At 40.6% G+C, this 144,179-nt stretch overlaps 1 protein-coding gene and 2 long non-coding RNA genes across 8 annotated transcripts; 1 reads left to right on the top strand and 2 right to left on the bottom strand.

The window, feature by feature from the left end:
• Positions 1–33,916: 33,916 nt before the first annotated feature.
• On the bottom strand, positions 33,917–37,722 carry LOC134352330 (uncharacterized). Its single transcript, XR_010019376.1, has 3 exons — positions 37,590–37,722; positions 37,003–37,367; positions 33,917–34,144 (listed from the first exon to the last, which is right to left on the bottom strand). It is a non-coding gene; the product is annotated as an uncharacterized LOC134352330 (long non-coding RNA).
• Positions 37,723–49,154: 11,432 nt separating this feature from the next.
• On the bottom strand, positions 49,155–141,244 carry LOC134351559 (transcription factor EC-like). Of its 6 annotated transcripts, none has more exons than XM_063057860.1 (9): positions 141,146–141,244; positions 76,929–77,062; positions 75,768–76,016; positions 73,043–73,141; positions 63,047–63,182; positions 60,622–60,678; positions 60,429–60,504; positions 58,352–58,499; positions 49,155–52,269 (listed from the first exon to the last, which is right to left on the bottom strand). In XM_063057860.1, the coding sequence occupies exons 2-9, from the start codon at positions 76,959–76,961 to the stop codon at positions 51,898–51,900; spliced, it is 1,170 nt and encodes a 389-aa protein (XP_062913930.1). In that variant the 5' UTR covers positions 76,962–77,062; positions 141,146–141,244; the 3' UTR covers positions 49,155–51,897. The 6 variants fall into 6 exon arrangements, with proteins under 6 accessions (XP_062913930.1, XP_062913931.1, XP_062913935.1 ...); XM_063057861.1 differs by lacking the exon at positions 141,146–141,244 and adding an exon at positions 109,323–109,573; XM_063057865.1 differs by lacking the exon at positions 76,929–77,062 and having other exon boundaries at positions 141,146–141,228.
• On the top strand, positions 103,676–128,928 carry LOC134351560 (uncharacterized). The gene is made up of 3 exons (XR_010019178.1): positions 103,676–103,738; positions 125,166–125,483; positions 127,813–128,928. It is a non-coding gene; the product is annotated as an uncharacterized LOC134351560 (long non-coding RNA).
• Positions 141,245–144,179: the final 2,935 nt, after the last annotated feature.

Genomic DNA, 144,179 nt, shown 5'->3' with positions numbered 1-144,179 from the left:
GAACTGATTATTGCCCTAACCAGAAAGTTAATCTGCACTGAACTATTACCATGCACACAACGTTTACAACTATTCTATTGAAAAGTCAGTAACTTGAAATGCCAACTTTGTTCGTCTGTCTCCACTTTTCTGTAATAAGTGACATGGTGCCCAGAATGCACAGAAATGTACAAAGGTCCTTATCACCTTTACCCTTACAAAGAGCAGAAGTTTTTTTCTGTATAATTTTATTCTTGTTCTTTATGGGATAATTTACAATTTACATTTACCACATAGGGAATATCTTTCCCCACAATCTGAGAATAGATGCCATAGTGAATCTCCACAACATAAGTAAACAACACATGGACAGGTGAGAATTTAAGTGTTTTGATCAGATCCTTCCTTTCTCTATCTCTTTTAAAAACTGTTCCCCTCTCAGCACTCATACTCTTCTCAACTAACAATGACAAAATAAACTCTACAGTAGGGTGAAAAACAGCCAATAAAAGATCGCATGGATGAACTGCAACAATTGTTCATCCCAGTTTGGCAAAAGAATAAATCAAGGAAGGTAGTGCACCCGTGGCTGACAAGGGAAATTAGGGATAGTATCAATTCCAAAGAAGAAGCATACAAATTAGCCAGAAAAAGTGGCTCACCTGAGGACTGGGAGAAATTCAGAGTTCAGCAGAGGAGGACAAAGGGCTTAATTGGGAAGGGGGAAAAAAGATTATGAGAGAAAACTGGCAGGAAGCATAAAAACTGACTGTAAAAGCTTTTATAGATATGTGAAAAGAAAAAGATTGGTTAAGACAAATGTAGGTCCCCTACAGACAGAAACAGGTGAATTGATTATGGGGAGCAAGGACATGGCAGACCAATCGAATAATTACTTTGGTTCTGTCTTCACTAAGGAGGACATAAATAATCTTCCAGAAATAGTAGGGGACAGAGGGTCCAGTGAGATGGAGGAACTGAGGGAAATACATGTTAGTAGGGAAGTGGTGTTAGGTAAATTGAAGGGATTAAAGGCGGATAAATCCCCAGGGCCAGATGGTCTGCATCCCAGAGTGCTTAAGGAAGTAGCCCAAGAAATAGTGGATGCATTAGTGATAATTTTTCAAAACTCTTTAGATTCTGGACTAGTTCCTGAGGATTGGAGGGTGGCTAATGTAACCCCACTTTTTAAAAAAGGAGGGAGAGAGAAACCAGGGAATTATAGACCGGTTAGCCTAACATCGGTGGTGGGGAAACTGCTGGAGTCAGTTATCAAACATGTGATAACAGCACATTTGGAAAGTGGTGAAATCATCGGACAAAGTCAGCATGGATTTGTGAAAGGAAAATCATGTCTGACGAATCTCATAGAATTTTTTGAGGATGTAACTAGTAGAGTGGATAGGGGAGAACCAGTGGATGTGGTATATTTGGATTTTTCAAAAGGCTTTTGACAAGGTCCCACACAGGAGATTAGTGTGCAAACTTAAAGAACACGGTATTGGGGGTAAGGTATTGATGTGGATAGAGAATTGGTTGGCAGACAGGAAGCAAAGAGTGGGAATAAACGGGACCTTTTCAGAATGGCTGGCAGTGACTAGTGGGGTACCGCAAGGCTCAGTGCTGGGACCCCAGTTGTTTACAGTATATATTAATGACTTGGATGAGGGAATTAAATGCAGCATCTCCAAGTTTGCGGATGACACGAAGCTGGGCGGCAGTGTTAGCTGTGAGGAGGATGCTGAGAGGATGCAGGGTGACTTGGATAGGTTAGGTGAGTGGGCAAATTCATAGCAGATGAAATTTAATGTGGGTAAATGTGAAGTTATCCACTTTGGTGGCAAAAACAGGAAAACAGATTATTATCTGAATGGTGGCCGATTAGGAAAAGGGGAGGTGCAACGAGACCTGGGTGTCATTATACACCAGACATTGAAAGTGGGCATGCAGGTACAGCAGGTGGTGAGAAAGGCGAATGGTATGCTGGCATTTATAGCAAGAGGATTCGAGTACAGGAGCAGAGAGGTACTACTGCAGTTGTACAAGGCCTTGGTGAGACCACACCTGGAGTGTTGTGTGCAGTTTTGGTCCCCTAATCTGAGGAAAGACATCCTTGTCATAGAGGGAGTACAAAGAAGGTTCACCAGATTGATTCCTGGGATGGCAGGACTTTCATATGATGAAAGACTGGATGAACTAGGCTTATACTCGTTGGAATTTAGAAGATTGAGGGGGTATCTGATTGAAACGTATAAAATCCTAAAGGGATTGGACAGGCTAGATGCAGGAAGATTGTTCCCAATGTTGGGGAAGTCTAGAACGAGGGATCACAGTTTGAGGATAAAGGGGAAGCCTTTTAGGACCGAGATTAGGAAAAACTTCTTCACACAGAGAGCGGTTAATCTGTGGAATTCTCTGCCACAGGAAACAATTGAGGCCAGTTCATTAGCTATATTTAAGAGGGAGTTAGATATGGTCCTTGTGGCTAAAGGGATCAGGGGGTATGGAGGGAAGGCTGGTACAGGGTTCTGAGTTGGATGATTAGCCATGATCATACTGAATGGCGGTGCAGGCTCAAAGGGCCGAATAGCCGACTCCTGCACCTATTTTCTATGTTTCTATGTAAGGATGATTCCTATTCAAAATGGCTGGAGTTTGCAAACACACACTTGATTTCCTGTTTGATGTTCCATATAGGTGATTAAAGTCTTATATGCATTAATTTCAATAAATGCAGCTGTTACTCAAGGTAGATTCCTCCAGTCCCTCTTCCAGTTGACGCAATTGTTTCAATGAAGGTATGGGTGATTTGAGGGAGATCATCACAGAAATAATAGTGATACATAAATAGTGAGATGAAAGGGAGATCAAGAACATAAATAGAGCTGTCAAGATGGAAATATTTAAGGTTACCATTATGCTCACTTTTCAATATGCTGGTGACTTCAAGTCCAGACAAGTGAATGCTATATATTATGTAGCTGGAGAAGATACATTCGGTCACCATGTAGCTGTAAATTCCAAATGTTTTACCCAAATTTAATGCTGCATAGCTTTGCTAAGACACTCTATGGCTTTATTGTTTAACTATCAGCTTGGATTCATGGAAAACTTAGCCATGTGAATTGAAGAGTCTTCTGGTAAGACACTAAATTTTACAGTCATATATGCCAGTATTTTGACTCATGCAAACAGATAGCTTTTCAAGGAAATTATGTCCTTTGTAAATTTTTCAGGAAATGTATTTGGTAACCTAGATTGACAAAAATATTATTGTGTAAAATAATGGTGGTGTTTATCAACTATTAATATATGCAAAATATATACAGTTAGTACTAAATTAAGAATGAAATAACAGGACTTATTTTATGAAATATAAAATAGAAGTCCTCTTAATTCTGATGATTTAGACTCTGACTGAAATCAGCAGTGCTGTTGCACACTGCATTCAGTATGTTGGTTCATGTACAACAATAGATTTCACGCTTACCACTTCTTAGTAATGTTTTCAAGTTTTCAAATGCCCCATGACACATAACAGTAATGTTCTCAAATTTTGATACTGTATAGCTTAAGAAGACCAAAGTCTTAGTGAAGTATTGTACCCAGAAATTCATTGCTTGTCAGAAACTCAAGATACATAATGGCCTATGAAGTTCATTGATCCATGATTGAAAGTCTTCAAAAATATGATGAAATACTGTGACATTAAATTTGTAGGATATTCATTTCTGTCTTTTGGTAGTTATTTTATTTGCAAAAGTGCACATTTCGTTCCCTAACACAAATATAAGTTTGTGTAAACATGAGGAATTCTGCAGATGCTGGAAATTCAAGCAACACACATCAAAGTTGCTGGTGAACGCAGCAGGCCAGGCAGCATCTCTAGGAAGAGGTACAGTCGACGTTGCGGGGTCTCGGCCCGAAACGTCGACTGTACCTCTTCCTAGAGATGCTGCCTGGCCTGCTGCATTCACCAGCAACTTTGATGTGTGTTGCTATAAGTTTGTGTGTATACTTGCATTGAAAGGAGGTCAATTTAATTCAGAAATAAAATCTAAATAGAATATAAAGATGTGGCTTCTGTGTTCTTTCTTTCTGAAACAGTAAATAAAGACAGCCAGAGAAAACATTTTTTTTCTCTATTAGCTGTGGTGTCTGAGTGTGACAAGGGAATAGGTAAAGTCAGTGGTATTTATCACTCAGTGCAGGGGTTCCCAGCCTAGGGTCCACAGACCCCTCGGTTAATGGTAATACTGCATGGCATAAAAATGGTTGGAAACCTTTGTTTGTCCGTCTTTAAAATTATTCTCCTTCAAAGAGAACATTTTAATACTGATTCATAAAGATGTTCTTGTATACATGAATTTGATTATTCAGTAGTAATAATAAAGCAACTACTACCAAAGGAAGATCTTCACCTATGGGGCAAAATTTAAATCTGCTGTCCAGAGCAAACCTATTAAAATGTCATATGATGTATGTGGTTCTCTAGTAGATGACATTTTCAACATTGACTGGAAGGAAGTTGGTGGGATCAAATCGGCCACCAATCATTAAAAGTCATATTAACCAATTGTTGGCTGTGGCAAGTCCATCTGAACATAAGCAACCAAATTATCAAAGTTCTAGCTACTCCAAGACCAAACATCATTCTGCTATCCACTTGTTTCATTCTGATTGTGATATTCCAAACAAAAAGCAAGTTTGAGGAATTCTGCCCTCGAACACCACAACCTGCTTTCTGGAGAATATGTAGGATTCCCATTTTCAACCACTGAACCTCTGAAAGAATTATAAGTTTCAGTCTGAAATATATTTCCTCCCTTGTCCCTCACAGACTCAGAAATATGCAGCATCACAGCTTTATCTCCCAAGTCAAATGGGAGGGGGGAATCGTGACAGTGGGGATGACACAGATTAATATATAGTGAAAATAAATCACAAAGATACTTTTTGAAAACCCCAGGGCTTCTGCTCACTCATAGTCCTACTGAAGTGCACTTTTAGAGACTGAAGCGCCTTACTTTGTTTAGTTTGTCAGATTTCAGTCCGAGGGTGGGGCTTTATTAAACCAGGGAAGCAATGGACCCCAGATAGGGAAGTCTTCCATATAGTCTGCATCTAGAAGTCAGACACTCTACTAATTGGTCTTGAAATAGACACATGAGTTCCAAACTCACAGCCACAAAGCAAAACCCCAGTAACAGCAGCAACAAATAACTGGCTCACTGCTATTTTCTATGTTGATTCTACTAGAACCAACAAGAATATTTGGGATCTTTGGACTTCTCACCTGGATTTACTGGTTTTGAACTCTAAGACCACATGCAAGGGAAGTTTAAAAAAAAATGTCATAACGGTGAACATGATTAACTAGAGTTAATTCATTCATTAAATGCTGTGTTGTATGACATGGGTGATCATGGTCTTGACTATGATTGTTCTTGGCAAATTTTGCTACAGGAGTGGTTTGTCATTGCCTGCTTCTCAGCAGTGTCTTTAGAGGACTGGTGACCCCAGCCATTATCAATATTCTTCAGAGATCGTCTGCCTGGCATCAATGGTCACATACCAGGACTAGTGATATGCACCAACTGTTTGTTTGACCAGCCACAACCTGCTCCCATGGCTTCACGTGGCCCTGAATGGGGGAGGGGGGCGCTAAGTAGCTGCTGCACCTTGTCCAAGGGTGACCTGCAGGCTAACAGATGGAAGGAGTGTCATTTGGTAAAGCTTCCAATTTCCTAACTTTCAGCCATAAGTGGTACTGTCCATGAACAGAACAGAACTCCTTCCAGATGTAGGAATTTTATTCAGGTATCACAAAAAAAAACTATTTGGGTTGCATACTGCCACATTGTTAAATGGGATTACTTAATGATAGCAACTTGTGTATGGGCCAGATTGAGGCCACTTGGCCTGGGCACGAGAATGCGAAATGAGCAAATGTTTGTCCATTGCTGGAGTGACTTGGAGGCAATCTGAAGCAACAGAACCGAGGCGAGGCAGAGTCAAGGTGGAACCCTGGCCCAAGAGCAAAGAAAGACGTGAGGTTTGATCAATTTAAGCCCCAGGCCAAATTGGAAAGGTCAGGTATGGGTTGAATCGAGGCAGTAAGGCCAGGGCCCGAGAGATATTGAAGCGTCAGGGCTCAGGTCTGAGAGCAAGGAACAAGCCAAGACTTGGCCGACTTAAGTGCAGGACCAGCTTGAAAGGCCAGCTTGTCAGAGCCAGAGGCGAGGGATGGGCTGGTTCAGCATGCTGCTAGGTGAGGTTTATTCTTCTGCACTGAACCAAGGCTCTGGCTTGCAATTAACGGGCTCCTGAATCAACTGCTGACTTCATGTCTGTGGACTCTTTTTTGTGAACTTCATTTCTGAATGTAATTTGCTTACTTTTATTGCTTGCATGGTTTGTTTTTTTTATCTCTGCACATTGGGTGTTTGACGGCCTTTCTTTTAAATGGGTTCTAATGGGTTTCTTTGTTTTGTGGCTGCCTATAAGAAGATGAATTACAAAGTTATATATAATATACACACTTTGATAATGAATGTATTTTGAACTTCAATCTTAGAACTTAAAATTGATGGGTAGAAGTTCTTCACCACCGTTTTAATTCCTTACAGGGGTGAAGTATGAATGAATGCAACAACATTGAATCGATACTGCTAGTGATTTTAAGAAAGATTTGTTGACACTAAAATCCTGCTTGTTGTCAAATTTGTGAGTCTATGATATCCTGCAGTTTATTATTAAAAGTAAGTTGCTTTCTGCATGAAGAGATTACTATTTATTATTTAGTATATTCACTGAACAAGATTAATTTTCCAAAATGCTCCATTGTGAATATGATATTTGGAAATATTAATATTCAAGGAACATTTCTAGGAAATTAGTAAATGTAAACATATCTACTTTCTAGATTATTAGCATTGTTGCTTCTATAACGTTAGTAGGTTATAATTTTAAATGCCCTTCGCATTCGGAAAATAGTAAAGTTTTAGCCATTACAATCAAATTGTAAACTTACCTTGTAATATTTCTATTTTTATAATTTTCTCTCTCTCAATCATATAATTTTAGCCACCTGAACTGACTCCATCATTGGAAATTAATGTTTAAAGGCCATGAAATATTTGGTAGTTATATTGCTGAAAATACATGAACCTACTTTCTCAAACTGGAAGTTATGAAGCTATCTAAAACAATTTTTGAACAATACCTTCATATCCTTCCAGAAGCAGTGTCTGTAAACGTGTTTGCCAGCTTAGCAGAAATACACAGGATGTCTCTACTTCTGATCTGTCCACAGTGTGGTGCTGTTTTGATTTTGAGTAGATTATGTACTGAGAAACCAAAGGAATTCAATACTACTCTGTGGAGGTATTCATTCTACTGAATTGAAACATCCTCTTCCCCTTTTCAGTATTGCTCATCTTCTTAAGATGCTGCCTTCAAATTTCAATAAAGATGATATTAGTTGTACACTGCATACATACTTTGATAATAAATGTACCTATGAAGCTTTGATCTTTAGACTCTCTTGTACCTCTGGTATACCTGTTGAGCACTGCAGAGGAGAAGCCTTAACAGATTCAAAATATTCTTGCTTGGGTTACTTTGAACAAAAGTAGCTTAAAACAGGTAATTTCTTGGAAATATTCATTTTGATTTCATACTTTCATAGAAGTATGCTCCATTCATATAAAACGTTTTCAATTATTTTTTTCTTTTTACAGTAATCGTTTGCACAAGAATACATGTTCAAAATACGCTATTGACCATTTACCTGTATTTAACCATGCTTCCTCACCCACCAGGTATTTCCACCATTGAAACTATGCTCTTAAGCAGAGGTATTTGGCCAGCCAGGACCAGAAATGAGGTGGAATTGGACAGATTTTGAATTTCCCAGGGAGGAAGTGCAGTGGTCATCTGGGTTTTATACTTGTGTTTCTTTTGACAGCAAGACTTAGAAGATCATAAGGTCATAGGACCATAAGATAGGTGAGCTGAATTAGGCCAAGAGGCCCATCATGTCTACTCCATCATTCAATTATGGCTGTTTTAATTTTCCCTCTCAACCCCATTCTACTGCCTTCTCCCTGTAACCTTTGAAGTTTTTATTAATCAAGAACCTATCAAACACCATGTTAAATATACCCAATAACTTGGCCTCCACAACCATCTGTGCAAATAAATTTCAGATTCACTTTTTCTATGTGTCTTTTATCCTGCATGCTTGAGAGTTACTCTATCAAGCCTTAAGAAGATCATAGAATCACTAGTTCATTAACCAGTTTAAACCTACCATCTATGAAGCTATCTAAAACTATTCTTGAACAATACCTTCATATCCCTTGAGTAGCAGTGTCTGTAAACCTGTTTGCTATCTTAGCAAAAATACACAGGATGTCTCTACTTTTGATCTGTCCACAGTGTGGTGCTGTTTTGATTTTGAGTAAATTATGTACTGAGAAACTAAAGGAATTCAATTCTAATCTGTAGAGGTATCCCCTTCCCCTTTTCAGTATTGCTGGTCTTAAGATGCTACCTTCAATTTCCAATAAAGATATTAGTTGTACACTGCATACATACTTTGATAATAAATGTACCTCTGTAGCTTTGATCTTTAGATTCTCTTGTACCTCTGATATACCTGTTGTGCACTACAGAGGCGAAGCCTTAATAGATTCAAGAGGAATCAAAATATTCTTGCTTGGGTTACTTTGAACAAATGTAGCTTAAAATAGGTAATTATTTGGAAGTATAATACCTATTTTATACTTAAAGGCTGATTTTGACGGTTATGTCAGAATGCTGCTTCTGGATTGCAGTTCAGTATTCAATACTATTGTTCCACAGACCTTGGTGAACAAACTCCAACTCCTCAGTCTAAATACATTACTCTGCCACTGGGTGTTGGACTTCCTAACAAACAGATCTCAGATAGTCAGGATGCACAACTGCTCCTCCCTTCCTATTACCCTCAACACGGATGCCCCGCCCCCCGGGGTCTGTGTGCTGAGCCCGTTGCTGTACACTCTACTCACACATGACTGTAAGCACGTTGTCGAGTTCGCTGATGACCGATAGGGCGAGGGCTCATCACCAGCAATAATAATGAGATGGGCTACCGAGAGGAGGTGGAAGAGCTCGAGGCCTGGTGCCAGGCAAGTAGCGTCTTCCTTGATGCCAACAAGACAAAGGAGATGGTTATCGATTTCTGGAGAACTCACACTACTCACACCCCCCCCCCTTTACATTGGTGGCACAGAAGGCATTTCCAAGCTCCTGGGAGTGTACATCTCACTCAACCTCCCATAGTTCCAGAACACATCCTATACAGTCAGAAAAGCTCCCCAACACCACTACCTCTGAGAAGGCTGGAGTGAGCTGGACTTTGCACATCAATACTCACATCATTCTACAGATGCACAGATGGCCTCCTAGCAAGCTGCATCCTTGCTTGGTACAGTAACTACACTTCAGCAGGCAGGAAGGCTCTACAACAGGTAGTCAAAACTGCCCAACACATTATCAGCATCAGCCTATTGGCCAAGAGACCTGAAAAGGGTTATTGACATCATGAAGAACTCCACCCACCCTGCTTATGGACTGTTGGTCCTACTCCCATCAGGGAAGAGGCTACGTAGCATCCATGCCAGGACCACCAGACTTATAAACAGTTACTTTCCCCAAGCTGAAGGCTGATCAACACCTCCACCCACTAAAACACCCTTCCATGCCCCCAACCACCACTACTTTATTATTTCCGGTCAGTCACTTTATATACGGACACTCCTGTTCCTGATGTCACTTTATGGACATGCAATCAATCTATGATTATAAGCCATTTTATGTATTTATATTTATTGTGTAGTATTATTATTGTGTTCTTCACCTTTTTATTTGCTGCATGGATCCAGAAAAACAAGTATGTTTTTCTCCAGCTGGTGGTGTAGTGGCATCAATACTGGATTTCAAAGTAGGTGGTCTTGAGTTCAAATCCAGCCAGGTCCCAACCTGGGCAGCAGCAGTATCTGCGTGGAAGAAAGGCCTGGCAATCTGCTTCCGTATCTTGTCATGAGAAGCCTATGGACCCTATGGTCCATGAAGTCACAAAGAGTCAGACTGAACAACAACAACAAACATTAAATAATATTAAATCTCTGGCTAAATCAATTCTTCCTCATATAAGTTCTAAAGAGACACCCTTTTACTCTGAGGGGCTTTGATACTAGACTCTCCTACTACTGGAAACATCCTCTCTATGTTCACTCTATTCAGGCCTTACAACATTCGGTAGGTTTCATGAGATCCCCCTCATCCTTCCAAACTGGAGTGAGGGGAAAAAAAGCCCAGAACCATAAGACGATCCTCATACACTAACACTTTCATTCTTAGGATTATTCTCATAAACCTCTTCAGGACCCTCTCCAGATCTTGTATTTACCAGTTAAGCCTCCCATATGAGCACGGAAGAGTTAATATACTGAGTGTACACGTGCTTTTCAGTGTACCCTGTATAATAGATTACTCAGTTACAACAACTAGGGTTGTCTGGTCTTTGAACATGAGGCCCATCAGAAAACATTAGACTTGGAATCAAGTGACGTTTGGACCACCAGAATCTTTATCATTTTCATCCTTTCCCCAGAGAGCAAGTTTTTATTACATTGTAAAGTATACATAATATCTAAATTCTCTCTGAACTATGATTAAGGGTTGGATTTCATTACTTCCTGACCAACTAGAGATCTGCAGGAGATACAGATGCCAATTATCAACATCAGTATCATGGATTTCATTTCCTAAGTTAAAATTGTCTCCAGAGGTGTCATCTTCATTCAGTATCAGGAGAGTGGGAACTAGGAGTAAAGTAATTGGGACCAGGATTGGGAGATTGATGGTGTGGGAGGGAGAGAAGGAGGGAACAGTCAAATTGTGCTTGAGAGATTAGAGGACTTGGATTAGTAGTTGGAGATCAAACAACATGGAGTTGAGTCCTTCAGCCCACTGTCCATGCTGACTATTTACGCAAATCTCATTGAATTCTCCTCACACTTGCATCACTTCACCTCAGATTCTATCACTTATCTACACATGGGTTTATTTACAGTGGTCTGAATACCTACCAGCTTTGAGAAGTGGGGTAAACCAGAGCACATGTGGTAACCCATATGTCACAGGGAAATCATGCCCACTCCACATAGACAGCAATAGAGGTCAGGATTGAACTTGGGTTCCTGAACCTGTGAGGTAACAACTGTATTAGAGGTAACACCGGGCTATTCCTCAGTGGTGAGAGTCTGTGCCCAAGGTCACAGTAGAAATCTGTGTGTGGGGTAGGCTGTGGGGCGTGTAAGTTTTTTTGTGTGTGTGAGAGAAAGAAAGAGGGAGAGACTGACAGAATCAAAGACAGAAAGGGTGAAGGGAAAAAAAGAGAGAAAACAGAGGGAGAGAAGGGAGAGAGAGATTAGAATGCTGAAGGAAAATGGCACACTGAACAACTCACGGTAAATTTCTGACTTTCCATCATGGTGAATAAAAACATTTAGTCACATTGTTCACTTTCTAGATCACTGTCTCCAATGTACAAGACCTTTTCCATTTCATAATACCACCCATACATTTACAAATGAAGATGCCTGTCTGGTTAATCTTAATTCATCATCCAGGCATGGGCACAACTCCCCTCTGTGGGGCTCCCTCTCAGTTGCACTTGCTTATTTCAAGAAAGATTTTATATGTAAGAAAGACCTTTCTACATGGGGATCAAACCCCTCACAAAAATTGTTCAGTTGACTCTCAGCAGTTCAATCATGAACCCCCACCTGTATGTTTAAAAGTTATATTGCTGATTATCTTATATCATTCAAAATCTTAGGATATCTTCTCTTCTAGGTTGAAAGCCCAGATTTGTACTGGGGTATCCCCTTCTATGCTGGCCAACATTAACCCTTCAGTCAACTCGTACTGCAAATGATCTGACCATTTCTTGGAACTTGTCAATTAGCTGCCATATTATGTATGTCCTAAGAAAGACTACACTTTGGAAATACTAATTTGGCTTGGAAGTTATTTAGAATTCCTTGGGTATGTGAAAGATGCTACTTATAGAGTCATAGTCATAGATCACTACAGAACAGAAACAGGCCCCATCAGTCCACCTAGCCCTTGCCAAACTATTAACCTACCTAGTCCCATCAACCTGCACCATAGCCCTCCATGCTACTCTCACTCATGCAACTATCCAAATTTCTCTTAAATGTTGAAATCAAACCTGGCATCATTACTTCTGCTGGCAGCTTATTCCACACTCTCATCACCTTCTGTGTGAAGTTCCCCCTCATGTTCCCCTCAAACATTTCACTTTTCACCCTTAACCAATGACCTCTACTTCTCATTTCACACAACCTCAGTGGAAAAAGCCTACTTTAATTTACCCTATATACACCCTTCATAATTTTGTATACTTCGATCAGATCTCCCCTCATTCTTCCACTCTCAAAGGAATAAAGTCCTAACCAATTCAATCTTTCCTCATAACTCAGGTCCTCAAGTCCTGGCAACACCTTGTAAATTTTCTCTGCACTCTTTTGATCTTTTTGACATCTTTCCTGTAGGTAGATGACCAAAACTGCACACAATACTTCAAATTAGGACTCACCAGCATCTTTTACAACAACATAACAGCTCAACTCCTGTACTCAATACTTTGATTTAAGCCTGCCAAAAGTGCCAAAAGTTTTCTTTGCGACCCTATCTATCAGTGACACCACCTTCAAGGAATTATAGATCATTATATCCAGATAATCTGTTCTACCGCACTCCTCTGTTCCCTACTGCTCACCCTGTAAGTCTTACCCTAGCTTGTCCTCCCAAAGTGCAACACTTCACACTTGTCCACATTAAATTCCCATCTGCCATTTTCAGACCATTTTTCTAGCTGGTCCAGATCCCACTGCAAGCTGTGGTAGACTTCCTCACCATCCATTACACCCCCAATCGTGGCGTCATCTGCAAATTTCCTGATCCAGTTTACTATATTATCATTCAGATCACTGATATAGATAAGAACCAACTACAGACCTAGCACCGATTCCTGTGGCACACTACTAGCCACAGGCCTCCTGCCAGAGAGGTAACCATCTATTATCACTCCCAGGCTTCTCCTTGTGAAGCCAATGTCTAATCCAATTTAGTACCTCATGTTGAATGCCAGGTGACTGAATCTTCTTGATTAATCTCAAATGCAAAACGTTGACAAAGGCCTTGCTGAAGGCCATGTAGACAACAACCATTGTCTTGCCTTCATCAACTTTCCTTGCAACTTCCTTAAAATATTCTATAAGTTTGGTTAAACACAACCTACCATACACAAAGTCAGTCCCCGTCTTACCAAATACTTACATATCTGGTCTCTCAGAATACTTTCCAATAACTTTCCTAATACTGATATCAGGCTCACTGATACTGGCCATAAATCTGTATACAGCCCATGACCTCTGCTGCATTTCCTCTCTTCTACAGACTCTGTGTATATCTTCTGAGTAAATACAGATGCAAAAGAACCATTTAAGACCTTCCCGATCTCTTTCAGCTCCATGCATATATGAACACTCTGATTTTCCAGAGGACCAATTTTGTCCCTTGCTATCCATACAATATGTTCTTTTAAGAGCCTCTTAGATAGGTATATGGAGCTTTGAAAAATAGAGGGCTATGTGCTAGGAAAATTCTAGGCAGTCTCCAGAGTAAGTTACATTGTTGGCACAACATTGTGGGCTGAAGAGCCTGTAATGCGCTGCAATTTTCCATGTTCTATGTTCTATCCTTTTGTTCTTAATGTATCTAGAGAAATCCTTGAGATTCTCCTTCACCTTGTCTATCAGATAAACAGCCTCCCGCCTTTTAGCCCTCCTGATTTCATTCTTAAGTGTTTTCTTGCATTTCTTATACTCCTCAAGTGCCTCACTTGCTCCTTCCTACCTATAGCTGCTATGCACCTCCTTCTTTTTCATAACCAGGGCCTCAATATCTCTTGAAAACCAAGGTTCTCTAAATCTGTTAAGCTTGGCTTTTATTCTGATATGAACATGTAAGCTCTGTACAATCACTTTTGTAGGCCTTCCACGTGTCAAGTACACCCCTGCCAGAACAGTCTTTCCCAATCCACACTTCCCAGATCCTTTCTGGTACCATCAAAATTGTCCTTTCTCCAATTTAGAATCATAACCCACAAAATATGCAATTTTATTTTTTAATCAACATTACCACTTGTCTCAGATGGCTGTTGCCACCTGATGACCCACATACTTTCGAGGATGCACTGTTGTGAGCTACGATATTTGTTCTAAATATCGTAATAACGGTATTGGGGGTAAGGTATTGATGTGGATAGAGAATTGGTTGGCAGACAGGAAGCAAAGAGTGGGAATAAACGGGACCTTTTCAGAATGGCAGGCAGTGACTAGTGGGGTACCGCAAGGCTCAGTGCTGGGACCACAGTTGTTTACAATATATATTAATGACTTGGATGAGGGAATTAAATGCAGCATCTCCAAGTTTGCGGATGACACGAAGCTGGGTGGCAGTGTTAGCTGTGAGGAGGATGCTAAGAGGATGCGGGGTGACTTGGATAGGTTAGGTGAGTGGGCAAATTTATGGCAGATGCAATTTAATGTGGATAAATGTGAAGTTATCCACATGGTGGCAAAAATAGGAAAACAGATTATTATCTGAATGGTGGCCGATTAGGAAAACATAGAAACATAGAAACATAGAAAATAGGTGCAGGAGTAGGCCATTAGGCCCTTCGAGCCTGCACCGCCATTTATTATGATCATGGCTGATCATCCAACTCAGAACTCCGCCCCAGCCTTCCCTCCATACCCCCCGACCCCTGTAGCCACAAGGGCCATATCTAACTCCCTCTTAAACATAGCCAATGAACTGGCCTCAACAGTTTCCTGTGGCAGAGAATTCCACAGATTCACCACTCTCTGTGTGAAGAAGTTTTTCCTAATCTCGGTCCTAAAAGGCTTCCCCTCTATCCTCAAACTGTGACCCCTCGTTCTGGACCTGCCCAACATCGGGAACAATCTTCCTGCATCTAACCTGTCCAATCCCTTTAGGATCTTATACGTTTCAATCAGATCCCCCCTCAATCTTCTAAATTCCAACGAGTACAAGCCCAGTTCATCCAGTCTTTCTTCATATGAAAGACCTGCCATCCCAGGAATCAATCTGGTGAACCTTCTTTGTACTCCCTCTATGGCAAAGATGTCTTTCCTCAGATTAGGGGACCAAAACTGCACACAATACTCCAGGTGTGGTCTCACCAAGGCCTTGTACAACTGCAGTAGTACCTCCCTGCTCCTGTACTCGAATCCTCTCGCTATAAATGCCAGCATACCGTTCGCCTTTTTCACCGCCTGCTGTACCTGCATGCCCACTTTCAATGACTGGTGTATAATGACACCCAGGTCTCGTTGCACCTCCCCTTTTCTTAATCGGCCACCATTCAGATAATAATCTGTTTTCCTATTTTTGCCACCAAAGTGGATAACTTCACATTTATCCACATTAAATTGCATCTGCCATGAGTTTGCCCACTCACCCAACCTATCCAAGTCACCCTGCATCCTCTTAGCATCCTCCTCACTGCTAACACTGCCACCCAGCTTTGTGTCATCCGCAAACTTGGAGATGCTGCATTTAATTCCCTCATCCAAGTCATTAATATATATTGTAAACAACTGGGGTCCCAGCACTGAGCCTTGTGGTACCCCACTAGTTACCGCCTGCCATTCTGAAAAGGTCCCGTTTATTCCCACTCTTTGCTTCCTGTCTGCTAACCAATTCTCCACCCACACCAATACCTTACCCCCAATACCATGTGCTTTAAGTTTGCACACTAATCTCCTGTGTGGGACCTTGTCAAAAGCCTTTTGAAAATCCAAATATACCACATCCACTGGTTCTCCCCTATCCACTCTACTAGTTACATTCGCAACAAATTCTATGAGATTCGTCAGACATGATTTTCCTTTCACAAATCCATGCTGACTTTGTCCGATCATTTCACCGCTTTCCAAATGTGCTGTTATCACATCCTTGATAACTGACTCCAGCAGTTTCCCCACCACCGACGTTAGGCTAACCGGCCTATAATTCCCCGGTTTCTCTCTCCCTCCTTTTTTAAAAAGTGGGGTTACATTAGCCACCCTCCAATCCTCAGGAACTAGTCCAGAATCTAACGAGTTTTGAAAAATTATCACTAATGCATCCACTATTTCTTGGGCTACTTCCTTAAGCACTCTAGGATGCAGACCATCTGGCCCTGGGGATTTATCTGCCTTCAATCCCTTCAATTTACCTAACACCACTTCCACAAGGGGAGGTGCAACGAGACTTGGGTGTCATTATACACCAGTCATTGAAAGTGGGCATGCAGGTACAGCAGGCGGTGAAAAAGGCGAATGGTATGCTGGCATTTATAGCGAGAGGATTCGAGTACAGGAGCAGGGAGGTACTACTGCAGTTGTACAAGGCCTTGGTGAGACCACACCTGGAGTGTTGTGTGCAGTTTTGGTCCCCTAATCTGAGGAAAGACATCCTTGCCATAGAGGGAGTACAAAGAAGGTTCACCAGATTGATTCCTGGGATGGCAGGACTTTCATATGATGAAAGATTGGATGAACTAGGCTTGTACTCGTTGGACTTTAGAAGATTGAGGGGGATCTGATTGAAACATATAAAATCCTAAAGGGATTGGACAAGCTAGATGGAGGAAGATTGTTCCCGATATTGGGGGGGTCCAGACCGAGGGGTCACAGTTTGAGGATAAAGGGGAAGCCTTTTAGGACCGAGATTAGGAAAAACTTCACACAGAGAGTGGTGAATTTGTGGAATTCTCTGCCACAGGAAACAGTTGAGGCCAGTTCATTGGCTATATTTAAGAGGGAGTTAGATATGGCCCTTGTGGCTAAAGGGATCAGGGGGTATGGAGGGAAGGCAGGTACAGGGTTCTGAGTTGGATGATCAGCCATGATCATACTGAATGGCGGTGCAGGTTTGAAGGGCCGAATGGCCTACTCCTGCACCTATTTTCTATTTTCTATGTTTTTTAAATCTATAGCTTTCAGAGTGGTAGGGTGAAGGGTGTCTTCTATGTGAATGTGTAACTTGTTCTATCTGGCTGTCACTGACATTTGCATCAGGACGTAAGGTTGGTAAAGACCGGTCAATGTGTTTTTCTCACAAAATGCCACATGACTTGACCAATTCAGTCTTTGATGGAATTATGGGGCTATTTTTGGTGTTGGACATTGAAGTCTCATGCCAGAACATAGATTGTTTCTCTGATACCTTATCCAAAGAGGCTATTTTAACCTATTTATGTGAAGGAGCTGTTACTTATAATCCCAGCATTCATCGTCCATCCCCATTTGAACCCATCACCCCAGATTACCAGCCAAATAAAGTACCCATTCTGTTACTATGGCCATGGTTGTGATGGGTGCAACTGCGATTTAGGTGTAAGCTGGCCAAAAATCTTGTATGACTTTTGATGACAGGATTGGCTTCAGTTTTACTACTATTAATTTTAAAACAAGTAAAATTATGGTGCACTATCAACAGAAAGTTTTCAGGAGGGCTAAAAGAAGGCATGAAGTTGCTCTGGCAGACAACATGAAGGAGAATCCTAAGGTTTTCTACAGATATGTTAAGAGCAAAAGGCTTGCAAGGGACAAAATTGGTCCTCTGGAAGACCAGAATGATAATCCATGTGTACAGCCAAAACAGATGGGGGCAATCTTAAATGCATTATTTGCACCTGTCTTTACTCAGGAGACAGACACAGAGTCTATAGAAGAGAGGCAAAGCACTATCAGTTTCGTGGACCCTGCACCGATTACAGAGTAGGAGGTGTTTGCTATCTTGAGGCAAATCAGGGTGGACAAATCCCCAGGGCCTGACAAGGTGCTCCCTCAGACCCTACAGGAGACAAATGCAGAAATTGCCAGGGCCCTGGCAGAGATATTTAAATTATTCTTAGTGACAGGAAAGGTACCAAATGACTGGAGGATAGCCAATGTTGTTCCGCTGTTTGAAAAAAGGCTCTAAACATAAACCAAGGAATTATAGGCCAGTGAATCTGACATCATTTGTGGGAAAGTTACTGGAAGGTACTCTAAGGGAATGGATATAAAAGTATTTGGATAGACTATGGACTGATTAGGGGTAGTCAGCATAGCTTTGTGCATGGTAGATCATGTCTAACCAATCTTTTAGAGTTTTTCAAAAAGTTCCCAGGAAAGTGGATGCAGGCAAGGCAGTGGATGTTGTCCATATGGACTTTAGCAAGGCATTTGACAAGGACCACGTGGGATGCTGGATATAAAGGTTCATTGACTCAGCATTCAAGATGAGGTAGTAAATTGGATTAGACATTGGCTTTGTGGGAGAAGCCAAAGAGTGGTAGTAGATGGTTGTCTCTCTAACTGGAGGCCTGTGACTAGTGGTGTGCCATAGGCATTGGTGCTGGGTCCTTTGTTGCTTGTCATCTATATCAATGATCTGGATGATAATGTGGTCAACTGGATCAGCAAATTTGAAGATTACACCAAGATTTGGGGGGTATAGTGGACAGCGAGGAAGGGTATCATGGCTTGTAGGGTAATCTAAATCAGCTGGGAAAATGGGCTGAAAATGGCAGATGGAATTTAATGCAGACAATTGCGAGGTTTTCCACTTTGGTGGGACCAACCAGGGTACATCATACACAGTGAACAACAGGGCACCGAGGAATGTAATAGAACAAAGTGATCTGCGAATACAGGTCCATGATTCATTGAAAGTGGTGTCATGGTTAGATAGGGTTGTAAAGAAAGCTTTTGGTACATTGGCCTTTATAAATCAATGTATTGAGTACAGGAGATGCTGAAGTTGTATAAGACATTGAGGCCTAATATAGAGTTTTAGTCACCTACCTACAGGAAAAATGTAAACAAGGTTGAAAGAGTACGGATAAAATTTACAAGGATGTTGCTGGGTCTGAAGGACTCGCACTATAAGGAAAGGTTGAATAGGTTAGCTCTGTATTCCTTCAAATGTAGAAGGAGATTTGATAGAGGTATACAAAATATGAGGGTTAATGCAAGCAGGCTCTTTCCACTGAGGTTGGGTGGGGCTACAACCAGAGATCATGGATTAAGGGTGAAAGGTGAAAAATTTAAGGGGAACATGAGGGGAAATTTCTTCACTCAGAGGGTCGTGAGAGTATTGGATAAGCTGCCAGTACAAGTGGTTCATGTGAACTCAATTTCAACATTTAAGAGAAGATTGGATAGGGTATGGAGGGATATGGTCCTGGTGCAGGTTGATGGGAGTAGGTAGTTTAAGTGGTTTCAGCATGGACTAGATGGGCTGAAGGGCCTGTTTCTGTCCTGTATTTCCCTTTGACTCTATGAATCTAAATTAAGGAGTAAGTGAGAACTTAGTTAAAAATTTATCAGTGAAAATTGTTGTTCAACCGTGGCTGTGCAACTTCATATTTTTCAGAATTTAGAGCTTCTGAGTGAGCAATACTTGATCACAAACAATCTGCTTCTCAGTATTGAACTGAAACTAATTAATTGCCCAGGGTATGGAATTACGGAAACCTGTTTTAAATTTAGGTTTTGTGGTCCAACAATAACCCTTCAAATCAGAGTTTTATTCCATAAAAACCTTGTGATAAAGTGCCAGTGTTGGTAACAAAATGCTGAAGTACATCATAACATAGGTGTAACATACATCAGTGGAAATAATAGAATTAACTATAATTATAACTTCTGGCTGTAATCACTTTTGGAACTGACAACAGTGAAACAAAACATTTGGGAAAATACTTAAAAGAGATCCCCAGAAGAATGCATGCAGTTCAGATTTCCTAGCTACTTTAAAATGCAAAATATTCAGAAATATTACTTTTACCACAGTATTTAATTTTATCAGCACATCTTTTTTTACTTAGGTTTATCTAGAGCGGTCGATTTTCTGTCATTCTTTTATTGCTTCATTGTTTTAGACGTGAAATGTTTGAAAATGATTTTTAATCATTTAATGAGTGGGAAAACTATGGACATTTCTTCAGAGAAAGGTTTTATCTTATTTTATTTAGCAATACAGCATGATAAGAGGCTCTTCCAGCCCACCGAGTCTGTGCCACCCAATTACACTCATTGCCAGTTCACCGAGTCGCAAGTGTATTTTTGAATGTGGGAGAAAGCTGGAGCATCCAGAAGAAACCCATGAATTTATGGAGAAAGTGGACAACCTCCTTACAGTCAGCAGCAAAAATGACCTCCAGTCACTGGTGCCGTAATAAAACTTTGCTAACTGCTATGATACCAGGGCACCCCAAAGTTTTGTTGAATGGATGCCTGACATCGTTAACAATGAACAAGCTTCACTGAACTGACTGTTCGAAATATTACTGTAAAGTCAATCAAAAACTACGGTGCATAACCCAGCACTTCAGTTTATTAGACAGGCTCTGTCTCACCAGCGAGGGAGTGAGAGATCGCTCCTGCAACAAAGGGAGCAGATACCAGCAGCTGTTCCAATGTTACAATGTTCCACGTCATGAAATGGTGCTTGCCCTTACTGCTTTATTGATTCTAACAGTAGTGGCATGTATGTGAGAGGGAAGTGTAATAGTTAAGCATTTGGGTGATATACTGTATTTGTCATTGAAACAAACCCAGAAGCTCCTGGAAAATTCAACAGTCCAGGTAGCATCTTGCTGATAAAAAAAATAGAACATTAACATTTTAATCAGAACTACAAAGGAAAACTTTTTCAAAGTTGGCCTTCCATGGAAAGAAATGGCAATAAATTAGAAGACCCAGAATTTTTAACTGTTTTTCATTCTATAGACATTATTTCACCTGCAGAGTTTTTCCAAGATTTAGTTTCCATTTCAGATTTTCAGCATTGGGATTTTTTTGGATTTCATTTATCCTTAATGAATGCAGGCTGGTGTTTTGTAAAGTAGGATGGTTTGAAGTAATTGGGATGACTTTAAATAGGTCAGGCAAGCTTTATATGGCATTGGCTACTCACTAAAGGTGGTAAGCCAACAGACAGTGCCAGTCATGGTGCCTGCAATTAGCAATCATGTCAACGATTAGGCAAAAAAATACATACAGTATATACACAGTGGATTCCAGTTAATTGGGACACATTGGGACCCATACATTTTTGTCCAATTAAGCGGCTGTCCCAATTCAAGCTTCATGAAGATAGGTTAAAAATTTATAAAAAAGACAAACTACCATACAACTGTCTAACAAATTATGTATTTATATAAAATATAGAACAAAATAGACCAATCTACTACTATACTATAAAACTCTGTATTATTTCCTAATAGTTATCAACAGAGGAATTAATCCACTGTACACTGCTGTGTTCTTTTGATTGACAATAGCGTAAGTAAATGAAATCAACATCGACACTTAGTGTAGGTAATGGACATACAATGCTATCAATGATTGCATCTTCCAAGTCTTCATTTTCATTGTAACATTCAAGATGATTGTTGATACCTTCACAATCTTTGTAGTTTCTAACTTGTTGAAGTAGGAAAATCATTTTATTTTTACTCAGGGCCATTTCCTGCATCTCCAAGTCTGAATGCTTGAAACCAGTGACCGAAACAGTTCTGAATTATTATTACTGCTTATTTCTTGCCAAATATCAGTGACAAAATTCACTGCTTTTTGAACCAAATATATGTAAATAGCTCTGCCTGAAATGATCATAGATTCAAACTCATTAGTCGAGTTCAGAGAGGAGAGGAGAAAGAAAGTCACTACAAGCTTTGGGGGGGGGGGAAGAATCAGAGTTGTGAAACTAACTAAACATCTTTTTGAATGAATTGCTGCAGGCATGATGGAAAAATGGTTTCTCTTTTGTTTTGCAATATTGTAATTTTGTAATATTCTGATCAGAATGGATGCTTGTGTTGTACTACATGAGTAAAGGAAGGCACCAGTTTCACTTCACCAGTGAGGGGTCGTTAAGACAGTCCAGTCAGTCTAATTGTGTTGATGCAAGATGGTGCCAGAGACCAATGGTGACGTTTTGCAGACAGCTCACAAAATTACTAGATATTCTGGTAGATATACTCCGTCTGATCTGCAATCACTGTGGCCTGCTCCCTGTAATTTCACTTTTAACGATGTTCTTTTCAACCAATTAAATGATCACTCAGCATCATCTGCCTACATTTTTGACCAGTCTTCCTTTCTTCTCACTACTACTGTTGGGCGGAAGGGGTAGAAGTCTTGGGTCCCATGTCACCAGGTTCAGGAGCAGTTGTGCCCTCCAGTCACCAGACACCTGGACAGGCTTCACTTGCTCTGCAGATGAGGACTCACTTTCGGGGTCTCTGCGTTCATGTTCCATGTATTTTTGTTTACTTTCGTTTACTATTTGCGCAAATTGATCAAGGCGTCAAGGCTGAGCGCAAAGGACAAACAGGTGTTCGGTTCACTACTCCATGAGGTTCACTCACTTCAACACTGAACTGACTGTGTGCAACTATCAGTACTTGCCTCTGCACTGAACTGGCTCTGTGGCTATGGCCTGCAGCCATTGGGGTCCGCATTGGCTTCTCTCGCCTCAGCACCAAACTGGATCCATGGCTGCAGATTCACTTTCGGGGACTCTGCTGTTGATGTTCTATGTGTTATCTGTTTAGTTTTGTTATTGTTTCCATGATTTCTTCTTTTTTTCACACATTGAGGTTTGATGGGGGCTTCTAATGGGTTCCATTGTGTTTCTTTGTTTTGCGGCTACCTGCAAGAAGATGAATCTCAAGGTTGTACAGGTATACAGTTTACATAGATTGATAATAAATGTACTTTGAACTTTGAATATTGTATTTGAGCATATGTGTATTCTATGACCTATCCTGATAATGTTGGAAATGTTCATCATGTCATGCAGCTTCTGTGGAGAGGGGAAAAGAGAACTAATTACTCAGGTCAATGACCTTTCATGTGAAATGTTTCAATCAGCTCATTTCCAGTATTTATTGGTTTTAATTCCAATTTCCAGGATTCTTGGTGTTTCGTTTTTGAGTGTGTAGGCACTATATTCTCACACAAGTTATTGCAGTTGCATTACCTCTGACAAGAAGGGAAAATGAAAAGGGGAACAACTTCAGCCACAGAGGCCCTGGTGCAATTGTTATCGGCAGAAGCTGACAGTCTCCACCAGATTCGAAGGCACTCATCTCTCACTTTGCTGCAGCAATCCAGTGCTGCAGACTGACTTACCAGGATTCCATAACACTGCACCAGAGAGTCACCACATGAGTCCTGTCCTAAACTGAATCTGGAACAGGACCTGTTGATTTTGATGGGGAATATCAGACCAAGGCTTTGGGGCAAATGGAAATGTAAACTACTTCTCACCAACTCGCAAGTCTGGCCATTTATCAGACTCACAGCTCCAGACTTATACCTACTTGATGTGTTGGCAACCAGAGTGCATCTAGGAGTGTGGGTGACAAGACAGGAGGGAAGCAGCGGGAAAGCGCTCCTGTGCCCGAGTTCACTTGTGCATACGCACCATACTACGTGAGGCATTTGTTGTCTGAAACTTGCAGTGGGCCTGAGTGTTCCAGAAGGCGGCAGGCGACTGCATTCTCAAGGTGAATTAAGGAAAGACAGTAAATGCTGGCTTTGTTGATGATGCTTTAATCCTGAAAAGTGGGGATAAATAGTGAGAGTGCAATTTCTGTGAAATCAAAATAAGCTGGATTTCATTTCTGCTACAGTTATCCCTTCCCACATTCAACCCAGTCATGAATTAATGACTAAACATGAGAAAGTCTGCAGATGCTGGAAATCTAAAGCAACACCCACAAAATGCTGCAGGAACCCAGCAGGTCAGGCAGCATCTATGGAAATGAATAATCAGCTGACGTTTCAGGCTGAGACCCTTCTTCAGGACTTCTTAATGTCTAACTGGTAAAGGCAGAAACCAATCCTACTATCAATATCTCAGTGACCTTAATTAGCAAGTATATCCTCTGTCATAATGGGCTGTTTTGTTTGTACTATCGGTGAAAGAAATTAAATAAGAGGATGTCCAAATGGGCGGTGGTTGATGCCCAAATGCAGAATATTTCGCACTTTAGTTGTACTTGTATGCGTTCTATGAAAGTTTGGATGTCTTAATTATTTTAGGCAGGTGGAAGAATGGATTAATTGACCCAGATCTTGGGAAATGATCGAGGTTTATATCACCACTAGTCTATCATCACAATCTTCTTGCAGCATCAGTAATTGAGAGAGAGCTATTACAATCAGCAGGTAATGACATTTAAATGAAGTCTCATTTAAAAAGTAATGACAAAGATTCCTCTGCTTTCACTATTGCTGAGTGTGTGATAGGGACCAGAAAGAGGGAAAGAAAACCACCTGAGGAGCTGTTTCGTGCCATGTTTAACATGTTCTAAAGAACATCTCATTAAGCTAATAACAGTAGTTTTAAATTGCAAAAATAAAGAAACAAATTAAACTGCAGTTTTCTAATTATGTTTTGCCTATAGACATTTTGAAAGATAATGAATGAGTACTTTTTTCAAGAAATTCATGTTGAGACAATTAATGAACTTTAATGATCATGTCCATTAATTATCCTTGATGAGTTCATCTGGAACCACTTCCACTTTGGAACTTCTGCATGGTAAAGGTTTTTTAAATGAAATGGTGTGAAAAGAACATTATGGTCTATTTCACATCCTAGCAAGGTTTCCATGTTAGATTGCTGATCATTACTTGCGTATATTTTACAGTTAAGTACTTTTCTATGTTATATCACAATCACAACCATTTTATGCCATTTCCTAATGGCTGACAGTTAAGTTACTCACCAGATCCGGCAAAGGAAGTCAACTAGTCATATGTATCAAAGTTCAAAGTACATTTATTATCAAAGTATATACTGTATACAACTTTGAGATTTGCCTCCTAACAGGCAGCACAAAACAGAGAAACCCAATAGAACCCATTTAAAACAAAGACCCAATGTGCAGAAAAAAATACAAATCGAGTAAACAGTAAAAGTAAGAAACATAGAAAACCTACAGCACAATACAGGCCCTTTGGCCCACAAAGCTGTGCCGAACATGTCCCTACCTTAGAAATTACTTGGTTTACCCATAGCCCTCTATTTTTCTAAGCTCCATGTACCTATCCAAAAGTCTCAAAGTTGATGTCAGGGGTAAGTTTTTTTTATGCAGGGAATGGTGAGTGCATGGAATGGGCTGCTGGCAATGGTATAACATTCAGAACTGAAGTTCACAAAAATGAGTCCACAGCCACAAAGCCAGTCAACACTGCAGCCGGTTCAGGGGTCACAGCCTCAATTCAACACAGAGATGAGTAAACCTCGTGGAGCAGTGAGCTGAGATGGCCCGTCTCTCACTTTCAGCTCTGACACCCTGACCTTTTCAATCTGGCCTGGCACTTAAATTGGACAAACATCAGGTTGTCACTTCGTCTCTGACCTGGTCCCTGCCACTTTGATACACTCTCAAGCTCAGGGTTCCACCATTTCAATTTGGCCCATACCAAGTCTTTCCAATTTGGCCCAGCACTTAAATCGATAAAACCTTGGGTCTTTCCCTGCTCTTGGGCCCAGGCTGTGCTTCCTCAACCCTGTGTCACTTCCACTCGCCTCGCCTCAGTTCTGTCGCATCAAATTGCCTTCCAGTCCGCTCCAGCAATGGCCAAACAGTGGCTCATTCCCTGCTCTCAGGCCTGGGCCAAACCGCCTCAACTTGACCCGTACACAGCACACCACAACTGTCCGGCACTTCCAAGACTTCAGTTCACACCGCAAAACTGCCAGGTCGTACAGGCAATTCAACAGTTCAACTCCTAAAGGGAAGTTACAGGCTGTTGATTGCAGTGTTCATATCTGAGAAAAAAGTGTGATTAATATAGTAATTTTTGTTTTGCTTGCTACCCAGAAGTTATCACTGTGCTTCACTAGTGCCATCTTAAACCAGAAGGGTCACATATCACATGTATGATATGTAACTTTGCTATGTGAAGTTCAGTTGCTCTTTGACATTAAATGACATTTAAATAAATTTAATGATTATGAAACAACATGGTATAACTTGAAGATGTAAAAGACACTATATTCTTCCTTCGGACATTAGTAACTCCAGTTTGATGTAACATGAAATCATTTGTGAAATTGGACTAGTAATATCAATTGTTTAATTAATTGGCAGACAGATAAAATTAACACATAAACACAAGAGGTTCTGCAGATGCTAGAAACCCAGAGTAAGACACAAACACACAAAATGCTGGAAGAGCTCAGCACGTCAGGTAGCATCTAAGGAAAGGAAAAGAGTCAACACCTCAGGCCAAGACCCTTCATCAGGACTGGAAAGGAAGGCAAAAAACGCCGGAGTAAGAAGTTGGTGGCAGGAGAAGAAGTACAAGCTAGAAAGTGATAGGTGAAGCAAGATGAGGGAGAAGGTAGGGTACAGGAGGGGGATGAAGTGGGAAGTGGGGAGGTGACTTCTCTTGTGGCATTTACTCAAACAACTACATTTTTTTAGTATTATGTGTGCCAGGAAAACTGAAGTGAATACCATGGAGCTCACATGTATTTTGTTATCAGTTTGAATAATCAGATTTAAAGGATTATTAAGTCACAACATTACAATTTAATTCATTTAATTGTCATTTAACCGTATATATAGTCCAGACCCGCCCCCCCCAGCCCACAAATATCATCTGTTCACTGGCCCCTGACGCCCGCTAAATGACACAGTGACTGGCACAAGAAACGTCAACATATTCTGCCCAAGGTAACTTCAAGTTTAAGACTTGTTTTGGTCAGTATATATCCAGAGAAACAAATTTGACTCATTAGCCAAATGTAGCTTACCAAATTCTATAGCAAACAGAATCTATTAATTGTCCAGCCTTCCTAATTTTTAAATACAATGCTTTTTCTCTGCTTTGCCCCTCCCTTCAATTTTTATTTTTTTTAAGCTGCAAACACACCCAAAAAATGTAGTTCCAGCCTGTAATCTGATAACTATTATCTTAAAACCTTTAACACAAAAGAAGAACAGAAAGATGAGATGTGATGATGCAGATTTAGAAAACTATGAGTGACATAGGAAACATAGATAAACAGAATCTGTTTTCTAACTAAAAGGTGTTGGTTTAAGGTGAGAGGGAGGAGATTTAAGGGGAATCAGAGGGCTAAGTTTTCCACACAAAGAAGAGCTGTGATCCGGAATAAGCTGCCAGAAGTGATGGAAACAGAAGCAACATAATGGTTAGCACAACACTATTACAGCTTGGGGTGCTGGAGTTCGGAGTTTGATTCCAGCCTCCTCTGTAAGAAAGTTTGTATGTTTGTCTTGTGTGTGTATGTGTAGGTTTCCTCCGGATACTCCAATTTCTTCCTGCAGTCCAAAGATGTACAGGTTAATTGGTCATTGTAAATTGTCCTGTAATTAGGCTGGGGTTAAGTCAATGGGTTGTTAGGCAGTGTGGTTTGGTGGTCTGGCAGAGCCTGTTCCATCCATGTCTCCAAATAAAATGAAATAAATTAAATGGAATAAACAACATTTATGAGGCATCTTGGCAGGTACTTGAATAAGCAGCAGATAAACAGATATGGAATTAATGCAAGGGGTTAGTATATAAAAGATGGGCCAAAGGACCTGTTTCCATGCTGTGCAACTCTGACCCGAGTTTATTATCATATATGTAAGCACAGGTGCAATGAAACACTTACTTGCAACAAAGTCACAGGACGATAGTACCAGAGAAACAGCAAAAAAAAGTCTGACTTGGTGAATGAGATGAACATTTTATGTAACCAGTAGTGACCATTGACCAATGACCAATCAGACAATGAGTGTTCAGTGTGGACACATTAAACCAGTTCTGACCAGAAGAGACTCAAGCTAAGATCAGTGGCTAACTGGACTGGGGAAACAAGATGAAACTGTGGGTTACAGTCTTGAAGCTGAACTTATTAGTCTCCACAATTTGGATGTGATGAGAGCTGTCAGTGATCCAAAACAACATCTGAGCTGTGCACCCGTACATGTCATGAGTTGCACAAGATAGCATATTGGTGAGGCCATTAGAATATTTTCAAAAGATACCACAGATTAGATTCGATTATGAGAACACTCAGTCCTCGTCTATTGTCATTTAGAAATGCATGCATGCATTAAGAAATGATACAATGTTCCTCCAGAGTGATATCACAAAAGAAACAGGACAAACCAAAGACTAACACTGACAAGACCACATAATTATAACATATAGTTACAGCAGTGCAAAACAATAACAAAATTTGATAAAGAGCAGACCATGGGAACGGTTAAAAAAAAGTCTCAAAGTTCTGATCGACTCCCGATAGTCTCCGATAGCAGGTGGCAAAAGGGAGAAACTCTCTCCGCCATAAACCTCCAGGCACCAACAACTGTCGATGCATTGGAAACTCCTGACCACAGCCGACTCGGAGTCCGTCCGAAAACTTCAAGATTCCGACCAGCCCTTCGACACCGAGCACCATCTCTGCCGAGCGCTTTGACTCCGTCCCAGCCGCCAAACAACAAGCAAAGCCGAGGACTCGGGGCCTTCTCCTCTGGAGATTCTGGATCACACAGTAACAGCAGCAGCGAAAAAGGCATTTCAGAAGTTTCTCCAGATGTTCCTCCATTCTCTCACATCTGTCTCCATCAAATCAGGATTGTGCACGGCACCATACTTGACAGATTACAGATATCGTTCACCGGAGTGGCTGTGCAAGCTGTGTCGCGCCGCCATCTTCTCCTCCTCCTCCTTACATGCTAATCAGTCAAGAAGATTTATGTACTGGCCAAGTAAAGACAAAGATATCACATTCATACACAAGCAAACAATCCAAGTACAACCAACCCACAACCATGGTCTTAGGCTAACAGACGTTGGAGTCGAGCACAGTACATAATGACCTCGCTGGCCCATTGAATAGGTGTGCCTGTCTTGTCCTGGTTGATGACTATTCCAAATGAGTAGAAGTGTTACCTATGAAAGCAACGACGACAGAGGCTGCCATACAACAGGCAGTTTGGGATACTAGAAACACTTGCTTCTGCCAACACCCAATCCTCTGCACAGCAGTCTGCTGCATTCAGCCAGAACAGTAGAATTATCCACATCTACTCACCCCTGTATCATCTATGATCTAACAGCCAAGCAGTCAAGTGGTTACTTCTGAAATCAAGAGGGGAAGGAGCATCGGCTGAGGCTCTCAACACATTTCTGCTGACATATTAGATTACACTACATCCAGCCCTCGAGGGGAAGTCTCCAGCTGAAGCACTTTTAGGAAGGAAACTGTGTACAGTGTTGGATGCAGTGCTGCCACAGCATCCAACATCTGAGACAGCAGATGGTTAGAGCACAAAGATAGCTACACAGATCTTGGTCGAGGGTGAAATCATTCAAGCCTGGAGCTGGAGTGTGATCCGGACAGCAGCTCAATGGGAAAGACCTCTGCGTATCAGGTCAGATCATCAAATGATCAAATTTGAGAGGCAGAAGCATAGGTCACATGTATCAGTATTGCATTGGAATGAAGGGGATTACAGAGGCATGAGAGAGGAGTTTGCACAGGTGGATTGGAGGAGGACACTGCAGAGCAGAGATAGCTGAAGTTTCTGGGAATACGTTCACATGGTGCAGGATAGATATGTCCCACAGAAGAAGAAATTCTCACATGGCGGGTTTAGGCAACCATGGTTGACAGAGGAAGTTAAGGACTGCATTAGAGCCAAGCAAAGGACACATAAGGTTGCAAAAATGAGTGGGAAGTTGGATGATTGGGAGGCTTTTAAAATCCAACAAGAGGCAACTAAAAAGCTTGAAAGGAAAAGATGAAATATGAGGGTAAACTAGCGTATAATATAAAGCAGGATACTAAAAGCATTTTCAGTTATATAAAGAGTAAAAGAGAGGGGAAAGTTGATATTGGACCACTGGAAAATGATGTTGGTGAGGTTGTAATGGGGGACAAATAAATGGCAGATGAACTTAATGAGTACTTTGCATCAGTCTTCACTGTGCCTGAGGTCCATGAGTGTCTGGGAGCAGGAGTGAGTGTAATTGCTATTACAGAGGAAAAAGTGCTTAGCAAACTCCAAGGTCTTAAGGTGGATAAGTTACCTGGACCAGATGGACTGCTTCCCAGAGTCCTGAGAGAGGTTGCTGAAGAGATAACGAATGCATTGGTTATGATCTTTCAAGAATCACTTGATTCTGGCGTGGTCCCGGAGGACCGGAAAATTGCAAATGTCACTCCACACACTCCAAGAAGGGTGGAAGTCAAAAGAAAGGAAATTATAGGCCAGTTACCTAACCTCGGTGGTTGGGAAAGTATCGGAGTCTATTATTAAGGATGAGGTTAGGTAACCTCATAGAGTTCTTCAAGGAAGTAACAAGCAGGGTGGACAAAAGAGATGCAGTGGATGTCATTTACTTGGATTTTCAGAAGGCATTTGATAAAGTGCCACACAAGAGGCTGCTTAACAAGATAAAATCCTATGGTTTTACAGGAAAGATACTGGCATGGATAGCAGAATGGCTGACAGGCAGGAGGTAGCCAGTGGGAACAGAAGAGGCCTTTTCTGGTTGGCTGCCAGTGACTAGTGGTGTTCCTCAGGGGTCAGTATTGAGACCGCTGCTTTACAAAGGTATCAAAGGTACATTTAATGTCAGAGAAATGTATACAATATGCATTCTGAAATGTTTTTTCTTCACAAACATCCCACAAAACCAGAGGAGTGCCCCCAAAGAATGAATGACAGTTAAATGTTAGAACACCAAAGTCCCCCTCCCAGCTCCCCTCCCTCCCACGCGAAAGCAGCAGTAAACAATGATCCCCCTCCCCCCACCGGCAAATAAAAAAAGCATCGACAGCCGCCACCGAGCACTCAAGAATGAGGAAAGCAACATCAAAGACACAGACTTTCAGTACCCTAAGGACTACTTGTTCACCCAGTATTCGACACGCCACATTTTTACATTGTTTGTCAATGGTTTAGATAATGGAATTGATGGCTTTGTGGCAAAGTTTGCAGATGATACAAAGGTAGCTAGAGGGCTAGGTAGTGCTGAGGTAGAATTGCAAATGCAGCAGAATTTAAACAAATTGGAAGAATGGACAAAAAAGTGGCAGATGGAATACAGTGTTGTGAAATGCATGATAATGCATTTTGGTAAAGGAACAAAAGTGCAGACTATTATCTAAATGGGGAGAAAATTCAATCATCAGAGCTACAGAGGGACTTAGCAGTCCTCGTGCAAGACTCCCAGAAGACTAAATTACAGGTTGAGCCTGTGGTGAAGAAGGCAAATGCAATGTTGGCATTTACTTCAAGGGGAATAGAATATAAAAACAAGGTGATAATGCTTAACCCTTTATAAGACACTAGTCAGGTGAGAGAGTAGTGAATCTGTGGAATGTCCTGCCACAGACTGCAGTGGAGGCCGAGTCCATGGGTATATTTCAAGCTGAAGTTGATAGTTTCCTGACTGGTCAGAGCATCAAAGGATATTGGGAGAAGGCACGTGTATGGGGTTGAGTGAGATCTGAGAACAGCAGTGATGGAATGGCGGAGCAGGCTCAATGGGCTGAATGGCCTAATTCTGCTCCTATGTCTTATGGTCTATGATCTTCCCATTAACCTGCACCTAGATCATTGCTTCCATACTCCACCCATCCACATACCTATCCAAACTTCTCTTAAATGTTGAAATTGAAATCACATCTCCCACTTGCACTGGCAGCTCATTCCTTACTCTCAGTAGCCTCTGGGTGAAGAAACTTCCCCTCATATTCCACGTAAACATTTGACCTTTCACACTTCACCCCTGACCTCTAGTTGTAGTCCCATCCAAACTCAGTGGAAAAAGCCTGTTTGCATTTACCCTATCTAAACCCTCGTAATTTTGTATACCTCAATCAAATCTCCCCTCATTCTTCTATGTTCTAGAGAATAAATTTCTAACCTATTTAATCTTTCCTTATAAATCCTCCAGACCTCGCAACATGCTTGTAAATTTTCTCCTTACTCTTTCAATCATATTTACATTTTTCATCATAGTCATAGTCATACTTTATTGATCCTGGGGGAAATTGGTTTTCGTTACAGTTGCACCATAAAAATAATAAATAGTAATAGAACCATAAAGAGTTAAATAGTAATATGTAAATTATGCCAGTAAATTATGAAATAAGTCCAGGACCAGCCTATTGGCTCAGGGTGTCTGACCCTCCAAGGGAGGAGTTGTAAAGTTTGATGGCCACAGGCAGGAATGACTTCCTATGACGCTCTGTGCTGCATCTCGGTGGAATGAGTCTCTGGCTGAATGTACTCCTGTGCCCACCCAGTACATTATGTAGTGGATGGGAGACATTGACCAAGATGGCATGCAACTTAGACAGCATCCTCTTTTCAGACACCACCGTGAGAGAGTCCAGTTCCATCCCCACAACATCACTGGCCTTACAAATGAGTTTGTTGATTCTGTTGGTGTCTGCTACCCTCAGCCTGCTGCCCCAGCACACAACAGCAAACATGATAGCACTGGCCACCACAGACTCGTAGAACATCCTCAGCATCATCCGGCAGATGTTAAAGGACCTCAGTCTCCTCAGGAAATAGAGACTGCTCTGACCCTTCTTGTAGACAGCCTCAGTGTTCTTTGACCAGTCCAGTTTATTGTCAATTTGTATCCCCAGGTATTTGTAATCCTCCACCATGTCCACACTGACCCCCTGGATGGAAACAGGGGTCACCGGTACCTTAGCTCTCCTCAGGTCTACCACCAACTCCTTAGTCTTTTTCACATTAAGCTGCAAATAATTCTGCTCACACCATGCGACAAAGTTTCCTACCGTAGGTAGGTTACCAAAACTGAACACAATACACCAAATTAGGCCTCACCTAACATCTTACACAACTTCAGCATAACATCCCAACTCCTGTACTCAATACTTTGATCTATGAAGGCCAATGTACCAAAAGATTTCTTTACAACCTTATCTACATGTGATACCACTTTCAATGAATGATGGAGCTGAATTCCCAGATCCCTTTGTTCTACACATTCTTCAGAGCACTACCACACACTGCGTAAGACCCATTCTGCTTAGTTCTCCCAAAGTGCAACACTTCACACTTGCCTGCATTAAATTTCATCTGCCATTGTTCAGCCCATTTTTCCAGCTGGTCCATATTCCGCTGCAAGCTTTGATAGATTTCTTCACTGTCTACTACAGCCTCAAATCTTGGTGTAATTCTCAAATTTGCTGATCCAGTTAACCACGTTGTCATCCGAACTGGTGATATAGATTACAAACAACAACAGACTCAGCCTGCGACACTCCACTAGTCCACAAGCCTCCCATCTAGTACTACTCTCTGGCTTCTTCCATGAAGCCAATATTAATCCAATTACTACCTCATCTGGAATGCCAAAAGACTGAACCTTGTTGACCAACCTCCTTGTCAAATGCCTTGCTGAAGTCCATGTAGACAACATCCACTGCCTTGCCTTCATCATCATTCCTGTTGACTTCCTCAAAAAACTCTAGAAGATTGGTTAGACATGACCTAACACACACAAAACAATGCTGACTATCACTAATTAGTCCCTGTCTAGTCAAATATTCATATATTCAGTCCCTTAGAGTCTCTTCTCCAGTCCTGTATCTCGTTCACAAGTCAGCTTTCCAGCTCTTTACTCCATCCCTCCCCCTTCAGGTTTCACCTTGTGTTGCTCTATCCCCTCTCCCCACTTTTTAAACCTACTCCTCAGCTACTTTTTACTCCAGTGCTGCCAAAAGGAGTTGGCCGAAAACGTCAACTGTACTCTTTTCCATAGATGCTGCCTGTCCTGCTGAGTTTCTCCAGCGTTCTGTGTGTGTTGCTCGGATTTCCAGCATCTGCAGGTTTTGTCTTGCTTGTGATCTAAATATCATGATGGATGTTTGTACCTAGTGAAGGTAGAACATTGGATTCTGGGAGAAATATACTGGAGATGCTGTAAATCTGAAATAAAAATAGAAAATGCTGAAAATATGCAGCAGATGAGGAATCATTAGAGAGAAACAAAATTAATGTTTCAAGCTGATGACCTTGTTAAACCATCTGAAAGTTCGTCAATAAATAGAATGAATAAATGTATTAAGCAAGTTACAGGTTCTGTTTTTTATTTCCTGGATTTTAGATTCCATTGGAATATGAAGGTCACTATTAATTATGTGCGCTTACTATTTTTCTACTCTGTTGGTGAAGAAACTTGGATTCATCGCTAGAGTTGTGTGCTCTTTGCAAATTGTGTTTGTTCTCTGTCGGGGAAGTTAACGCAAGCTCCTCAGTATCATATAGAAGAAGTATTTTATATAGTATGAGCATATTGATCAGGATCTTACAGTTTTGAAATTCAAAGATTGAACTAGTTTTGGGTTTTTTCAAATTCAGTTTCTTTTGCGGGCATTGTTGATGAAGCCAGCATTTATGTTCATCAATAATCGCCTTTGAGATGCTTATAGTCAGCCTTTTTAGTGAAGGGATTTGCATAGTTCTGTGAATGGGAAGTTCCAGTAGGCTCTAATATAAGGAAGAAGCAGCAGCTTAATTCCAAAACATAAGAGATTCTGCAGATGCTGGAATTCTACAGCAACACACAAAAAATGCTAGTGGAACTTGGCAGATCAAGTAGAATGAAAGGAAATGAATAAACGATCAACGTTTCAGGCTGAGACCCTTCTTCAGGACTGGAAAGGAAAGGGGAAAGACCCTTACTAAGAAGGTGGTGGGGAGGGAAGGAATACAAGCTAGAAGGTGATTGGTGAAGCCAGGTGGCTGGGGAATGAAGTAAGAAGCTAGGAGGTAATAGGAAGAAAAGGAAAAATGTTGGAGAAGGAGAAATATTATAAGAGATGAGAGTGGACTATGGGAGAAAGGGAAGGAGGGAGGGCACTAGGGGATGTGATAGACAGGTGAGGAGAAGAGAATAGGGAAAGGGGAAGGGCAGAGTGGTGAATTGAAGAGGGAAAGAGTGGCTGGGAATTATTGCTGGGAATTTGGAGAAATCAATGTTTATGTCATCAGGTTGGAGGCCACCCTGAAGGAATATGAGGTGTTTTTTCCTCCAACCGGAGAGCAGCATCTGTTTGTTACAGATAGAGCGAAGGTGCTCAATAAAGCATCAGCCAGTCAATGGCGGGTCTCACCAACGTAGAGAAGGCCTTACTATGAGCATTGGATATAGTAGACAACCCCAGCAGATTCATAGGTGAAGTGCTGCCTTACCTGGAAGGACTGTTTGCAGCCCTGAATGGAAGTGATGGAGGAGGTGAATGGGCAGGTGTGGCACTTTTTTCCTTTGGAGAGCTAAGTGCCAGAATGGAGATTATTAGGGAGGGACAAATGGACAAGGGAACACTCCCTGTGGAAAGTGGAGAGTGGGAGGCAAGGATGTACTTGTGATAAGGTCACATTGCAGATGGCAGAGAATAATGTGCTGGATGCGGAGACTCATTGAGTGATAGGGGAGGACAAGAAGAAGTCCATCCTTATTAAGGCATCGGGAAGATGGGGCGAGGGCAGATGTTCAGGAAATGGATGAGATGCAGGTAAGGGCAGCATCTATGGTGGAGGAAGGAAAACTCTGTTCTTTGAAGAAAGAGGTAAAAGGAAAGCTTCGTCCTGGGAACAAATGCGGCAGAACCGAAGGAACTAAGAAAGAGAATGATAGTTTTACAGAGGACAGTGTGGGAAAACGTATAGTCAAGATAGCTGTGGGAGTTAGTAGATTTATAAAAGGTATCAGTTGACTATGTCCCTCCTGAAATGGAGACAGAGGCATTGAGAAAGAGAGAGAGGTTTCAGAATTGGACCGTGAATATAAGGGCAGGGTCAAAGATGGAAGCAAAGTTGATGAAATTGACATGCTCAGCATGGATGTGTGAAGCAGCACCAATGCAACCGTCAATGTAGTGCAGAAAGAGTTGGGGAGTATTAACAGGGAAGGCTTGGAGGATGGAGTGTTCCATAGAGCCAGTGAAAAGGCAGGCATGGCTGGGACCCATACAGGTGCCCATGGCTGCACCTTGGGTTTGGGGCTGAAAGAAAAATTAATGCATGCGAGGCCCAGTTCTGCAGGGTGGAGGAGGGTGGTGGTGGAGCAGAACTGGTCATGTCAGTTGTCGAGAAAGAAGTGGAGATCCTTAAGGCCTTCTTGATGGGGGATAGAAGTGTATCCAGGACTGAATATCCATGGAGAAAATGTGGTGATCAGGACCAGGATATTGAAAACTATTGAGTCAGGATAAAGTGTGACAGACGGGAATCCATTGATGGTGGTGCCCTTGTTGGTGGAGGTTGTGAGATTGAGAGCTGCTTTTGGAGTAACTGAGCAAAGTAACAGCAGTGTGTTTGAAGATGGCACACAGTACAGTTTAAAATTTATCAATAAGGCAAACTATTTAGTATGCATATTCATGTATATTTTATGTGCAAATTCATGAACTTTACACACCTTGTTGCCTTCACCATTCCTTTTATAAAGTGGGAGGAGGAGGGTAATAGAAACCATTCACGACATTTGCACAGTATCTATGTACGTTTATTCAAAGAAATATATGGGATAGAATGGATGACGCTAAGCCATCAGTTGAATTAAAAAGTCTCTGTCCCAAGAATGCACTAATAATAGCGGGGCCTGTATAGTTAGAGCCACTGTTCTAAAGCAACTGGAAGACAAGGGAGCAAAATTTTATTTGTATGAATCACTGACTTGGTAATAATTGACAGCAGTTTAACATTATGAAATATTTGTACTGCTGTGAACCACATAAAAGTAAATGCTTCTTTCTTTCCTGATAGTTCAGCCTATAAATTACCTATTTTTTAACTTGTGAAGTAGATAGCAATATTTCAGGGCCTGACGCACGTATGTATCTAAATGTCAGTTGTGGCTACATCGGAACCCCTGTCATTCTGACCCTTGGCACAATGGTAGTGTAGCGGCTAGCATGGCACTGTTACAACTTGGAGCTCCATTCCAGCGTTGTCTCGAAGGAGTCTCTGTACATCCTCCACATAGAATACATGGGTTTCCACCGGGTGCTCTGGTTTCCTCCCACAGTCCAAAGACATACCGGGTAGGTCAGATAGTCATTGTAAGTTGTCCCAAGATTAAGCTTGGGTTAAGTCGGGGTTGCTGGGGTGGTGCAGCTTAAAAGGTTGGAAGGACATTCTCTGCGCTCTGTTGCAAATAAAATAAAATGAATGAGTTAATTAAGCCATCTCACAATCAACATAAGTAAAAAGAGGTGATGTGACCAGTAACATGCAGTTGTTTGAGGGAGATTGCATTGCATAAAAGTAGGTTTTGCAACACTGCAGCAGTAGAGAAAGATTCCAATGGCCACAAAATATTTCAGTAAGTTCCAAAATGAATGAGAGGCTAAATAAATGAGTCACTTACCAAGTTAAAATGTTTGCATTCTGTAACATATTTCTGCATCTGGACATCTTTCCATGACATTCCATTTCCTTTTAGCTTCATTCAATTTAGGTCATTAACCCGCATATGGATATTCTGTTGCATTTGTCAAATTTTCAATGCATTGCTACTTGCTTCCTGTGGTTGAGGGCAATTGATATGGTTCAGAAGAAACTTTTATAAATAGAATGCCTTGTTTCATTGAAGAAAACAGCACAATATCCTCTAGTTCTTCACTTCTAATCGCTATTTTGCATCTTGTATTGCTTCCACCATGTTACAAAATATTCCTGTATCCATCAGGAACCGTCTCTGTTCCACCATGATGCAGGTTAAAGCAATACCTGTTTTGCTTCCAGTGATAAGTTGCATGTCAAAAGTTGCAGTGTTTCTGGTTGTTTGATATGATTATTACCATTTACAATTGGATAGATGCCTACGATGTTCAATTGTCCATCATTTAGGTTTCTTTCATGTATAACCAATGAGTAGAATGTATCAATTTTGCTTGTAAACACAAGCTTTCTCTGGGGAAAAAAGTCAAGTATTTCATATGATATTTCCTTTTTTCACTCCTTTTAAAATAAACACCCTAGGAATTAGGAAATTGAAAACAAAGCTATTGGCTAAAATGCTGAAAATAATTACCTCATATGCAGACAGTAATTTTTTTGTAGTTAAATTGTCCATGGTATCATCATGAAAATGCCATTTTAAAGCATTCAGTTGAAAAATTACCTCAGGTAACGCAAGATTAGTCTTTTAAATAATTTAATCTATATTTTTTGACTGCATCTGCAAATTTCACAAGACACTTAGGCAATGTTTTTTGGAAAGCCTTATGAAGAGCAGAGCAGATGTTCAGCCAGTTTTAAAGTGTCAATGGAAGCAACAGCAGCAAACAGCAAACCTCAGGTAACAATCCTGATTCACTAAAATTAGACATTTGTGATATGATTTTGTATGAGGTAGATTGTAGATACTTTGTAAAATCATGAAGATTAAATGATGCTACAAATCACAAAGTAACAGAAATTTGTGAGGAACAGTGGAATTATTGAAGAACAAGCACATAGCCTATGAATAAGAAACTGGGCAAGGAGGAATTGAAATGGTATGAATATATAATCTTCAACTTAGAAGAATACTACCTCGGGATTGATCTTAGTATTTCTACAAGACTGTATAAGCAGTCAGCATTGATGGTGTCAGAGATGGTAGTTCCTACCTCCCAGTTCCCTTCCAAGTCACCCTGTATTTTAACTTGGATAAAATATCACCATTCTGTCATCATTTCTACTGCAGCTGCTTAGAACTTCCTGGTGAGAGCATTCAGGAAATCTGCTTACCATTCAAACCACAACAGAAACAGCAAGATAACTATTGTCCACCACTTTCTCAAAAGTAGCTGATATAGAAATTTAGTATGAGTTTTGTTATCAATGCCCAGATATCAATAATTTGAGGAGATTTCGTATGTCACCAAAAACACCCACAAATTTCTACAGATGTACCGTGGAGAGCATTCGAACTCTCTGCATCATTGTCTGATATGAGGGGTGAAACTACTGCATAGGATTAAAGTAAGCTGCAGAGAGTTGTAAGATTACCCAGTATCCAGGACATCTTCAGGGAGTGGAATCTCAGAAAGGCAGTGTTCATCATTAAAGGCTCCCATCACTCGGGTGTCCCCTCTTTTCATTGCTACCATCAGGAAGGAGGTATAGAATTCTGAAGGTACATACTCAATGATTCATGAATAGCTTCTTCCCTTCTAACATCAGATTTCTGAATGGACATTGAACCCCTGAACACAACCTCACTACTTCTTTATTTCCTTTTTTTTTTGCAACACTCACTTTAATTCACAGTTTTCTCTCTCTATTATCATGCATTGCATTGTACCGCTGCTACAAAGTTAACAAATTTCATGACATATGCTGGTGATATTAAACCTGATTCTGAATTTTGAAAAAATGTGATGTACAATATGACTCTGGTTTATGTTCTGCATACTGAAATCTGTCTATTCATCTTGGAAGCATTCAATTATAAAAGTAGACAAATATTAACAGTAGGAAAAGCTTGCCATATTGAATGATATCAATTTCAATGTTGTTAAAGGTCTTTTTAAATTACATGTCTTCTTGTATAAGATTAAAACAAATTGGCATATTCAGGCATCTCTTAAAAGTATTTCCATGGACAAATAAGCAGCAGGCTTTAGCTTTTGCCTTTTCATGAACTGTACCAATATATCTAAAACATTAAAAGAATAAACAATATTCAATTATAATGTCAAACCAGAAAATCTTGAACATGAAATAAAGTTTTATACATACAAGTTTCGGCAAATGCTGGAAATCTTGAGCAACACACACACACACAAAATGCTGGAGGAACTCAGCAAGTAAGGCAATATCAATGGAGGGGAATAAACAATCAGTATTTCAGGCTGAAATCCTGCACCAGGACTGGTAATAAGAGCACAGAAGCCAGAATTAGGAGCTGGCGAGAGGGGAAGGAGTACAAGCTGGAAGGTGATAGTTCAAGTCAAGTCACTTTTTATTGTCGTTTCAACCATAACTGCTGGTACAGTACACGGTAAAAATGAGACAACATTTTTCAGGACCATGGTGCTACATGAACAATACAAAAACTACACTGAACTACGTAAAACAACAGAAAACTACACTAGGCTACAGACCTACCCAGGACTACATAAAGTGCACAAAACAGTGCAGGCATTACAATAAATAATAAACAAGAGAATATGAACAGTAGAGGGCAGTAGGTTGGTGTCAGTCCAGGCTTTGGGTATTGAGGAGTCTGATGGCTTGGGGGAAGAAATTGTTACATAGTCTGGTCGTGAGAGCCCGAATACTTCGGTGCCTTTTCCCAGATGGCAGGAGGGAGAAGAGTTTGTATGAGGGGTGTGTGGAGTTCTTTATAATGCTGTTTGCTTTACGGATGTAGCATGTGGCGTAAGTGTCTGTAATGGCGGAAGGCAGTAAAGAATCTGGGGTAGGTGGGGGAAGGATAGGTGGAAGAGGTAAAAGGCTGAAGAATAAGCATTCTGATAGAAGAGGACAGGACAGAGGTCTATGGAAGAAAGAGTAATAGGACGGGTGCCAGTGGGAGGTGATGAATGGGCAAGAAGGAGAGAAGGAGTAAGAGATGAACCAGAAAGAGAATGGAAAAAGAAAGAAGTGAGAAGAGGGTGAATTTGATGTTCATGCCATTAGTTTTGGAGGCAATCCAGGGGGAATATGAGGTGTTGCTCCTCCAACCTGAGTGTAGCCTTACTGAGGCAGTAGTGGAGGGTAAGGACTGGCGTATGGGAATGCAAAGTTGAGTTGAATTTGGTGGCCATCAGGAAATCCTACTTTTTGTGACAGACAGAGCAAAGGTGCTCGATGAAGTGCCCCCCACCCCCGATCTACGACAGGCCTTAGTAATATAGAGGAGGCCACAGCAGAAGCACCTTGAAGGACTTTTCTGAGCCCTGAATGCTGGTGAGGAAGGAGGAGTAGAGGCAGCTGCAACTATTGTCCCACTTGCAGGGTTAAGTGCCAGCAGGAAGTTCATTTGGGAGAGTTTTATAGCATGATTGAGTATACCTTTAAGAACTGATTGCAAGTTTTGAAAAGTTATTGGAACAACATCATCTATGGCTTCAAAGTGTGTCCTGTTGGTATTTTCACTGATAATTATTAAAACAGCTGCACAGATGCTCATACAGGTAAACTCTAAACATTCAGCCACCAATATTAATTGGATTTTGCAGTAAATCTCACTAGGTTCAATATTGCAAATTAGTACAAATAAAGAATATTTTGCTGTTGACTCACAGCTGTCATCTACATGTCCAATAGCACAAGTCTGACTGGAACAATCCCATCCTATGTTGCCTGGACCCACAAAGCACTTCATCTACAAATGAGAATAAATACTTTGCATCAGGGGTTCCCTACTCTTTTTATGCCATGGGCCCTTACTATTAATCAATGGTTCTGTGGACTCCAGGTTGGGAACCCCTGCTTTACATGAATTATTAGTTGCTTTACTTCATGGTAGGCTGAGTAACAGAACAATGGTATAATTCATAATGTTTAGTTATGTAAAAAATACATGTCTAAACATGTTTCATTTTAGTTTTGAAGTCTTTCAGCTTAGGAAGGTGCGGTTAAATTTGACCCATAGAACAGTTGCCATCAAATCATTGAACTCATTCAGGTGAGACTAATTTTGAGTAACTGTTCTAATTATACCAATTTCACTCTGAAGGAAGTTAGCTCCAATTACCAACTATTCCCATACCAAGTCACCACGTACTTGACAACCTCAGGCTGCCTGCTTGCTTGGATTTCAGGGCCGCTGAGAGACCAGCAGTGTTGACAATTTTAATGGATTTAATGTCATTACCTTCTGATTCCTGATCTCTGTCTGCATTCCTTACCTTGCCCAATTGCATTAAACAGCTAACTCACCGTTGATGAATGGCCTGTGGCCACCTACTGGTCTGATGATTTACTTGTAGTTCAAAGTTATGTGTGCCTTCCATGTCCTGGATCCTCAAAATTGTTCAGAAATATTTCCAGAAAATTTTTGTTCAGTATTAAATTCGAAATTCCTTTCATTCAGAGCTAGATAACTATTTGCAATATTTTCCTCAATTTGTAGTTTAACTTTCTCCCTGCACACTTCAATAATCAACAAACTGATATCTTAGGCTGATATTATACAACTTTTAAAGCACATTCTAAGTGGTATCCGTCACTGGTTGGTCCACTTATAGTACAGATAGCGTCCATGGTAAGAATTAATCCCATCAACATCATTCATTCCTCCCAGCACAGTTCTCACCTACTTGAACTCTTTGAACCTCACTCAAAAGTTAGGTAATTGATTTCATTTTGCTGATTTCCTTTCCTTTCCAATGCTTTGGGTGTGCTGAGGATGAGCCAGCAGGTTCACAAGTGGACAATAGGTGTAAATATCAGTGTAAGGAAGGACAAACCAGTGATTGGGTGCAAATGCAGCCAGAACAAAGCGTTAAATTGTATCACGGAGGCAAAATTCAAAAGGACAAAGAATGCAGAACTGAAAGTGCTGTATTTAAATTAACATAGTATTCAGAATAAGGTGGATGAACTTGTGGCACAATTAGTGATTGATTGGTATGACGTTGTGGGTATCAATATGTTGTGGCTGAAGGAAGGTCCTAGCTGGGTGCTTTATATCAGAGGATATACTTTGTATCAAAAGGACGGGCAGGAAGGCATAGGCAGTGGGGTGGCTGTGCTGGTAAGAGATGGAATTACATCTTTAGAAAGTGGTGACATAAGGTCAGAGAACGATGAATTTATGTGGGTGGAGTAAAGAAACTGCAGGGGTCAAAAAACCATTACGGGAATCATATATAAGCCTCCGAATAGTAGCCAAAGTGTGGGGTTGAGACTGCAAAGGGAGCTAGAAAGGGCATGTAATAAGAGTAATATCACAATCATAATGGGAGATTTCAATATGCAAGGGGACTGGGAAAACTAGGTTGGTATCGAATCACAAGAGAGGGAATTTGTTGAATGGCTATGAGATGGGTTTTTAGAGCAGCTTGTGCTTGAGCCTTCTCAGGGAAAGACTATCTTAGATGGTGTGTTGTGTAAAACCCAGAGTTTATTAGGGAGCTTAAGGCAAAGGAACCTGGAGGAGACAGTAATCATAACATAATTAAATTCATATTGTAATTTGAGATGGAGAAGCACAAGTCAGAGGTTTCAGTATTGCAATGGAATAAAGTGAATCAGAGAGGCATGAGAGAGGAAGCTTGCCCAGGTAGAATGGACAGTGACACAGGCAGGGATGAAGGCAGGGGAGAGGTGGCTGACGTTTCTGGGAATAGATCACAAGGTGCAAGACAGATATGTCCCACAGTAGTTCTCAAATAGCATGAGTAGGCAGCCTTGACAAGGGAAGTTAAGAACTGCATAAAAGCCAAGGAAAGGGCATATAAGGTCACAGAAGTGAGCGAGAAGTTGGATGTTTGGGAAGTTTTTAAAATCCAACAAAAGGCAACTAAATAAGCCATAAGAAGGAAAATATGAGGGCAAACTAGCCAATAATTTAAAGCGGGATATGAAGTTTTATCAGTTATATAAAGAGTAAAGGGGAGGTGAGAGTTGATATTCAACGACTGGAAAATGATGTTAGTGAGGTAGTAATGGGGACCAAAGAAATGGCAGATAAACTTATTAAGCACTTTGCATTAGCCTTCACTGTGGAAGATGCTCGTACTGTGCCAGAGGTCCGTGAGTGTCATTCCTATTACAAAGGAAAAAGAGCTAGGCAAACTGAAAGGTCTTAAGGTGGATAAGTCAATTAGACCAGATAGACTACATCCCGGAGTTCTGAAAGGGGTGGCTGAAGAGATAGCAGATGCATAATATCTTCCAAAAATCACTTGATTCTGGTTTGGTTCCGGAGGACTGGAAAATTGCAGATGTGACTCCACTCTGTAAGAAGGGGGGAAGGCAAAAGAAAAGAAATTATAGGCCAGTTAGCCTAACATCAGTGGTTGGGAAAACTTGAATCGATTATAAAGGATGAGGTTTCGGGGTACGGAGACCAATGATAAAAAATAGTCTAAGTCAGCATTTTTTCTGTAAAGGGAAATCCTGCTTGGCAAATCTGTTCGAGCTCTTTGAGGAAGTAACAAACAGTGTGTACAAAGGAGAGGCAGTGGATGTCATTTACTTGGATTTTCAAAAGGCATTTGATAAGGTCCCACAAATGAGGTTTTTGAAAAGATAAATCCCTTGGCATTACAGGAAAGATACTGGCATGGATAGAAGAATGGCTGACAGACAGGAGGCAGCAAGTAGGAATAAAGGGGGCCTTTTCTGACTGGCTGCCAGTGACTACTGGTGTTCCTCAGGGGTCAGTACTGGGACTGCTACTTTTCACAATGTTTGTGAATGATTTAGATAACGGAACTGATGGCTTTGTGGCAAAGTTTGTGGATGATACGAAGATAGGTGAAGGGGTAGGTAGTGCCGAGGAAGCAATGCGATTGCAGAAGGACTTAGACAAATTGGAAGAATGGACAAAAAAGTGACAGATGGAATACAGTGTTGAAAAATGTATGGTAATGCATTTTGGTAAGGCAACAGAAGTGCAGGCTATTATCTAAATGGAGAAAAGGTTCAAACATTAGAAGCGCAAAGGGACTTAGGATTTTTTGTGTGAGACGGCCAGAAGGTTAATTTACATGTTGAGTCTGTGGTAAAGAAGGCTTGAGAACTGGCTGCCTCCCTTTTTATCACTTGGGGATGGCTTTACTGCCAGAGAAGGGAGACTACCTTTTGATTGTTGGTGAGATTGCTCTGCTGCCAGTGAGGGAAGGCTGCTCATTAATTGCTGGGCTATCATTCTGCTACCAGAGAAGAAAGACTGCCTTTTAATTGCATGTAGGATCGTTCGCTGCTAGACAAGTGACTGCTGCTGTGCCTGTTGACTGTTACCCAGATTTTCTGCATTTTGGATGTGGACTTGGAGTCTAGACTTTTTTTTTGGTATTATAGTTTTTTTTAATATTCTGTGTGTTTTGCCTAATCTTTCTTGTTTTTTGTGTGCAGGGGAGGGGGATTTAGGTGCCTGTTCTGTTTTTGTTTGGGAAGGAGGGATTTGGGGGTTGATGATTGTGCTGCTATTCTTTTTTTACTTGGTTTTGTGGCTATCTGGAGAAGAAGAATTTCAGAGTTGTGTACATACTTCAATAATAAATGAACCTTTGAACCTTTTTATTCAATATATATCTATATATTCACTGTAATTCAGTTTTATTTTTCTGTATTATCAATGCATTGCATTGGACTGCTGCCGCAAAGTTAACAAATTTCACAACGTATGCCAGTGATACTAAACCTAATTCTGATTCCAGTGTAACATCAGCAGTCCTCATACATTCAAGAGTATAGGTGATGTTATTTCTTACTTAGAGTGATGGAACACCAGAGTATAGAAACAGGCTCTTTGGCCCATGGCGCCTGTGCCAAACTATTAACCTGCCTAGACCTATCAACCTGCACCCAGACTGTAGCCCTCCATACCCTTACCAGCTATGTACCTATCCAAATTTCCCTTAAATGTTGAAATTGAACCTGCGTTCTCCACTTCCACTGGCAGCTTAATCATATTCTCACCACTCTCTGGATGAAGAAGTTCCCTCTCATGTTCCCCTTAAACATTTCACCTTTCAGCTAATCCATAACCCCTAGTTTTAGTCTCACCCAACTTCAGTATAAAAAGCCTACTTACATTTACCCTATCAATCCCCATTATAATTTTGTATACCTCTATCAATTCTCCCTGCATTCTTCTATGCTCTAGGGAATAAAGTGCTACCTATTTAACCTTTCCCTATAACTCAGATCCTCTAGTCTTAGCTACATCCTTGTACATTTTCTCTGCATTCTTTCAACCTTATTGACATCCTTCCTGTAGGTTGGTGACCATAATTGCATCGAATATTCCAAAATTAGTACTCAACAACATTTTATACAACTTCATCATAACATCCCAACTCCTGTACTCAATACATTGATTACTCCATTTGGCCTCCCAAAGTGCAACAGCTCACACCATCAGCCATTTTGCCGCTGGTCCAGATCCTGCTGCCAGCTTTGGCAGTCTTCCTTGCTGTCCACTACACACACACAATCTTGGTGTCATCTGCAAATTTGCTGATCCATTTTACTATATTATCACCCAGATCATTAACATTGATGACAAACAACAATGGATCCAACACCAATCCCTGTGGCATACCAGTAGTCACAGGCCTCCAAACAGGGAAGCAACTACCTAGCTTCTCCTATGAAACCAATGTCTAACCCATATTAACTCATCCTGAATGTCAAGAAACTGAACTTTCTTGACCAATATCCTATGCAGGAATTGTCAAAGACCTTACTAAAGTCCACAATTTACCACACACAAAACCATGTTGACAATCCCTAATCAGTTCCTGTCTACCCAAATAATTATATATCCAGCCCCTTAGAATACCTTCCAATAACTTTCCCACCATTGATGTCAGGCTCACCAGCCTATAAGTTCCTGGCTTACTCATAGAGCTTTTCCTAAACATTGATACGATATTAACTATCCTCCAATCCTCCGGCACCTCACAAGTAGCTAAGGGTGTTTTAAATATCTCTGCCGGGGCCCTTGCACTAGCCTCCCACAAGGTCTAAAGGAGCAACTAGTCAGGCCCTGGGGATTTATTCATCCTATTCTGTATGCAGTCCATGACCTCAGTGCTGCTTTGCCTAGCTTCTATAGACCGTGTCAATCTCCCAAATAAATACAGATGCAATGAAATCCATTTAAGGTCTCTCCCCTCTCTATTGCATAGACAGCCAATCTGATCTGCTAGAGGATCAATTTTTTCCTTTGCAATCCTTTTGCTCTTCATATATCTGTAGAACCCCCTGGGATTCACATTCACCTTGTCTGCTAGAGCAACACCATGCCTTCTTTTAGCCCTCTCAATTTCCGTAGGTATTGTAATATTTCTTATACTACTCAAATACTGCATTTGCTCCTTCCTGCCTATGCGATTCCTTGTTCTTAATCAGGACCTCTATTTCTTGAAAACCAAGGTCCCCTAAACATGTTATCCTTGCCTTTTATTCTAACAGGAACAAACAAAATCTGTACTTTCAGAATTTCAATTCTGAGGGTCTCCCACTTACCAGTCACCCCTTGTCAGAAAATAACTTGTCCCAATCCACACTTGCCAGGTCCTTTCTGATCCCATCAAAATAGGCCTTTCTCTAATTTAGAATATCAACCTGAAGACTGGACCTATCCATTTCCATAATTATCTTGAAGCTAATGGTATTATGATCACTAGATGTAAAGTGTTCCCCTATACAAATTTCTATAATCTGCCCTGTCTCAATCTGTAATAGGCAATCCAGTACCACACTCTCACTAGTTGGTACCCCAATGTACTGATTAAGGAAACTTGCCTGAACACATTTGGCAAACACTATCCCATCCAGCACTTTCACTCTATGGAAGTCCCAGTCAATATGTTAAGCTGAATTTACCTACCTTCACAATCTTATGTTTCTTGCAACAATCTGATCTCTCTACAAAGTTGCTCCTTCAAATCCTATGGACAGTTAGGTGGTTTATAATATAATCCTTTTAATGTGGTCACTTCTTTCTTATTCCTCAGTTATAACCATAAAGCCTCGTTAGACAAATTCTGCAGACTGTCCTATCTGACCATTGCCATGACATTTTCCCTTACTAGTAATGCTATCCCTCCCCATCACATTTAAAACAATAGAACCCCAGATCATTAAGCTGCCAGTCCTGCCCCTTCTGCAGCTAAGTCTCACTAATGTCTACAATGTGATAATTTCACTCCCTGATCCATGCCCCAAGCTTATCTGTTTTTTCTCCAATACACCTTGGATTGAAATATACACAACTCAGAACATTAGTTTCATCGCGCTCAACCTTTCAACTCCCAACTTCCGACAACATCCTTACCCGCAACCACTCCACTATCTGTTCTGGCATTCTGGTTCCCATCCTCCTGAAAATGTAGTTTAAAACCCCAAAATCCACCCCACCCCCACCCCGTGCAGTGCTAGAAAACCTTCCTGCAGGATATTAGTCCACATCCAGTTCAGGTGCAAACCATCCCTTCTTTACAGGTTCCACCTTCCCTGGAAGAGAACCCAATGATACAATGATACAAAGATCTAAAGCCCTGCTTCCTGCATCATCTCCATAACCTGTATGATCTTTCCCTTTCCAGCCTCATTAGCATGTGGCACAAGAGGTCCTGTCCCTTAACTTAACACCTAACTCCCTGAACTCATCTTGCAGAACCTTGTCATTCTTCTTACCCATGCCATTGGTACTGCACGTCTTACTTTCCCCGCAACACACACAAAAATGCATTTTCTGTGTGTTGCTTGGATTTGCAGCATCAGCAGATTTTTTCATTTGTCTTACTTTCTCTCTCTTGCAGTCACATTTAAATCATGATAAAGTATCTCACATCAAATACACATCTTACTCAAATTCCAAAAAAAAACACTTCAAAAAGTATTTCTAACTTACACCTCTACAAAAGGCCACCTAACTCAGAGAAATAGTCTGTCTGTTTTATCTATGCTCATATACAGAACAGAGATCAAAAATTTCGCAACATGATCAAGGAACAGTTCATTGATTAACTTCCTAGCATTAGACAAGCCTACAGCCTTTGTGGAACAAAGTTAATAAAAAAAATCAATAAAGAATCTTTGAAAAGGGAACAAGTTATACATAGGATTTTTTTAAAGAAAAATTTTCTCAGGAAGCCAAAAAAAATTGTCCTCATCTTTAGCATGGGTTTGTAGTGCTGTTATGCAGCAAGAACAAGTCGAATGGATATACAAATATTGACATTTCTATTTTAGGAAGAATCATATGATAGTCATCTGGATATTCCAAGGGAAAAAAATGATCACAAGTTTCAAGTGTTATTTTTGAAGAATTTACTACCTTCAGGAATATTTCAGAGGCACTGGTGACAGAAACAAACACTCTGTACATATTTTTTTTCCACAAAAATTCAGTACCAAAATCTGTCCACAAAAGATGAATGTACAAATCTTACAAAGGGTTATTTCATACACGTTGTAATACAATGACAGTACGTTTCTGTAAATAGTTTGTAGCCTTGAATACAGGCTTATCAGCCAAAAATACAAATGATTGTCAATACTTAAGACAAAAGCCTTGCTCAAGATGCTTGCCCTACTCAATAAAAAAAACCTGACAAAAATCTTCAACTCTTCCTTCATTTTCAAAACCCATCTCTGCATTCTAACAATTGTAAACTCATTTATACAGAACAGGATAAAGGTGAAAAAATATTCTCCAATTGAAAATTAAATTTCATTAGAAAGATGTACAAAGCAACATGTTACAAGACTGGCTATAATATGAAAATCAGTTGTCTCATTCTGTTGTACAGTAAATGAGAAAATTATTCCTTCACAGTCCAAACTAGTTAATTTTAATTTCAAAAATTGCGGATTTTTTTGTGGACAGCCTTCCTAAATAAGGGGAGCAGAGTTCAAGAGCAAGCTTTGAATCCGAATAAGTGATCATCCGGTTTGGACCACAAAAGCAGGAAAGCTTTTATTTGTATTATTGCAAATCTTTAATTGTTTTTAACCTCTAGATTTCATAAATGTTGAGTGCATTCAAAAGCAAAAATAATGGATATTTTATGATACTAAGGGATAGGAATGGGATGAGAAAAGTGATGAGAACAAAATTAAAAGCAGGGTTTGTGAGATCGTAAGGTACAAAGGGGCATATGATGTACTCGTGCATACATCTTCTGTTAATGGGAAGCAAAAATAAGCAATCAAAAAGGATGTCATATGGACCCCGTTTAACCCACACAGGATACCATTATATCTACTTAGAGAAGTTTCAAATTCCTGTTCAAAGTATTCTCGTAGATACACGCACAGGAACAAGGTTTTTAAGAAGCAGTTAAATTAATGCTTTATTGACTCTTTTCTGCTTATATTTCCAATCTTCATCTTACCCACCACCCCTGTTCTATTTTAGCCAACCCAACTTGTCTCCAAGTCACTAGATTATTAAAGACCCTTTCTCATCTTCAAGTCCCTTAAAGAAAAATCTTACTCCACCTTAGATTCATAGTTTCCTCCAATCTCAAAACATAGCTTGAAATTTGCATTTCTCCAAATCTGGCTTTTCCTGTTTTTTTTTTAAATATATAAACGCATCCATTGGCAATTTGGACTTCAGCTTTGAAATTCCCCAACTTGCCTTGCTTCTCTGTTCATTTGTTTCTTCTTAAAACTCTTCTTAGAAATTGTCTCTCTCTGACCTCACTGCACCTCAGACTCCTTTAGTTCTCAGTTCCTTGTTTCTAGGGATTCTTTAAATTCAATATTTTACTCAACTGAAGAGGCAGTTAGTTGCAAGCTGTTCAGTTAGTTGAGAAACAGTTGATGAGTTATTGTTTTACCCCCATTTTCTAACTGCAACAAAACTTATGGTTTATTAAGTTCAGAAGTTCACCATTTGTTTTTATTGTGTAAAGAAAATGCTTTACAGGAACAGTGAAATTATTGAAAAGATAGGTTAACTCCAAAATTTAAAATTTAACCTCTAGAATCTAATCATTATTGGAACAGAAGAGTGTAGAAGTAACACAGTTGGGTAAACTTCTATAAACAAAGAACTATTTTTTCCTCATCTTCTGCCACCTCCAACAACTTAAAAGCTAAATTATTTTCTACCTTTTGCACTAGATTAATGCATTGTAATTCTAATAAATTTATGTAGACACTGGATATACTCCAAACATGGGCAAGTGTGCAATAAAATTTTCCCATGCCTGTGGATTAATTACCATAGAAATGTCAACTGAGTTATTTTCAAAAAAAAAAGGAAAGATATATCCCTTTTGCTCAATTGCTATTTTTAAATAACAAAAATAGGAAGCAATGAACCACACCCCCATTAAGCAAGAAATAACCAAACCAAAAATCTTTCCCGCAGAGCAAAAGATTGCAGCTTGACCAAAATTAGGACAAAAAAAAATTGTGACTTCAATTTTTTTTTTTAAAAAGAACACACATTAAACATTTTTTTTGTATTAGGCAAAATACATTTCCATCAGATCCTTCATGAAATCACTTTGCATCCACAACGATCCTGATGGGTCAGGAAGACAACCACAGTATATGATATAGTTTAATGTGCACTTTTCAGACTTGGTGTTGACAGACACTTCTGCTGCCTCAAAAAATATTTGACTAATCATTGCTCTTATACAAAAGTTTTTTTTTAAATAACCCAGAAAATAAAATTCTCCTGCTCAGTGGAACAGAAAAACATGATTTAACAGGCCATTTGAAAATAAAGGAAGGAAGAGTTTTGAACATTTATGTTCCTTGTTAATTGTGCAATTGGCAATTTCTTATTGATTCTGAAAATGCAGTTTCTACTTGGTCATTGGGAACTTTTATTTTCCTCATGAAGGATTAGTATTAGCAGCACCAGAATGAAACAAACATTACGAGGAAAGGGATTCTAACCCTTAGAGTGAAGATTTGAAATACCAATGTGCAAATGGCTCACAGAGAATCAGTAGTTAAGCAAATCATCTGTGTTTTAATAATTTTCTTGATAAATGAAATGATCAGAGTCCCTTAGTGAATCACTATATTGATCACAATTTATCATCATCCGAGCTGAAGCTGCTTCTCCTACTGCTTCCTTTCGATGCACCAGGTGATGTCGCGGACAAAGGATTTGCGCCCTCTGAGATGGGGTTGTCCATTAGAACTTCATCAAGCTTGTTCTCCTGTTTTAAAGCAGCACTGAAGGACAAGTCTGTGAAATGTGACAAAGGGTCCAAATAGCTATAGGACCCTTCATTGAGTTCACTCAACATTTGAGGCAAAGTTGGTTGCTGTAGATAATCAGGGCCACTATCCTCCTGGCACGACTCGTGCTTGATGAGATGGGCAGCCAACTCCATTGGACTAAGGCCCGATGACATGGTGGGCAGACCATGAGCTCTAGCTTGCATTTCAAGCTCCTGAAATTTTAAAGAGAAATTCAGTTGAATCAAATTTGCAAAAGAATGCCACAACTCATCTTTAAACAAAGGAATGTAATTCAGCATGATTAATGTATGGAGGCTTCCCATGGTATCTGACCACATGGATAATATGGTTTAAACTACAATATAACAGGTTATCATTCAGCAATGTTTTGGAGCAGTGGGGAAAACAAATTGCAACTCCCTCCACTCCAAAATACGAGCTGAACTTTTGGACTCGTACCTTTTACTTAACCAATTGTAACTTCAGGATGGCAGTGGAAAACTAAAGCAACCATGTCTCCTCAGATTCTACCACTCACAGCATTGTACAGTGACTAAGTAAGACGCCAACCAATATGTTTTTGGGACATGGAGGAAACCATAGCACCAGAGTGCTGGAATTGCTCAGATCAGTCAGTATCTATGGAGAGAAGATGGTTAACATTTTGTCAGGAACTTTACAGTTCTAACACAAGGGCCAACCTGAAACATCGACTCTTTCCCCCACACCACCACAGATGTTACCCGAACTGAGTATTTCTAGATTAGTGTTTTTGTTTCAGATTTCCATCGTCTGCAGTCTTCTTGCTTCAAGATGGAATAAGATCAATTCAAAAATACTTTTAAACACATCAGGGTCTGATGTCTAAAAGTTGACTCAAAGGTGGTAGGTTTTAGGCGTGATGAATGTTGTCGACCCAAAATGTCGACTGTTTATTGCCTTCCATAGATGCAGCCTCCACTGCCGAGTTCCTCCAGTATTTTATGTGTTATTCTGGGTTTTAGTGAGTATCCTTTAGAAGGAAAGAGTCAACAATGTTTAGAAAAAGGGGGCTTGGAGGTTGACAGTCAAATCATTACTGCTGGATGGTGGAGCAACTAAGTTCAAGTGCGGTATAGGCCAGAATTTAACACTTACTTACTCATGATAAAAATCACAATTCCAATAATTCCACATCACAAATCTAATTAAGAGAGGGTCAAATTTGTGGGAAAATAAGGGCGAGGCTTCTAAAAGCTCCCCCATATCAGGAATACTGAAAAAAAATGATCCTATTGAAAAGATTTCCCCCAGCTTTCAAGTTGCTGTACTTGAGAAAACAGCAAGTAAGCATCCAATTTGTAACCTATACAAAATATTTTTAAAATATAAATCCAACTCTTCCAGGCTGTGTTAAACTCTGTAGAGCTCCCTCGGGTTAATTTTACATTTAGCCGTGATTGAAGAGTGCAGATTCTGCAACTAGCAGGACGAATGTGACTGCTGTAATTTCAAGACAATCAGGAAAATACAGCCAACTCAGCCATTCAAGCCCATCTCACTTCCAGTTCTCCCCTCCATTCTGCTATTTCAAGATCAGTTGACATCACCTATTCAGATCTTCTTGAAACAGGAGCCTTCAACATCCAATTTCAATCATCCTGATGTCTGTCAGATTCTCCTACCCATCAAATTTGGTTCTCTTCATCCAGCCTTTTGATGCAACTTGATACAAATTCAACCCCTCCTCTATTCCCCACTCTGACCTTTTAATACTTCTCACCTGCTCGTCACTTCTCCCTGGGTGCCCCCCCCCACCCCTTCCTCCTCTAGTCCATTCTCCTCTATCAGATTCATAGAAACATAGAAAATAGGTGCAGGAGTAGGCCATTCGGCCCTTCGAGCCTGCACCACCATTTATTATGATCATGGCTGATCATCCAACTCAGAACCCCGCCCCAGCATTCCCTCCATACCCCCTGACCCCCGTAGCCACAAGGGCCATATCTAACTCCCTCTAATTCCTTCTTCTCTTGCCTTTGACCTTTCCCACCCACCTGGCTTCACCTATCACCTTCCAGCTAGTCTCTCTCCTCCCCCACCATTTTACTCAGGAATCTTCACCCTTCCTTCTTAGTCCTGAAACATGGACTGCTATTAATTTCCATAGTTGCTGCTTGACCTATCAAGTTTCTCCAGCATTTTCAGCATCTGTAAATTTTCTTGTGTTTTTGGTTTCTTATTATTCCCAGTTCTGAATAAAAGATAACCAATATGGACTGTGTATTCCAAACATTGCTAGTGGGACCTCATTTTAATAACTTGAACTTCAGTACACAATTTCCAAATTACATAGTGGGGAAGCAAAATAAACAAATGATAATATCGAAAGACTTCAAAGAGATACAGGACGGTGATGGAATTCAATGCAGTGCAACATCTTGTGATGAAGAAGGACAAGATGAACTAAAAGCCACAATTCCAAACGACCACAAGACAGATGTGGGATTATTGGTGCAATGAATTATTGAAAGTGGCAGGATAGATGAGCAAGTAGCTTAATAAAATCAGTTTTATAAATTGAGGCTCAGAACTGAAATACTGTCTTTATTTCTGGACACTAGACTTCAGGAAAGATGTGAAAGACTTGTGTCTGGAAAGGATTACTTAGAATAATTCAAGAAAGGATGGACTTAGTGTAGAAACTGGGTTAGTTCTTCATAGAAGAGAGATTGTTGATGAAAGGGAGGTGGCTGCTGTATGTGGGGAACAGAATGAGCTAACAAAATGCACAAGCAGTATTTAGAAAAAAAAACTTCCTCTTTGATAACCAGTCAAGAGAAACAAAGAAAGCAATCAGCAAAAGGAACCCGAAATATGTAACATGATGTAAACAGTAAATAGTTAGAATCTGGAATGCACTGCCAGGGGTCAGTAGTGGAGATGGAGACACAGTATTCTGTCCTGGTAGTTAAAAAGGAACTAGGGCACCACAGTAACAGTGGTTAGCTCAATATTGTTGCGCTTGGGGCATCAGAGTTCAATCCCAGTGTCCTCTGTAAGGAGTCTCTGTACACCCTCCCCCTGGAGTGCATGGGTTCTCTCCAGTTTTCTCCTCTGGTTCCCTCCCATAATCTAAAGATCTACCAGGTGGATTAATTGGTCTTTGTAAATTGTCCTGTGCTAGGTGAGGCCTCAAAGTGCCAGAAGGGCCTATTCCAGTGCATCTCTAAATAAAATGGGTAAAGACTGAGGACAGGAGAGTGGGGCTTCAAAACATTTATGAACCAGACACAGAAATGCTATATCACTGGAGAAGCAACCTCAAAAGTTCACTAGCTAAATACTATAGTTGAATATATAGAAGCTAACAGAATACCCATCTTCTGATATTTGTAGAATAAGGATTAGCTTTATTTGTCACATTTATATAACAATACAGTGAAATGTGCCATTTGTGTCAGTGACCAACACTCTCTGGGAGCAGCCCACAAGTGTCACCATGCTTCCGGCCCCAACATTTACAAACCCTAACCCATACATCTTTGCAATGCGAGAGGAAACCCAAACACCCGGAGGAAACCTACGCAGACACAGGGAAAGCATACAGACTCCTTATTATCAGCAGCGAGAATTGGAACCATATTGCTGGTGCTGTCCTTCACTCCTTTTCAGTCCATCTATCACCTTCTGGATTCTGTCTCACCCCTTCCTGCCCCTGCCTTCTTTATACCATCTTCCATCTCCAGATTCTTGATGCAGGATCTTAGCCTGAACTGACAATTCCACCCCCTACCCCCCACCCTCCCCATAGATGCTCAACCCACTGAGCTCCTCCAGAATGTTTTTGTTCTTTGCTCCAAATTCTAGTCTCACATCAATCCTGCATCCTCTCCAGTGGCATCACATCCTTCTTATACATTGCCAATCAGAACTGCATGCAATACTTCAGCCAAGGTTAAACAAAGTTGGATGATAACCTCCCTACCTTTTGCATTTGATGTTGCAATTAGAGAAGCCTAGTATACAAAAGTGTCTTTTTATCCAGGTTGCCACCTTCAACGGTCTATGAATTAGTACTCCCAAGACCCTCTTTCTTAATATTCAAAGATCTTGCCTTTCATGCAACATGTCTGGACCTCAATATTCCCAAAATACATCACTTCATTTGTCCACATTAAATGCCACCTGCCAGTTTTTCCACCCACAGATTCACATCTCTCTACAGCCCAAGACTACCTTCCACACTATAAACAGCTCTGTGTCATTCACATCCAAGCCATTCACATATAATACAAACAAAAAGGGTCTCAGCAATGAACCTTGTGATCCCAGAGATACAAATAAAATCACACTCTACCGTTCAGAGAAATTTTGCATCCACTGGATCCCATGAAATCTATCCTTGTTCTACGGCAAATAATCTTGAATCATTTTTCTTACAAATTAACAATTCTGACTAAATAGTTTCCATTCACTTAAAACAACTTCACCAAGAGTTCTGAAACTTCACACAAATCAGGGCAAAGCAACAATCTCACCTGGTCCAGGAACACCACTGGGATTGTGAAATGGGCCCAGCAGAGATTGCACTTTCTGAGGAAGCTTAAACAAGCAACACTCCCCACTAACATCTTAACTACATTCTACAGAGGCGTGGTTGAGAGTGTGCTGACCTTTTGCATCACAACCTGGTACTCCAGCTGCAGTGCTGTCGACAAAAAAGCCTTGCAGAGGGTGGTTAGGGGAGCAGAGAAGGTTATTGGGGTCTCCCTACCTTCTGTCCAAGACCTCTTTCAGAGTCGATGCCTCCAGAAGACACGGTACATCATTAAAGACCCCTCACACCCTCTCCATGAACTGTTTGTTCTTCTGCCACCAGACAAACGTTACAGGAGCATCAAAACTAAAACCACAAGGCTACTAAACAGTTTCCTCCCACAGGCAGTCAGACTGCTGAATAGCTGCTCCACCTGACTCTGCTTTGGACACTTTTAACTTGCACTGGACACTTATAACTGATTTAACTGACATGTGGCTGTTGTGTTTTACTATTTATTGTTATGTTTATTATTTAGTGTTGTGTTTGTTATGTTATGATTGCACTGCCCCTGAGAAACACTGTCTCATTCTGCCCTGCAGAGCTGATGTATGATTAGAATGACAATAAAGTTTTTTGAATCTTGAATCTTTGAATCTATTTGATTGTCAAATAATCCACAACAGTAAAGTTCACTCTCTTCACCACTGATGTTACACTGTCTACCATATGGAAGAGATAGTTCAATTCAAAATTTTCAACATCTAATTGACCAGAAATTAGTGAACTCTACCATAGAAAACATTTCAGACCATCTACAAGTCACACACACCATTTTAATTTAGAATCATGATATAATTGCTTCAATTGGCCAAAATCCATACGCTCCACGTACAACAGCACCAGTGATTTTCACCAGAACTGTTTGGTTCAAGATTGCCAAAGGCAACTTTAAAAAGTAAATACGAGGAAATCTGCAGATGCTGGAAATTCAAGCCACACACATCAAAGTTGCTGGTGAACGCAGCAGGCCAGGAAGAGTTACAGTCGACGTTTCGGGCCGAGACCCTTCGTCAGAACTAACTGAAAGAAGAGCTAGTAAGAGATTTGAAAGCGGGAGGGGGAGGGGGAGATCTGAAATGATAGAAGGCAGGAGGGGGAGGGATGGAGCCAAGAGCTGGATAGGTGATTGGCAAAAGGGATATGAGAGGATCATCGGACAGGAGGCCAATGTACCCCATCCATTATTTATTTATTACTCACACATTCTTTTTCTCTCTCTGTCCCTCTCACTATACCCCTTGCCCATCCTCTGTTTTTTTTTCCCCTCCCCCTTTTCTTTCTCCCTAGGCCTCCTGTCTGATGATCCTCTTGTATCCCTTTTGCCAATCACCTGTCCAGCTCTTGGCTCCATCCCTCCCCCTCCTGTCTTCTCTTATCATTTTGGATCTCCCCCTCCCCCTCCCACTTTCAAATCTCTTACTAGCTCTTCTTTCAGTTAGTCCTGACGAAGGGTCTCAGCCCGAAACATCGACTGTACCTCTTCCTAGAGATGCTGCCTGGCCTGCTGCATTCACCAGCAACTTTAAAAAGTAAATGGTAGATTTGCCAGCAACACACACCTTGTGAATAACATTTTATTAAATAAAAATATTAAAATCCAGTAGTTCCTTCTACAAGTGTAGAATTTATAACTGCACAATTTGGTCAACTGGCGTTCCTCCTATCCAGTCTAAATGTTTGGGTATGTACAGTACTCAAGGCTCTTTGCCAACCTGAATCCGCAGCAGCAGTCTTCGGTTAGCTTGCTCCAGTTTCTTTTGCCTGTTTTCTAATTCTCGGACACGGTGCTGCTCCTTCTGAAGCCACTTAATATACTCCACACTTGCTTTCAAAATAGTACCTTTATTCCAGCGCACGTCACTGCAGATGAAGAAGTAATATTTTATTAAAAGTCTGCCTTAGCAGAATTTTATCAAGGAAAAATGTAATCAAATTAATATCAAACTTTAAAATATTGAACAGCTGCTTTGGAATGAATAAAAGATAATACAAGACTATTGGAATTCTTTGTTAAAATTTTAAAGCCTGAGGAAATAATGGAATACTCTAATTTAGCAATTTCTTACAATCTGGCATTTACAGAAGATCAAGAAAAGTCTTAATACACATGGTTTTATCATTCAATCTTAATGCTCTTTTTTTTAAATATAAAGGGAATCATGGTTAGATTACATCCTTCCAAGCAACATTGTTCAAAAATTTTACATAACAATCCTGCTATCCACATTGATTGCTCTCTTGTCTTTTCATCACCACCAATTTCTCCTACATTCTGATGATAGGCTATGTCCTTTATTTCCTCTTCCCAGTTCCCCATTCTCTGATTGTCAAAACTGGTTTCTCTAACTTAATGTTCTCCTTGAAAGGAGATTGTCCAGAAGTATGACCTATTTCTCTGCAAGTTCTTCTTGAACTATAAAGTACCTCCAGCATCTCACAAACATGAGGAAATCTGCAGATGCTGTAAATTCAAGCAACACACTCAAAATGGTGGTGGAACGCAGCAGGCCAGACAGCATCTATAGGAAGAAGCACAGTCAACGTTTCGGGCCGAGACCCTTCGTCAGGACTAACTAAAAGAAGAGATAGTAAGAGATTTGAAAGTGGGAGGGGGAGGGATAGAGCTAAGAGCTGGAAAGTTGATTGGCAAAAGGGAGGGTGAAAAGTTGAAGGGCAGAAGGAATTATAAGCATCTGTAGCATTTTGTTTTTGGAACACCTTCAGTGGATCCCAATTTATAGACAATATAAAGAGTATCCATTAACTGTGTGAAGGTCAAAGTCCTGTTCAATATGGTTTCAGATCTATTGTTCACACCAAATCATTCAGTCATAAACCACATCCTTGTAGGACAGCCTAGTCAGCTCCATTCAGCCACTCTTTCCTTAAAACTCCACAATAAAACGATTTAAAGAGAAGCTTTCAAATGTTTTCAAAAATCGCTTTGTTTGGTTGTTTTTATTAAATGAAAAACAGCTGAATATCCAGCAACCATGTTACCTCACATTTCACTGTCCTCCATTGACATGAAGAGACTCTCACCACGTATGCCTTTTAAGTCTGTCTTGATTTTATAGACCCTTATCAAATGCTTCCTCAGTATTGACTGCTCCCCTTCATCTTTCAGTCCAGATGAAGAGTCTCAGCCTGAAACATCACTTATCCCTTTCCCTCCATAGACACCATCTAACCTAGAGTTCTTCCTGTTTTGTATTGCTCCACAATGCTAGCTTCATTCGCCTACCCCATTACAGAAAAATCATCATACTGGGAAGCATTCTAGTATATCACAGAGACTACATTTAATATTGTTATCCCTTGAAACCCAACTAGTTGAAATTAAATATGTAAAAATTAATAGTGCATAATAGTTTCCCTACACTATATTTTGTGCACTTGTTCAGATCAACACCAGCAGTTTCTAAAACAAGAATCAGAAATTTTCACTGAGTGAAGGTGAGGAAATTTCTATGAAACTAAAAAGCCACAACCTGAAGCACAGAAGAAATCATTGAATGAAGTTACCAAGCAATTGGTATATTTTTTTCCCCTCAATGTGCCTGGAAACACAAGCAATAGTAGGATATTCTGCCTGTTTAATCCAAGGTATCAATTAATAGTACCTTAATTATTCATCCCAATGTCTTGTGGTCTAATATTTCCAATCTCTCTACATATTGTGCCTGGAAGGTTAACCCAACTCCTTCCTTAAAGGCCATTGACTTAGTTTTCTGTATAAATGCAGTTAAGATTTAAAACAGGATTTTCGTAAAAGGCATCAATACTCACGGATCATTTGATTTTGGAATTAAGGTACCAAGCTCTTTAATACGATAATTGATATTGAATCTTCGTCTTCGTTCAACTGTTGAGAATTAGTTGCATAGATTGATTAATAGCATTTATTGATTTCCAGGTGCACTGATGCCAAGTAAAACCAATTTATTTTACATATAAGTAGAGTGACAGTGACCACACTTACTCAAGTTGTGATTATCTTTCTTTTGCCTTTCTTTAACTAGTGCATGTGTTTCAGCATCTGCAGCAGTAAATGAGAACTTGGTTAGATTTGAGTGACTGCAAGTTATATTTTAAATGTAACACATCACATGATTTTTTTTCTAAGCTGCCATCACCTTATTAGCCATCTTGACAAGTTCTTTTTGTAATAATTGTCTGTAATCTTATTTAATCATTACAGTCATTCCTAAAACTCACCCAGTCCTACACTACAAAGCTATCCAGGGAGATATTTGGATTCTGTGGCCACAACTTCCACTCTTAATCCAGTTAACCAACAAAAAGCTTCAAATGTATAATTGTAAATTTTCATAATAAGGCAGTGTTCTAAATAAACCAAATCTGAAAGACTGCTGAATTGATTTAAATTATCGAGGAGGCAATCACCCAGCTTCCTAAATTCATTAGGCTTTAATACAGTATGATGTCAATTAAAATGTTAAACAGAAGATCCCATTCTTAGTTACTAAATGTAGCCATAAAAACAAACCATCTTTTCATGTTGAATTAATGGAATGCAATAGAATTTTTGTTCTATAATTGATTAATTTTATTTCTGGTTAAAGTGCTCTGAAAACATGCAAGAAAAAGGGAAAGTAGATGAAATTCCAACAGCCCTTCATTTCCAAGAATTGGCCAGTTTTAAACTATGCCTCTGAAGAAGAAATTACCTGGTGTTCCCACATATTTTCAAAGAAATAGAGAAAAAAAAGACAAGCTATATTGTACAGGATTTAAAAGAACAGTGAAAATAAGATGAAACAAATTAAACCAGCCAAAATGAGAGGATCAGGTGGAAGACTGAAGTACAGCAAGCAAAAAAGGTCTTCAGTTTCGGAAGCATCTAAACCTGGGGTTCCCAACCATGGACCAATACCATAACGAAGGGATCCATGGGAACCCCTGATCTAAACAAAAGCTTTAATCAACGCTACAACAGAAAGCACAATTTCACATCTTGAGGGTGTGTAGAGGAGATAATAAAGGTATGCTGGAATATTTGTAGCTTAAGCCAGAAAGAAAAAATAAAGTTCAGTGGAAGTGTCTACAAAATAAAGAAACAAGCGGGGGGAAGGAGGAAAGAGAGAGAGAGAGAAACGAACACATGTGCAGGACATCAAGTCAAAAGTAATAAGGCTTCCAAATGAAGGATAAAATGTTATATGCATTCTGTCACAAGGTGAAAATGTGATGAGAATATCCCCAGTTATGAACTAATGTCTATATCCATCACCAAATTTTTTTATATTCCACATGTCATGTCATTTCAAAATGATCCAGTTTCCACCAACACCAAAAATGTGTTCTTAATACAAGTTCTAAACATTTTAGGTACGGAAGACCTGAAACTCTGCAGAGTAATGTGATACCAAGTACCTGTACACATTCTGTGATATTCACAGTCAAATGCAAAATTAATTGAAGACTGAGGGATGAGAGGGAAATTAGAAGAGTATTTTACATAAAATACAACATGGGCAACAACATATACATTTAAAATACAAATGTTTAGGAAGAGGAATTCTGTATCCAGAAACTTTCAGGGCTGTTCATCAACAGAAGCTTGGGATATACAGGGCAATGTAAATAATTAAAGTTTAGCTTTTCTCTCCCCCTAATGACCGAAATGTAGTTCAATATTCAGTTGTATTTCTACAAGGACTAAAAACTGCTGAAGATCATTTAGGGAGCCAGGTTTTGCAATAACAGCTTTTGCTATTCAAGTTGAAGGAAGCAATAAGTTTAAAAATATCAAAAAGGGAAACATGGAGAAAAATATTAACATAGAACAGTAGCTAAATATTGTTACTAGGGTCAGGAAAAGTGTCCTGGAGAAAATGTTATACCATCTTGTTCAAAACATGACTGAAGGGATGGCTCTCTGCCAGCAGTCCTGTTACTTAAGCAAACTTGGAGAATTTTTGGTGTATTTTTTGTATAAAAATAAGACCATATGCAAATATGGTGTATAACTACCTCAAAGGCCAAGATGAGGAATCATCCCCTTTAAGCTTCATATCTGATGCATCAAGATTGTAGCACACTGATGTAAACTAAATGGATTATATTTTATAGATATGATCTCATTCTGTCAAATAGATTTACTACCATAAAGTAATAACAGAAATAGTACCAACATTCATTGTTGTTAGTAAGTAGGAAGTATACTTTCTATCATAGTAAAAATTAATTTGGTCTGCATCAATTTTCAAGAGAAAGAAACCACTTCTGAAAATAGTGTAGTTAACTTTTTGTCCCTACTGATACAAGTACGTGATGTATGCTTCCTGAAGCATAAGCTTAACATACAAGTTTTGCAGAGTTTTACTAGATGGAGCCTCTTCACTCTTAAGGTTTTACAATATACTGGTTAATAAGATACTTACTTCCAGTATGTGTAACTGCAATTTCCCTTTTCACTGGAAGATTAGTAGAACAGGAACTACCAGAGAGTCCAATATTACTTCCATTCATACCCTGATCGCCTCCATAGACATCTAAAATACTGCTGGACAATGGCAACTGGTCAAATAGGAGAGAGAGAAAAAAAAACAGGAAACCATATAAAGTATCAAGAAGGTATTGACTGAAATTTGAAACTGTGTATAACATATTTACATTTATGTTTTAGTATGGTGGGGGGAAACAGCAGACTAGGAATTTTATTCAGATTAAGAACCATTGAATCCTAAGAAATAGTAAGTATAACCGACCATACTGTGTTGATAATGTTTGCCAACTCCTTTAAAAATGAGTCAGCTTCCAATTACTTTGTCACATTTTCCCCCAGAACACAGTTGAAGCTATTTTTAAAAATGCATGCTTTTATCCCCACACCTCAATGCAATTATTAAAGCAAATACTGTTCTCAGCTATCAATCAGTGAGTACATTGGATCAAAGAAAGTAAAACTATCCAAAAAAAGATGGGGCATGTTGCAGGCTAAATGAACACCAGAACAATGTGTTGAATTAAAAAGAAAACAGGAATCTCTAAATATATCAGGTTACTACCTTCAGCTTCACACCCCTATTCAAGTTGTCCCGCCTATTATTATACCACATGTTGTGCTTTCATTCATTGCTAAACTGCTAACTGCCTAACTCACATCAAGTTCATATTTCAAGCAGCTGATCTTAATTCACTTTTATTATTCAGAACAAATGTTAATGGAGACTTATTTAGAGGTGCACAGGAAGATCCATTTGAGAAATAATTTTTAATGATCTTACTTCAATTTGCCTTGATTAGTACACAAGTAGTTATCCATCTGTGGGTTGGGGCAAATCTTTTGGAAGAACATCAAGATCACTATTGCCCTAACCTTGGAATACAACGTCATCACTAGTACCAACTCTCATCTCTCTGACAAAACAGAACTACATGGTTCAATAGAAGGAAAATATTGGCATAAGTAACAGGCTGCAAGTTCCCAGAATGTTTTGACGGGCACCAAATTCCCTCCATACACCCCATACAGTCTGACTGACAAATGTCACTAAAACTGAATGTATTTTAAAATTATAACTAAAAGCACTAATAATAGCACAAAATGTACTTAATTCATTGCATATTTTAGAAACTGATTTTGATCTAATACAAATTTACTTATCATTCTCCTATTAATCTCTTCTTGCTTTTCAATGGGGTTGCTTTTTCAATGGGACCAGGTTTAACCAAGAACAATTTCTATTCTAGAATCTGGAACATGTATGTGACTTTGCACTGCCCCATTGAATTCCATTTGGAATCCACCAACACAATGCAGGGGCAGATGATGGGGTTAGAAACAGCAAGTAATCCATGACCAAAACTGGACTCAGGACCTCTCCAAGTAAATCTGGATGCTCCTGAAAGAAGTATTCCTGTCTGAACAGTAAATCTTCCCCAAAGCCTTGTAGGTTATTGCCTACTATCTTCTGCTGCTGGATAAATTCACTATCATTTATCTGAATGTATCTTGTTCAGTTTTAGTTGCTGGTAGTTATATTTAGTTGCATCATAAATATTTCATATTAAACTAGATAACCATTGAATATAAATTTTAAGCAGATTATATTGTAAAACAATCATGTACTTGATTGAGTATCAGTATGTAGTTGGTAAATAGAATAAGTAATATAAAATAAGTAATTTTATTTTAAACTGCTGTCATCAGCCATTTTGACTGTGTGGGCATCACTGAGTGGATTAATAGATCTAGATTAGATGTGGGTAGTCTGGTATTTTTACCAAATGTAGCATGCTAACTGGAATTAATTAAATCAGTAAAAGATATTAATAAAGCAGGGAGGTTTCTGGTATATATGATTGGCTACAGGGCTATAGAGTTAATTTTTTTTCAGAATTATTTATCCCTGGGCAAAATTATGTATTATCTGCACTTTACTTAGAAACGCTTGTGAGAATTTCCAGCTGTTTGTGATGCATCGATATAAATAAAGTTTTACCTTACGGTTTCAAAGTAGGAAGCAGGAAGAGAAAAATAATGAGCTTAAATTCATACAGTACTCAAGAGTCTTCAATGTTGTTTTTTGATCAAAGTAAGTTTGAAGAGTAGTCCTTGTAGATTTGCATAAAGTGGAGTCTTTCAAGTAGTAATGGAAGAAGTGTGTCAGACCATACTACCTAAAGCAAGTACCCCACTGAGGATACATGTGAATTCCAGATTTATCTTTTCCAGTCCTGCCAATATCAATCTGCTGTTAAATGCCAATTGAATCCTAACTGGCAGGGCTACATGGCAGCTGCGGCATGTGTGGCATAACACTGTCACGTGATGTGGCTGAAACAACCTTCACTAACTCCAAGATTGAATGTGCCGACAATCAAAGCTGTCAAGCACTTTGAAATGCTTCTATAAGCTCCTGGCATTTAGAAGTAGTCAAGAAAGCTGTTAAAATTCCATTTAATTATCATAATATTTTAAATTACTTAAACATAGAAGTGCTTTAACAAATTTAACAGTGTGCAGGAACAGAGAGATCTTGGGGTCGTCCATAGGTCGCTCCAAGTTGGAGTGCAAGTTGACAGGGTAGTTAAGAAGGTGGCCTACATTAATCAGGGGATTGAGTTCAAGAGCTGAGAGGAAATGTTGTAGCTCTCTAAAACCCTGGTTAGACCACGCTTGGAATATTGTGTTCCATTCTGGTCACCTCATTATAGGAAAGATGTAGAAGCTTCAGAGAAGGTACAGAGGAGATTTACCAGTAGGTTGCCTAGATTAGTGAACCTGTCTTATGAGGAAAGATTGAACTTTCTCTTTGGAGTTTGGAGTTTGGAGTTTTGAGTTAAGGAGGATGAGAGGTGACTTGATAGAGGTGTACAAGTTGATAAGAGGCTTAGATCGAGTGGACAGCCAGAGACCTTTTTCCAGGGCAGAAATGGCTAATGCAAGGAAGCATAAATTTAAGGTACTGGGAAGAATGTATAGGAGGGAAGTCAGAGAAAGGATATTATTTACACTAAGAGTGGGAGGTGGGTGGAACACACCGCCAGGGTGACGGTAGAGGCAGATACATTGGTAACATTTAAGAGAGCCTTAGTTAGGCACTTAGATGAAAGAAAAATCATGGGCAATGTAGGAAGGAAGGCTTACGTTGATCTCGAAGAATGGTAAATAGTCAGCACAACATCAAGGGCCAAAGAGCATGTACTGTGTTGTACTTCTCTAAGTTCTTTCTCTATGTAGTGTACATTCTAAACCACAGCATTTAACTCAAAAGGGAAAAAGTCAGCACTAAAGAATGTTGAGAATAAATTGTTCATAATGAGGTTAGATGCATTTGTGGTTAGAACAATGAAAGGAATAAGTCGCATTTATAGGAGGAACTGTGGGATGTTCCGAAGTCATGTAAGATATTTATAGTTGCAAGTTTCTAATAGGTATTAGTCAGTACTAGGACACACCTACTGTTGTTCCAGTTATACCATGAATTGTTGTTTCCAGTTTAAGCTGGTCACAAATGCTGTTAGTTATATGTTTCAGGTTTCTTTTTAACCCATGAAACTTTTTTCTGCAATTTTGTAATGTCTGTTAATTATTTCCACACTGTGGAATTCCAAGAAATATTTTACCATTTCAAACAATTTCTCTTACAGGGAAGTTTCACTAAGGAAGAAACTTTAATCCAAACAGGTTTTTTTTGTTTAACTCCATGTAAAGTAGTTAATGAAAAATAGATTGCTCTGAAATATATACACAATTAAATCAATGCAGAAAATTACCTAAGTTAATTTTAAAAGATGATTCTATCCTACAAAGAACATCATATTGTGTTAAAGATAGCCGTACATGGAAAAGGATTGTCATGACCTTGGGCAGATATTAAAGGAACACATTTAAATTTGAGCTGCCTTATGTTGAGGTTACCGTCCTTACATTCTTTTTTGAATATGCTCTTAGATGAATTATTTTGTAAAATATTGCAGAAAGAAATCACATGTTAGATCTCATGATTTCTTACTCTGTTCTTCTGTATATCCAGTGAATAAAATTAAATGAATAAAAACACTATCCATATTTACAGCAAAAAATATCTGGTACTATCATCCTATTTGTTCTTTGGTTACTTTATAACCCACTGATAACCTTTAAAAGTTGGATGACCTGTCAGGATACACAAAAAAACTGTATTTAAAAGAACTGCAATTTAGTTCATATGAATTAAAATGGTGACTATTTCTGCATCCAGTAGATTTCATTTATCACAGTGACTGAGCTCTGTTCATCATAGTAAATGGACATTTGAACTGTAATTGTTTAAATCATAGCCTCGTACCCTTTGTAGCTTTTTAAAAAAAATAACAGCAAGCTAATCTGACACAATTTTAAAAACTAGCTTCTTTCCACTAACTATTAAACGGGTGAAATAATAAGTGTTCAGTCTTCCAAGGGCATCCAATTCTTGAAGCTAACTTAATAAACAAATCTACTACAATTTTGCTACAATTTTATTTATGATACAGCACTTTGGAACTCTGATTAGTATGAAGATTTTGCACTTCAGTAATGTTCTGTGCTATTGTTATCTCAAAAAAAAATTAGATACACTTTTCAATAAGTGTTTACACAACCTTCTCACTATTCCAAGTGTAGTCCAAATATTAAAAATAAAATCTGCTCTTACCAGTTTTATTTTCTGTGATTCTATAAACTCCACAATAGTGATTGTTTTACTCTTCTCCTTCATTTTAACTTTCCTTCATCATCCGAGCAGTGATGTGCTCAGCGGCTTTAGTACATGTGCTGAATATTAGTTCACATAAACAAGAGGTCTCTGACTTCTTGGACTTTAACACTGATCTACTGCAAAGTATAATTGGAAAACTCATTCTCCTGCAGGCTGCTATGTTCTTTGATGTTAGGTCAAGCAATGCAATTGCTAATATTTACTGGCATAAAAGGAACTATTTCAACAGCAGTTAAACAGAATGATAAGGATTTGATAAATCGGTGTTTCACTCCTGGCACATTGAAGAAATATCCATAGTTGCTTCTTAGGATTTGCTATGGCCAACAATATGATTATCAAACTGCTTTTATCTTTAATTATCTTCTTCTGCTGGATATATTCTTTCCAAGATGCACATATGATCATTTTGATTGTACTATATTCTGTTCATGATAGGCATTATTGTTATAATCTTTTGATTCTGTCCTAAGGCATCTTAGGTGGATACTTTAAACATGCTTTAGAGTCTACATAAAAAATACATAAATTAAGAGCCTACTATCTGTTGAAAAAGTAATCTAATCAACTCATTTCCTTCTACTTTCTTCATGTAAGAGCTGGAGACAAATTTGGAACAAAATAAGTATCTGGATTGATATAATACATAGATACAAAGAACAACAAAAGGAGGCAAATTTTCTTTGAACCTGCTTGAAGCAGTAATAGTAAGAAAGAATGAACAGTTACCATATATGCTCAGCTCTCTGTCCCTCTAGTAATCATAATGGATATGAAACATTTCAAGAATATATCTACTTACAGATAATTTTGAAATTCATAGATACTTTTGAAAGGCGTGTGTATTTTTTTGTAGAAGCAAGGATTTACAAATTGCATTTCTATTTAAATGAAAATTGCATAGAATGGGTTTCAAACTGTCTTTTTAAACCTACTTTGAGTTAACAGACTCACAGAGCCACTGAAGCAGCCCAGTGAGACAGGCAAAGGGTTTATCACAAATTAAGTTCTCTTGAAGCAGGGGACATTGAAAGGAGGATTCTTAATAAATGCAATGAAGATGATGACTGATTTAGACAGGATAAAGGGCGAGGGACTGTGCATATTAGAGGAAGATGAAAGGATCAAGGGCCTTAGATTTGAACTGATAGCAGATTAAAGGGGAAAAGAAGGGGATGTGAAGAAAACCACTGGCAAGGAGAGTTGGTGAATTGGTGCTCAGTACCTGTGATAGAAGCAGAATGCCAAGCGAGGCTTTTGAAAGTGAAAAGGATGGACAGAATTTGAAGGACATTTGGGGAATGGGAATGAATGGATTGCCCAATAAGATAGTATTTGTGGACTCCGAGCTAATTAGCCTTCTGTAGCAACTCTGTGATTCACTGTGGATAATTCTGAATGATAATTCACAGCAAGTTATCGTCCGTGACTTAGTACCACAATTGGCATACAGTAAGGTGCAGACTATGTGATTAGGGCATGCACTGAACATTGGGGGGAAAGGCCACAGTTTAGGACCTTGCACCATTAACTGGATTCAGTGTTAAATCCCAGTGAGTTATTTGCTCACTGGTTGTATTAACTGAACACGTTTTAATGTTAAGTAGTATAGCAGGATTGGTAAAGAAAACATTGATTTGATCGTTCTGTATTATACACATGTGAATTTTCATGAATAAACTGTGTTCTGAATTTTTTTTTACAAAACGCAAATTATTTGATTTCTTCACAAATATCTCAGATCCTATGCCCCAAGAAAAGGGGAATTCACCTCCTGTTTGTCTAGAGAGGATTGACAACACAGGGTTTCCCACTCCATGGGTTCTCAAGGCTTTCAGAGACATGAGCAGTGCCCAAAACATATCGATGTGCATGCTCATCAATTCCTGCTTAAAGGCTCTTTCCCTCATCAGTCCACCAGAGTAACTTCACTCTCTGGAAAGATGGCACACTAACTACTCTTTGCCTTTGGCTTGACTGCAAGACATTCTTGCCCCAGTGAGGATTCACGTGTGAGTTCTGCAACAAAACTTCTCAGTCGTGTCCAGGATATGAGTTGGTGAGTGTGACTGTCAGGTGATGAGGAACCACCTTCTGCAGCTTCAGGCCTGGAAATGGCCAGATGTTATTTCTTGGCCCCCTGACTGAAAAGGGTACAGGTGAGGAGAGAGGGCAGGTGAGAAGAGAACATTAAAAAGCTGGCTGTCTGTTGCAAGTCTGAAGAGATCCTAGGATAAATGGGAAAAACAATCTGGGAGGAACTGTAAGCAACACACATAAAAGTTGCTGGTGCACGCAGCAGGCCAGGCAGCATCTCTAGGAGGAGGTACAGTCGACGTATCAGGCCGAGACCCTTTGTCAGGACTAACTGAAAGAAGAGCTAGTAAGAGATTGGAAAGTGGGAGAGGGAGGGGGAGATCCAAAATGATAGGAGAAGATAGGAGGGGGAGGGATGGAGCCAAGAGCTGGACAGTTGATTGGCAAAAGGATCAAGGGACAGGAGGCCTAGGGAGAAAGAAAAGGGGGAGGGGGGAAGCCCAAAGGATGGGCAAGGGGTATAGTGAGGGGGACAGAGTGAGAAAAAGGAGAGAGAGAAAAAAAGAATGTGTGTATATAAATAAATAACGGATGGGGTATGAGGGGGAGGTGGGGCATTAGCGGAAGTTTGAGAAGTCAATGTTCATGCCATCAGGTTGGAGGCTACCCAGATGGAATATAAGGTGTTGTTCCTCCAACCTGAGTGTGGCTTCATCTTTACAGTAGAGGAGGCCGTGGATAGACATATCAGAATGGGAATGGGACGTGGAATTAAAATGTGTGGCCTCTGGAAGATCCTGTTTTCTCTGGCGGACAGAGTGCAGGTGTTCAGCGAAATGAACTCCCAGTCTGCGTCGGGTCTCGCCAATATATAAAAGGACACATCAGGAGCACCGGACGTAGCATATCACCTCAGCCGACTCACAGGTGAAGTGTCGCCTCACCTGGAAGGACTGTCTGGGGCCCTGAATGGTAGCGAGGGAGGAAGTGTAAGGGCATGTGTAGCACTTGTTCCGCTAGCGAGGGAGGAAGTGCAAGTCCTTCCAGGTGAGGTGATACTTCACCTGTGAGTCGGCTGGGGTGATTTACTGCATCCGGTGCTCTCGATGTGGCCTTCTATATATTGGTGAGACCCGATGCAGACTGGGAGGTCGTTTCACTGAACACCTACGCTCTGTCTGTCAGAGAAAGCAGGATCTTCCAGTGGCCACACATTTTAATTCCACGTCCAATTCCCATTCTGATATGTCTATCCACGGCCTCCTCTACTGTAACGATGAAGCCACACTCAGGTTGGAGGAACAACACCTTATATTCCATCTGGGTAGCCTCCAACCTGATGACATGAACATCGACTTCTCTAACTTCCGCTAATGCTCCACCTCCCCCTCATTCCCATCCGTTATTTATTTATTTACCCACACATTCTTTTTTCCTCTCTCTTTTTCTCCCACTATCTCCCTCAATATACCCTTTGCCCATCCTCTGGTTTTCCCCCTCCTCCCCCTTTTCTTTCTCCCTAGGCCTCCTGTCTCATGATCCTCTCATATCTCTTCTGCCAATCAATTGTCCAGCTCTTGACTCCATCCATCTCCCTCCTGTCTTCTCCTATCATTTCAGATTTCCCTCTCCCCTTCCCACTTTCAAATCTCTTACTAGCTCTTCTTTCAGTTAGTTCTGACGAAGGGTCTCGGCCCGAAACATCGATTGTACCTCTTCCTAGAGATGCTGCCTGGCCTGCTGCATTCACCAGCAACTTTTGCTTAAAATTCCAGCATCTGCAGATTTCCTCATGTTTGGGAGAAACTATAATTGGTGTCGATGAATTTCAGTCTACTGGTCACTGGCTGTGTGGCAACCAGCCCATACAAACATTGTCAGAATAGCTTTACCCACCATAAACCATCATGAGCTTTCATACAGCAAAAATTAATACCAAAACTTTTGAAGTAAAAAGCTTCCTGTCTGAGCTTTCATTCAATCAGCAAGCAAACCTTCTCTCCAAATGTACAAAATTATTAAGACAGAGGAACAAAACTAAGGCATTCGGCCCATCAAGTCTGCTCTTCCTTTTCATCATGACTGTTTTATTATCTCTCTCAATCTTATTCTCTTGCCTTCTCCCTGTAACCTTTGAGATCCTCACTAATCAAGAACCTATCAACATTCACATTAAATATACCCGATCACTTGGTCTCGACAGCCATCTGCGGCAATGAATTCCACAGATTCTCCACTTACCAGCTAAAGAAATTCCTCCACATTACTGCTATAAATGGACGTCCTCCTATTCTGAGGCAGTGCCCTCTGGTCCTGGACTCCCAAACTAAAGGAACCATCCTCCCCATGTCCACTCTCTCTATGCCTTTCAATATTCAATAGGTTTCAATGAGATCCCCTTCTCATTCTTCTAAACTCTAGCAAGTGCAGGGCCAGAGGCATCAAACACTCCTCATATGTTAACCCTTTCATTCCCAAGATCATTCTCATGAACCTCCTCTTGACCCTTTCCAATGCCAGCACGTCCTTTCTTAGATAAGGGGCCCAAACTGCTCACAATACTCCAAAGTGCAGTCTGATCAATGGATTAAAAAGCCTCAGAGAAATATTTTTGAAAGCATAATTTTGATTTTATGCTTTAATATCAGTACAATTTCACCACTGTAGCAGCAATCAGCAAGTGAATTTAACAGGGTCACAAGCATGTCCCTTGAATACAAGGCAATGCCTCCGGCATTTACCTCACTGCAGCATGTTCAACAGGAATGTCTCAATGATGCCTATGCAGCATATAAATGGGATTAAAAAGAAGGGTCGTGGACCAAAATATCAACTTTCGAGTCCTGAAGAAGGGTCTCAGCCCAAAACGTTGATAGTTTATTCATTTCTATAGATACTGACCTGCAAGTTCCTCCAATATTTTGTGTGTGTTGTTTTAAATACATGAGTGTTGGGGAGAAGGAGACAGCATGGGATTATGAGCAATGGACAGTTCAGTAAACTATTTTAAATTTCTACTTTCAGGAACAGGCAGAGAATCATTGCATTTGATTACTTCTCCAACAAAATGCTGCAATATTAGTTTTCCCTACACACTGCCCCGCCAGCCTTCTGGTCACTACACTTGCGTATTCATACTTTGTCAGTACTTACTGTGTTGTGTATTAGAGAAGATGGCTCCATACAGCTGGGAGAATCCTCATTAAAGCAACTTGATTCCAAGCTGATTATATCATCAATGACATCGTCCATCTAAAAGTCAATGTGATGTGCAGCTTAAAGTAACAATCAGAATATGGTGCCCACAATTTCATTTAAACTGGCAATTAAAAACTAATCAGAGTCCCAGTGTAAAATCTCTGTGGTGGCTATTTACTTACCAGAAGACCATACAATATAGGAGCCGAATTAGGCTATTTGGCCTATTGAGTCTGCTCTGCCATTTCATCACGGTTTATCCGGTTTTCCTCTCAGCCCCAATCTCCTGCCTTCTCCCTGTATCCCTTCATGCCCTGACCAATCAAGAATCTATCAACCTCTGCCTTAATTATACATAAAGTCTTGGCCTCTACAGCTGCCTGTAGCAAAGAATTCCACAGATTCACGACTCTCTGGCTAAAGAAATTTCTCCTAATCTCTGTTCTAAAAGGATACCCCTCTATTTTGAGACTGTGTTTTTACATAGTAAACTAATGGACGCTAATCAAACTTATAGGTTTTACTAAAAAAAATTAAGCCATTAGCCAAGGTAATAACACAGATCTGTTAAAGCTGTTCATTCAGGGGCTTTGGATAATTGTTCATGTGACTTAATAGTTGGATTTTAGTATTGGTCCAAAAGTCAATGAGAATTGGTCGTTGGGGTATTCCCAACTGAGTGTCTTCTCAAATAATTTCACTCCCATATTTGCATATAATTATTTTTCTATTTACTGATGATAATTTACTGTCTTCATATAATTCGTGGAAAGCACATGCTTTTGTGTAATTGTGACTGCAATCTTCAATACAGGCCTTCAAATTCAATATGTCAAAAGGAAGTGACTCAGAACCAGAGTTAGTTTGTTGTCACTGACATTAGTAATGAAATGTATTGCTTTGTGGCAGCAATCCAATGCAAACAGAACATCTTACTGTAAGTTATAACTTAAAAACTCAAACAATAATTGTGCAGAAGAAGAATAGTGAGGTAGTGTTTTGGGTTCATGGACCTTTCAGAAATCTGATAGCAAAGGGGAAGAAGATGACCCTAAGTATAAGTCTTAAGGTTCCTGAAAACTATTGCTTACATGTGGTGGGGGTTGGGGGTGAGTGAGTGACAGTTCCCTCAGAGAGGTAGTGAAGAGGAATTGTGGAGCACCCTATGGAGAAGACTGGATGAGAATATTTTCTTTGGCCACTCTCACATTCTTCTCTATGAGCAGTGACGACAGACCATGAAGCATTTTAAGGTACAGAGAAGTCCAAAAAACTACTGAGAGAATTATCATATGACATTTAAAACTTGTTCCTTTAAATTCCTGTGAGAGTAGCAAACATTGAAAGTAATAAATCATAATTAAAATGGTTAAAATTCAATGAAATTCCAAGAAATGGGTCATATTGGGAACATTACTGCAAAAGAATGGATGATACAAAAGACACCCTATCCACTTAAATCTATCATTACAAATGCTTTAACGTTGGTCTAATTGAGAACTTGAGAAACTTCTCCAATTTTTCCTTTAAAATGAAGAGAGTGCAAAACAAGGAAGGTTTAAAATAGATTTAAAACAATTTGGAAACTATTTTTATAAATACTTTCTTTCATAACTTGATTTGTCATTTATCATTGGTTCAAGTTACTTTTAAGGAAATGAAATTCAGACATTGGAATTTTAACAAACTTCTGTGTTTCTATTTAGGAGTTAAATATTCATCCAGTTACAATCATATAAGTGACTCTTCAAGAGAATATCAGAAATCCCCAAATGTGCAACATGTGGGAAATTACATTGGTCCTTCTGCCTTGGGCTTATACTTGTAACTTCTTTTTTATATTTTTGTAACTATATATAACAGGTATATGGAGGAATTTAAGGTGAGGGTTATATGGGAGGCAGGGTTTGAGGGTTGGCACAACATTTGGGCCGAAGGGCCTGTACTGTGCTGTACTATTCTATATTCTATGTATGTTCTTCACCTGCCATTTGTAGATAAAGAAACCTCAAACATGTTAATGTATTAATGTTGGAAAGCATACCTTAAGCTAAATTTATTACGTTGAAAGTGTTTTGGCTTTAATAAAATATATTTGCTAATTTTATTTGAGATGGGGATAGTACTAGAAGAACCATTTTTGATATAATAGCTCATGCACCAAGTGGATGGAATTAGATAACTTTCACATTGCTCCCTAAATTACTCTAAGTTGAAGGAATCCAATGAGGTCAATACAATATCTTCTTAAATTACCAGAAAATTTCCTCCTGCCCATGCTTGAGTTCTTCTTACATTGTGAGGTTTTGTTATATCATGGAAAAAATGTAGTTTGAATAATGCAGAGCCAAATGATGGAATTACAGAGTCTGCAAAATTTTACATCACTTTCCTGTTTATGGTTAAATAAGTTGCTTTGTCATTTGGTCATTTTTATATAAAACAGCACTTAATTTTGAAACATTTCAGTACATATGCAAGCTAAGTTAGAATTGTGCTGCATCCTTATTAGTAGTTTTAAAATTATAAGAATGGGATCAATTCTCATATGTTCCTTCAAATAGGCCCTGTGTGCAATTTTCAAGCATTAATACATTAAATTAACACTGAGGAGCCCTTAACAATTTTGCATTATAATTGAATGTAAAAAAAAACACAAATACAGTAAAAGAAAAATTACCTCATTTTCATGATTGGTTCCTAGGGACAGCAGTGTAACTGGACTGTCAGGCATACTACCTTCACTGCCAGACGGGATATGACCATTTCTCATAACAGAACGTGATCCAACAGACTCTCCTGGATGTGAGTGAGAAATGGGAAGGCTCTGATTGGAAAGCTTGGTGCCCAGTGCTAGGTACTGTTTCACCTGCTGCCTCTGCGCCTGATGGATATGAAACTTTGTTGAGTTTTCCAGGTGCGCCTGGACCTGTTGAAAACAGTGTGAAAGTTTTTTGATAACCTTGTTAATATCACATGTTGACAGTTATAGAGCACAGGACCACTGTGTACAGTAACACATTACAAATATATTTGTGGCCTAAGGCACCCTGCAACTTCAGAAAACAAAACAAATCTTCAGCTTCTCCAAAGTTTACTGTATTGATGTTTGGTTTACATTAACAGAGTTAACAGTGAAATACAAGGAAAATTATTATTGTGTATATGCAGAATCTACTATTCTGCTTTTATTTTGATGTATGGGATTGTCCAAAAACAGTTTTGAATACAACAAAACAATGATTACCATAGTCATGAGTGCATCCAAAGATATAACTCACTGAATAATGTCTGATTCCCTCATGACATATTAACTCTGTGATGTTCAAAGAGTTTCATTTATACTTTAGAAGCCATATTACAAATTAAAGTTTCTTTTATTTGATGTATTGCAACACATGATGAAAAAAATCTATATTCCATAACTTTCAGTACAATAAAATCTGTTTGATCACTGATAAATTAGTACTTGGATATTTAAACATAGCAAAGATAATAACCTTTGTTTCCCCAAAGAAGCACTGAGAGATTTATCTCCAAACAAGTGACTTAAAAATTTATGGTAATTACTGAATCCATTTGAGGGCATTTGCTGGTCTACAACTGTGCTATAGACTAGAAAAGATGCTAAAAACAAAACCAGTTCTATGGTATCATCGTGTCATTAGAAACCAAGAGCTGAACTATAGTAATGGTGGTGGTGATGGCGGTGGAAAAGAAGGTTGGGGGGGAGGGAATCATGAATTCTTCAGTCTGCATGCAAAAGCTTTAAAATATTTGAATTTAGCAAATCATTGCTATAATCAGCTGGAAATATTCTGAAAATGTACCTAATTCTCACCTTGTAATATGCATATTCCGAAATGTGTGGCATTCTGGATCGCAGAAGTACGTGGTTCACTTGAAGTTGTTGAGGACAACAATTCCTCAGCTCTCTCCAGTATTATTTTTCTACAGTCAGACTTCAGAAGAGTGCTAGCGATAGAGCCAAGCAGAAGACTTTATAAACTGATAAGGAATGTTAAAGGATCTAATTGGCACAGACTAGTCTATTCTCCCATTATGAGTGTGACAACAACTTCAGAGAGTTCCTGATTTAGAAAGACGTCACTTTTTCTTCAGTTTGATCCCCGCAATAATTCTGCATAGTCTATTTATCATGAATGTTACCGAGAAAGCACTACCCCGCCTTGTTATTGAGTAGCAACCATTTACCCAACTGTCTTCTGCCACATTTTCCTCCAGGGTCTTTCTGGATAATACACTGTTTGTTCTTCCTCTTTCAAAACATGTAGTGGTCATTTTTATTACTCATTTCTATAGCTCCTTTTGTTGCTTATATTTACATACAGAAGGCCAGACTTTCATCAACACAGACTTCAAAACAGTGCTGTATAGTTCTACTGTAAATAAATATATGACATTGTGCATTTTCAATTTGCTCCTTAGATTTGCAGTAGATAATACATTGTAAGTAGCCTCAGGACATGGCATTTATTCCTACCACAAAACTACACTGGTGTTGAAGTGTATTTTTTCTACATACCATATAAATGCTGACTTTTTTCTACTGGACTAATAACAGAAGCTTTACTGCACTTAAGAGATTAATTCGTTAAGGAGCTTCATCCTTCTCTTTCTGAACTGGCAAAGCTTTTGAATTCAAGTGTAAAAATAGCAGGTCCCAAGGTCATTTTTATAATGTCTTCTGAAGTGCACTAAGTAGATGTATTTCTGCGCTTTAATGAAGTATTATCTCTAATACAAATTACAATTTCCTGCTTCTTGTGCGCACATTTCAAAAATTGTACGTTAATCTTCTGAAAAATACTGTATCATGGCTTTGAAGATCTTGTTTAAATTAGAATTAACGAAAATTAAAGAAGTTCCTTTTCTTTAATAACTATCATTTTTGATTCTCCAGATTAATCGCTAAGAGGTGAAATTTGTGTTTAGTTCTAGTCTTTATTTTGAAAAGTGCAGGATAGCATCAACAGAGGGGGCTGAAGATGCTGGGATTTTTTTCTCATTAACGCAGAGGAGATTCATTAGGATGATGCTTGAAAGATTGGACAGGTGAGATTTTTAACCCTGATGCATTGGTGGCTAAGGGGTGATCTTATAAAGTCATTTTAAATCATATGGCATAGATAATGCGTATAGTCACAATCTTGTTCCCAGGATAGGGGAGTGTAAGACCATGGAATAAAGATAGAGGAAAAGATTTCAAAGAGGGCAACTTTTTCACACTAAAGGTGATGGCATGAACTGACAGTGAACATGGTAGAGTCAGGTACAATTACAATGTTTAGAAGACCAGACACATGGTTAAAAAACCTTTAGAGCAGGGGTTCATAACTGGGGTTCACAGACCCCTTGCATAATAGTATTGGCATAAAAAAGGTTGGGAACTCCTGGTTTAAAGAGATATAGGCCAAATGCACGCAAATGGAATGATCAGAATCAGAAATCAGGTTCATCTCCCTAGGCAACATGTCCACATGGTCATCTGTGCTCTGTAATTCTGTGACTCTAAAGCGTCCTATTAAAATTGTGAAGATTTTTAATAGATAAAATACTTCCACTTGCAGGGTAGAAGGGAACTAGTCATTGTTTTTTTAGCAGCATAGAGTAGACCACTCAATCCATCAAAGTGGCACCAATTTTACTTTTGTAAAAACCACCTGATCATTTGTAGTTCCAGGTCCTTTCTTATATTCTTATGACTATTTTATTCCTTCAAAACTGGATCTGATTACCTTCTGAAAGGATTGATAAAACTTGTTTGTCATCCTTAATGTCATCTGCTTCTTGGCGCTTTCACCAATGTGAATGGGATGCCCAAAGTATTTGGATTTCAGTCACAGCATCCAATGACTTGTTTTACTGAAGAATATAGAGCTTTGACCAGCAGCTAATCCAGACATCAGAAATTTGGAGAGGAGGGGACTTCAATCAGGTCCACGGCCCAAGTTTAAAAGGCAGGAGTAGGTCACAGCATCATAATAGAGATTTAACCAGCAACCAAGCATTTGGGATTGATTACTAAGAGTAAATCAAAGGAAGGAAGGAAGGGGTCAAGAGCAGAGGCCATTGTTTGAGTTGTAAGGCTTTAGCTCTTCGAGGCTTCAACAAAGAGAGACTTCACTCAAAGAAAGCAAAGGAAGAAAAAGCTCAGGCCTTTTCCTTCTCTTCTTTATATCTGCTCAGCTACAACAGTAGAGATGACAGACAGGACAGTGAAATCCTCCTCTTGTACGAGGAGACCTCCAGTGTCCCTGAAGACTACAATTGTGAGAACTGCATCCAGCTGTAGCTTCGAACAAACCGTGTCAAGGAGTTGGAGCTGGAACTGGATGAACTCCAGATCATTCAGGAGGCTGGAAGGGTGATATATAAGACATATAGAGTGGTAGTTACACCCAAGGTGCAGCCCACAGGAAACCTGGTGACCTGAGGAGGAAAGGGGATAAGAAACCAGTGCAGAATACTGCTGCGGCCATCCCCCTCAACAACAGATATATCACTTTGGGTACTGAAGTGTGGAATAATGAAGCAGAGAGTTGCGGTGGTCGAATCTCTGGCACTGAGTCTGCCTCTGTGACTCAGAAGGGAAGGGGAGTGAAGAGGCATACTGTGGTGATAGGGGATTTATTAGTTAGGGGAACAGACAGGAGGTTCTGTGGGCAAGAACGGGATTCCCGGATGGTATGTTGCCTCCTAGGTGCCAGGGTCTGGGATATTGCAGATCGAGTCCTCAGCATCCGTAAGTGGGAGGGTGAACAGCCAGAAGTTGTAGTCTATGTAGCTACCAATGACATGGGTAGGATGAGTGATGAGGTTCTGCATAGGAAGTTCATGGAGTTGGAATCTACGTTAAAGGGCAGAACCTCCAGTATTGTGATCACAGGATTGCTCCCCATGCCACATGCTAGTGAGGCTGGGACTAGGAACATTATACAGTTTAATACATGGCTAAGAAGTTGGTGTAGGAGGGAAGGCAGAAGATTTTTGAATCAGTGAGTTCTCTTCCAGGAAAGGTTGGACCTGTACAGAAGGGACAGCTTGTACCTGAACTGGAGGGGGACTAATATCCTAGTGGGAAGGTTTGTTAATGCTGTATGGTAGGGTTTAAAGTAGAATAGCAGGGGGATGGGAGCCAGAGTACCAGAACATTTAGTGGAGAGATTGTGGATACAGATGTTGGTAAGACCTCAGACAAAGTTAGGAATCAAAAGGTTGAACATGGTGCGACTAGTGTCCTGAGCTGTCTATATTTCAATGCAAGAAGTATTGTAGAAAAGGCAGATAATATGAGGTAGCTGGTTTACAAACAGAGGCAATGTGTAGTGAGGAGAGGCTGTTGATATGTCAAAATTGCAGTCAACAGGATGAGTTGCAACACAAAAGGTGGACAAAATTGAAAAGGGTGAATACAGGCCTGATGGTGTTGTGTCTGAATGTGCACAGTATGTGAAATAAGGTAGATGAACTTGCAGCACAGTTGCAGATTGGCAAGTATGATGTTGTAGGCATCACTGAATCATGGCTGAAAGATTACAGCTGGGAGCTTAATGTCCAAGGATACTCAATGTATCGAAAGGATGGGCAGGAAGGCATAGGGTTCAGTGTTGCTCTGTTGGTAAAAAAAAAAGTTAATGAGATCATTAGAAAGAGGTGACATAGGGTTGAAAGGTGGTGCATTACTGTGGATAGAGCTAAGGAACTGCAAGGTAAAAAGACCCTGATGGGAGTTGTATACAGACCCCCAAACAGTAGTAAGGATGTGGCCTACAAATTACAATGGGAGATAGAAAAAGCATGCCAAAGAGCAATATTACAGTAGTCATAGGAGTCTTCACTATGCAGGTAGACTGGAAAAATCAGGTTGGTGCTGGATTATAGGAGAGGGACTTTCTAAGATGCCTACGAGATGGCTTTCTAGAGTAGCTCAAAGTTAAGCCCCTAGAGGATCAGCTATTTTGGACTGGGTGTTGTGCAAAGAACTTGAATTGACTAGGGAGCTTAAGGTAAAATAACCCTTAGGGGTAAGTGACCATGATATGATTGAATTCATCCTGAAATTTGAGAAGGAGAAGCTAAAATCATATGTATCAGTATTACAGTGGAATAAAGGGAATTACAGAGGTATGAGAGAGGAGTTGGCCAGAATTGATTGGGAAAGAACACTGGCAGGGACGATGGCAGAACAACAATGTCTAGAATTTCTGGAAGCAATTCAGAAGGCACAGGATATATACATCCCAAGGAGGAGGAAGTATTCTAAATCAAAGATGACATAACCGTGGTGAACAAGAGAAGAAAAGCCAATATAAAAACCAAAGAGAGGGCATATAATAGAGCAAAAAATAGTGGGAAATTAGAGGATTGGAATCCTTTTAAAAACCAACAGAAGGCAACAAAAAAATCATTAAAGAGGTAACAATGTAATACAAAAGTTATCTAGCTAATAATATTAAAGAGGATACCAAATTTCTTCAGATCCATGAAGAGTAAAAGAGAGGTGAGAGTGGATATCGCACCACTGGAAAACAATGCTGGAGAGGTACTAATGGTGGACAATGAAATAGAGGTTCACAAAAGTAATTCCAGAATTGAATAGTTTATCATGTGAGGATCATTTGATGACTCTGGGCCTGTATTCACTGGAATTCAGAAGAATGAGGGGTGACCTCATTGAAACATATCAAGTGGAAAAAGGCCTTGACAGAGTGGATATGTAGAGGTTGTTTCCTATCGTGGGAGAGTCTAAGACTAAAGGAAGCAGCTTCAGAATAGAGGGGTGTCCTTTTAGAATGAAGATGAGGAGAATTTCTTTAGCCAGAGAGTGGTGAATCTGTGGAATTCTTTGCCACAGGCATCTGTGGAGGTCAAGTCTTTATGTATATTTAAGGCAGAAATTGATATGTTCTTAAATAACAGAAAATCTGCAGATGCTGGAAATCTGAGTAACACACACAAAATGCTGGAGGAACTCAGCAGGCCAGGCAGCATCTATGGGAAAAAAGCACAGTCGACAGTTCTTTTCTCTCCAGTCCTGCCAAACGGTTTTAGCCCGAAACATCAACTGTGTTTTTTTCCATAGATGCTGCCTGGCCTGCTGAGTTCCTCCAGTATTTTGTGTGTGTTGATATATTCTTGATTGGTGAGTGCATGAAGGGATCTGGGGAGAAGGCAAGAGATTGGGGCTGAGCAGAAAATTGGATCAGCCATGACGAAATGGTGCAGCAGACTTGATGGGCCAAATGGCCTAATTCTGCTCCTATATCTTATGATCTTATGGTCTCATGGATATCCAAGGTGCTACAGTGCACAAGGTTGTATCTATGAATTTCTGCTTTGTGAGCACTGTTGAAGAAATTGGTTGGGGAATGGAGTAGAAAGTGGGGAATAAGGTAGTCCTAGAGGGAAGATCTTCAGGGGCAAGTGGACCAAAGAGGGGACCATATAGCAACATGTCTCATGCATAAAAATGGTGCCAAATTTAACATGAATTTGTCACCATTTTCTTCTCCAACCTGTAAATATTTCTGCAAATACAATTATTTGAGTATTTCTGGCCCTGACTCTTCACAATTAAAATACATCTAGCAAATGTCCTTTCAATATCCTTTACTCTAAGAGGTCAAAGACAGTCACTAATATATTTATTTTGAAATTTAGAGAAACCACTAGGATTCCAAAATGGTCAGGATATGTAACTCAAAAATTACATTGCACTGAAACTTGCAGTAAAGGCAGAGGATACAAGACAAGTATACAAAAGAGAGAACAAATACTAGAGTAATAACAGCCAAAAATGTCATGAACACTTAGCAGAACAGGCAGTGTTTGTGAAAAGAGAACAAAACTAAATATTTTAGGTTGAAGACTTCCAATTGGAGTAATGGGGTAGGCAACCTTAAGCACAAATGACTTTCTAACATGCATCATTCACTAATTTGAGGCAAAACATAACTAGATGTATTTAAATGGACAATTCCCATATTTCAAGTTTTATGGCATTTATCTGGCCCACCATCCGCTTATTAATATGCGATCCGACCCACAGAGGCAAAAAGGTTGCCGACCCCTGGAGTAGAATAAAATGTTGGTAAGATGTGCATTCTTAGAAGTATCATTGCTTCAGGAGTTTGTGAGAGCATTTAAAGGCAATAAAGTTATTTTTGTAAAACAGTTATACAATAGGAAATACAGCAGCCAATTTTAGTCACAGGAAGTGCTCATAAATATTAATATGATATGACCAAATAATTCATTTTGTTATGGCTAATTTGGGAATAAATATCAAGAATAACTCCCCTGCTTTTCTTCAACCTTGTGCTATGGAATCATTGATATTTGACAAAAAAGAGCAGTTAGAGCACTTTCAGGCCATGGGTTGATTCTTTAAACGTCCCAAAATTGCCATCTCAGACAAAGTGGAAAAATGGGTAAATGTGACATCTTGCCCTCCACCCCATCTACTCTGTTGCCTTTTCCCAACCACTTCACAGCATTACCTATCTTGAATTTCACATTTGGTTCATGGTTAGGAAAACAAAAGATTGCACAAGCATAAAATGATACAAGAAATAAAGAAATCCAACAGGCTTACACCAGCTCTTTTGAAGAGCTATCTGATTGTCCTACTCTTCCCTCACAAAATATTAAACACACATTTTATAAGCACAATGCACAGAGGGAGGAATCTTGCAAAACTTGTCAAATATTTAGCATAATTTACCATTGGTTTAATTGCCTTTTCATCTTTTTTAATGCTGTTAAAATTAAATCCAGCTTGGATTTACAATATCTTTAACATTGGAAACAGTTCCAAACCATTTTCTACGGCATTAAACAGAATAATGTGTGGGCACGTTGCCAAGTGGTTAAGGCATTGGACTAGCGACCTGAAGGTCGTGAGTTCAAGCCCCAGCCGAGGGAACGTGTTGTGTCCTTGAGCAAGGCACTTAATCACACATTGCTCTGTGACAACACTGGTGCCAAGCTGTATGGGTCCTAATGCCCTTCCCTTGGACAACATTGGTGTTGTGGAGAGGGGAGACTTGCAACATGGGCAACTGCTGATCCTCCATACAACCTTGCCCAAAGTGAAGACCTTCCAGGCACAGATTCATGGTCTCGCAAAACTAATGGATGCCTTTACTAAACAGAATAAAATTGACACTACACCAAAAGAATAAGATATTGCGAGGTGCTGTACCACGGACAAGCAAGGAGATATTAAGGAGGGCTTTAAAACAAGAGGCAAAGTTGGAAAAAGTGCACACCTGAAAAAAATAGGATAAATATAAATGTAACTTTTGGAATAGACACTATAGTTATGAGGTTATTGCATTGCCTTCAGTAAATGATGGGCTGTTGATGACTCTACATACGTTTTGCCTTTGAATACTATAGTCAATAGACATCACAAATGGCCATAATTTCCATCAGTGGAGAAATTCAAGGTGCTTAAATAACTGTAGCACTTGATATTAAAAGCATCAAGAGGAGCAAGGCTGAACAGAGATTTGAGCACAAATTTGCAACATGCTAGTGGGCTAGATGCCAATGTACCGTATGTGAGTATATACTGAGACCATAGATAAGGAAAACATGGTAGAGCCTAGTATCTTGGTAATAAAACTTTGAAGGAGCTTAATCCCATGGAAGATGGATAATGGGTCAAGTATGCATTATGGAGTCAAGTCTACAATAATAAAAATGCATTGGTGTGGTTCAGCTTCCAATCAACTGAGCTATTATAGTGCAGGAATTAACATAAGTGATCATTATGATGATGAGAATGTGGTTAAACTGAAGACCAAAGCTTAACTGTTGATAGTTGCTCATCATGGTACAGCCTTTGAAATTGAAACTTTGGAATATAATGTCTATTTTCTGTTTCAGGGTCAGAGAAAAAGTATTATTCTCCTCCGAGCTTAATAAGGGGAGATTAAGCAGTAGGACTTGAAGCAGTTGATCAGTGAGGGATGTCTAATAGAAACACGATTTCCATCACTTCTCTTTTCATCCTTGTTGTTCTTTGCCCCATTATAGTCATAAAGAGCTTATTCTTTTCTATCATTATTGACTTCCAGCCTACCCTGTCCTAACTTTGTCCTTTCTGTTTATGTGGTACACCTTCAGAGAAAAAGACTGATAGATCAGATTGGACTATGTTGGAAAATGTATGGTTATGCAACAATGTTGGAAAGTGTATGGTTATGCACTTTGGCAGAAGAAATAAACGGGCAGACTATTATTTAAATGGGGAGAGAATTCAAAGTTCTGAGATGCAACAGGACTTGGGAGTCCTCGTACAGGATACCCTTAAAGTTAACCTCCAGGTTGAGTCGGTGGTGAAGAAGGCGAATGCAATGTTGGCATTTATTTCTAGAGGAATAGAGTATAGGAGCAGAGATGTGATGTTGAGGCTCTATAAGGCGCTGGTGAGACCTCACTTGGAGTACTGGGGGCAGTTTTGGTCTCCTTATTTAAGAAACGATGTGCTGATGTTGGAGAGGCTACAAAGAAGATTCACTAGAATGAGAGGGTTGACATATGAGGAACATTTGTCCGCTCTTGGACTGTATTCCTTGGAGTTTAGAAGAATGAGGGGAGACCTCATAGAAACATTTCAAATGTTGAAAGGCATGGACAGAGTGGATGTGGCAAAGTTGTTTCCCATGGTGGGAGAGTCTAGTATGAGAGGGCATGACTTAAGGATTGAAGGGCGCCCATTCAGAACAGAGATGCGAAAAAAAATTTTCAGCCAGAGGGTGGTGAATCTATGGAATTTGTTGCCACGGGCAGCAGTGGAGGCCAAGTCATTGGGTGTATTTAAGGCAGAGATTGATAGGTATCTGAGTAGCCAGGGCATCAAAGGTTATGTGAGAAGGCGGGGCAGTGGAACTAAATGGGAGAATGGATCAGCTCATGATAAAATGGCGAAGCAGACTCAATGGGCCGAATGGCCAACTTCTGCTCCTTTATCTTGACAAAGGGTCTCGGCCCGATACGTTGACTGTACCTCTTCCTAGCCATGCTGCCTGGCCTGCTGCATTCACCAGCAACCTTGATGTGTGTTACAGGGTAGAATAATAGGTGAAGAATGTGTGCCTGAGGCACTGCTCCTTGAAGATGTCTTGGATACTGCGGAGCCTAGTACCCCTGATGGAACTGACTAATTTTACTATGTTCTGCAATTTACTTCGATCCTATCCAGTAGCCACCTACCCCCATCCTCCTCTCATACCAGATGGTGATGCAGCCTGTCAGAATGCTCTCCATGGTCATCTGAAGAAGGTTTCAGTGTTTTAGGTAACAAACCAAATCTGCTCAACTCATAATGAAGTATAGAAGTAGGTACAGAAGCCTGAAGGCACACATTCAGCGATGCAAGAAGTTTCTTCCCCTCTTCCTTCCGATATCTGAATGGACATTGAATCTGTGAACACTACCTCGCAACTTTTTAAAACTTTTCTCTTTTTGCTCTACTTATTTTAACTTAGCCATTTAATGTGTGTGTATATATATATATATATATATATATATATTTATACAGTAATTGAGTTTTTTTTATATTTATCATGTATTGCATTGTACTGCTGCTGCAAAGTTAACAAATTTCACGACATCTGCCAGTGATACTAAACCTAATTCAGATTCTGATTTGTCAGTGTGCATTGTGTGGTGGCATGTGACCACTCTTCCTTCAATTGTTAACCCGAATAATCTCAAGAACAGATTCAAGAGATAAAGCAGCAATACATCCATACCCAAACCTACACTTAGCAATCAACAAAGATTTTCATTCTTAAAGTTGTAACCTCATTCCCATGTTCCTCAGCAAATTGTTCTTTACAGCTTGTAAGTATGGTTTGCATCATACAGCACACCATCAGATACAGGTGTGTAAATGAAATGATCTAAAACCCCTTATGTAAATATTTTATTAACATAAAAGCAACACAAATCAGTATGTTTAAGTTCACCCTCATTTCTGTTTAAATGCATAATCACCCACAAACATATTCAATTGCTGCAGCTAATTACAAAAATTCCTTATCCCAGTATCCATGAGCTTCTGTAAATAACCATGTCCTTGCCAAATGCAGAATACACTTAAAAGTTCTGCAGCTGACACAAATGAGAAGAATCCATTCATTGGCAGCTGACCCAACTTCTGATCTGAAAACTAACCTCTTGACATTTGCCTGCAATTACCATGCTAAAATTCAGAGCCTAAAACTGGATTTGTGGCTAAATAATAAATAGCCCAAATGTATAACTCCATGGAACATTATTACAAACTGCATAACTTCTGCATTTTGCAACTAAAAATAGCGGTTCCAATATATAAAATAATTTCTGTAATGTGCTAGTTGATCTAACATGCCCCAAGCTGAGAAGAAAGTAAATGTTCAAAGTAAAGCTGCCGAGGAACAGCAAATACATAAAATGCATGAACATATCTGCACAAAAATAGTACTGTGGAATATAATGATCGTTACTTACAAAAAAGAAATGCAATGTATTCAAAGGGTCCATAAGACCACAAGTAACAGGAACAGAATTAGGCCATTTAGCCCTTCAAGTATGTTCCACCATTCAATCATATCTCATTTATTATCCCTCTCAATCTCATTCTCCGATTTTCTCCTCATTGCCTTTGTCACCCTTATTAAATAAGAACCTATCCATCTCTGCTTTAAGTATACCCAATAACCTGGCTTCCACAGCTGTCTGTGGCAAGAATTCCACAGGTTCACCACATTCTAGCTAAAGAAATTCCTCCTCATCTCTGTTCTAAAGGGAGGTGCTTCTACTTTGAGGCTGCACTTTCTTGACCTAAAATCTCCCATTATTGGAATCATCCTCTCCATACCTCACTCTAGGTTTCTCCCTCTCAAACTGCAGGGAGAATTCTATTATCTTATGATCACTGTCTCCTAATGGTTCCTTTACCTTAAGCTCCCTAATCATATTTGGTTAATTAAACAATACCTAATCCATAATTGCCTTTTTAAGCATCCTTGGTTAAATGTCATTTTTGGTGTGGTCCTTAGGATTGAGGATGACTTGCTTCCAATCTGTTTTTTTTGGGGCTTGGATTAACTGATGTAAACAATGTGGAAGGATGTGGAAACCATAGAAAGGGTGCAGAGGAGATTTACAAGGATGTTGCCTGGATTGGGGAGCATGCCTTATGAGAATAGGTTGAGTGAACTCGGCCTTTTCTCCTTGGAGTGACGGAGGATGAGAGGTTACCTGATAGAGGTGTATAAGATGATGAGAGGCATTGATCGTGTGGATAGTCAAAGGCTTTTTCCCAGGACTGAAATGGTTGCCACAAGAGGACACAGGTTTAAGGTGCTGGGGAATAGGTACAGAGGAGATGTCAGGGCTAAGTTTTTTACTCAGAGAGTGGTGAGTGCATGGAATGGGCTGCCGGCAACGGTGGTGGAGGCGGATACGATAGGGTCTTTTAAGAGATTCCTGGACAGGTACATGGAGCTTAGGAAAATGGAGGTCTATAGGTAAGCCTAGTAATTTCTAAGGTAGGGACATGTTCGGCACAACTTTGTGGGCCGAAGGGCCTGTATTGTGCTGTAGGTTTTCTATGTTTCTATGTCCTAATGTGGGAAATCCAGTCCCCTCCACAATGAGGCAATGAGGCTGGGTGGGAAGGAGCGGGAGGTAGGTTGAGATTTGGTTCTGCTATATTTCTGCAGGGATTGCAGCAAGGAAGATAGAGTAGAATGTCAGGACAATAACTCATCCTTGTTTGGCTGAGATTGGTTTGTTGTAAATGTGTAACAGCATGCATACTTTCATGAGCAAACGTAAGATTGAGATGAATTTCGGTGCATCAGATTTGAGGATGATATTCCACATTCCATCCAAATTAATGGAGTCAACTGCTTTTAATAAGATTGTAAAATGACTGGTGCTGCTTCTTGCCTTTCTGTTGGAGTTGTTGTGTGCATAAAATTGATGTTCACTGTGCCCCTGAAAGGACAGAATCTGCAGTAGAATTTGGGGGCTGGTCATCAGCCTTTGAGAGGAAACAACTGAGTGGGACCTTGGCAATGAACCCTTTGTCGTCACCTATCTCCTTTTGTGAAGACAGTCACAATTACAGCAGCTCTTATGTCCCCTGGTGTATTCCCAAATGTAGAAAATGGGATTATGGACTCGAAACTGAAGCTTTTCACTGCTGAGGTTTAGTATTTCTGCTCACTTCTCTGCTTAGTATACCATCTCTCAATGGGCCTTAAAAATACAGACACGAGGAAATCTGCAGATGCTGGAAATTCAAGCAACACACACAAAAAGTGCTGGTGAATGCAGCAGGCTAGGCAGCATCTAGAGGAAAAGGGACAGTCGACATTTCCGGCCGGGACCCTTCGTCAGGACTAACTGAAAGAAGAGATAGTAAGAGATTTGAAAGTAGGAGGGGGAGGGGGAGATCGAAAATGATAGGAGAAGACAGGAGGGGGAGGGATGGAGCCAAGAGCTGGAAAGTTGATTGGCAAAAGGGATGTGAGAGGATCATGGGACGGGAGGCCCAGGGAGAAAGAAAAGGGGGAGGGGGGAATCCCAGACGATGGGCAATGAGTTATAGTGAGAGCGACAGAGGGAGAAAAAGGAGAGAGAGAGAAAAAAGTAGTAGTAATAATAAATAAATAAATAAATAGATAGATAATGGATGAGGTACGAAGGAGAGGTGGGGCATTAACGGAAGTTAGAGAAGTCAATGTTCATGCCATCAGGTTGGAGGCTACCCAGATGGAATATAAGGTGTTGTTCCTCCAACCTGAGTGTGGCTTCATCTTTACAGTAGAGGAGGCCATGGATAGACATGTCAGAATGGGAATGGGATGTGGAATTAAAATGTGTGGCCACTGGGAGATCCTGCTTTCTCTGGTGGACAGAGCGTAGGTGTTCAGCAAAGCGGTCTCCCAGTCTGCGTCGGGTCTCGCCAATATATAGAAGGCCACATCAGGAGCACCAGACGCAGTATATCACCCCAGCCGACTCACAGGTGAAGTGTTGCCTCACCTGGAAGGACTGTCTGGGGCCCTGAGTGGTGGTAAGGGAGGAAGTGTAAGGGCATGTGTAGCACTTGTTCCGCTTACAAGGATAAGAGCCAGGAGGGAGATTGGTGGGAAGGGATGGGGGGGACGAATGGACAATGGAGTCGCATAGGGAGCGATCCCTGTGGAATGCAGAAAGAGGGGGGAAGGGAAAGATGTGTTTGGTGGTGGGATCCCATCGGAGGTGGCAGAAGTTACGGAGAATTATATGTTGGACCCGGAGGCTGGTGGGGTGTAGGTTAGGACAAGGGGAAACCTATACCTAGTGGGGTGACGGGAGAATGGGGTGAGAGCAGATACGCGTGAAATGGGAGAGGTACATTGTTTTTCATTTGCGATATGAACTTTCAGCCTTTCATCAGCCAGCAGTGGCAGCAAAGCTGGGCTGAATAGGTTGCTGCGAGCTGCAGTGAAAAATACTCATGTTTACAACAGGTCAAGGTATTTGAAATATCACTTGCTGCATGTATGAAGTGTCTGTCACTGAAGCATGATAACCGAGTCCACCCTCATTCTCAGTGAAGGGATGCTTAGGTGCAAATAGCCTTGACAGAGGTGAAGAATTCACACTTGCCATGGATGACAGTAACTTACTGAGCCTCCTGATCTCTTTCCAGTGTAACTTTTACTCTTGAATGTTAAATGCGACTTCCATTGCACTTCCTCCCACTCATCCCATAAACTTATATTTGGTTTGTCCACTAATGAAGAAAGATTTTCATTCATATAGATGCTTCAAGGTCAGCTAAGTACTTCGAAGTGTGGTTACTGCTGTAGTCCAGGAAAGGCACAAACCAATTTACATAGACCCAGCTCCCACCAAGCAATATCACCATGACTGGATAATAACAACGTTGACTGTAGGTAATTATCAGCCAGGGCAGCAGGAAATAACTCCACCTCTCTACATCAAACTACATCAAAATATGACCTTTCACAATCAGGCATCACTTAAGTTTAACATCTGATCCACGAAATAGTTTTAACTATGAAGTATTCTCAATACAACAATGAAGTGTCAATCTAGATTTATTCCCTGAACTGTACACATTGCATCCGGCAGAGAGTAGGGCCACTGTTGCAGGATCAATCACCACCCGAGCAGGACACTTCTCGTCTTACCTCTCTGAACTCCTTTCACCCACAATCAGGGTATTCTATACACCTCTGCATGCTTTAATCGCTTTAAACCACACCATGCCCAATGACTCACATAAACCAAGGGGCAGGTAACTAGGATACCCGGTTCAGGGGTGACAAAGTGGCAAATGTGTAGCCAACAGGGGTCCAAAGTGAGATTGTAAGTTGCATAATTTACGAAATAGTAAGTCCTGGGACAAGGGCTATTTCTTTTCACAACTAAATTGAATGTTGCAACGTTTACCTCAGGGGTTCCCAACCTCAGGTCCTCAGTTAATGGTAGGGATTCATGACACAAAAAAAGTTTGGGAACCCCTGCATAATGTATTACAGACTATTTATGAGATTTTGTGGCTGAACTGAGAAACTACTTACAAATTACTGGCAAAAATATTAAGTACAATACAAGCAAAGATGACCAGATAATGAGAAAACAGCAGCATGATTTAAAAAATCAGTTACATCATTTATTTACAATATTTACATTATTGTATTAAAATTAGACATTGGTCTTGTACCAACAAGACTGGGAAATTGGGGCGTACAAAGGGAAGGAAAGTCACTGAATATTTTCTTGACTGTTGTTTACTAGGTAGGCTGTCCTGCTGGGTAAAATGTACATTCTCGGAATTATGTTATACATTGTAATATACTTGAGGGCATGAAGGGTACATAATTGGAAACTGGTAAACATGGTCTATTTGTATTTCCAGAAAGTATTTAATGAGGAATTTCATACAAGAGTACATAGGAGTAGGTGCAACATGTTGGCATGGATAGGGAATTGACTGCATTACTTGAAAACAGAGACCAAGATAAATTGGTCAGTTTAACACTGGCAGTCAGTAGCTACTGGGTGCCACAGGCATCAGTGTGTTGCTTCAACTATTTACAATCTATGTTCTGAGAATTTCATGAATTAACTATATGCAGTATGGTCAAATCAACTAACAATACAAAAACACAAGTTGTGAGAAGGATACAAGGCGTCTGCAAAGGGATATACGTTGGTGAAGCAAAGATGGCAGGAGGGTAGAGAGCTGAGCCTATCCTCAATGCAGTTTTGAACAGCAAGAGATGATCTTATTGAAACATGTAAAATTCTGTAGGTGTTTGACAGTGTGAATGCTGAAGGCATGATTCCCCTAGCAGGGATATCTGGAACTAGATAAGGAGAAAGTAGCTGAAAAGGAGTTTCATCTCTCTGACTGCTGTATCCCTGTCCCAAAGAGCTATGGAGGTGAAGTAATAGAATACTTTCAAGGGAGAATTTGATTGATATTTGAAATGTAGTGGTACTGGGGCACGACTGAATCAGCCACGATATTATTGAATGGGGAAGCAGGTCTGGAAAGCCAATTGGCTATCTCTTGTTTCTATTTCTGATATTTTTACATCCTTATAATGAAGTAACTATCGTAGTTCATATATAATACTTTCTTCCCTTTTTAAATGTCCATTGAATTTGAAAATGTGTTCATTCTGCCTGTGGAAGTGTCTAAATATATAAATATTCTTGAAGTTTTAGAAATCAGTTGACTGAACTGAAAGAATTGACCAACATTTTAAAAGATACAGAAGTAAAATATTTAAAGCATTTAAAAACATTTGAGTGAACTCAGATAATTAAAAAGAAACTAACAAACAAGAGAAAATTTGCAGATACTGGAATTCCAAGCAACATATACAAAATGCTGGAGGAACTCAGCAAGCCAGGCAGATCTATGGAAAAAAGTACAGTCGACGTTTCGGACCAAAACCCTTCAGCCTGAAACGACGATTGTACTTTTTTCCACAGATGGTGCCAGGCCTGCTGAGTTCCTCCAGCATTTTGTGTGTGTTGCTTAAAAAGAAACTAAAACTGCCAACACTTATTCAGTCCCCAGCAGCCATTCCCTCCAATGAAATCTCTGAATCAGTTCTATCTGTTGCCAGTGTCCCAGCAGATTTTATATATTCTATATGTGCTGTAGAATTGCCATAAAATTATAATCTACTGCTGGACTCCAGCACAGAAATCTCAAACCTAATGGTATTCATAGAAAATGACTAATATTTCACCGCAAAATCAAGGCCAAACTCAATGAGGTAAAGTTAAATTATGAACTATGGCTTCTGTGTTAAACATAGAATATAGAATAGTACAGCACAGTACAGACCCTTTGGCCCACAATGTTGTGCTGACCCTCAAACCCTGCCTCCCATAAAAGCCCCCACCTTAGATTCCTCCATATACCTGTCTAGCAGTCTCTTAAACTTCACGAGTGTATCTGCCTCCACCACTGACTCAGGCAGTGCATTTCACGCACCACCCACTCTCTGAGTCAAAAACCTTCCTCTAATATCCCCGTTGAACTTCCCACCCCTTACCTTAAAGCCATGTCCTCTTGTATTGAGCAGTGGTGCCCTGGGGAAGAGGCACTGGCTATCCACTCTATCTATTCCTCTTATTATCTTGTACACCTCTATCATGTCTCCTCTCATCCTCCTTCTCTCCAAAGAGTAAAGCCCTAGCTCCCTTAATCTCTGATCGTATGCATACTCTCTAAACCAGGCAGCATCCTGGTAAATCTCCTCTGTACCCTTTCCAATGCTTCCACATCCTTCCTATAGTGAGGTGACCAGAACTGGACACGGTACTCCAAGTGTGGCCTAACCGGAGTTTTATAGCGCTGCATCATTACATAGCGACTCTTAAACTCTATCCCTCGACTTATGAAAGCTAACACCCCATAAGCTTTCTTAACTACCCTACCCACCTGTGAGGCAACTTTCAGGGATCTGTGGACATGTACCCCGAGATCCCTCTGCTCCTCTACACCACCAAGTATCCTGCCAAAGCACTTTTTAAAGTGAATGCATTCATAGCAAACAAGTCACATAGTTATACATTGAAACAGATGCAAAACCAGGAATGTACTGGATTTTAATATTTGCAATATAAAGTTCACTGAATTGATTTCTGGGATGGCAAGTTTGGCATATGAAACGGGATCATACAGAATAGTACCATACTCTTGTGAGTTTGGGAGAGTAAATGGTCAAGTCATAGGTCACTGAGATAGACAAATACATTATTGATCCCAAAGGAAATTACAGTGTTCAGTAACACAAGTGCACAGATATACAAATATTAGAAGAGAAGTAGAAAGAATCAAAAATAAGTTATTATAAAAGTCCAATAGAAGGGAGTCATCACTTCCCTGGCTATAGGTTGACTCATTATAGAACCTAATGGGCTGAGGATAAGAATAACCTCATATAGCGCTAATTTTTGAGAAGACGTGGCAGCATAGATACAGAGCTCAGGTCTTGTGGCTGGGGTTTCGAGAACCAGGGAAAGCAGCCTCAAAATAAGAGTTCAACCATTCAGGATAGAGAAGCAAAGGAATGTCCTCATCATTACGCAACCCAGTATGGATTCTCCGTCACTGATATTTAACTCAAATATAGAATAGAATAGGCATCCATTAGTCTTGTGACACCGTGGATTTGCACCTTGGAACGTTTCTGGGGCACAGGCCTGGGCAAGGTTGTATGGAAGACTGGCAGTTGCCCATGCTGCAAGTCTCCCCTCTCCACGCCACAAATGTTGTCCAAGGGAAGGGCATTGGGACCCATACAGCTTGGCACCAGTGCCATCGCAGAGCAATGTGTGGTTAAGTGCCTTGCTCAAGGACACAACACACTGCCTCAGCCAAGGCTCGAACTAGCAACCTTCAGATCACTAAATGAATGCCAATGCGCCAGCACAACTCATATAATAACAGAGTTTTAAGAGTCTTTAAGCAATGAAGATATAAAATGTTAGTGCAAGAATGCACAGTTTTTTTTCCCGGGGAAAGGGTATCAAAAAGTAGAGGACCTAAGTTTAAGAGAGGAAAGATTTAAAAGGGACCTGAGGGGCATCGTCTTCAATCAGAGGGTGTTACATATGTGATGAGCTGCCTTAGGAAGTGTTTGGCCCATGTTAAAAGATACCTGGGCGGGTACATGGATGGGAAAGCTTACGGGCCAAATGTGGGAAACTGAGATAAGCTTATTGCACTATTGTTTTCATAGTCATAGTCATAGTCATAGTCATAGTCATAGTCATACTTTATTGATCCCGGGGGAAATTGGTTTTCATTACAGTTGCACCATAAATAATAAATAGTAATAGAACCATAAAGAGTTAAATAGTAATATGTAAATTATGCCAGTAAATTATGAATTAAGTCCAGGACCAGCCTATTGGCTCAGGGTGTCTGACCCTCCAAGGGAGGAGTTGTAAAGTTTGATGGCCACAGACAGGAATGACTTCCTATGACACTCTGTGCTGCATCTCGGTGGAATGAGTCTCTGGCTGAATGTACTCCTGTGCCCACCCAGTACATTATGTAATGGATGGGAGACATTGACCAAGATGGCATGCAACTTAGACAGCATCCTCTTTTCAGACACCACCGTGAGAGAGTCCAGTTCTATCCCCACAACATCACTGGCCTTACCAATGAGTTTGTTGATTCTGTTGGTGTCTGCTACCCTCAGCCTGCTGCCCCAGCACACAACAGCAAACATGATAGCACTGGCCACCACAGACTCGTAGAACATCCTCAGCATCGTCCGGCAGATGTTAAAGGACCTCAGTCTCCTCAGGAAATAGAGACGGCTCTGACCCTTCTTGTAGACAGCCTCAGTGTTCTTTGACCAGTCCAGTTTATTGTCAATTCGTATCCCCAGGAATTTGTAATCCTCCACCATGTCCACACTGACCCCCTGGATGGAAATAGGGGTCACCGGTACCTTAGCTCTCCTCAGGTCTACCACCAGCTCCTTAGTCTTTTTCACATTAAGCTGCAGATAATTCTGCTCACACCATGTGACAAAGTTTGCTACCATAGCCCTGTACTCAGCCTCATCTCCCTTGCTGATGCATCCAACTATTGCAGAGTCATCCGAAAACTTCTGAAGATGACAAGACTCTGTGCAGTAGTTGAAGTCCGAGGTGTAAATGGTGAAGAGAAAGGGAGACAAGACAGTCCCCTGTGGAGCCCCAGTGCTGCTGATCACTCTGTCGGACACACAGTGTTGCAAGCACACGTACTGTGATCTGCCAGTCAGGTAATCAAGAATCCATGATACCGTGGAAGCAACCACCTGCATCACTGTCAGTTTCTCCCCCAGCAGAGCAGGGCGGATGGTGTTGAACGCACTGGAGAAGTCAAAAAACATTACCCTCACAGTGCTCGCTGGCTTGTCCTGGTGGGCGTAGACATGGTTCAGCAGGTAGACGATGGCATCCTCAACTCCTAGTCGGGGCTGGTAGGCGAACTGGAGGGGATCTAAGTGTGGCCTGACCATAGGCCGGAGCAGCTCCAGAACAAGTCTCTCCAGGGTCTTCATGATGTGGGAGGTCAATGCCACCGGTCTGTAGTCATTGAGGCCGCTGGGACGCAGCGTCTTCAGCACAGGGACGAGGCAGGACGTCTTCGACGGTACAGGAACCCTCCGGAGCCTCAGGCTCAGGTTGAATACATGGCGAAGTACTCCACATAGCTGAGGGGCACAGGCTTTGAGCACCCTGGTACTGACACCATCTGGTCCTGCAGCCTTGCTTGGGTTGAGACGTTTCAGCTGCCTTCTCACCTGTTCAGCTGTGAAGCCCACCGTGGTGGTTTCGTGTGGGGAAGAGGTATAGTCATGAGAGCAGGCTGGGGGACTGTGAGGAGGGGTAGGAGTGGAGAGTGGAATATGTGTTGGTTGGGGGCCGACAACAGATGGCTCATGTGGGGGATGGGCAGGGGCCACAACGTCAAATCTGTTAAAGAACAGGTTAAGTTCATTAGCCCTGTCCACACTGACTTCAGCTCCTCTGTTGCTAGTTTGCCGGAACCCAGTGATGGTCCTCATCCCCCTCCAGACCTCTCTCATGTTGTTCTGCTGGAGTTTCCACTCAAGCTTCCTCCTGTACCTGTCTTTAGCCTCCCTGATCCTGGCTTTCAGGTCCCTCTGTATTGCCCTCAGCTCTTCCCTATTTCCATCTCTAAACGCCTTCTTTTTAGCGTTCAGGATGTCCTTAATGTCCTTTGTCACCCATGGCTTGTTACTTGAATAACAAAGGACAGTCCTTGTCGGAACATTGCAGTCCACACAGAAGTTGATGTAATCAGTGATGCACTCTGTGAGTTTTGTTTGTTTTTTGATTCTGTACAGCGAGACCTCAGGGAAACCGGCATCAAATTCCCTGTATGTGTCCACGTACTTGGCGATAATAAAGGATCCTGTTCCTGATTCTGTTTCTCTGCTAGGTCGCACTGTGACTCTACAGAGGCTGTGCTGAGAAAAAAAGTTCAACTTTTAACTCAGCGAATGACGGATTTTTGATACATCATATTGACTAAAACGTTACAAATAATTGCTTCATTTAAAGAGTTGATCTCCTGACATATGCTGCACAGATTATGTTACATAACGTGACTCTAAGTATTAAAGTCTGAAAGCATAATTAAGATTGAACCATCCACACAAAAAAAAACAAGAGCAAGTGCTGAGATATTTTAGTTGGCAAAGGGCAGTTATTGTAACAATGATGTCGAACAGAACCAGAAGAATGCACCTTCAAGCTGTAGTCTAAGATTACTAATTTTAGCCATCATGAGAGTAGTAGCACTCCACATGGCCTCAGTGCACCCGAGATGAGCCAGGAATAAATCAGCCAGTATTTTCACCCTGATTACTTTCCCATGACTCCCACGGAGAACTGATTGAGCTCAGCTGTGAAGCACCATGGAGCCATTGTTCAAGTTTGCCACTGGAATCTCCACTTGAATGAGGTGGAATTACATGATCTTATTGAATGACAGATCAGACACAAAAGTGTTGAACAAGAAGTCAATATCCTCAGGACAGAGAGTGTGAGTGCAAAAATATGAAACTCTCCAGCACCACCACCCCCCACACCCCCAGTTATATTATGTGGGATTCAAAGGTTCGAAGTTCAAAGTACATTTATTACCAAAGCATGTATACATTATACAACCTTGATATTCCTCTCCTTACAGCAAACACAAAGCAAAAAACCCAAAAGAACCCATTTAAAAGAAGGACTAACACGCACACAATGTGTAGAGAGAGGGAGAAAAAACACACAAATTGCGCGATAGAAGCAAGCATCAGCATTCGGAGTGAAAGTGAGTGCACGGACACGAAGCCCGGAAGCAGGCTCACTGCCTCAGCCCCAGTTCATCACGCAGCGGGGCAAATGGTCGCAGACACGAAGCCCTGAGAATCCGGTGCAGGCTGACAGCCTCAGCCTCAGTGCTGTGGAGAGCAACGTAAACGTCGCAGAGCAGTGAGGATACATCACAATACATAATAATACGAAAATGTTGTTGCCTCTACTTAGGTTGCCATGTGAGTATGTATGGTTGCAATATGAGTATGAATGGTTGCCACATTAAGTACGTCTCTATCACCAATTAATATTTAATCATCAATATTGTTTCTTCCTATATGCTTTTCCATCCTGCACAAGTATGATATCACCATAACATTTACATAGAAACATACATAGAAAACCTACAGCACAATACAGGCCCTTCGGCCCTCAAAGTTGTGCCGAACATGTCCCTATCTTAGAAATTACTAGACTTACCTGTTGCCCTCTATTTTTCTAAGCTCCATGTACCTATCCAAAAGTCTCTTAAAAGACCCTATCGTATCCGCCTCTACCACCATTGCCGGAAGCCCATTCCATGCACTCACTACTCTCTGAGTAAAAAACTTATCCCCTGATATCTCCTCTGTACCTACTCCCCAGCACCTTAAACCTGTGTCCCCTTGTGGCAACCATTTCAGCCCTGGGAAAAAGCCTCTGACTATCCACACGATCAATGCCTCTCATTTAAGCTATGGGTGTCTTAAAGATGAGTTATATGAAATAAATGTTAAGTAATAAGTAATAACTTGTGGTAGAATAGGGGTACAGGCATCAGGAAAGGGATATTTCAAACAGACTAGATCCATGTTAGCACTTGTTTCTTTGAAAATACTTGAGAATCATGAGATGTTGTTTAATCACAAACAAGAGAAAATCTGCAGATGATGGAAATCCAAGCAAAACACACAAAATGCTGGAGGAAATCAGCAGGCCAGCCAGCATCTATGGAAAAGAGTACATTCAATGTTTCAGACTGAAACCCTTCAGTCCTGCCGAAGGATTTCGGCCCGAAATGTCAACTGTACTCTTTTCCATAGATGCTGCCTGGTCTACTGAGTTCCTCCAGCATTTTGTGAGATGTAGTTTAATTTCTATTTTGACATAACACATTTGTCTATACAGTCTTCCAGTCCCAACACATGGTTTTTACGTTATTCATTATAAATACCCTGAAATCAAAAAATACATTATGAGATACTTGAACTTTGTCCATTTGTATATTAATGCTCGGCTGCTCGATCCATTGAATCCTCATAAAGTAATATCAGCTATCTGAGGATTCTTAGAAGATATCATTTTTATCTCAAAATGTTCTTTTACACATGGAATACTAAAATTAGATCAACTGCATGAGTAGCTTTACACAATACAATATTTTCATGCCTCATTATTATAAGAATCAACCTACCTGTGAAGTATTCATGACAATTTTTCTCCAGTTGTACTCTTCAATTAAAATAGCTATTGCTTTCAGTAATTTTCAGTGGTTTAGCTTGCAGTCAACATTTTACATTATTAAAAAATTCACACATTACTATATAATCTTGGTCATCGAGTCGTAGAGCAATACAGCCTCTTCAGCTCAACAAGTCCATGCAGACCACAGTTCCCACCCGTTAGTCCCAATTTCCTGCTTTCAGAGCATCTCCTTTGTCCCACCCCTCCATACAATAATCCAAATGCTTCCTAAATAATACTATTGTACCTGTCCCTACCACTTCTTTTGACAGCTCAATCCACATAGTCGCCGACCACTGTTCCATTTAAATCTATTCCTCTTTTACCCTCAATTTATACTCCTTGGTTTTGTACTTCCCTACCCTGGGAAAAGACTACTACCATCCAGCTTGTCTATACTTCTCATAATTTTAAACGTTTCAATAAGGTTTTCTTCAATCTTCTACATTCCAAGGAACAAAGAGATAGCCTGGCCCACCTCTCCCTATAATTCAGGCCCTCTAGTTCTGGCAACATGTTTTTAATTCTTTCCTACACTCTTCAGTTTGACATTATCTTTCATATAAAAAGCATAGCCAAAACTGCACACAGTACTCTATGTGCAGCCTCACCAACCATTTATACAACAATTACATAGTGTCTCAACCCTTATACTCAACACACTGACTGACAAAGGCCAGCATGTCTATTTCACCATCCTGGCTACCTGACACCACTGGCAATGTGCTATGCATGTACTCCTAAGTCTTTCTGTTACATTACACTCCCAGCTGCCCTACTATTCATAGCATAAGTCCTATGCTGGTTTAATTTTCCAAAATGCGTCACCTCACACTTACCTTATGGAAATCCATTTGCCATTCCTTGGCCAGCTTCCCTAACTGACCAAGGTCCCCTTGTGATCTACAAGAACTTTTTTTCCACTATCAACAACAACTCATAATACTGTGCCATCTACAAACTTACCAATCAAATCGCTTATATGAGTAATGAATAACAAAGGTCCCAACACCAACCCCTGTGGCACACCTTTCGTCACCAGCATCTATTTCAAGGAACCTCCAGCCGCCACTTTCTGTTTCCTATCTTTGAGTCATTTTTTAATCCACATAACCAGCTTTCCTGAATTCCATGGGACCAAATCTTCCAGACCAGTCTACCATAAGAGACCTTGTTGCGGGCCTCCCAAAGTCCAAAAAGGCACTGTCCTGCCCTGATCTACCCTTTTAGATTACTTTTTCAAAGAACTCTAAAAAGTTTGTCAAGCATGATCTCAGACATACAAAACTATGCTGTCTCTTCCTAATCAAGCCCTGTTTGTCCAAATACTGGTAGATCTTGTCCCTCAGAATCCCTTCCAGAATCTTTCCACTACTGACCAGCTGTAGTACTATGCCTTATCCTTGCAACCCTTTCTAAACAAAGCAACATTAACCATATTCAGGAACTTCACCAGTGACTAATAATGAAGCAATTATCTCCACAGGGCCTCCACAATGTCTTCTCTAGCTGCCCACAAACTCCAAAGATACACTTGGTCAAGTATTGTGGACTAATTCACATTAATGCAATGTAAGGCTGCAGATACCTTCTCTCCAGTTATATGAACATCCTCCAAAATATCTCCAATTGTTTTCTTTGTTTCATGAGCAACCACAAATGTCTCGACAGTAAACATAGAGGAGAAATATTCATTAAAAATCCGCACATCTCCTGCAGGTCAAGGAATAAGCAGCCCTGCTGATCTCCAAGGTGTCCCACTCTCTCCCTAGCCATCTTTTTATTTGAATAAAGCAATAGAACTTCTTGGGATATTCCCTAACCTTCTCTTCCAAATAAATCTCATAACCTTCCTTTACCTTTTTGATTTCCCACTTAGGAGTAAACTTGATTGAGAAATGATTGATCCTTCATTCTTTTTCTTTTTGCTATTGGAATAATACGCAAAACCTCAATTATAGAGTTGTGCATTACAGAAATACAGCCTTTAGCTCATAAAGTACATTTCAATCTTCTTGCACATCTACATTAATCCCATATGCCACGAATGGAACCCAATCCTTCAATGCCCTACCTTACATGCATCGAACTGTAAAAGAGAACAAGGTGTTCCTTGGATAACTTTAGCAGGATAAATTTTAGATGATACTGTAAAACAGGGGATAGCAAGTTGTCAGCTTAGCTTTTATTTTACCTGATAGTTATGAAAATTTTATGTGTGGTTCTCTTCCCCCACCAACTCACTGAATATTCCACCATTCAGTTACGTAACTGCCCTGCAGGTTAACTTCATCCACTGACCATGATCAGAATCAGAATCAAGCTCATTATCACTGACTTAGGTCATGAAATTTGTTGCTTTGTGGCAGCAGTACAGTGCAATGTGTAAAAAAAATTATTATAAATTACAATGAGAAATAAGTTGTTCAAAATGAGATCTAAATAGTGAAGTAGGGCTCATGGGTTAATGGACTGTTTAGAAACGATAGGAGAACAGAAGTAGCTGTTCCTAAAACATTGGGTATGTGTCTTCAAGCTCAGCTACCTCCTGATTGTAGTAAAGAGAAGAGAGTGTGCCCTGGGTCCTTTAATAACACTGGACAACAAAGACTTTGTTTCCTGAATACCTTTACCTGTATCTCATGAATTTTGGGATACTGATCATGAAAATCACCATGAAATTTCCCTGTCACGCACCATTTTTTAAAAATAAACTTATGTTTATTATTTCAATTCATAATTCAAGTGAATTAAAATGTTGCCTACAATGTAAGCTGGAAAATTTCCTACCTTGTCCAGGCATGTTTGGGCACGCTTAGGTGGCGCGGCTGCTGCATGGCTGGACAGGCTTTAGTAATAATTATTGGCTTCAGGACTGTAAGGCTGGGATTTGTTATCACCAGGCACAAAAATTTCTATAAAGGATTTTGATATTTGAGACAGATGCTTCCCAGAATAACTGATGCCAAGATTATGGAAAGCATTTTTGTTGGTCCACAAATCAAACAGGTCATTAATGACAGGTAATTTGGAGAAAATCACATGGAAGGCATTCAAGGAAGTTGTTGAAATTTTTCTCCGCATCTACAGAGCACCAAACTACATGCAGCTGGTTGAAAGCATGCTTCAAGCATATGAAACCATGAAATGCAACATGTCACTAAAGATTCATTTTCTGCATCCCCATTTAGACTTCTTCCCTGCAAATCTTGGTGCTGTTAGTGACGAGCATGGTGAAATGTTTCACCAGGACATTGCAGTCTTGGAGAAAAAATACCACGGCAAGTGGAATCCATCAATGCTGGCAAATTATTGTTGGACACTTAAGCAAGAAGCCTCAGACACTGAGTACAAATGAAAATCATTAACAAAATATTTTAAACTTAGTTGAACTATTGCAAAGCTTCAGCACCATTATGCAACTAAACACATTATATTTAATTAAAGTTAATCTGTTGTTTCTCCAAATTCCTACGTGATACAAGTAGTCTGAAATTATGTTTGTGTTAATCTTCAAGCAATCTATCATAAACAAAAAAAATTCTCTGAGGAAGCAACACTTTTGAAAAAATTTATTGTCCAGTGTAATCATATTCCTTCAAAGTAACATATTTGGTTAATATAATATCAGGTGCACACCCCTTTAACAAGTATGACCTGTGACCAGCTGTTGTCTGTGTGTAGAAGTGACAGCACTGCTCTACCTGTACAGGAATAACCACCACAAGGACGTTCTCCCTCGCTGTAAGCATTTCTTCTATCTAATATGGTATCTTCATTGTTAACTTGAACTGCTATCTACTTTATGTATCTAAAAGGAGACACTTGTGGGTAACAAAATCTATCAATCACACATTTTAAAGTGAACAACTTTCACCCTCACCATTTACTATATGTGGAAGAAGATTCCTGAACACCATCAATCTTATATGTGGAGGTGTTTCCTAATATCACCCCTGAAAGGACTGGCTCTCATTTATAGACTGTATTCCCTGTTATTAGACTCACTAACCAGAGGAAATCATTTCTCCTGATCTAACCAATTGGCTCCTTTTAATAATTTGAAAACTTCAAACTGGCTACCCGATAACATTTGTGAATTTTGTGGAATACTATCCTGGTGTTCTGATCTTTCCTTGTAGTTTAATCCTAAAGATCAAACATCCTTCTGGTAAATCTACTTTGTACTCCCTCCAAAGTCCTGCGGTGTGATGTCCAGAGCTGCTCTCAGTACTCTATTGGGTGCCATAAATATTTATTTTTCAATGTAATGATGACAAATGAACCTTCTTCAAGCACAACATTTTATCTATCAGGTGGAAATTTTAACTTACCTAGCTACTGACAATACCAATTAGCCTAGTCAAGACTTGACGGCATGTGAGAAGATCAAATAGGTTCTCAGGAGGCAGGATTCCATTTATGATTGGAACTCTTCCTTCTTTGATGATATCTTGAGGTTCAGATTCAAGTGGATCTTTGATTTGTAGGTCATTTTTATGTGTTATGAATATTAAGATTTTGGTTGCCAACCTAAGTTGTATCTTAATTTTAAACATTATTTGCAATGCATGAAAAAAATGTTTTTGAGAAGAAAAATGTCCATTTCCTGCACATAACCACTCATACTGTTAATAGGATCCTACAAATGCTGAGTACTTCACAAGATCAAGTTTAATGTCATTCAACCATACACGTGTAGGCAGCTAAAGGAAACATCGTTCCTCAGGACCAACGTGCAAAACAGTATACATATCACACGCAGCACATAAAACAATATAAAACAGATAATAAAAATATTCTGTAGGTGTACAAATTGACATTAAGTTAAATATACAACAGTATAATGCTACTCACATGGTCATAGGTAATGAGCACTGGGAGGTAGCAGGGTGTTTAGAAGTCTTACAGCCTGGACTAAGAAGCTGTTTCTAGGCCTGTCATTGTTTTTATGCTGCAGTACCTTCTGCCTATCAGTAGAAGGACAAAGAGATTGTGGGATGGATGGGAGGCACCCCTGACAATGCTTTGGATAATCTGATTTATTTCATTGATAACCTAAAAAAAACTAATTGTTCTTTATCTGTTGTTACTTTTGCATTATCACCTCAAAGTGCAGTTTAGAAAAATGTTCAGTTCAATCTGAACAACTTGTTGAAATAGTGATCATAACTCTTTTAGCTATAAACAAGGGTATGTATGGACCATACTAGAGAGTATTAAAAGGGGGCAGGGGAAATTATGAGAGTGTTAGGCAGGAACCAGGGAAAGTTAATTAGGAACAGATGTATTTCAGCAAGTCCACATGTGGAGAGTTTTTAAAGACTAACAGTGCAGAATACGGGACTCAAACAAGAGAAAACCCGCAGATCTGGAAATCGAAGCAACACACACAAAATGCTGGGGGAACTCAGCAGGCCAGGCAGCATCGATGGAATAAGCATAGTCAATGTTTCGGGCTGAGACCCTTCGGCAGGACTGGAGAAAAAAATGGTGAGGAGTCGATTTAAAAGGTGGGGGGTGGGAGAGAAACACAAGGTGATAGGTGAAACCTGAAGGGGAGGGGATGAAGTAAAGAGCTGGGAAGTTGATTGGTGAAAGAAATACAGGGCTGGAGAAGGGGGAATCCATTAGGAGAGAACAAAGGGACATGGAAGAAAGAGAAGGGGGGAAGAACACCAGAGGGAGGCGATGGGCAGGCAAGGAAATAAGGTGAGAGAAGGAAAAGGGGATGGGGAATGGTGAAGAAAAGGGGTGTGGGGGGGAGCCATTACGGGAAGTTCAAAAAAATTGATGTTCATGCCATTGAGGTGGAGGCTACCCAGGTGAAATACAAGATGTTGTTCCCCCAACCGGAGAGTGGCCTCATTGCGATAGTAGAGCAGCCCATGGAAGAACATATCAGAACGGGAATGAGAAGTGGAATTAAAATGGGTGACCACTGGTAGATACCACTTTTTCTGGTGGACAGAGTGTAGGTGCTCATAGGACTGATGAGTTCCAGTAAAACGAAAGGGCAAAGTTAACAAGGTAAGGAGACCTTAGAGAATGAGAGAGATGGTGAATTTAGTCAAGGCAAAAAAGGAAATGTATTGAGTCAAGAAGCGAATATTGGGTTTGGGATGCTAAAATCAAACAGAAAACCTGAAGATTGTAAAGAAGCTGTGGAAGAACTCAAGAAGGGAATTAAAAGAACTAGGAAGGGTCATGAGAAATCCAGAGCAATAGAATCCCAAGATATTGCATACATAATCAAGAGCAAGAGGATAACGAAGAGAGGATGGGTGGGTAATAAGTTTATAGATGATATAAAGATTGGCGGCAATATAAATAATGTAGCTTACCAAAGGATACAGTGGTATACAATATATTCTCAATGGCCACTTCATCAGGTACCTCCTGAATCTAATAAAGTGGCCAGAGTGTCTGCTTGTAGTCTTCTGCTGCTGTAGCCCATCCACTTCCAAGTTTGACATGTTGTGCGTTCAGAGGTGCTCTTCTGCACACCACTGTTCTAACACGTGCTTATTGGAATTACTGTCACCTTCCTGCCTGCTTGAACCAGTTTGGCCATTCTCATCTGACCTCTCTCATTAGCAAGGCATTTTTGCCCACAAAACGACTGCTCCCTGGATGTTTTCTTTTTGTTTTGTTTTGTTCCTCACACCAATCCCTGTCAACTCTAGAGAGCATAATGCATGAAAATCCCAAGTGATTGTCAGATCCTGAGATATGCAAGCAACCATGTCTGGCACCGACAATCATTCTAAAGTCACTTAGAACACATTTTTTCACCATGCTGATATTTGAGCTTGAGTAACAACTGAACCTCTTGAGCATGTCTGCGTGCTTTTATAGATGAGTTTCTGCCATGATTAGATACTTGCATGAATGAGCAGGTGTACCTAATAAAGTGACCACTGATTGTAGATCATATAATCATATAACCATATAACAATTACAGCACGGAAACAGGGCATCTCGGCCCTTCTAGTCGGTGCCGAACTCTTACCCTATCCTAGTCCCACCGACCTGCACTCTGCCCATAACTCTCCATTCCTTTCCTGTCCATATATCTATCCAATTTAACTTTAAACGACAACATAGAACCTGCTTCAAACACTTCTGCTGGAAGCTCATTCCACACAGCTACCACTGTCTGAGTAAAGAAGTTCCCCCTCATGTTACCCCTAAAGTTTTGTCCTCTAATTCTCAACTCATGTCCTCTTGTTTGAATCTTCCCCATTCTCAATGGAAAAAGTCTAACCACATCAACTCTATCAATCCGCCTCATAATTTTAAACACCTCTATCAAGTCCCCCCTCAACCTTCTATGCTCCAAAGAATAAAGACCTAACTTGTTCAACCTTTCTCTGTAACTTAGGAGATGAAACCCAGGCAACATTCTAGTAAACCTCCTCTGTACTCTCTCAATTTTATTGACAACTTTCCTATAATTCGGTGACCAGAACTGTACACAATACTCCAGATTTGGCCTTACCAATGCCTTATACAAATTCAACATTACATCCCAACTCCTATACTCAATGCTCTGATTAATAAAGGTCGGCAAACCAAAATCTTTCTTCACCACCCTATCCACATGAGATTCCATCTTCAGGGAACTATGCACCATTATTCCTAGATCCCTCTGTTCTAAAGCATTCTTTAATGCCCTACCATTTACCATGTATATTTCCTATTTTGATTAGTTCTACCAAAATGTAGCACCTCACATTTTTCAGCATTAAACTTCATCTGCCACCTTTCAGCCCACTCTTCTAACTGTCCTAAATCTCTCTGCAAGTTTTGAAAACCTACCTCATCATCCACAACACCACCTATCTTAGTATCATCTGCATACTTACTCATCCAATTTACCACCCCATCATCCAGATCATTAATATATATTACAAACAACATTGGACCCAGTACAGATCCCTGAGGCACATCGCTACACACTGTCCTCCAATCTGACACACAGTTATCCACCACTACTCTCTGGCATCTCCCATCTAGCCACTGCTGAATCCATTTTACTACTTCCATATTAATGCCTAACAATTGAACCTTCCTAACTAACTTTCCATGTGGAACCTTGTCAAAGGCCTTACTGAAGTCCATATAGACAACATCCATCGTTTTACCCTTGTCAACTTTCTTAGTAACCTCATCAAAAAATTCAATAAGATTTGTTAAACATGACCTTCCACACACAAATCCATGTTGACTGTTCTTAATCAGACCCTGTCTATCCAGAAAAGTATATATACCATCTCTAAGAATACTTTCCATCAATTTAAGCACCACTGCCATCAAACTCACAGGCTGATAATTGCCAGGTTTACTCTTAGAACCCTTTTTAAACAATGGAACCACATGAGCAATACGCCAATCCTCCGGCACCATTCCCATTTCTAATGACATTTGAAATATTTCTGTCAGAGCCCCTGCTATTTCTACACTATCTTCCCTCAAAGTCCTAGGGAATATCTTGTCCGACCCGGAGACTTATCCACTTTTATATTCCTTAAAAGTGCCAGTACTTCCTCTTCTTTAATTGTCATACTTTCCATAACTACCCTACTTGTTTCCTTTACCTTACACAATTCAATATCCTTTTCCTTAGTAAATACCGAAGAAAAGAAATTGTTCAAAATCTCCCCCATCTCTTTTGGCTCCGCACATAGCCGTCCACTCCGATTCTCCAAGGGACCAATTTTATCCCTCACTATCTTTTTGCCACTAACATAACTGTAGAAACCCTTTGGATTTATTTTCACCTTACTTGCCAAAGCAGCCTTGTATCTTCTTTTAGCTTTTCTAATTTACTTCTTAAGATTCTTTTTACATTCTTTATATTCCTCGAGTACCTCATTAACTCCAAGCTGCCTATATTTATTGAAGATCCCTCTCTTTTTCTGAACCAAGTTTCTAATATCTCTTGAAAAACATGGCTCTCTCAAACTTTTAACCTTTCCTTTCAACCTAACAGGAACATAAAGATTCTGAACCCTCAAAATTTCACCTTTAAATTACCTCCATTTCTCTGTTACATCCTTCCCATAAAACAAATTCTCCCAATCCACTCCTTCTAAATCCTTTCGCATCTCCCCAAAGTTAGCCTTTCTCCAATCAAAAATCTCAATCCTAGGTCCAGTCCTATCCTTCTCCATAATTACACTGAAACTAATTGTATTGTGATCACTGGACCCGAAGTGCTCCCCAACGAATACCTCCGTCACCTCAGTTGCAGATATGGGCGGAGAAATGGCAGATGTCGTTTATCACCCAACAACTTCTTTTGCATTTACAGGTTTCTACTCACTTAAGCTGGAGTTCATGCTTCAGATCGGGTATGCTTTTTCTTTTCTCTCTTCCAATAATAACAACTTTGCATCAATTTTTTTGTGCTCTACCATGTTAGAACTTCGTGGATAGGTAGGTCCTGCATTCACTTTCCTAGCAGTAAAGCACAAAATTATCCATCCACATACAATTCCTGCTATTAATTTCTCTGATGTTTCATTGCCTAACAAATCAATTGATCTCAAGGTGGCATTTGACTCATTCACATATCTAATAATCTTAAGAAGATAGTTGATTAGATCTTTAATGCTGTAATAAAGGTGATTGAATGATTCCTCTGATATGCCAAAAGAAATAATTAGACGATTATCTATAAAAAAGAATTAAAGAAATCCTTGTAGTTTCTAGAGAAGCCTCTCAAATGTTTTTACAGTAGTATGTAGCAGTTGTGTATTGCTTTCAGATTCAGGATATACTAATTTCAATGTGGTTGAAATTTAACTTTCAATCTAACTTCAAGTATTCATTTTATTAATAATTTACTTAGCCTCCAGATAGTTTAAAATATTTTCAATATTTTTAAATCCAGGCTGTATTGAAACTACTTAAGTAGTAGTTTGTCTATTAAGATTACAATAAATTGGTTTCAAATCTTTTACACTCCAGTAAATATTTGTGGTGACTACTTTGATTAAATTCCAATCTTTATCTGTTGAATCAAAATAGAACTATTTTGCTTTGTATCATTTTCTCAGAAGCATTAATATAACATATACTTGCCTAGATGATTTAATTTAGTCTTGGCTAATTTTAAACTTGGCCACATAATGCTATTTAACTGGATATATAAAAATGAACTAAATATTAATAAAATATTACTAGCATTATTTTACATTGTAAATAAATGATATGTATAAGTTATTTTCATAATTCACTTCCCCAGTATCAATATACTACTGTTAATCTATGCTCTCTCATATGCAAGGTAGTTTAAAAACATAATAACAGCACTTTCAGCCAATATATGTGCACAAAACTAAAAGTGACTCATCAAAATCATTGCCAAATTAAAGTACCATTGCATTTTAATTTATTCTGTGCTTTCACAGAAATCTATTCAGTCAGAAGCCACTTTTTCCCCAATAGAATACTTATGTCAAAGCAGAAATCAACTGCAGCTCTATGAACATAAGGTTATAACATTTTAAGGCAGAAAATTATCATTATTCGTGAAATAGAATCTGCAAATAAAGTATTTGGTATATGTGCTACCTACCAGCTGGAATTGTGGACTTCTGGACATGCATCAGCTCATACTCACTGAAGCATTGGAAGATCCAAATAGTCAAATCAATACTAAGACCTTAATAAAAATCTTAGCATAGCTAAGTGTAAAGTCCAGTTGCAAAAGACAAGAAATAGGTCTAAGTTTTTTTTCCTTTTAAATAATGCTTGAAATCCAGAAAGTGATCAGAAAGAAATGACACAGTACTTTCAAGTAATGGGACTTCCCATATGAAGTACCAAGATATAACCATCCCAAGCAGCTGCATTGTGGCCTGAGGTATAGACTGTCTACTGACTCCTCTGCTCCTCGCTTTTATTTTTTGTCATTGCCACTTCCTTTGAAAACAGGAGCTGAAAGTTTGTTTGTGCTCATATCCCCTTTTCCTGCATTAAGCTTATCTTAGGGTACACCAGCTTCCTGTAATCTCTGTTTTAGGGGTGTGGTCAAACAGCTTTCAGTGTTCTGTTTTCAGTTCGATGTAGACTAAAAATGCCACTAAAATGGAATCTTCTTAAAAATACTTCAGAATTTAAAGCAAGTAAATTAAGAAATGAGAATCAACTGATATTTTATATATATCCTTCTATATATTTTTATATATACCTTCAGGGTGGAGGAGAAACATCTGGTATCCATCTGATTACCCTCCAGACTGATGGCATGAATATTGATTTCTCCAACCTGTGAACAAAAATACCCCCTCATTCCCCACTCTGACCTTTTACTTCTTCTTACCTGCCTATTACTTCCCCCTGGGTCCCCTTCTCCTATTGTCCACTCTCCCCTCCTATCAAATTCTTTTTTCTCCAGCCCTTGACCTCTTCCAACCACCTGATTTCACCTATCACCTTCCAGCTAGCCTCCTTCCCTTCCCCCCACCCCATCCCATCCTTCTTTTTCAGGCATCTCACCCCTTCCCTCTCGGTCCTGAAGAAAGTTCTTGGCCCGAAACATCGACTGTTCACTCTTTTCCACAGATGCTGCCTGACCTGCTGAGTTCCTCCAGCATTTTGTGTGTGCTGCTTTGGATTTCCAGCATCTGCAGATTTCCTCATGCAGTATATTAGGTTCATCCTAACCTTGGATGAATTCTCCCTCTCAGTTTATATATCAAACTATATGTGGGTGTTCCCTAGATGCCCTGGCCGCCTCCTACAACCTAACTTCTGGCTGGTAGTTAACTGGCTACTCGATACACAGTATGTCCATAAAGTAGACTGATGGCAGCAAAAGTGGTGGTTGTGCGGGGGAGAGGAGCAGAGATGTTGATGGGCATGTGTGAGAGAATAGAACTGGTTGGGTTTGTTCTGAGTGGTCTCATTCTGGGCTGTAAGGAAATATGACAACAAAGGTATAATATGAGAAATTAAGAATTTTACAAGTTCCAGTTAGCACAGATTCTTTCTAATTAATGCATCTTGTCCAATCGCACTTTCCTTATCATATGGTACTGTAAGGACAAAATGAAGGGGAAAAGATTAGAAAGTGGACTTACTTGCATCTAATTTTTGTGTAGTATTTGCACAAAGTTTTTCATGTGTTTTGAAGTGCTTGCACCCATTTTTGGTAGAGATCCATTCTGTTGATAAAATTTACTTAACATCTCCTGACATAATTCAACCTGATTTTGGTGCCATTTCCCCACATACCTGCACATGTGATGATGTCATCAGTACATGCAATACCCATTATTTATGTGCTGACAAGCACATGATTTAGCCAGTTTTACCTTCATTAGTGATTATTTTCATTTTACCTAAGTAACGTGTAGTTTACAATACAAGTAAACCTGGTTTAGGAGCACCATTCTATTATTTTGTAAATTCCTCCAAGCCCTGTTCAAGAGCTAAAGTAACTTTCGAAGCGCTCCAACCTGCTCTGTAGTCACTATATTAAAAAGATACAAAATGCTGGAGGAACTCAGCCAGCCAGGCAGCATCTATAGAAAAGAGTACAGTTGACGTTTCGAGTTGAGACCCTTCAGCAGGACTGGAGAAAAAATGATGAACAGTAGATTTAAAAGCTGGGGAGAGGGGAGGAAGAAAGACAAGGTAAAAGCTGAAACCGGGAAGGGGAGGGATGAAGGAAAGAGCTGGGAAGTTGATTGGTGAAAGAGATACAAGGCTGGAGAAGGGGGAATCTAATAGGAGAGGACAGAAGGCCATGGAAGAAAGAAAAAGGGGGAAGAGCACCAGAGGAGGTGATGGGCAGACAAGGAAATGTAAAAGAGGGTCAGGGAATGGTAATGGTAGGGGTGTTTACCAGAAGTTCGAGAAGTTCATGCCATCAGGTTGGAGGCTACCCAGACAGAATATAAGATGCTGTTACTCCAACCTGAGTGTGACCTCATCACGACAGTAGAGGAGGCCATGGATTGACATATCGCAATGGGAATGGAAAGTGGAATTAAAATGGATAGCCTCTGGGAGATCCTGTTTATTCTGGCTTCTTCCTCCAGCCTCTTTTCCCTCTTTCACCATATCTCCTTGCATGCCCATCACCTCCCTCTGGTACTCCTCCCTCCTTTTCTTTCTTCCATGGTATTCTGTCTGCTCCTATTAGATTCCCCTTCTCCAGCCTTGTATCTCTTTCACCAATCAACTTCCCAGCTCTTATCTTCACCCCTCCCCTGAGTGTACCTTTTTCCATTGATGCTGCCTAGCCTGCTGAGTTCCTCCAGCTTTTTGTGTGTGTTGCTTGGATTTCCAGTACTCTCAGATTTTCTCTTGTTTGTGTTTAACAAGTCTTGTTTAACTTAACTCCTGGTCACAAATATTAATGGTGGAATCTTTAAATTTCAAGAGCATGGTTATTTGATCCAATAAGTGGTGGGCAATATTACCTGAATTTTGAGGCTATTCAGGATGTACCACGGGTTAGAACTTTTGGCATCATTAGCAGAGAAGTTCTGAATAGATTTGAAAATATAATATAAAGTATGCGGAACCCATCATGACATAATTAGTGTATTAACAATCTCTGGCTATTGATGTTGACTTGTGCAGCTCATGTCTGGGCTGGGTTGATGTAACAACGAATAGAAATTTATTTCCTTTAGTGGCATCATTACATTATTTTACGCTTTAGAGTCTCCCTGAATTAAAAAAGGGAAAAGTAGGCATATAGTTACTGTAAATATCCACACCCACATCTGAGATTCTCTCTGTGTTTTCACCTGATTGTGAACTTTCACTTTAATTCTCTCTGGTTGTTTTCCATTTCTCTGCACTGTTCAATTTGTTTAATTTCTAACTCTTCCCTGCTTAAATGAAGTGCTGCTGTCCTGAAATATTAACTCTGTATCTCTGTCTCTCTCTCTCTCTCTCTCTCTCCCCCTCCCTCCCTCGCCACACACGCTGACTGGCTCGTTTGCCATTCCACATTCCAAGTGTTGAGCAGCTAGACCCAATATGTGCCGAAGTATTTATCAGAATATACAGCTATACACAGTGTAGTCGGGTTGCATTAGTAGTAGGTCACGTAGCATTATTGGGAGTGATGGAGTGATGACATCAACGTTGCTGGTGAACACAGCAGGCCAGGCAGCATCTCTAGGAAGAGGTACAGTCGACGTTTCAGGCCGAGACCCTTCGTCAGGACTAACTGAAGGAAGAGCTAGTAAGAGATTTGAAAGTGGGAGGGGGAGGGGGAGATCCAGAATGATAGGAGAAGACAGGAGGGGGAGGGATGGAGCCAAGAGCTGGACAGGTGATTGGCAAAAGGGATATAGAACATAGAATAGTACAGCACAGTACAGGCCCTTCGGCCCACAATGTTGTGCTGACCCTCAAACCCTGCCTCCCATATAAGCCCCCACCTTAGATTCCTCCATATACCTGTCTAGTAGTCCTTTGGCAAAAGGGATGTGAGAGGATCATGTTCAGGAGGCCCAGGGAGAAGGAAAAGGGGGGGGGGTGGAAAGCCCAGAGGATGGGCAGGGGGTATAGTCAGAGGGACAGAGGGAGAAAAAGGAGAGAGAGAGAAAGAATGTGTGTATACAAATAAATAACGGATGGGGTATGAGGGGATGGTGGGGCATTAGCGGAAGTTTGAGAAGTCAGTGTTCATGCTATCAAGTTGGAGGCTACCCAGACGGAGGTGTTGTTCCTCCAACCTGAGTGTGGCTTCATCTTTACAGTAGAGGAGGCCGTGGATAGACATTATCAGAATGGGAATGGGATGTGGAATTAAAATATGTGGCCACTGGGCCTCCTGTCCCATGAGCCTCTCATATCCCTTTTGCCAATCAACTGTCCAGCTCTTGGCTCCATCCCTCCCCCTCCTGTCTTCTCCTATCATTTTGGACCTCCCCCTCCCCCTCCCACTTTCAAATCTCTTACTAGCTCTTCCTTCAGTTAGTCCTGATGAAGGGTCTCGGCCCGAAACGTCGACTGTATCTCTTCCTAGAGATGCTGCCTGGCCTGCCGCATTCACCAGCAACTTTGATGTGCATTGCTTGAATTTCCAGCATCTGCAGAATTCCTCGTGTTTGCGTTTTTAAATGGAGTGATGAGTTCTTTTGACTAAGTTCAATAATGCAAAGCCGAGTGGTTTGTCTGTCTAATTCTTTATGCACTCACTGAATATCAGCCAATGAAAAGTTGTACAGTTCCCCTGCTCCACGGAATCCCATTTATTACCTTCTTGCCACTTAGGACACTCTGGGCAAAAGTCAAGTGACTTCACATTAACTTTATGAAGAGAGTAACGGGTGCCAAAAACTTGCCTAATCAATATTCAGGGTCAGAGAGATAATCACCTTGGTGCCAACGAATTTCTTCCCCAACATTCTTCAACTTGCAGACCATTTCAAATTCTTCATACCGTCCCAAAGATTTGTCCAAAGTTCTATTTTTAAAACTCTAACTATTCAATCTTATGAACTGATTTTCCATGGTTGATATGCTCTAAATACTGTCACTGTCCTTTGAATTTTTACTCATTACACAACTGGATTTGAAGCTCAGTGATAAGATTTGATAATATTTTATGAGAGTTCTGTCGATTTAATTTTGGCTTGAATTTAGTTAATAGTCCATTGGCTTGAGATATCACTGCCACAGCTTAAGTTCAATACTGCACTTTATTTCAGTCACAACATCCCTTTTAGTTGACCTTCAGTGCAACCCTTTCAAAAAATCTAATTTACTCAGTATTCTAAGGAATACTATGTTTCCTTTTAGCAGGTTCTATTAATTTTAATCTAATTTTCTAATGGGAAAATTGCCTGAAGATAATTTTGTCCTTGTATTATTGAAAGATGTACAGCTGCACAACAATCTTGTGTATTGCTTTCTTTGCATATTCCACCTGCCAAGAACATGTTTTCTCTGTCATTCATTCATCTAACACCATTCTATTGTTATGTGGCACACAAGACTTTAAGGAAGATGAAATCAACAACTTTCATTACCACTCAACAAGCCGACATTAGTAGTAATCTATAGAAACTCTGGTTAAGTTTTCTTTTATTAATAATTAGAAACCAGTCTATGATCAAGCTGCATTTTGCTCTACTATAGGTTATTTACATGAGATATTCATAACTAAATTCATATTCATATGTAAATTCTAATTGAAATATCTCATAGTAGAGTATGGTTTACAAAGAATTAGATTTGCCTACTTCACACAGAGGCAAGCAACATGGAGTTAACTATAATGAAAGATTTTTTTTTCAGAATTAAACATCACCATCAAATTGGTATACTTAAGTTTAATAGAGGAACAAAATCTTAAGCATACCAACTTAGCTGTGATATTTAATTCACAAAAATTTGAGGAACAAAATCTTGAGATGAAGTGCAAATTTCAGGTGTACAGTCGGACAAGACAAGCGATCGCTTCATTTCTTGTCTGTTTGAAGTTTGGAATTTCTTTATTTCAAGTGTTATAATACTTTCAATTGATTTCATTATGAATTTATAAGAAATGCTTTGTGAGATGTGCTGTTGGAAATGTATTGAAAATCTATTGTAAAGGTGTCGATAGAGGAATAAACTTGGGTCAACATATTGAATCTAATCTCAGGAAACGGAGGGGAGGCTTGCGTCAGGCACAGAGCAGCAGAGACGATTTAGTGGTGAGCAATCACTTTAATAATAAACTGCAACGTAACAAGCCACAAAACCTTAAGACCATAAGACAAAGGAGTAGAAGTTGGCCATTTGGTCCATCGAGTCTGCTCCGCCATTTTATCATGCGCTGATCCATTCTCCCATTTAGTCCCACTCCCCCGCCTTCTCACTATAACCTTTGATGCCCTGGCTACTCAGATACCTATCAATCTCCCTGCCTTAAATACACCCAATGACTTGGCCTCCACTGCCGCCCGTGGCAACAAATTCCATAGATTCACCACACTCCGGCTAAAAAACTTTCTTCGCATTTCTGTTCTGAATGGGCGTCCTTCAATCCTTAAGTCATGCCCTCTCGTACTAGACTCCACCATCACGGGAAACAACTTTGCCACATCCACTCTGTCCATGCCTTTCTAAATTCAAAATGTTTCTATGAGGTCCCCCTCATTTTTCTAAACTCCAAGGAATACAGTCCAAGAGCAGACAAACGTTCCTCATATGTTAACCCTCTCATTCCCGGAATCATTCTAGTGAATCTTCTCTGAACCCTCTCCAACATCACCACATCCCTTCTTAAATAAGGAGCCCAAAACTCCCCACAATACTCCAAGTGAGGTCTCACCAGTGCCTTATTGTGCCTCAACATCGCATCCCTGCACCTGTACTCTATTCCTCTAGAAATGAATGCCAACATTGCATTCGCCTTCTTCATCACTGACTCAACCTGGAGGTTAACCTTAAGGGTATCCTGCACGAGGACTCCCAAGTCCTGTTACATCTCAGAACTTTGAATTCTCTCTCCAGTTAAATAATAGTCTGCCCCTTTATTTCTTCTGCCAAAGTGCATAACCATAAATTTTCCTTTCTTCTTTTCAAATCATTTTATTATTTTTTTCCAAAATAAACATGAGTACATCGAAGTAAACAACACTTACAATGTCTCAAAAAAACATTATATAAAGATTGAAAAAATTTTGAGATGGAAAAAACCCTACTAAGCAAGAAAAGTGGGAAAAAAGAAAAATCCCATTAGGTGTTCAACCCCAGAGCCATGCGTCATACATAAAGCTTCCAAAGATAAACATCAAACTGCCTGCAAAATAAAAGTACCAAAAAAATTTTACAATTAGATCGTGGAGAATCCATCAATTAATTCAAATGATAATAACAAGCATATGAACCCCATCTTTTCTCAAAATCAAACATAGGTTTAAAGGTTCGATTTCTAATTTTCTCCAAACTAAGACATAGCATCACTTGAGAGAACCATTGTGACAAAGTGGGAGCCATTGCATCCTTCCTCTTCAACAAAATGGCCCTCCCAGCTATCAATGTAACAAATGCAATAACATGTTGGTCAGACACAGAGATACCATGGATATTTTGAAATTATTCCAAAAAGCACAGTAAATTTGTTAAGTTGTAAATTAATTTTAAGTGCTTTAGTTCATCTTTTCCCTCTTAATGACCTTCTTAGTTTCGTTTTGTAAGCTTTTAAAAACTTCCCAATCCTCTGTCTTCCCACTAGTTTTTGCTTCCTTGTATGCCCTCTCCTTTGCTTTAACTTTGGCTTTGACTTCTCTTGTCAACCACGGTTGCATCCTTTTTCCATTCGAAAATTTCTTCTTTTTTGGAATATATCTATCTTGCACCTTCCTCACTTCTCGCATAAACTCCAGCCACTGCTGCTCTGCCATCCTTCCCGCCAGTGTCCTTTCCAGTGGACTCTGGCCAGTTCCTCTTTCATGCCACTGTAATTTCCCTTACTCCACTGAAATACCGACACATCGGATTTTGGCTTCTCTTTCTCAAACTTCACAGTGAACTCAATCATGTTATGTATGAGTTCTCCTCTGCTCTATCATTCCGGTTCCCATACCCCTGTCCCCCTGCCAAATTAGTTTAAACCTTCCTTAACAGCTCTATTAAACCTTCCTGCCAGGATATTGGTCCCCTTCAGGTTCAGGTGTAACTTGTCCTTTTTGAACAGGTCATACATCCCCCAGAAGAGATCCCAATGATCCAAGAATCTGAAGCCCTGCCCCCCGCACCAGTCTCTCAGCCACGAATTCATCTGCCTGATCCTACTATCCTTGCCCTTGCTAGCACGTGGCACAGGTAGCAATCCCGAGATTATTACCCTGGAGGATGAGAAACAAGAGAGGATGGAAACTTAACATGACAAGGTGACAAGGGAACTGAAAGCTAGCAGCAACTGGTTGAGGCTGCCGGGTTCAATGGGTGAACAAGGACTGCGGATGAGAGCTGGGTTTAGATAGGCTGCAGGTGATGAGTTGGAAATGACTGGCAGGTGACTCCTGTTAGCTGGGTGGAGACTGTACTGGTCAGAATGGACCCTCCTCCTGTGGCCGGCAGCCGAGGACAGTTTGGAACACCTCAATGAGCAATGTATCTAAGATAAAACTGGATGGCATCCAAGACCACTCATCTGGACCGTACCCTTACCAGTCAACCAGGTATTGAACACTCCATCAATGAGGACATGAGTCCAGCAACCACGAAACCATGTACACTGGATCACCTTTCACCATCCTAGGTTCCAGAGGTGCAGGCTCAGGTGGGTCGAGTGGTTCATGGACAATAGGCTTGATGCAGGACACCTGGAAGGTAGAAGTGATCCTGAGGGACGGTGGCTGCTAGGGATGGTAACCAACTGGATTGATGTGATGGGTGATCGTTAAGGAACCAATGAACCAAGGCAAGGGCTTGCTGAAATTGGTGCACAGGGACAGATCTCAGGTGGACAGTCAGACATGGTCCCCAGGCCAGAAAAATCTTGCTGGGCACTGCCAGAGGTTGGCCTGGCAACAGTAGAGGTTGGCAGCTGGATTATCCTCTTCCAAGCATTCCAGCAGATGGGACTCCACTGTTGGCTTTCCCACAGGGATCAATGCCTTGAAGCACTTTAAAGGTTGTCATACCGGCGGTGGCGGAGGTGTGTAGATTGTGGGACAGTACGGCCCAGAGCAGATACTTTTTTCCATCTGCAAGAGTTAGAGGTGGCAAAGCATCACAGAAACTTCTCAACTTGCTGATGGGTCTTTCTGACTGACCACATGTTTGCGGATGTGAGCCAGAGGACAAACTCATTGAGATGCAGAGGAAGGAGCAGAAGGCTCACAAGAAGTGGGAGACAAATTGTGGGGCCCGGTCTGACACAATGTCCTGAGGGAAACCATGGAGGTGAACTACATGTTGAAGAACCAGGTCCACCTTCTCAATAGATGAGGGAATGTGAGGGAAGGCAATGAAATGGGCTGCCGTGAGAAGTGGTCTACCGCTGTCATGATAATGGTAGCACCGCCAGAAGGTGGCAAACTAGGGATGACATCCATGGTGATGTGGAACCATGGGCATCAAGGGACCAGTAAGGCTTGCAAGAGCTCAGAGGGTCACTGGTTGGAGGAATTGAACTGGGCACATTGAGCACAGGTAAGTGATGAACTGACGTACATCTGTGATCATGGTGGACCACCAGAACTGGCATAACAAAAAATCTAGGGTCTGTTGTGCACCTGGATGTCTGGAGAGAGGTGAAGTCTGGGCCCACTGGAGAGCCTCGGAGCGCATGGCCACTGGCACACACATGCAGTTGTCAGGTGTGTTGGCCAGAGCAGGCTCATACTGTAGGGCCTGGCAAATCTGGTTCTCAAGATCCCAGATGATCGCTGTGAGGAATTGCAAGAATGGAATGGTGGGCTGAGGTTCGATCCCCATTTCAGCTGGGTCGAACTGTCATGAGAGGGCATCTGCCTTATTATTCTTGGAACCAGGTCGGTAGGAAATGGTGAAATTTAATTGCTTGAAGAAGAGGTCCCAGTGAGCCTGACATGGGTTGAGTTGGCAGGTCTGCTGAATGACTGCTTGTCAGTCCAGATCAGGAACGGCTTGGTGTTCTCCATTAGCCATTGCCTCCTTTCCTCCAAGGCCTACTTAATGGCTAGTAGATCCCTATCTCCTTCTCTATAACAGTGCTCTTTAGAGTCCAACTGCACAAGAAGAAGGCATAAGGGTATGTCTTCTCGTCTGATACTCAATGGGAGAGGATGGCCCCGGTGCGCATGTCATTTGGATGCATCCATCCCTGGGGATGGAGGGGTTCAGATGGCAGAGGATGACAGCAGTGGTGAAGCATCTCTTGAGCTCCTTGGTTCGTTTCAGCAAACCAGGTTATCCATGAGGTTGGAGGATTGCTGAGGGAAGTCGGAGGAGTGGTGATTTGGCTGTAGTTTTGGATGAAATGGCAGAGGATGTTGGAGGGTTCCAAACAGTGTTGTGGCTGTTTGAGGGAGCACGGCCGAGCCCACACAATGACAGTACACATTCTCTCTGGGTCCATGGTTATGCCTTGGGGTGAAAGGATGTAACCCAGGAAGGAACTAATTGGGGTATGGAACAGGCATTTCTCTAACTTGCAGTACAGTTGGTTTTCAAGGAGACTCTGCACTGATAGACTGAATGGACATGGTCCTGGGAGTTCCTGGAGATGATGAGGAATTTGTTAGGGTAGATAAACACATACTTGTGTAGCATGTCTTGGTGGATCTCATAAATGAAGGTTAGGAAAACAGCTGGACTGTTGGAAAGTCTAAAAGCCATCACCGAGTATTAATGGTGGCTAGTGGGTGTTATAAACGCCATCTTCTACTCATCCCCCTGGCAGATGCGCACCAAATTGTAAGCACTCTATCGATCCAGTTTGGTGAACATTTGGGCCCTATAGATTCTTTTGAATGTGCTATCCATCAAGAGGAGATGGTACTGGTTCCTAATGCTGATTTTGTTGAGTCCACAGTAGTCAATGCAGGGTTAGAGACCTCCACTTTTTTTGGGAAGGAAGATCCTGCACCAGCTGAGGACAGGGATAGTCGAATGAAACCATGCTGTAGTGCTCTGTTTATGTAGTTATTCCGTTGTGATGGTATTGGGGTGTATGGGGTGTCAGGGAGGGGTAGCACCTCTGGTGGGGGAACATGTTGCGTCCTTTTCAAGGCGGTTAGTCCACCTTTGGTCCCCACCTGGCACTCAGCTCTCCCCTGTGGCTCCCCGTAGCTGTTTGCATGCGACAGCGGCCACACCCCGGGCAATGGCTTCGACAAGCCAGCTAAACCAGGTGAGGGTAGCCGATGGGTCTCAAACCCTCGGTGAGAAAGAGAGTTGTCTATCCCAGCACGTGAAGACAGACTCTGGCGGATTGAGCGGACGAGACCAATGGGAGGTCCAATGGTCAAGAAGGCAGTCTCTACAAGTGTCGTGGAACGTGTAGAGCAGGACAAGACACAGAAGACATCCTGGTCATCCACTGCGCCTAGTCCCATCTCCAGCCGTCTCGACTCTGTCTTGCCACTGGATCCAGATGGGAATTGGGAAGAGAGAGTGAGGCTGGTTCAACGGGTAAACAAGGACTGTGCATGAGAGCTGGGTTTAAATAGGCTGCAGGTGATAAGTTGGAAACAGGTGGCAGGAGACTTTGGTGGAGACTGGGAGGTGCCTGCTTTTGCAGGCCTGGTAACTAATTCCTTTGCTTTCATTAAAATGGTTTCACAGAATCTTTAACATTCTCTTGAAGTTGTAATCAAGATCTTCACTTACGCCCTACTATAAAGATAGCCCCCATCACCAGGCAACACTCCCTCAAAACCATATCAATTGACAGCCGAGATGCTTGTATTCACACTTCTATTGTGAGATTTGAAACCACAACCTATGTGATGTTATCTCCCAAGACGGGACTGGCATTTCTGTCATTCATTTCCTCAGAAGCCTCCACTGTGGAGGATTTCTGATTTTTTTTTTGCAATTTGATTGTTTTATACTCCATATTCACAAAATAATCAGCAGCTGGTATGTTTCTCAACTTCAGTTTTACATGCATCCATTCTTTCATGAAAGACATGAGAAAAGGAAAGGAATGCTGCATGAAAAATGCAGATTCATTTTGCACAATGATGCAGCGAGGAGAGCTGCTGCCTCACAGCTCCAGATACTCCAGCTCAATCCTAAACTTCATTGCTATCTGTGTGGAGTTTGCATGTTCTGTTTGTGATTTCACAGAGTTTCGTCTGGGTGCTCCAGTTCCCTCACAAATCCTACGATATGAAGTTTGGCAGGTTAAGTGGCCACTGTAAATAGCCCCTATCATGCAGGCAAGTAGAAGAATCTGGAAGTAGTCAATGGGAAGGTGGGAAATACAAAATGGGATCAATATAAATAGGTGCTTCATGATATACAGAGAAAGGTTGAACAAGGTAGGTCTTTATTCTTTGGAGCGTAGAAGGTTAAGGGGGGACTTGATAGAGGTGTTTAAAATTATGAGGGGGATTGATAGAGTTGACGTGGATAGGCTTTTTCCATTGAGAGTGGGGGAGATTCAAACAAGAGGACATGAGTTGAGAGTTAGGGGGCAAAAGTTTAAGGGTAACATGAGGGGGAACTTCTTTACTTAGAGAGTGGCAGCTGCATGGAACGAGCTTCCAGCAGAAGTGGTTGAGGCAGGTTTGATGTTGTCGTTTAAAGTTAAATTCGATAGCTATATGGACAAGAAAGGAATGGAGGGTTATAGGCCGAGTGCAGGTTGGTGGGACTAGGTGAGGGTAAGAGTTCCGCATGGACTAGAAGGGCCGAGCTGGCCTGTTTCCATGCTGTAATTGTTATATGGTTATATAGTTATATGGTTGGTACAAAGGGTATCTCTATGCTCTATGACCCTAATACCTTGAAATCTATAAGACAAACATATAATTTTTTAGTTTATTTTGCCATTATGAACTAAAATGCCAAATCTATATGTTACTATTGTGAGTTATATAAATTTTCTTCCAAACCTGACAACCACTGATGGCTTAAGATGACTGAAGTTCTTCACCATGATTATGGTTTGTAGTGTAGTTATATTACCATGTCTAAGAACAAACTATCATCAGAATGAAGACATTTTTTGACTTATCAGCATAAGCACAATTGTTTTGTCATTTGTTCTCAGGGAGCAGAGTGAGATTGTAAGTGTGTATGGTTGATAGGAACTGTTGATAATCTAATACAGACTTTAACTGATATCTATTGTATCCATATTGATGTTAGAGTACCCCCAATTATTGTTGACATTGGAAATTAAAATTACCAGGACACACCTATGTCAATGAAGACTACTATTGATAACAATGGCAACTGTGCTCTGGTTACATAGACTACACCTACGACATAATTAGATATTGCAACAAATACTAACACAATATTGTTTATATATGGGAGTGACTTGACATAAGTAGATCTCAAAACAGTATTGATTGTACCTAGACTGGTTATACTGAAGTGTATCTACATGTATATTTGTTAGGTACAATGCATTTTGATCCTTGGAAGATCCACCTCTGCCCTGCATGTTCTGTACATTTGGCTTGAGATTAAATAAAGGATTATTTCATTCTATCCAAGAGACTCTTCCACCACTATATCACTTCCTTTCACTATATTTCAGAATCAAAATTAGGTTTAATATCGCCAGCATACATTGTGAAATTTGTTAAATTTGCAGCAGCAGTACAATGCAATGTATAATAATTCAGAAAGAAAAAATGAATTAGTATGTATATAATATATATGTATTAAATAGTCAAATTAGTCATAGTCATACTTTATTGATCCCGGGGGAAATTGGTTGATCCCGGAGGAAATTAAATAAGTAGTGTAACAAAAAAAAAAGTAGTGAGGTAGTGTTCATGGGTTCAATGTCCTTTCAGAAATCAGATGTCAGAGGGGAAGGAGCTGTTCCTGAATCATTGAGTGTGTGCCTTTGGGCTCCTGTACCTCCTTCCTGATGGTAGCAATGAGAAAAGGGTATGCCCTGGGTGATGGGGGCCCTCAATGATGGACGTCGCCTCCTTGAAGATGTCCTGGATACTACGAAGGCTATTGCTCATGATGGAGCTGACTAATCCTACAACTCTCTGCAGTTTACCGTGATCCTGTGCAGTGACTTCCCACCCCTGCACCCCCATCCCCCCGCCCATACTGGACAATCATCCAGCCAGTTACAATACTCTCCACAGTACATCTGTAGAAGTTCGCAAGTGTCTTCATTCAAATTTGTATTCCTTTCAATCACCTGTACAGAATTTTTAGCATTTATTCTATATTACTGCAGTACTTAAGATTTATGTTAAGTAAATTTAAATATTTTGTTAGCATGGAGTAAACTCTGTACATTATGATCGTGTAATATTCTTTCACACCTGACAACTGTTGATGGCTTAAAATGACTTATGTTCTGTACCATGCACAGCAATGTGGTTTGTAATTTAGTTATATTACTGTGCCAAAGAACATGTTACAATGAACTTCTGACCTGAAACATTAATCCAGTTTCCCTTTTCACAGCAGCTGCCTGACCTGCTGACTGTTTCCAAAACTTTCTGTTATTCAGAATTTTCAGTTTCTACTGTTTCTCGATTTTCATTATCTTTTCTGTCTTGAGGTATATCTGGAAGTTTGGGAAACCTTATGGATGATAAGAGAATGATTTCTGTGCCAGACTGATATTGTCGAGCTGTCTCTTATTCTACATGATATCTGGCTGAAGAACAGAAGCCAGAGTAATGAAGATGTGGAACAGCAATGTCAGAACAAAGATGAAGATAAATAGGCCATTGTAGTAAATGAAGAAAAAGGCTTTAAGTATAATCAACACACATCAAAGTTGCTGGTGAATGCAGCAGGCCAAGCAGCATCTATAGGAAGAGGCGCAGTCGACGTTTCAGGCCGAGACCCTTCGTCAGGACTAACTGAAGGAAGAGTGAGTAAGGGATTTGAAAGCTGGAGGGGGAGGGGGAGATGCAAAATGATAGGAGAAGACAGGAGGGGGAGGGATAGAGCCGAGAGCTGGACAGGTGATAGGCAAAAGGGGATACGAGAGGATCATGGGACAGGAGGTCTGGGAAGAAAGACGGGGGGCGGGGTGACCCAGAGGATGGGCAAGAGGTATATTCAGAGGGACAGAGGGAGAAAAAGGAGAGTGAGAGAAAGAATGTGTGCATAAAAATGAGTAACAGATGGGGTACGAGGGGGAGGTGGGGCCTTAGCAGAAGTTAGAGAAGTCAATGTTCATGCCATCAGGTTGGAGGCTACCCAGACGGAATATAAGGTGTTGTTCCTCCAACCTGAGTGTGGCTTCATCTTTACAGTAGAGGAGGCCGTGGATAGACATGTCAGAATGGGAATGGGATGTGGAATTAAAATGTGTGGCCACTGGGAGATCCTGCTTTCTCTGGCGGACAGAGCGTAGATGTTCAGCAAAGCGGTCTCCCAGTCTGCGTCGGGTCTCACCAATATATAAAAGGCCACATCGGGAGCACCGGACGCAGTATATCACCCCAGTCGACTCACAGGTGAAGTGATGCCTCACCTGGGAGGACTGTTTGGGGCCCTGAATGGTGGTAAGGGAGGAAGTGTAAGGGCATGTGTAGCACTTGTTCCGCTTACACGGATAAGTGCCAGGAGGGAGATCAGTGGGGAGGGATGGGGGGGACGAATGGACAAGGGAGTTGTGTAGGGAGCGATCCCTGCGGAATGCAGAGGGGCGGGGGAGGGAAAGATGTGCTTAGTGGTGGGATCCCATTGGAGGTGGCGGAAGTTACGGAGAATAATATGTTGGACCCGGAGGCTGGTGGGGTGGTAGGTGAGGACCAGGGGAACCCTATTCCTAGTGGGGTGGTGGGAGGATGGAGTGAGAGCAGATGTACGTGAAATGGGGGAGATGCGTTTAAGAGCAGAGTTGATAGTGGAGGAAGGGAAGCCCCTTTCTTTAAAAAATGAAGACATCTCCCTCGTCCTAGAATGAAAAGCCTCATCCTGAGAGCAGATGCGGCGGAGACAGAGGAATTGCGAGAAGGGGATGGCGTTTTTGCAAGAGACAGGGTGAGAAGAGGAATAGTCCAGATAGCTGTGAGAGTCAGTAGGCTTATAGTAGACATCAGTGGATAAGCTGTCTCCAGAGACAGAGACAGAAAGATCTAGAAAGGGGAGGGAGGTGTCGGAAATGGACCAGGTAAACTTGAGGGCAGGGTGAAAGTTGGAGGCAAAGTTAATAAAGTCAACGAGTTCTGCATGCGTGCAGGAAGCAGCGCCAATGCAGTCGTCGATGTCGCGAAGGAAAAGTGGGGGACAGATACCAGAATAGGCACGGAACATAGATTGTTCCACAAACCCAACAAAAAGGCAGGCATAGCTAGGACCCATACGGGTGCCCATAGCTACACCTTTAGTTTGGAGGAAATGGGAGGAGCAAAAGGAGAAATTATTAAGAGTAAGGACTAATTCCGCTAGACGGAGCAGAGTGGTGGTAGAGGGGAACTGATTAGGTCTGGAATCCAAAAAGAAGTGTAGAGTATAATGTCATTTCTTCATATTTTGTATAGCCAATCAGTCATTATTCTAAGTTATAGACTGTCAAATTTAGCATACTTTTCACTTTTCATATTGAAAGAATTCTGAATGACAGCATATGTATTCAGAAGGCATGTTTTCAGGAGATATTCTGTGCTGCCTATGTGGAGTTTGCTCATTCTCCCTGTGACTGAATGAGTTTCTCTCTAGTGCCATGGTTTCATCTGCATCCCAGAAACATGCTGCTTGGTTGGTAAATTGGCCTCTGTAGTTTAGAAAATGTGAGTGGTAGGAAAATCACAGGATGTGGGGGAATAATGTGCATGAAAAACAGAAAGAGAGTGAGAAGAGATTATAAGGAAGTAAATAAGGGATTACTTTAAAACATCCTTAAGCATGCCATTGTTAATACAAATTACACAGTTCACTGTGTGTTTCAGTGTACATGTGATAAAAAAATCAGAATCTGAGATGGAACAAATAAATTCTGTCCATCTATTTTGTATGCAGTATGAGAAACACTCTGCTTGGTTGGAGGACATTTTCTGAATCTAAACTTTAGATCAATTATTATGAAGTAAATTTTGTAAAAGACTATGAATACAAGTCGAGCACTCCATATCCGAAATGCTGCTGCCAGAAGTGTTTCAGAATTCAGATTTTTTTCAGATTTGGAATATTTGGATCTATATAAATGAGATGGGCCCCAAGTCTAAACATGAAATCCATTTTCATTACAGGTACAGCTTACGTACAGCTTACATACAGCTGGCATGATGCTCACAGAGTGAACAGTCCACAGTAGAAGCACAGTCTGGCTTCCTCCACTGATTGTCAGAGTTGGATGACCACCCCCGTCCTCGTCTTTACCGAGTTTCAGCACTGCGATTGGCTTCATATCCACCATCATTTTCAACAGCTGCTCATTTCATAGCAACTACAGCGAGAGGGGGTTAGCTTTATACAATATTTTAATTATTTTATGCATGAATTAGTGGGTACACTGAACCATCAGAAAGGTAAGGAAACAGTACCTCGGCTGTCCAAGTGGACAGTCAGTGGCTGTTTGGAATCACCATCGTTCCTGACACTTGTTCATTGTACTTACTCATCAATGAATTTCTCTGCTGCTTTGTAATCAGCAGACACCACAAACCCACAAATCTTCAAAGATTTAATGCTGTGCCTTTTCTTAAATTTCTGCAACCAGCCTTCTGGATATTCACAATTACCTTCACTTTTCAGTTTGTTGTGATATATCTTTACTTGTTTCATGATCAACATACCGTTAGATGGCATGTGTTCACTTCAGCACTCATGAATCCATTCTTCCAATATATAATGTGATCAAGATCTTCAATTACCATTTCATGCAGTGACTTTCTATTTTTCATTAACTTGTTCATTACATATGCGAGCTCACTTCTCAGAATAGAGACCTGCGGACCATCTGGGAACCTAAACAGCGTCTAGTGGAATTTTCCAGTTGTGACATAATGTCAGCACTCAAAAAAAATTTGAATTTCAGAGACTTTCAGATTTTGGATAAGGAGTGCTCAATCTGTACTTCAATTTAAAATTGATTGCTTGCATGACAGTCTTCGAACTGAAGAAAGCTTAAAGTGTGTTAAAGTAGTTCAACCAAACTAAAAACATTTATTTTAAAGGAAATCATTGAAAGTATATTTTGTTTGGTTGAAGGTCCTCAGCATTGTTTGTTAATGGAAACTGTTCTGTTGTTGAATTGTTAGTTTCTAAAATAAAATGTTGCTTGAAGATACAATATGTGCTAATTAACATCGAATGCAATGTAATGTGAATTGTTTTATAATTTGTAAATATGACTAACCTAAAAATAAAATTCATCACTTTTAGCATGCACTGTTCTCCTTCATTCCCCCTTGAATCAGTGTCAGGAGAGACTAACTTTTATTGCAGTTCAAAATACAGTGGATTCCAGTTCATATCAGGACCAATATTAAGCAGCTGCCTCAATTAACCAAAGTTTCATGGAAAAAGTTAAAAACGTATTTTAAAAAAACAAACCGAGTAACTTAACAAATTATGTACTTATATAAAACACAGAGCAAATTAGAACACTACCAAAACTGCCACAGTAGTATAAAACTGTGTTAGTTCCTAATACTTATTGACAGCGGAATTCATCTGCATCGCATTCTTTTGACGGTAGATGAACAAATCAGCGCAGACACATAGTGTAGATGATGGACTGCCTTCATACAATGCTTTCAATGATTGCATCCTCCAAATATTAATTTTATTTGTAACATTCACAATGATTGTTGATAACTTCAACTTTTTCGTAGATCCTAACTTGTTGAAGTAGTGAAATCATTTTTACTCCTGGCTATTTCTGCTATCTCCAAGCCTCAATGATTGAAACTGCAGTGAGCAAAGCAGTTCTGAATTGTCTTACTGCTTACCTCTAGCCAACTTAACAGTGACAAAAATCACAGCTTTTTGAAGGCCAACACACACAACTGACGCTATTTAAAAATTGTTCACTTGAAGCGTCTAACAGCTACACAAGTGCACGTGCCTGACACTAGTTAGAAAATCTGCGTCAACAGTTTCGTACTTCAATTAAGTCGCATAGTGTCACAAATAAATGAAGGTAATCCTGACTATTTTCTCGATTAATTTTTGATCATCAAGAGTTGTCCCAAATAAGTGGATGCCCCAATTAACTGATGGCCCAACTAACCAGAAGCAACTGTATTTTAGAGTCACTTTGCATGCATTTGCACTACAACTGAAGCATCAATGCAAAGTTATTCTTGACTCAGACCAACTCCAATCAGATCAGCCTGTGGCTCTTAAACACACAGGTAAATCATTGCACAATGTCTTTTACATCAAAAGCAAACTTAGTGCAAATGCACCCTGATATTCTTCCAGTAGCATGTTAAAAATTAATATTAGTTAATTAAAAAGATTTAGTTTATCAATGAAAGAAGGAAGTTATTACCATATAATGAGAAAAGTTTCCAATGTTCCCTTGTTCAGATAATCCCCAGAAGTTGAGGATATTTGCCATTTTTACCACTCACAGTGACTACTTTTAGCTCAGATTCAACCTCAGTTTTAAGTGAATGAACTATACTTGAGACTTATTGAGAAAAGTGGATCACAGACACTCTCCATGATAAATATCTGACATCTCAGAAAAACAATTTTGAAGACATTGTTACAGAGATCAATGTTCTCTCAACCATACACATGCAGAAAACTACAAACAAGATCAATACAGCTGGAGTGATGTACATGAAGCTAACAATGTTTTTATATGTTAAGTTACATACTGTGCTTATTCTTGGGTACACAGTTCTCATAACATTAAAATCAGAGTCCCACAGTGGGGTTAGAACATGATCTAACATTTCTGCTGACTACATTTCCCACAGCTCCAGTCCTCAACAGACTAGAGCCAGTTGCAGCCAGATTCTGCAGGGAGGTGTCTCGAGCGCACGGGTTGTCCAGCAGCAGGAGCAATGATGTTCATCCTATTACTGTAACAATTTAAATTTCAGTACTACAATGTAATCACCATCCCACAGAAACACCCAAGAATGTTTCGCACTTCTGACTGCTAGCCTCCGAACTTATCTACCAAATGTTGATCTTTCTTGACAGTCCATCCCAATTGTCCAGTTCCCAATTGGCAGTTGAATGCGTGGCTGAGGAGTTGGTGCAGGGAACAGGGTTTTAGATTTTTAGATCATTGGGATCTCTTCTGGGGAAGGTGGGACCTGTACAGATTGGATGGGTTGCACCTGAACTTGAGGGGGAGCAATATCCTTGCAGGTAGGTTTGCTAGCATGGTTCGGGAGGGTTTAAATTAATTTGCAAGAGGGATGGGACCCGGAACAATAGAGCAGTGAAAGAAATGCATGGAGTAAAGCCAGATCTAACATTTAGAGGAGATTTGAGGAAAGAGAAGCAGAATAAAGGGTGTAAACGTAGTAAGGTAGAAGGGCTAAAGTGCGTGTACTTCAATGCAAGAAGCATCAGGAACAAAGGTGATGAACTGAGAGCTTGGATACATACATGAAATTATGATATAGTGGCCATTACAGAGACTTGGCTGGCACCAGGGCAGGAATGAATTCTCAATATTCCTGGATTTCAGTGCTTTAAAAGGGATGGGGGGGGGAAAGGGGAGGAGGGGTGGTATTACTGGTCAGGGATACTATTACAGCTATGGAAAGGGTGGGTAATGTAGCAGGATCCTCTTTTGAGTCAGTATGGGTAGAAGTCAGGAACAGGAAGGGAGCAGTTACTCTATTGGGAGTATTCTATAGGGCCCTTGGTAGCAGCAGAGATACCGAGGAGCAGATTGGGAGGCAGATTTTGGAAAGGTGCAAAAATAACAGAGTTGTTATCATGGTTGACTTTAATTTCCCTAATATTGATTGGCACCTGATTAGTTCCAAGGGTTTGAACAGGGCAGAGTTTGTTAAGTGTGTCCAGGACGGATTCCTGTCATAGTATATTGACAGGCTGACAAGGGGGAATGCCATACTAGATCTAGTATTAGGTAACAAACTGGGTCAGGTCACAGATCTCCCAGTGGGTGAGCATCTGGGGAACAGTGACCACCGCTCCCTGGCCTTTAGTATTATCATGGAAAAGGACAGAATCAGAGAGGACAGGAAAATTTTTAATTGGGGAAGGGCAAATTATGAGGCTATGAGGCTAGAACTTGCTGGTATGAATTGGGATTATGTTTTTGCAGGGAAATGTACTATGGACATGTGGTCGATGTTTAGGGATCACTTGCAGGATGTTAGGGATAAATTTGTCCCAGTGAGGAAGATAAAGAATGGTAGGGTGAAGGAACCCTGGGTGACAAGTGAGGTGGAAAATCTAGTCAGGTGGAAGAAGGCAGCACACATTAGGTTTAGGAAGCAAGGATCAGATGGGTCTATTGAGGAATATAGGGTAGCAAGAAAGGAGCTTAAGAAGGGGCTGAGAAGAGCAAGAAGGGGGCATGAGAAAGCCTTGGCGAGTAGGGTAAAGGAAAACCCCAAGGCATTCTTCAATTATGTGAAGAACAAAAGGATGTCAGGAGTGAAGGTAGGACCGATTAGAGATCAATGTGGGAAGATGTGCCTGGAGGCGGTGGAAGGGAGCAAGGTCCTCAATGAATACTTCTCTTCGGTATTCACCAGTGAGAGGGAACTTGATGATGGTGAGGACAATATGAGTGAGGTTGATGTTCTGGAGCATGTTGATATTAAGGGAGAGGAGGTGTTGGAGTTGTTAAAATACATTAGGATGGATAAGTGCCCGGGGCCTGATGGAATATTCCCCAGGCTGCTCCACAAGGTGAGGGAAGAGGTTGCTGAGCCTCTGGCTAGGATCTTTATGTCCTCGTTGTCTATGGGAATGGTACTGGAGGACTGGAGGGAGGCGAATGTTGTCCCCTTGTTCAAAAAAGGTAGTAGGGATAGTCCGGGTAATTATAGACCAGTGAGCCTTTTGTCTGTGATGGGAAAGCTGTTGGAAAAGAGTCTTAGAGATAGGATCTATGGGCATTTAGAGAATCATGGTCTGATCAGGGACAGTCGACATGGCTTTGTGAAGGGCAGATTGTGTCTAACAAGCCTGATAAATTTCTTTGGGGAGGTGACCAGGCACATAGATGTGGGTAGTGCAGTGGATGTGGTCTATATGGATTTTAGTAAGGCATTTGACAAGGTTCCACATGGTAGGCTTATTCAGAAAGTCAGAAGGCATGGGATCCAGGGAAGTTTGGCCAGGTGGATTCAAAAGAATTGGCTTGCCTGCAGAAGGCAGAGGGTCATGGTGGAGGGAGTACATTTGGATTGGAGGGTTGTGACTAGTGGTGTCCCACAAGGATCTGTTCTGGGACCTCTACTTTTTGTGATTTTTATTAACGACCTGGATGTGGGGGTAGAAGGGTGTGTTGGCAAGTTTGCAGACGACACAAAGGTTGGTGGTGTTGTAGATAGTGTAGAGGATTGTCGAAGATTGCAAAGAGACATTGATAGGATTTAGAAGTGGGCTGACAAGTGGCAGATGGAGTTCAACCCGGAGAAGTGTGAGGTGGTACACTTTGGAAGGACAAACTCCAAGGCAGAGTACAAAGTAAATGGCAGGATACTTGGTAGTATGGAGAAGCAGAGGGATCTGGGGGTTCATGTCCACAGATCCCTGAAAGTTGCCTCACAGGTAGATAGGGTAGTTAAGAAAGCTTATGGGGTGTTAGCTTTCATAAGTCGAGGGATAGAGTTTAAGAGTCGCGAGGTAATGATGCAGCTCTATAAAACTCTGGTTAGGCCACGGAGTACTGTGTCCAGTTTTGGTTGCCTCACTATAGAAAGGATGTGGAAGCATTGGAAAGTGTACAGAGGAGATTTACCAGGGTGCAGCCTGGTTTAGAGAGTATGGATTATGATCAGAGATTAAGCGATCTAGGGCTTTATTCTTTGGAGAGAAGGAGAATAACAGGGAGACATGATTGAGGTATACAAGATATTAAGAGGAATAGATAGAGTGGATAGCCAGTGCCTCTTCCCCAGGGCACCACTGCTCAATACAAGAGGACATGGCTTTAAGGTAAGGGGTGGGAAGTACAAGGGGGATATTAGAGGAAGGTTTTTTACTCAGAGAGTGGTTGGTGTGTGGAGCCTGAGTCAGTGGTGGAGGCAGATACACTAGTGAAATTTAAGAGACTACTAGACAGGTATATAGAGGAATTTAAGGTGGGGGGGTTATATGGGAGGCAGGGTTTGAGGGTTGGCACAACATTGTGGGCCGAAGGGACTGTACTGTGCTGTACTATTCTATATGTTCTATATGTGTCAATAATCCCGCCCCCAAATCATACCCACTCTCTTTCCTGACCCTCCTCTTCATTGTTTGCCATGGTGTAATCTCTCTTTCCCCACCTCCACCCGCCCCACACACACATGGTAAGGGCTAACCCGTGCCATATACCAACCCCATGCTCCACAACACACATACTCTCACACACGTCTTTACCAACAACCTCTGGCCATTGCCTTTTAGTATTAGCTTTTCCGCCTGGCAGCATGACTGCCAAAACTTCCTTGTTATGGAGATCCTAAAGCTGCATGTCTTTCTTTCGTTATAACATAGAATATAGAACAGGATAGTACAGTATAGGTCCTTCAGCCTACAATGTTGTGCTGACTTTTAACACACTCAAAGATCAATCTAATCCTTCCCACTGACTTTTAATCATCCATGTGCCTATCTAAGAGTTTCCTAGATGCACTTAATGTACAGTATCTGCCTCTACCACCACTCCTGGTAAGGCATTCCACACACCCACCACTCTCTGAGTAAAATACTTACCTCTGACACCCCCTCATGCTTTCCTCCAATCACCTTAATATTACTGCTAGAGTCTATCCAGCTGAGTTCCAGGTGGACCGCAACACCCAGAATGCAGGTGGCTGTGAACTCAGCAATAGAAATCCCACTGAGTGTTAAAGCGCTCAGATCCTGATTCGCTGGAGAAGTTGCCTGAAATTCTGTGAAGCAAAATGTTATTTGACAATTATTTGGTCAAGCCTGGATATTAGGCAGGTCTTGATGGATATCATAGTGGGTTGATTTCTTACGTGAGAAAGTATGACCATGAACACTGAAACAGTAAAAGCGCTTACTAACGATACAGGGAAAAGCTGACCCAGCCTACTAACTTAACCAGCAGTTACTGAAAATGAAGATGATGAACCTCCAATCTACCGTCAACTTTCTAATGTTAGGTAGTGTAACTCCAACCAGTGGAGAATAATGTGCCTGAGTTTCTGTTGACTTTAATTATAACAGGAATACCAAGGAAATAAACGTTTTTTTCTTTGCATATTCACACATTCTGAAATAAAGCAGTTTAATCATTCTTGCCAAGTCTCACCAATTGTTTAAAATGCAGAAATTAAAGAATTATGTATGTGCAAAATGCAAATATGAATTAAAGTCTACAAAAGAATACTCCTGAAATATGCCTGAGCTATCTAACAGGTAGGTGTAATGCATTGTGAAACAGCTCTCACAAAACTGGATTGCTCAGGAAAAGTACCTGTTCAGGAATCAAAAGACCCAACTGAACTCAAGATGGCAGATCTAGAGTCTTAGAGTCACAGAACACCACAGTACACCAGCAGGCCCTTCGGACCATTTAGTCTGTGCGAACCATTAAACTGCATAGTCTCATCGACCTGCACCCCAACCATAGCCCTCCATACTCCCCTCATCCATGTACCTATCCAAATTTCTCTTAAATGTTGAAATTAGCCCCACATCCGCCACTTGCGCTGGTAGTTTGGTCCACACTCTCAGCACCCTTTGAGTGAAGAAGCCCCCCCTGAAGTTGCATTTAAACATTTCACCTTTCACCCTTAACCCATGACCTTTAGTTGGAGTCTCACCCAAACACAGGAAAAAGCCTGCTTGCAATTACCCTATCTATCCCTCTCATCATTTTGTAAACCTCTATCAAATCTTCCCTCAATCTTCTATATTCTACGGAATAAAGTCACTACTTATTCCACATTTCCCTATAATTTAGGTCCTCAAATCCTGGCAACATCATTGTAAATTTTCTCTGCACTCTTTCAATCTTATTGACATCTTTCCTGTAGGTAGGTGACCAAAACTAGAGGCAGTACTCCAAGTTAGGCCTCACTAATGTTTTACACAATTTCAACATAACATCCCATCTCCTGTACTCAATACATTCATTGCATTCAGATATAATTGTATGGTCTGACACCAGTAGAGAAGTGGTACTGGTGAACTCACAGTCCCCTGGAAAGACAACATCGATGAAGCCCATGAGCGCAAGTAAACCAGGTATGCAGAATTAAGATCAGAGTGCAGAGACAGAGGGTGGAAGGTCTCATGCTATCCATTCGAAGTAGGCTGCCGTGGGTTTATTGCGTTCACTCTCCAGAAGTGGCTGCATGACCTTGGCTTCACTAGAAGAGAGATCAAGTCAACCAGCAGGGCTGTAGCTGAGGCAGCAGAGAAAGGATCAGCATGGGTGTGGACCAAGTATGTCCAGAGGGGCAGATAGTCAGATAGCGTATACATATCTTGCAAACCTTTCAGTAGTTGCATAGACACCTGAAGAGCAAACTATCTGTTGGATGGAAGTGACTGATAGAGGCAGATGCTAAGTTTTTAAGCTCACCAGTGGGAGGTGGTGCTTTAGCACTGCTGGCCCACCACCTCGAGGGAGTCTTGATCATAAGCGGGCCGAAACTCCTGAAGACAGGTGGCAGATCAACTGATGATCCCACTGGTGATAGCACAGGACAGTTAACATCTTAGTCCACGTGTATTTTGTAACTCTATGAAGGCCAATGTGTCAAAAGCTTTCTTTATGATTTTATCTACCTTTGATGCCACTTTCAAAGAATGATGAATCTATATTCCCAAATCCCTCCATTCTACCACACTCCTTAGTGCCCGACTGCTCAAAGTGCAAGACCTACTCCGGATGGTCCTCCCAAAGTGCAATACCTCACATTTGTCTGCATTAAATTCCATCTGCCATATTTAAAATCAGTCTTCCAGCTGGTCCAAATGCTGCTGCAGCTTTACTAGACTTCCTTGCTGTTCACTACAACCCCCATCTTGGTGGTTTCTGCAAATTTGCTGATCCAGTCAACCACATTATCAACCAGATAATTGAAAAAGAAGTCAAAGAACAATGGACTCAGCACCAATCCCTGCAGCACACCACTAGTCATAGGCCTCCAGTTAGAGAGGCAACCACCTACTACCACTTTCTGGCTTCTCCCACAAAGGCAATGTGGAATCTAATGTACTACCTCATCCTAAATGCCAAGTGACTGAACCTCCTTGACCAACTTCCCACATGGGACTTTGTCAGAAGTCTTGCTACAGTCCATGCAGACAACATCTGCTATCTTGCCCTCATCAACTTTCCTGGTAAATTCCCTGAAAAGCTCAATAAGACTAGTTAGACACAACTTACCATGGACAAAGCCATGTTGACTATCCCTAATCAGTCCCTGTCTATCTAAATACTAATATATCCTGTCCCTTAGAATACCTTCCAAAAACTTTCCCACTACTGATGTCAGACTCAACTGCCTATAATTTCCTGGCTTATTCTCAGAGCCTTTCTTAAACGACGGAGCCACATTAGCTATCCTCCTATCCTCCAGCCACTTCACCTGTTTTAAATATCCCTGCAAGGGCCCATGCAATTTCTGCACTTGCCTCCCACAGGATCTGAGGGAACACAAGCCCTGGGAATTTATCCACCCTAATTTGTCTCAAGACAGCAAACACCTCCTCCTCTGTAATCTGTATAGGGTCCATGACCTCATTGCTGCATTGCATCACATCTACAGACTCTGTGTCTGTCTCCTAAGTAAATACAGGTGTAAAAAATCCACTTAAGATCTCCCCCATCTTTTCGGCTCCAAGCATAAATTATTACTTTGATCTTTCAGATGACCGATTTTGTCCCTTGCTATCCTTTTTCCCTTAATATATCTGCAGAAGTCCATAAAATTTTCCTTCACCATGTCTGCAAGGGCTAGCTCATGCCTTCTTTTAAGCCTTCTGATTTCTTTCTTAAGAGTTCTCTTGCATTTCTTATACTCCTGAAGTACCTCACGTGCCTGCCTATACCTGCTATGTACCTCCTTCTTTTTCTTAACCAGAGCTCCAATATCTCTCAAATCAAGGTTCCATTATCCTTGCCGTTTATTCTGACAAGAATATAAAAACTCAAAATTTCACTTTTGAAGGTCTCCCACTTATAAGTACCCTTTTGCCAAAGAACATTCTATCCTTTCTGATGCCACCAACATTGACCTTTCTCCAATTTAGAATCTCAACCCGACCAGACGTGTCCTTTTCCATAATTACCCTGTAACAATTGACATTATGATCACTACATGCAAAGTATGCAGTAAACTTCTGTCACCTACCATGTCTCATTCCCTAATAGAAGATCAAGGTTCGCACTCACTCTAGTTGGGTCTTCTATGTACCGGCTGAGGAAACTTTCCTGAACACATTTGACAAACACTTTCCCATTCAGCATGGGAGTCCCAGTCAGTATGTGGAAAGTTAAATTACCTTTTATCACAACTTTATATTTCTTGCAACGGTCTGCAATCTCTCTACAAATTTGCTCCTTCCGTTGAAGTACATGCAGCTCAGAATATTAGCCCCATGCTGCTCAACTTTTCGATTTCTGACCTTGTACGTCGGTTTAACAAGATCTTTCGTCACAACCACTCCACTGGCATTCTGGCATTCTGGTTCGCACTCCCCTGCAACTCTAGTTTAAATCCCTCCACCTGTGCAGCACCTGCATACTCTACAGGGAGAACATACAGACTCCTTACAGATGATGTCTGAATTTAAATAGCATTGTGTTAACTGAAACACTACCATGGTGCCATTCTGTTCCCTAAGCAATGAATCACCTATCAGTACAGCTCAGCTCTCTCCCCTTACTTCCCTTCTACTGCGCCAGACAGTGCCAGAGACTTGACTGTGGTGGCTCTCCTCTGCTAGGTCAGCCCACAAAGTGGTATACCTGTTTTTGAGGGGAACTGCCACAGGCGTAGTCTGTACTGGCTGCCTATCCCTGCTCCCCCTCTTGACAGTCACCCATTTACCTATGTCCTGCACCTTGGGCGTAACTACCTCCCTTCATGTCCTATCGATCAAACCTTCAGCCTTCCCGTGTTCATCCTGTTCCAGTTCCAACTCCTTAACGTGATTTGTTAGAACTTGCAGCAGGATGCACCTTGCAGGAGTAGCCATCAGAGACACTAGAGGTCTCTCTGCATTCCCACATCCCACAAGAGGAGGATTCCAGTATTCTGTCTGACATCCCCACAGCTCTAATTGTACAATAAGAAATAAAGAAAGAATAAATAATGGAAAAAGCAACCTACGGCCTAGCATTCCTCACCAAATCCTCGATGAACCAAAGCCCCAACTCCCCACTCACATAATGGCTGTTCCCACAATAGCCGTTCCACATAAACCTTACTTTTTATTGGTCCTTGCCAAGTGCCTAACTATGTGCAATCCAGTGTTTCCTTGGAACTGTGATGTGCAAATTATGCCAACTGCCCCCACTCACTTCTTTTAATCTCTCTCTTTCTCTCTGCAATCTGGTATCTTCTCAGGACTGTGGTGTGCAAAATGTCAGTCTAAACCTGCAGCAAATTTACAATCCAAATGTACTGGCCAACAACATGATGATTGAAGACCCTGAACAGCAATCTTTTACAGTAAATCTTAAAACAAGTCTTCAAATACACCAAGCATTACTGTTCTAGAAGTATTTCCAAAACATAGGGTGCCCTTGTAAATTCACTATGAAGATGCATGTTTCAGACAGTCTGCATTGTACACACTTGAAAAGATGAGTATTTTATGCTTGATGTTGACTGACAGCTGATATATTTGAAGCACTGAGAAGCAAGACCTGCCATAAAAATGAAAGTGCTGGGATCAGATGTCAAAGTAGGTCTTGTCTATTCTTTCAGTATAAAAGGATTTTCTTCACGGCATTTAAACACAAGGACAGGAATGTGAAGGTTTAAATAACAAGGACAACAGATACTCCATACTTCACAATAAGTAAAAGCATCTGAAATACACTTGCTTCTCAGTCTCTTCGAAAGCCAATACACATTCCTATATTTTAAGCAGAAGTACTGAGATTGTAGTAAAGAGCCAAAGATCGATTGCAAATCTGAGCAAAAAGACATTCAGTATGGAACATTCAAAGATATTATATTTTCATATAGGAGCCATCAGAAATTTGGGTGGCCTTAATGGGAGTACATGGAGCAAAGATGATCAGCCACTAGCCTGTCAGTGCAGAGATAAATAAACTGCACCAGAACTGGAATACTCGTAGTGACCATCCACACAGACAAATCATATCATTTTCTGCTTACGTTAAACAGTGAATACAGTTGTTTTTTAGAGCATGAATTAAAACAAATCCTGTATCATGCACATAAAATGTTAAATATTCTGTCAACTTTTAAATTGCAATCTATCAAGTTAAAGTACTGGTACCGTAGTTATTCATAATACAGGAAAAGAAAATTGTAAATAGGATTAAAGTTTGAAAGGCTCATCTATATAATTTCTGGTCAGAGTTACTAATTAAGAATGTCTTTGTTCCTTGATTAAAATGACCAATTATATGATTTAACTAAATTTAAAGAGGAATTCAGTAATTGCTGGCAGACATGATTACGGTATTAATTGCAAAATTAAATCAAGTGCGACCTGATACAATTTTACACTAACCAACAAAGTTGTAATACAATGACTGACTTCACAATATGTCGGCTCATAGTGGTTACAGATATACATGGCAATCTGCATACTATGTCCTTGCTGTCATTTCTTCTGCCCAGCTAACAAGTTATAAGCTAAAATTGAGATGAAAGCTGATATAATCACATAATCAGAACAAGGAAGAACAACTTCTATTGCACGGTCATGGTCAATCTGGAGGATACACAAATTATGTTTTTAATATAACTTGGGGCATCAATTTCCTCCTTCTTTATTTAGGAGAATTAAACATTTATGAGAGTACTTTCCGTCAGAGGTGGAAATTAAAAGTGTGAATGCATACTAAAAACAGCTATTAGCTTGGCAATACTATGTTATTCCAGTTACTTCTGCAGGGACATCGGCTCCAAAAGTAAGACTAATAAAATATAGATTAAATAGATGTGGAAAATATTTTCTGCATTATAGCAAAGATAGACTAACCCTAATACTGGGTCAAAGTGCAATCCAGAACTTTTCTCAATAACCACCAACACTGGCATATCCAACTTCTTCACTAACCCACCAGAGAATATATTCAAATATTCATTGCTAGATCAGAAATCAACAAAAATAGCATGAATACCACAACAATCAAAACATACAGGATTTTTATATACTTTATCGTAGCTTTTCATAACAAAATATGAAGCACTATCCTGACTGAAAGTAAGAGTTCACTTCACTGAAAATTCCTACCTTAAGTCACAAACAATAGCAATAGGGCCGGCACAAAGGTCCTTAGTTTTTCAATCCCTAAAAATCGTCACACTGAGATCATTTTTCTTACAATCATGGCTACCAAAGCAATTAAAAAACTGGAGGAAGATACATCCTCCAACCCTACTTGTTTACAGTTTGCACTATCAAGAATTGTGGAGCTTTTGCTTGTTAAAAGTGCTGAAATCATTAGTCTGATGCTTGTGCAATCAGCACAATTATGTCATTGTGCGGAATGTTATGACTAGGGACGGAAGTAACAGAAGCTAAATAAATTGTGAGCAAGAAACAATTGCTTAAGTTTTAAGATAGCCATGAATACAGATAAGAATGGACCTTGCAAAAATAGTATTAAATTGGGGCAGGACAAATTACTAAAGCATTAGGCATGAACAAGGGAGAGTTAATTGGGAACAGCTGTTTTTGGGCTAGTCCACATCTGATAGGTGGAGGCTGTTTCGCGACCAACTGCACATAGTACAGGACTGGTACATTCCATTAAGAAGGAAGGACAAGTTATGGAAATCTTAAATGATGAGAGAGGTTATGAACTTGGACAAGAAGGATATGTAAGATTTAGGAAGCTAGCATCGAAGATGGCCCACGAGGGCTATAAATGAGGTAGAATAGAACTCTGGAGTTGAACTAGGTGACTAGTGGGGTACCGCAAGGCTCAGTGCTGGGACCCCAGTTGTTTACAATATATATTAATGACTTGGATGAGGGAATTAAATGCAGCATCTCCAAGTTTGCGGATGACACGAAGCTGGGTGGCAGTGTTAGCAGTGAGGAGGATGCTAAGAGGATGCAGGGTGACTTGGATAGGTTGGGTGAGTGGGCAAACTCATGGCAGATGCAATTTAATGTGGATAAATGTGAAGTTATCCACTTTGGTGGCAAAAATAGGAAAACAGATTATTATCTGAATGGTGGCCGATTAGGAAAAGGGGAGGTGCAGCGAGACCTGGGTGTCATTATACACCAGTCATTGAAAGTGGGCATGCAGGTACAGCAGGCGGTGAAAAAGGCGAATGGTATGCTGGCATTTATAGCGAGAGGATTCGAGTACAGGAGCAGAGAGGTACTACTGCAGTTGTACAAGGCCTTGGTGAGACCACACCTGGAGTATTGTGTGCAGTTTTGGTCCCCTAATCTGAGGAAAGACATCTTTGCCATAGAGGGAGTACAAAGAAGGTTCACCAGATTGATTCCTGGGATGGCAGGACTTTCATATGAAGAAAGACTGGATGAACTGGGCTTGTACTCATTGGAATTTAGAAAATTGAGGGGGGATCTGATTGAAACGTATAAGATCCTAAAGGGATTGGACAGGCTAGATGCAGGAAGATTGTTCCCGATGTTGGGGAAGTCCAGAACGAGGGGTCACAGTTTGAGGATAGAGGGGAAGCCTTTTAGGACCGAGATTAGGAAAAACTTCTTCACACAGAGAGTGGTGAATCTGTGGAATTCTCTGCCACAGGAAACTGTTGAGGCCAGTTCATTGGCTATGTTTAAGAGGGAGTTAGATATGGCCCTTGTGGCTACAGGGGTCAGGGGGTATGGAGGGAAGGCTGGGGCGGGGTTCTGAGTTGGATGATCAGCCATGATCATAATAAATGGCGGTGCAGGCTCGAAGGGCCGAATGGCCTACTCCTGCACCTATTTTCTATGTTTCTATGTTTCTATGAATCAGGAGAGCCAGGAGGGGCCATTTAAAGTCCTTGGGAAGTAGGATTAAAGAGTATCCCAAGATATTCTATACATACAAGAGAAAGAGGGTAACTAGGGAGATTAGGACTACTCAAGGATAAAGAAAAGAACCTGTGACTGGAAATGGAGGATGTGGTGGGATCCTAAATGACTACTTTGCACCAGTATTCACCACACAGATAGACATGGAGGATAGTGAAATCAGTGTTGAACATGATTTTCCGTGAGGGCATTTTGAGATAAAGAAGGGGATGGTGTTGGGTTTCTTGTAATAGTTGGGTTTCATTAAAGAGAGAGACAGATTGGCTTTATTTGTCAAATGAACATCAAATCATATAGTGAAATGCGTTGTTTGTGTCAAATCAAATTGGCGAGGATTGCACTGGGCAGCTGTAAGTGCCACCACACTTCCAGCAGCAATATAACATTTCCACAACTCACGAACCCTAATCTGTACATCTTTGGAATGTGGGAGAATGTAGTCACAAGCAGAACATACAAACTCATTACAGGGAGAATGTACAAACTTATTACAGACAACAGTGGGAATCAAACCCCAATCTTACAACCGGTGCTGTAAAGCATTGTAGAAATCACCACACTTCTGTGCAGCCCTCATTAAGGAGAAGTCCCCAAGGCCTGATGCAGCATACCCCATGTTATTGAGACAGGCAAGTGTGGAGGTTGCTGAGGCTTTGACCTTGATCCTTCTGTGTTCTCTAGAGATAAGTAAGGTCCCCAGAGGAAGGGTGATTAGTTAATGTTGTTCCTCTTTTTTCAAGAAGAGAAATAGGGATAGTCCTGGAAATTATATGCCAGTGAGTCTTTGGAAACCATGGCCTAATTAGGAACAATCAGCAAGGCTTTGTGCAGGGCAGGCCAAGTCTTACTAACTTGAATGGTGACCAGGGTGATTGCTGAGAGTAGAGCAATGGATGTTGTCTACATAGATTTCTTTTATTTTTTTTTTAACTTATTGAAACACAGCATGTGTAGGCCCTTCTGGCCCTTTGAGCCACGCCACCCAGCAACTCCCAATTTAACCCAAGCGTAATCATGGGACAATTTACAATGACCAATTAACCTACCAACCAGTACGTCATTGTACTGCAGGAGGAAACCAGAGCACCCGGAGGAAACCCACGCCATCATGGGAGAATGTACAAGCAGTGGGGTCTGTAAGACGTTCAACAAAGTCCATCAAAGGAGGTTCATGCAAAAGATTAATATGCATAGGATCCACGGTGATTTGTCTATTTGTATTCATAACTGGCTTTTCCATAGAAGATAGAGGGTAGTGGTT

This window comes from Mobula hypostoma, chromosome 9, assembly GCF_963921235.1.
Source record: "Mobula hypostoma chromosome 9, sMobHyp1.1, whole genome shotgun sequence".
Taxonomy (NCBI): Eukaryota; Metazoa; Chordata; class Chondrichthyes; order Myliobatiformes; family Myliobatidae; genus Mobula; species Mobula hypostoma.
Note: the sequence above shows the minus strand (reverse complement) of the source record. Positions and strands in the feature narration are given on the sequence as shown.

Coding starts and splice junctions, on each gene's coding strand:
- LOC134351559 (XM_063057860.1), bottom strand. CDS start 76,961: ATGCCACACATTTCGGAATATGCATATTACAAG. Junction 76,017..76,928: donor CGGAATATGCATATTACAAG/GTGAGAATTAGG, acceptor TGTTTTCAACAG/GTCCAGGCGCACCTGGAAAA. Junction 60,679..63,046: donor TGCAGTTACACATACTGGAA/GTAAGTATCTTA, acceptor TTACTGCTGCAG/ATGCTGAAACACATGCACTA.